Below are 144,179 nucleotides of genomic sequence, written 5' to 3' on the forward strand. Positions count from 1 at the left end.
CACTCAGTCGTGCCAGACTCTTTGCGAGCCCATGGATAGTAGCCTGCACCAAGCCCCTCTATCCATGGGATTTTCAAGGCAAGAGTACTGGAGTGGGTTGTCATTTCCTTCATTACCGCCTTTCTAAATTCCATATATGCGTTAATATATTATATTGGTATTTTCTATTTTGTTTCTTAACATGGTGAATTATACTGATTGATTTTTGCATGTTAAATCAATATGCAAAAGATATTTTCATCTATATACATGAGGGACATTGGCCTGTAGTTTCCTTTTCTTGTATTTTATGTCAGGTTTAGGTATCAGGGTAATGCTGGCCTCATAAAATTAATTAGTAAATATTCTCTCTTTGATTTTTCTGAGTTTGTGTAGAATTGGTACTATTTCTCCCTATAATATTTGTTAGAATTTAATAGTAAAGCTAATTGCACCTGGAGTTTTCTTTGTGGGAAGATTCTTAACCACAAATTCAGTTTTTAAAAATAGATAAACAATCTGGTTATCTAGTTCTTCAGTGATGTTTGGCAGTTAGTGTTTTGCAAAGAATTTGTCCGTTTCATCTGTGTTGTTGAACTTATGTGCATAAAATTGTTCATAATATTTTCTGATTATTTTTAATAGCTAAAGAAATCATAGTATTGTCACCTCTCCTAATGCTGTTAATTGGGACTTTTTTTGTCTTGCCCACTCTGGCTAGATGTTTCTTAACTCGCTGACCTTGTTAAAGAACCAGCTTTAGATTTAATTGAGTTTCTCTATTATTTTTCTGTTTTTCACTTCACTGATTTTACTTTGTGTGTGTTAGTTGCTCAGTCATGTCTGACTCTGCAATGCCATGGACCATAGTCCACCAGGCTCTTATGGAATTCTCCACGAATGAATTCTCCAGGCAAGAATACTGGAGTGGGCTGTCACTCCCTTCTCCAGGTTATCTTCCCAACCCAGGGATTGAACCCAGGTCTCCCACATTGCAGGCAGATTCTTTGCCATCTGAGCCACCAGGGAAGATGATTTTACTTTGATGCTTATTATTTTCTTTCATCTGCTTACTTTGGGTTTAATTTGCTCTTCTCTTTCTAGTTTCTTAAGGTCAAATTTGAGACCTTTCTTCTTGCTGAATATAGGCATTTAGCACTGCAAATTCCTTGCCCCAAATATCTCTTTGGGAGAATCCCACTAAATTCTGATTTGTCATATTTCCTTTTTCACTCTATTCAAAATACTCTATTATTTCTCTTTTGATTTCTTTTTCTATCCATGGGTTATTTGAAATGAGTTATTTTAGAGTCTAAAATCTTAGAGATTTTCCAGAGATCCTTTCATTGGTGATTTCTAGTTCAATTCCATTGTGACCAAAGAACATACTTTGTGTAACTTGAATCCTTTCAAATCTACTGAGATGGGCTTTAAGGCTCTGAACATAATCTATTTTATTAAATGTTCTGTGTGTTCTTGAAAAGGATATATATTCTGTTGTTGCTAGGTAAAAGTCAGTTTAATCAAGTAGGTTGGTTATGTTGTTCAGGTCTTTTATGTCCTTACTGATTTTCTCTCTACTCTTCGTATTAACTGTTGTGAGAGGTGTATTGACATATCCTACTATAATTACAGATTTGACTACTTCTTGATATTCTATCAGCTTTAGTCTATGTCTCCTTATACTTATATCAGTTTTGCATCATGCATTTTAATCTCTGTTATTTGGTACACAAAAATTTAATATTGTTATGTCCTCCTGATGAAATGACCCCATCATTATTTAAAAAAAAAAAAAAGCCTTCTTCATACCTGATAATAATCAACACTTTGAAATCTATATTGTCTGAGATGGTTGGATGGCATCAGCCACTCAATGGACATGAGTTTGAGCAAGCTTCAGGAGATGGTGAAGGACAGGGAAGCCTGGCATGCTGCAGTCCATGGCATCGCAAAGAGTTGGATATGACTGAGTGATTGAACAACAATATAATCCCTTTGGCTTTGAGGGGCATGATTGTTAGCATTCTGTATCTTTTTCTATCCTTTTCCTTCAATTCTATTTGTATCTTTATATTAACCTAGATAGCATATTCAAAAGCAGAGACATTACTTTGCTGACTAAGGTCCGTCTAGTCAAGGCTATGGTTTTTCCAGTAGTCATGTATGGATGCGAGAGTTGGACTGTGAAGAAGGCTGAGTGCTGAAGAACTGATGCTTTTGAACTGTGGTGTTGGAGAAGACTCTTGAGAGTCCTTTGGACTGCAGGGAGATCCAACCAGTCCATTCTGAAGGAGATCAGCCCTGGGATTTCTTTGGAAGGAATGATGCTAAAGCTGAAACTCCAGTACTTTGGCCACCTCATGTGAAGAGTTGACTCATTGGAAAAGACTGATGCTGGGAGGGATTGGGGGCAGGAGACGAAGGGGATGGCCGAGGATGAGATGGCTGGATGGCATCACAGACTCGATGGACGTGAGTCTGAGTGAACTCCAGGAGTTAGTGATGGACAGGGAGGCCCGGCGTGCTGCAATTCATGGGGTCACAGAGTCGGACACGACTGAGTGACTGAACTGAACTGAAGTTTCTTATAAATGCATGTAGTTCAGTCTTGAACTAATAATCTAATAATCTCTGCCTCTTAACTGGGGTATTTTTAATCTTTTACATTTATTGTGATTATTTTATGTTATGTGTTTATGTGTTATTTCATGTCTATCAGCTTGTCAGTGGTTTTCTACTTATTACATTTGTTCTCTGTTCCTGGCCCTTCTTTTCATGGCTTTTTTTTTTAACCTTCTTTTTCTGCCAAAAATACTTTGGATTGATTACTTTTAACGATTCCTTTTTATCTTCTTTGTTGGCCTATCCACTATAACTCTTTGATTTTTTTTTTATCTTTTGGTAGTTGATTTAAGGTTTACAATATATAGTCCTTTGACTTACCACAGTCTGCCATCAAGCGGCACAGGATCACTACTATGAGAATCTTTCACTGGTGTACTTCCATTTCTGTCCTCCTAGCCTTTGTGTTATTGTTGTCGTACATTATACTATTACATACATTACAATCACCACATCATGTTGTTATGTTTATTTAAATAATCATTTTTTAAGGTAACTTCTGTATCATCCAAGTAATTACTATTTCTAATGTTTTTGCATCCCTTTTTGTAGATTTCCTATTTCCATCTGTGGTATCATTTTTCTTCTACCTGAAGGACTCCCTATATCTTTTATAGTGTGGGTGTGCTAGTGATTAATCCTTTCAGCTTTCATATGGAAAAAATCAGTTCTAATGAGGTGAATGAAACTGGAGCCGACTATACAAAGTGAAATAAGCCAGAAAGAAAAACACCAACACAGTATACTAATGCATACATATGGAATTTAGAAAGATGGTAATGATAACCCTGTATGCGAGACAGCAAAAGAGACACAGATGTATAGAACAGTCTTTTGGACTCTGTGGGAGAGGGAGAGGGTGGGATGATTTAGGAGGATGGCACTGAAACATGTATAATATCATATATGAAACGAATCGCCAGTCCAGGTTTGATGCATGATACTGGATGCTTGGGGCTGGTGCACTGAGATGACCCAGCGGGATGGTACGGGGAGGGAGGAGAGAGGGGGGCTCAGGATGGGCAACACATATATACCTGTGGTGAATTCATGTTGATGTATGGCAAAACCAATACAATATTGTAAAGTAATTAACCTCCAATTAAAATAAATAAATTTATTTTTTTAAAAAAAGAAAGAAAAAATGTATTTATTTTGTTTCATTTGAAGAAGATTTTTTGCTAGGCATAAACTTTTATGTTGATAATTGTTTTTTATTTTACTTCAGTATGGTAAATATTTTGTCATACTATCCTTTTTTAACTTGCACTGTTTCTGATGAGAAATCTGCTGTCACCCTTATTTTCAGTCCTTTGCAAGTAACCTACCTTCTGGATGCTTTTAAATCTTTCTCCTTATCTATCTATCTCTTTCTCTGGGTTTGAGGGCTTAATCATGCTGTGCCTTAGTGCAGTTTTCTTAATTTCTCTTATGCATGGTATTCACTGAGCTTATTTGGTGGCTCTCTGAATTTATGATTTTCTCAAACTTGGGCCACTTTTCCAAATATGTTTTTCCTATCTCTCCATCTCTCTCATTCCTTTAGAGATTCCAATTACAGATATATTAAATTGCATGAAGTTGTCCCAGAGTTCACAAGTTCTATGCTCACTTTTCCCCCCATGTTTATTCTTTTTTCTGTTTCATTTTGGATAATTTCTATTGCTACTTTATTAAGGTCAGTGATCTTGTGTCTGTGTGTGTGGGTGCAATGTCAAATTTGATACTGATGACATTCAGTGCATTATGTCTTGGAGATTATAGGTTTCTATCTCCAGAGTTTTCATTTTGGTCTTTTATATGTCTTCCATGTTTCTCATTAAACTTTTTAAACTTGTCCTTATCTACTACTTCTAACATCTGTATAAGTTCTATACTGGTTTCAGTTGATTGATTTCCCCCCTCATTTTACATTGTATTTTTAAGATTCTTATATATAATTCAGTTGGGCTGAACATCTTTGTATTCTTATAAATATTCTTGAGCTTTGTTCTGAGATACAGTTAAGTGGAAATTGTTTGATCCCTTTAAGTCTTATTTTTAAGGTTTGTTAGATGAGACCAAAGCCATGTTTAATTTAAGGCTGACTAGTCCCACTGCTAAAACAGGAAACTTCTGAGTACTTCACTCAATGTTTCATGAATTCGGAGGTTTTCTACTCTGACTGGTAGAAACAGGCATTATTCTCAGCCATGGGTGACCACCAAGTACCATATCCCCTAATCCTTATGAAAGACCCTGAAAGTAATTTTCAGCTGCTGGATTATGTTTCCTGGAATGGGTCACCGAGTCTTCTGGGACCCTGCCTTATCATCGATTAACATGGTTGGTCAAGTATCAAATCAAAGAACCTACAAAGAAATAAAGCATAACTGTGGCCTACTTACTCAAAAACTCATGAAGCTAGTATTTTAAACTGACAGTTTTTGTTCTCTTTGATAGAAAACTAACATTTATAAAACTACCGGTAGAAGTGTTACGTGGTCTTTTTGTCCACTCAAAATCTGTTCTTTCATTGTTTTCCTAGACTGAGATGTAAGGTGGCTATATTCAGTAAAATCAATATATGAGTTATTAAGTTGAGATGACTACAAGCATTTCACGGATGGTATGGAAGGGGAGGTGGAATTCAGCTATATAGAGTCAATTACTCTTGACAGACATTCCACATTCTATACCTGAGAGTTATCATTATGTCTGTAAATTTGGAATAAAGCCAACCCCTGAGAGACTATTTTCTTTGAGTAATCTGAATAAAGTCAGTATACTCTGAAGGCAATAGAACAGTGGTGCTTTTCAAAAAGTTCCTGATCTGAACAGTAATACTTACCACAGAGTAAACTAAGAGAGAGGTCATCAAATCTATCTCTTCAATTATGATTTCAACTAAAACAGAACTCTTTATTCAAATAGCTTTTTAAACAACATACATAATTAGAGCAAGATATAAAAATACATAAATACCTAAGTAAACTGAGATGTGTCATTCTCAGATTCACTGCTTCTCATCTGAAGTGTACATGTCACCTAGGGATCACCTAGGGATCTTGTTAAAAATACAGATTCAGAGTCAGTAGGCGCAGGATGGGTTTACAGTTCCGCATTCTAACAAGCTCCCAGGCCATACGGACGCTGCTGGTCCACAGAGCATTTTAGCAGCAAGACTTTGAGTGTTTTGAAATTTTAAGAACCCATGACATTAGTCCCAGAGATTCTTATACATCTAAAATCAAGTCCAGATCTCTGGATTTCTAACAAATGCTTCGGATGATTCTGATACAGATGGTCTCATGAGCCACAATTAGAGAAATGCAACTCTCGTACAATTACCAGATTTCCCAGGTTTTACTGAAGCATTCCTTTCAACTTCAACCAGATGTCTCCAAAGAGAAATGTGCAATACTCCTCAAATCTACTTTTGGAACACTAAGAGTAAATCAGTGTGCTACACATCAAACCAAGGGGCAAATAAATAAAAGCGTGGTCAAAGAAGTAGGGGAAATTTGGGCTACTTATTCCCACTCTTGATGTCAAAATACACATCATCTCTGAAATTTCTTGTAGTATTAATAAAAGCAGTTTAACTTATGTTATTTTTTCCCAAACTTCTTTGAACATGGAATTTTCCACCTCCCTTCTCCTATATATTTGGCTTACTAGCCTGCAGGCTAAAGTCAATAGTTTGGAGAACTCTGTGCTCCAGGGCATAAACAAAACTGATGTTTTAGAGTGTCAAATGGTGTCTAAGAGTGCCTTCAGATTTTTTTTAAAGGCTCTGCTTCCTTTGTTTTCTTGTTCAGCACTCTTGTTTTTGACATCTTCATCCTTACCTGCATCTTTACTTTGGAAAAAAAACTGCCCTCCAGTCAAGAAGACTGGCAGAAGGCAGAACAGAAAACAAATCTGTGAAGTAATGTAACACTCTGATCTTGGTTAAATGCTCAAATGTACTTCTTATAATCAAAAATAATTTTACCCTTTTAAAGTCAAAATCCTCCTTTAAGTACACATAAAAATGCTTATTTGCCTCTTCCAATGCTAACTTCATAAATTCCCTTGTGATCAAAATGAACTAAGTCCTTAAAAAATTTCCACATGACTTTTGCAATTATAAATCCGAGTTGCAAGATCATAATGCTTAAAAAGTATATCTAAGCAGAATTCAAGTTTTGGTTTTAGGTTCTTTTTCATTGCCCAACATAAGAACATAATCTGGAGTGGAAAATGAAAAAATTTCTTGTAATCTCCTCATACTTGTGAATCAATGGTTTCTATCCCTTTCTCAGAACTAGATTTTAAAACAAATAATCAGGGATATAAAGTTATTCCTCTACATTCTCCTTGGAGATGAAGCACTTTGCAGCATCCCCAGGGCCTCCCCCTAGACCTATTTTCTCCCATCATTTCCTGCTATTCCTGAAACCACAGTGGTGTCTTAGAATTATGAGCCCCTAGACAGGAAGAAGGAAGGATGAAAAGAGCTATTTTGTGTAGCCCCTGGAGCATTTAACAGATCAACATGCATCTCCCAATCTCTTCTTCAAGAGCCCTCAGAAAGTCACTTATGTGTGAAAGATGTGGTATCAACACTTCACAGAGTTTGTTCTGCTGAATTCTCTTCCAACAGTTACTATTGATGTAGGTGTTTTCATCACCAGTTCAGTTCAGTTCAGTCGCTCGGTTATGTCCAACTCTTTGCAACCCCATGGACTGCAGCATGCCAGGCCTCCCTGTCCATCACCAGCTCCCAGAGTTTACTCAAACTCATGTCCATTTAGTTGGTGATACCATCCAACCATCTCATCCTCTGTCGTCCCCTTCTCCTCCTGCCTTCAATCTTTCCCAGCATCAGGGTCTTTTCCAATGAGTTAATTCTTCACATCAGATAGCCAAAGTATTGGAGTTTCAGCTTCAGCATCAGTCCTTCAGTGAATAGTCAGGACTGATTCCCTTTAGGATGGACTGGTTGGATCTCCTTGCAGTCCAAGGAACTCTTAAGAGTCTTCTCCAACAGCACAGTTCAAAAGCATCAATTCTTCGGTGCTCAGCTTGCTTTATAGTCCAACTCTCACATCCATACATGACTACTAGAAAAACCATAGCTTGGACCAGACAAACCTCTGTTGTCAATAATGTCTCTCCTTCTTAATATGTTGTCTAGGTTGGTCATAACTTTTTTTCTAAGGAGCAAGCATCTTTTAATTTCATGGCTGCAGTCACCAACTACAGTGATTTTGGAGCCCCCCAAAATAAAGTCTCTCACTGTTTCCACTGTTACCCCATCTATTTGCCATGAAGTTATGGGACCAGATGCCATGGCCTAAGTTTCTGAATGTTGCATTTTAAGCCAACTTTTTCACTCTCCTCTTTCACTTTCATCAAGAGGCTCTTTAGTTCTTCTTAGCTTTCTGCCATAAGGGTGGTGCCATCTGCATATCTGAGGTTATCTATATTTCTCCTGGCAATGTTAATTCCAGCTTGCACTTCATCATACACATTTACATATGAGAAAACCAAGGCACCAAGAGGTTAGTTAACTTGTTCAATAAATTGTTCAAAGTCAAGTGGACAAGCTAGAATTTGAATCCATAGCTATCTAACAAGTTCAGGCTCTCAGCCTCTATGCTTCATGCCTTCACCCCCTTTTCCAAAGGCACAGACTATCTGATTATCAGTGTCTCCATAAATGACCATGCCCCAGTCAACCACAGCTTTGTGTCTCCAGAGCCCTGGCTGGTGTGTCACCAAAGATATGGAGAGGGAGAGGTTCTTGGCATCTCTGTAACTTTTACCTTGACCTGATTATCTGAGGATTACAGCTTTCAGTGAGTGCAGAAAAACTGTAAGAATCTTAGGCAGAATGACTCCCCAGTGATGTCCACACACTAGTCTCCAGAACCTACGAATATGTTATTCTATAAAGCAAAATACTTTACTTTGTTATTCTTTATAGCAAAAGACATTACTTTCCAACAAAGGTCCATCTAGTCAAGGTTATGGTTTTTCCAGTAGTCATGTATGGATGTGAGAATTGGACTATAAAGAAAGCTGAGCACTGAAGAATTGATACCTTTGAACTGTGGTGTTGGAGATGACTCTTTAGAGTCCCTTGGACTACAAGGACATCCAACCAGCCCATCCTAAAGCAAACCAGTCCTGAATATTCATTGGAAGGACTGATGTTGAAGCTGAAACTTCGATACTTTGGCTACCTGATGGGAAGAGCTGACTCATTTGAAAAGACCCTGATGCTGGGAAAGATTGAAGGAGGGAGGAGAAGGGGATGACAAAGGATGAGACAGTTGGATGGCATCACCAACTCAATGGACACGAGTTTAAGTAAGCTCTAGGAGTTGGTGATGGACAGGGAGGCCTGGCATGCTGCAGTCCATGGGGTCACAAAGAGTCAGACATGACTGAGAGAGTGAACTGATATAGCAAAATCATGTTTGCATATGTGATTAAAAGCATGGGCCTTGAGATAAGGAGATTAGCCTAGATTATCCAGATCAGCTCAACCTAATCATATGAGTCCCTAAAAGCAAAGAGCATCTTTCCCAGCTGAGTTAGGAAAGAGTTTGAAAGATGGGACATGAGAAGGACTCAATCCAGCATTGTTGGCTTGAAGATGGAGGGAGGAGGACACAGGTCAGGGAAAACCATGGCTTCTAGAGGTTGGGAACAACCTCAGTTTACAGGGAGAAAATAGGGACCTCAATCCTATAACCACAAAGAACTGAACTCTGCCAACAACTTGAATGAGCAAGGAAACAGATTCCTCCCTAGAGTAAGGAAGGAAATCCTGCCAACACTGATTTCAACATAGTAAGACCCATGCCAGGCTTCTGACCTACAGAACCATAAGATAATAAAAGTGTTCTCTTTTAAGATAATAAGTTTGTTGTAATTTTTAAATGTATTTTATTTTTAATTGGAGGATAATTGCTTTACAATGTTGTCTTGGCTTCATTTCCTAGAGCAGTAATAGAAAATTAATGCAGATGTTGGTACTAGAAGTGAAGTGCTACTATGCACGCATGTGTATAAGTCACTCAGCCATGTCTGATTCTTTTCGAACCCCATGGACTATAGCCCACAAGTCTCCTCTCTCCATGGAATTTTTCAGGCAAGAATGCTGGAAGGGGTTGCCATTTCCTACTCCAGGGCATCTTCCTGACCCAGGGATGGAACCCACATCTCTTGAGTCTCCTGCATGAGTAGGCAGATTCTTATCACTGAGCCACCTGGCAAGCCTGAAATGCACTATGACAAATACCTTAAAATGCAGAAGTGGCTTTGGAGTTGGGCAATGGGTAGAGACTAGAAGAATTTTAAGGACAGAAGTAGCCTTGGTCACCTTGAACAGTTTTAGCATTGATGAAAATATGAATGTCAAAGACTCTGCTGGTGAGGACTCAGAAGGAAGTGAGAAGCATTATAGAAAAACCCAAACTGCCTTAGAGAACACCTAACTCCAGATGAGCAGACTGTTGATAGAAACATGTGCATTAAGGATGCTGCTAGTGGGTCCTCAGAAGGAAGTGAGAGACATGTTATAGAAAACTGGGGAGTAAGATGTTATACAGTGACAGAAAGTTTAGCAGTGTTTCTGCACTTCAGTGGAAAGCAGAACTCATAAACAACCCTGGATATTTAAATATTTCCAGCAAAAGGTTGAAGGTGCAACCTGTTTTTTTCTTGATGCTTACTGTAAAATATGAGAGGAGAGAAACAAATTGAGTGGAAAACTGATAAAGGAAAAAAAAAAAAAAAGACTGAATGATCTGGGAATTTCTAGGCCTCCCCAGATGGCAAAAGATGCTAAAATTAAAAGAATCACACTCAGGAAAGGGTGCTCTAGAGAAAAAGCCAAGGGTGTGACTATACTACATCTGGTTAACTGAGCAGAAGCTCAAATTTTCAGGTTTGAAAACTTAGTCCTAAAAGGCTCTTTGACTAGTACGGACCTACTGTTTAGCACAGGGGACTCTACTCGCTTCTCTGCAATGGCCTATATGGGAGAAGAATCTAAAAAAAGAGTGGATATATGTTTATGTATATAAACATATACATATGTCTACACATGGATACCATATGGTCAACACAAAAATCAGATTGATTATATTCTTTGCAGCCAAAGATGGATTAACTCTACACAGTCAGCAAAAACAAGACCAGGAGCTGACTGTGGCTCAGATCATGAATTGCTTATTGCAAAATTCAGATTTAATTGAAGAAAGTAGGGAAAACCACTAGACCATTCAGGTATGACCTAAATCAAATCCCTTATGATTATACAGTGGACATGAGAAATAGATTTAAGGGACTAGATCTGATAGACAGAGTGCCAGATGAACTATGGACGGAGGTTTGTGACATTGTATAGGAGACAGGGATCAAGACCATCCCCATGAAAAAGAAATGCAAAAAAGCAAAATGGCTGTTTGGGGAGGCCTTACAAATAGCTGTGAGAAGAAGAGAAGCGAAAAGCAAAGGAGAAAAGGAAAGATATACCCATTTGAATGTAGAGCTCCAAAGATTAGCAAGGAGAGATAAGAAAGCCTTCCTCAGTGATTAGCGCAAAGAAATTGAGGAAATCAACAGAATGAGAAAGACTAGGGATATCTTCAAGAAAATTAGAGATACCAAGGGAACATTCATGCAAAGAAGGACTTAATAAAGGACAAAAATGGTATGGACCAAATAGAAGCAGAAGATATTAAGAAGAGGTGGCAAGAATACACAGAAGAACTGTACGAAAAAGATCTTCACAACCAAGATAATCATGATGGTGTGATCACTCACCTAGAGCCAGACATCCTGGAATGTGAAGTCAAGTGGGCCTTAGGAAGCATCACTACGAACAAAGATAGTGGAGGTGATGGAATTCCAGTTGAGCTATTTCCTAAATCCTAAAAGATGATGCTGTGAAAGTGCTGCACTCAATACACCAGCAAATTTGGAAGACTCAGCAGCGGCCACAGGACTGGAAAAGGTCAGTTTTCATTCCAATTCCAAAAAGGGCAATGCCAAAGAATGCTCAAACTACCACACAATTGCACTCATCTCACACGCTAGTAAAGTAATGCTCAAAATTCTCCAAGACAGACTTCAACAGTATGTGAACTGTGAACTTCCAGATGTTCAAGCTGGTTTTAGAAAAGGCAGAGGAACCAGAGATCAAATTGCCAACATCTGCTGGATCAATGAAAAGCAAGAGAGTTCCGGAAAAATATCTATTTCTGCTTTATTGACTATGCCAAAGCCTTTGACTGTGTGGATCACAATAAACTGTGGAAAATTCTGAAAAAGATGGGAATACCAGACCACCTGACCTGCCTCTTGAGAAATCTGTATGCAGGTCAGGAAGCAATAGTTATAACTGGACATGGAAAAACATACTGGTTCCAAATAGGAAAAGGAGTATGTCAAGGCTGTATATTGTCACCCTGCTTATTTAACTTATATGCAGAGTACATCATAAGAAACACTGGGCTGGATAAAGCAGAAGCTGGAATAAGATTGCCAGGAGAAATATCAATAACCTCAGGTATGCAGATGACACCACATTTATGACAGAAAGTGAAGAACTAGAGAGCCTCTTGATGAAAGTGAAAGAGGAGAGTAAAAAAGTTGGCTTAAAGCTCAACATTCAGAAAATTAAGGCCATGGCATCCGGTCCCATCACTTCATGGCAAATAGATGGGCAAACAGTGTAAACAGTGACAGACTCTATTTTGGAGGGCTCCAAAATCACTGCAGATGGTGACTGCAGCCATGAAATTAAAAGATGCTCACTCCTTGGAGGGAAAGTTATGACCAACCTAGGCAGCATATTAAAAAGCAGAGACATTACTTTGCCAACAAAGGTCCATCTAGTCAAGGTTATGATTTTTCCAGTAGTCACGTATGGGTGTGAGAGTTGGACTATAAAGAATGCTGAGCACCGAAGAACTGATGCTTCTGAACTGTGGTGTTGGAGAAGACTCGAGAGTCCCTTGGACAGCAAGGAGATCCAACCAGTCTATCCTAAAGGAAATCAGTCCTGAATATTCATTGGAAGGACTGATGTTGAAGATGAAACTCCAACATTTTGGCCACCTGATGCAAAGAACTGACTCATTTGAAAAGACCCTGATGCTGGGACAGATTGAAGGCAGGAGGAGGAGGAGATAACAGAGGATGAGACGGTTGGATGGTATCAAGGACTCAATGGACATGAGTTTGAGTAAACTCTGGGAGTTCATGATGGACAGGGAGGCCTGGTGTGCTGTAGTCCATGGGGTTGCAAAGAGTCAGACACAACTGAGCAACTGAACTGAACAGAACTGATGTTTATGTATAACTGATTCACTTAGCTGTATACTGGAAACTAACACAATATTGTAAATCAACTACACTCCAGTAAAACTTTTTTTAAAAAAAGGTTCTTTGAAAAAAAAAAAAAGGTTCTTTGAAGAGATTTAGAGTGTGATTCCTAGGCCCCTTCAGCCATCTCAGTAGAAACCATAATTAAAGGTTATCTCGGAAACATCTATGAACAAGCCTCTTGTCTAAAGTGGTGAATCCTGCTGCAAACAGGACAGATTATCTACAAAGTTCTTAAGAAACTTGTATCAGCAGAAACACTGTCATCTTGGACTGAAAGGAGAGTACAAAATGGAAGACTATCAGTTCCCAAAATTCTATAGTCAAGAAACACACTGATGAAACAATTCAATTGCAAAATACTTGCTACCTGTCAGGGAAGAGGAAGGAGGGCCCCCAGGATAGAGCCTTGAGCCTGGAAGGCAGAGATATGAATCAGAAGGTTGGAGCTGCAAATAGGATTATTATTCCTGGAGCTCAAAACCTTATGGAACTCTCTTAGCTAGTTTTATAATTTGCCGAGGACTAGTGATTCCTTTTGACTTTCAGTTTTCCCCCTTTTTGAACCAGAATACCTATAGGTATTACCCCAAGCCTGCCCCACAATTGTGGTTTTAGGGATAAGTAACTTCTTTCTTTATATTAATATTTATTTATTATGGCTATGCCAGGTCTTAGTTGTGGCATGCAAACTCTTAGTTGCAGCATATGAGATCTACTTCCCTGACCAGGAATCGAACCTGGGCCCCCTGCATTGAGAGCACACAGTCCCAGCCCCTGGACCACAAGGAAGTCCTGCAATAGGTAACTTCTTTCTGCACAGGTTCACAGATGGAATAGACGTCAAGCAAGTGTATGCTTCTCGGTTCTTGTCTCGTCACAACAATGATTTGGAGCGACGGACATTAAAGCCCTTGGCGCGTCCCAGCTCTCGAGTCTTGAACAAACCGTGTCATAGCTCTTAGACAAATCAGTGTTACAGCTCTATTTTATTTAGAAGATAGCAGGAGAATCCATCCTTGAAGAAGAGAAGAGAGTGGAGGAGTGTGCCAGTGCGCGCGGGCGGCGGGGCCGGGGGGCAGTGCAGAGAGAGAGCGAGCGAGCAAGAGCGTGCTTGGCTCCTCCCTTTATGTGTTTTCTTCCTCCTGGGTCTGCCCTATGCAAATTGGGCTCAGCCAGGGGTGCTGTTCTACCTAAAGTCCTCACTCCCGTCCTCGGACCTTTCTTTGACCTTCCTTTGTTCTATTTTTGCAGGCTTTCCCCTTCCTTGTCTTTTAGGCACCGCCATTTTGGACTCCTTTTGCCTACTCTAACTACCTAACAGAAAGGAACTGTCCTCCAGGGTGGATCATATTCATAGTTTCCCCATCCTGAATTTGGATAATTTAGATGAGCGGATGAGATTTTGGACTCTGGGTTTATAAGCTGTCCAATATAGTAGCCACTAGCCACACAGGCGATTGACCATTTAAAATTGATTACTATTGTCTAACATGACTGAGTAACTGGAGGTTTAATCTTATTTAATTTAAATCAATTGTATACGTCTAAGTAGCTGCACATGGCTATTGATTACCATATTGGTCAACACAGTTTCATAATTTACTTTTCTCCCATCTCCCCACAGTAGAATATAAACTGTATGAGAATAGCTATTTTTGTCTTTTTTGCTTACTATGATTTCCCAAGCACATAGAACTGGCTCATAGTAAGCCCTCAATGAATATTCTGAGTGAATGAATGTTTATTCCACTATCCTGAACATTTGTCATTTTCAGTGGCCACAAAGCACCTGCAGCCTCCTCCTTGTGTTTAAAAAGTCCCTTCCTGGAAGGAGCAGGTGGGATGAATTGAGAGAATAGCATGAATATATACAACAAAAGTGAAAGTCACTCAGTCATGTTGCCTCTCTGCGACATGGACTATGTAAAATTGATTACTATTGTCTAGCATGACTGAGTAACTGGAGGTTTAATTTTATTTAATTTAAATCAATTGTATATGTCCATGGCATTCTCTAGGCCAAAATACAGGAGTGGGTAGCCTATCCCTTTTCCAGCGGATCTTCCTGGCCCAGGAATCAAACCAGGGTCTCCTGCCTTGCAGGTGGATTCTTTACCAACTGAGCTATCAGGGAAGCCCAATCATGTGTAAATCAGATAGTTACTGGGAAACTGCTGTGGGCTTCCCTTGTGGCACTAATGGTAAAGAACCCACCTGCCAATGCAGGAGACATAAGAGATGGAGGTTGTATCCCTGGGTTGGGAAGATTCCCCTGGAGAGGGGCATGACAATCCACTCCAATATTCTTGCCTGGAGAACCCCATGGACATAGGAGCGTGGTAGGACATGCGACCTGGACATGACTGAAGCAACCTAGCAAGCTGAAGCTGCTGTATAGCCCAGGGAGCTCAGCGTGGTGCTTTGTGATGACATGGAGGGCTAGGGTTGGGGTGGGGGTGAAGGTGGGAGGGAGGTACAAGAGGGAAAGGGTATATGTATATGTGTAGCTGATTCACATTGTTACATGGCAGAAACTAACACAATTAAAGCAATTTTAAAAATAAAAATAAATTTAATTTTTAAAAAATACCCTCTTATTGTGACTAGTTTAATGGTACGATTTTAGGTAATGACCCTGCTACAGGGCCTCTACTTTTGGGCTCCTTGTCACCATCTCAGGAATTCCTGTTCTCCAAAATCACTCTGCATCCCTTTCCATCTCTTGCATCTAAGAGTTCTAATGAGAACCCCTACCAGCTCACCTTGGGAGAAGGTTCCCAGCTCCACTTTCAAGCCACACCACAAACCAAATCACACACACACCAACCGCCCAGGCCACATCACACTTGGCGAGCTAATCACTCTGATGGGTTCAGAATTTCCCCAGTAACCTTGAAACACATTTCGCACGGTCGTTTTACAAGGCCGATTAATCTAATTGATTTCCAGAATTAGGATCTTTGAGAATCCAGTTATTTTAAAATCAATCTTCATCAGGAGTTGATAATACCTCATCCATGCTGAGATGGGCTCAGGAGGGATTTCAGCCAAGCCTCTATTTGAAGTTATCATGGAACCTGCTCAGACTTTAAATGTTCTGTTCATCTCCAGTGTGTCTGCACACACACACACAAGTGTGCACACGCCACCAACAGAAAAACGTGTTTTCAACCAAGGAGCCTCCCTCAGTCTACCTGCAACAGCCCATCATCTCCTCCGCAGCAAGATTATCCACACTGAAGGGTAACTCTCACCATTCCCATCACGAGAATTTATTAAGGCACATTTCCTCTTAGAATTGGCTCAGCAGCTATCATAAACCCTATTAAAACATAACGCTTGTTTCTCAAAACATCAGTGTTCAATCTCTGTGATTCGGCTTAACATTTCAAACCTGAGGCTCGCAAGAGGGGCTCAATGTACTGCCTTCATGCACCAGTGCAAATTCACCAGCCCCTGGCCCCAGATAAAGAAGGTTCACCTCGCTTCTAAATGTGTCTGCCTTCCTCTTGTGCCTCCTTCTCCTACTTGAGATGAAAAGTGTGGCTTCGCCTGCTCTATTCACCTTTGCTGAACTTTTAGGGGCAAAACAAGAAAATTTCTGAAGCGTGTGCATGTGTGTGTGTTCAGTCGCTTCAGTCATGCCCGATTCTTCACAACTCCATGGACTGTAACCTTCCAGGCTCCTCTGTCCATGGAATTCTCCAGGCAAGAATACTGGAGTGGGTTGCCATTTCCTTCTCCAGGGGATCTTCCTGACCCAGGGACTGAACCCGTGCCTCTTGTGTTTCCTGTATTATCAGGTGGATTCTTTACCTCTAGCGCCACCTGGGAGCCCAGAAGCTACTAAACTTGAATCTTTTTCCAGTGTGTTCTCTTATAAACTCATTGCAACACAAACTTTAAAAATAAAAGGGGGGGGGGGGTGGATATAATTAATTCATATGCTTTAGCTCCTCAGCCATCACTATGAAGACCTGGGAAGCCTCCCGGATCATCCATATCGAGGTCACCAGGTGAAAAAGGAAAGGGAAGAACCCACTCAGGGGCTGGGAATGCACTGCACAGACTTCACAACCCTGCCCACAGCTATCTCTGCCTGCTCCACCATCCATCACCCCAATTCACCCTGACCCAGGAAGGCCTGGATGAATTAGGATCCCTGGGCAGAGACACTGACAAAGCATCGACCTCAGGCCTGTATCTGAGCCAGCAAACTCAGAGCATGGTAGTGGAAAATGCAAATGACTGTTAGAATCTTAAAGGGAGAATTTTTATGTTGGCCACAATTCACCTGTTCTTTCCTTTAACACACTCAGTGCCTACGCTGAGCAGTGCCCTTCAGATCCACTCCCAAAAGCCCTGCTCCTCAAGCCTCAGGATGCATCTGACTTGCCTGGGGATCTTGTTGAAATGCAGTTTCTGATCAGTAAGCCTGGGACAGGGTTTGCAGTTCTGCATTTCTAACAAACTCCCAGGTGAGCTGCAGAGTAGGAAGGCCTCAAGGAACTTACAATCGAGAACAATGGTTCTTAACAAAGGGTAATTTTGTCCCCCAAGAATGTTTGGAATATTCAGAGACATCTCTGGTTGTCAGGACTGGACTAAGAGAGTGCTATATGCATACTAAGTTGCTTCAGTCATGTCTGACTCTTTGCAACCCTATGGGCTGCAGCCTCCCAGGCTCCTCTGTCCCTGGGATTTTCCAGGCAAGAATACTGGAGTGTATTGCCATGCCCTTCTCCATGGATCTTCCCAATCAAGGGATCAAACCCGCATCTCTTGTGTCTCCTGCATTAGCAGGTGGCTTCATTACCACTAGTACCACCTGGAAAGCCCAAGAGAGTGTTCAGTTCAGTTGCTCAGTCGTGTCAGACTCTGCGACCCAACAGACTGCAGTACGGCAGGCTTCCTTGTCCTTTACCAACTCCCGGAGCTTGCTCAGACTCATGTCCATTGAGTTGGTGATGTCTTCCAACTATGTCATCCTCTGTCGTCCCCTTCTCCTCCTGCCCTCAATCTTTCCCAGTATCTAGGTCTTCTCCAATGAGTCGGTTCTCCTCATCAGGTGGCCAAAGTATTGGAGCTTCAGCCTCAGCATCAGTCCTTCCAATGAATATTCAGGATTGATTTCCTTCAGGACTGACTGGTTGGATCCCCTTGCAGTCCAGGAGACTCTTCTACAACACCACAGTTCAAAGATATCAATTCTTCAATACTCAGCTTTTTTTATGGACCAACTCTCACATCCATACATGACTACTGGAAAAACCATAGTTCTGACTCTACAGACCTTTGCTGGCAAAGTTATGTCTCTGCTTTTTAATATGCTATCTAGGTTTTTCATAGCTTTTCTTCCAAGGAGCAAGTGTGTCTTAATTTTACAGCTGCAGTCACCATATGCAGTGATTTTGTAGCCCAAGAAAATGAAGTCTCTCACTGTTTCCATTGTTTCCCTATATAGTTGCCATGAAGTGATGGGACCTGACGCCCTGATCTTAATTTTTTGAATGTTGAGTTTTAAGTCAGCTTTTTCACTCTCCTCTTTCACTTTCATCAAGAGGCTCTATAGTTCCTCATCACTTTCTGCCATAAGGGTAGTGTCATCTGCATATCTGAAGTTATTGATATTTCTCCTGGCAATCTTGATTTCAGCTTGTGCTTCATCTAGCCCAGCATTTGGCATGATGTACTCTGCATACAAGTTAAATAAGCCAGGTGACAATATACAACCTTGTTTATTCCTTCCCAATTTGGAACCAGTCCATTGTTCCATGTCTGGTTCTAACTGTTGCTTCTTGACTTGCATACAGATTTCACAGGAGACAGGTCAGGTGGTCTGGTATTCCCGTCTCTTTAAGAGTTTTCCACATTGTGTTGTGATCCACACATAGTCTACTTCACTGACTATGCCAAAGTCAAAGGCCTCAGCATAGTCAATGAAGTAGATGTTTTTCCGGAATTCTCTCGTTTTTTTTCTATGACCCAACGGATGTTGGCAATTTGATCTCTGGTTTACCTGCCTTTTCTAAAACCAGCTTGAACATCTGGAAGTTCTCAGGTCATCTACAGTTGAAGCCTGGCTTGGAGAATTTTGAGCATTACTTTGCTAGCGTGTGAGATGCATGCAATTGTGTGATAGTTTGAACATTGTTTGGCATTGCCCTTCTTTAGGATTGGAATGAAAACTGATCTTTTCCAGTTCTGTGGCCACTGCTGAGTTTTCCAAATTTGCTGGCGTATCGAGTGCAGCACTTTCACAGTGTCATCTTTCAGGATTTGAAGTAGCTCAGCTGGAATTCCATCACCTCCACTAGCTTTGTTCATAGTGAGGCTTCTTAAGACCCACTTGACTTTGCACTCCAGCATGTCTAGCTCTAAGTGAGTAATCACACTATTGTAGTTATCTGGGTCATGAAGATCTTTTTGTATAGTTCTGTGTACTCTTGCCACCTCTTCTTAATATCTTCTGCTTCTGTTAGATCCATACCATTTCTGTCCTTTTTTGCAGCCATCTTTGCATGAAATGTTCCCTTGGTATCTCTAATTTTCTTGAAGAGATCTCTAGTCTTTCCCATTCTATTGTTTTCCTCTACTTCTTTGCACTGATCACTTAGGAAGGCTTTCTTATCTCTCCTGTGATTCCTTGGAATTCTGCATTCAGATGTCTATCTTTCCTTTTCTCCTTTACCTTTTGCTTCTCTTCTTTTCTCAGCTATTTGTAAGGCCTCCTCAGACCTTGTCTTTGCCTTTTTGCATTTCTCTTTTTGTGGGGATGTTTTTGATCACTGTCTCCTGTACAATGTCATGAACCTCTGTCCATAGTTCTTCAGGCACTCTGTCTATCAGATCTAATCTCTTGAATCTATTGGTCACTTCCACTGTATAATCATAAGGGATTTGATTTAGGTCATACCTGAATGGTCTAGTGGTTTTCCTACTTTCTTCAATTTAAGCCTGAATTTTGCAATAAAGAGTTCATGATCTGAGCCACAGTCAGTTCCTGGTCTTGTTTCTGCTGACTGTATAGAGCTTTTCCATCTTTGGCTGCAAAGAATATAATTAATCTGATTTCGGTATTGACCATCTGGTGATGTCCATGTGTAGAGTCGTCTCTTGATTGTTGGAAGAGGGTGTTTGCTATGACCAGTACGTTCTCTTGGCAAAACTCTGTTAGCTTTTGCCCTGCTTCATTTTGTACTCCAAGGCCAAACTTACCTGTTACTCCAGGTATCTCTTGACTTCCTATTTTTGCATTCCAGTCCCCTATGATGAAAAGGGCATTTTTTTTTTTTTTTTTGGTGTTAGTTCTAGAAAGCCCTCATATAACTGTTCAATTTCAGCTTTTTCAGCATTACTGGTTGGGGCATAGACTTGGATTACTGTGATATTGAATGGTTTACCTTGGAAATGAACAGAGATCATTCTGTCGTTTTTGAGATTGCATCCAAGTACTGCATTTTGGACTCTTTTGTTGACTATTATGGCTATTCCATTTCTTCTAAGGGATTCTTGTCCACAGTAGTAGATATAATGGTCATCTGAATTAAATTTGCGCATTCTGGTCTATTTTAGTTCACTGATTCCTAAAGTATCGATGTTCACTCTTGCCACCTCCTGTTTGACCACTTCCAATTTACCTTGATTCATGGACCTAACATTCCAGGTTCCTATGCAATATTATTCTTTACAGCATCAGACTTTACTTCCATCACCAGACACATCCACAGCTGGGTGCTGTTTTCACTTTGGCTCAGCCTCTTCATTCTTTCTGGAGCTGTTTCTCCACTCTTCTCCAGTAGCATATTGGGCGCCTACTGACCTGGGGAATTCATCTTTCACTGTCCTTCTACTCCACCATCTATACTCTTACTCAAGAGAGTTCTACGTGTATGTATTAAAAGCAGGTAGAGGCCAGAGATGCTTCTGAACATCCCACAAGGCACAGGACAGCCTCCACCACAAAGAATTGTTAGTCACATGTTAACAGCACCAAGGTTGAGAAACCCTACTCCAGAAGAGCTGGCTGTGTCCCTAGCTTCACCACTGGAAATGAGGCCTCACAGAAGCTACATATTCGATGAGCTCCTATATTGAACCAGGCAAGCATTAAGTACCTTAAACACATTGATTCATTTAATCCTCACAACAACCCCTTTAAGGTACATGGTGTGATTAGTCCTACTGCACAGATGAGAAAATTGAGATGTTAAGAATATGCTCAAGGTCATCCGTTAGGATGTAGCAAAGCCAAGACAGTCCTTAAACAAAGTCCTTCATCACTGTCCTGTGCCAAAAGGAACGCAAGAAGTGAACTGAACAGTGAGGTAAAGAAATAAACTAATCCTATCTCCCTCATTCCAATTCTCTTCCTCCACTTTAAAGATCTATCACGACATGGACAGATGGTAAGCAAGGTTAGTATCAGAACCCCAGCCTTTCCTTTCTCTGCCTCTTTGCTGGAGCTGCAGTGCACCCTCAGTTCAGTTCAGTTCAGTCACTCTGTCATGTCCGACTCTTTGCGACCCCATGAACCACAGCACGCCAGGCCTCCCTGTTCATCACCATCTCCTGGAGTTCACTCAGGCTCATGTCCATCGAGTCCGTGATGCTATCCAGCCATCTCATCCTTGGTCGTCCCCTTCTCCTCCTGCCCCCAGTCCCTCCCTGCATCATTTTTTTCCAATGAGTCAACTCTTCTCATGAGGTGGCCAAAGTACTGGAGCTTCAGCTTTAGCATCATTCCTTCCAAAGAAATCCCAGGGTTGATCTCCTTCAGAATGGATTGGTTGGATCTCCTTGCAGTCCAAGGGACTCTCAAGAGTCTTCTCCAACACCACACTTCAAAAGCATCAATTCTTCGGCGCTCAGCCTTCTTCACAGTCCAACTCTCACATCCATACATGACCACAGGAAAAACCATAGCCTTGACTAGACGGACCTTAGTCGGCAAAGTAATGTCTCTGCTTTTGAATATACTATCTAGGTTGGTCATAACTTTTCTTCCAAGGACCTCAGGCAGGCAAAATATTATCATCTCCATTTTAGAGATGGGGCAAGCAAGATTTAAAAGGTTAAACACGTTGCCTACGTTACAGAGCCTAAGAGAGTCTTCAGTCCATTTGACTTGTCCTGGGGAAGAAAATTCTACAGGAGTTCAAGGGAGGGAAATGAGGCCTGTGGCCCAAGCAAGAGACCCAAGGAGGGAGTCAGGGAGACACTGGTCACTCTGCTTCATGCAACTAGACTGAATCAATTTTCAGGGTAATAGTTGGAAAATTAGAGAGTTAAGGATTTTTCCAATAGTCATGAATGGATGTGACAGTTGAACATAAAGTAGGCTTAGTGCTGAAAAATTGATGCTTTCAAACTATGGTGCTAAAGAAGACTCTTGAGAGTCCCTTGGACTGCAAGGAGTTCAAACCAGTCAATCCTAAAAGAAATCAACTGACTGAATATTCATTGGAAGGACTGATGCTGAAGCTGAAGCTCCAATACTTTGGCCACCTGATGAGAAGAGCCGGCTCAATGGAAAAGACCCAGATTCTGGGAAAGATTGAGGGAAAGAGGAGAAGGGGGTGACAGAGGATGAGATGGTTGGATGGCATCACTGACTTAATGGACATGAGTTTGAGCAAACTCTGGGAGATGGTGAAGGACAGGGAAGTATGACATGCTGCCGTCCATGGGGTCACAAAGAGTCAGACACAACTAAGCAAATGAACAACAACAACAGATCAGGCAGGGCGAAAGGAAAAAACAAAGAACTGTGGGGGGTAATATTCAGGACCACAGATTTGCACTGCCTTACAATTCTGTCCCCTTTAGGCAATAAGCACCACACACACAGCAACATGGTCTGTTCTATTCTCAGAAACAGCACAGAGCCTCACCCAGGATAAGTGTGCAATTCATTTTCATGGACTGAAGGAGTTACTTGGGTCTTTTTCCTGAAAATACAGGTTTCACACCACAGACCTACCGAGTCAGATCTGTAGGTGGAGCCCAGGAGTGTACATTTCCTACACTCCCCCACGGAAAATGGACAGACACTGCAGCTTCAAAACTCTGGCAAAGAGGAAAGTCTCTTTGGTCCCCATCAAGGAAGCTCATTGGAATGTCTGCAGCTGGAGAACCTTAGGACCCAGAAGGACAGCGCTGGGCACATACACTGTACTTAGACACTTTGAAATCATGTATTATTTAATCAGAAATAGGTCCTCCAGGATGACTAAATCCACACTGTAAATAGGTGTTTGGAAAGCTCAGCACCCATTAGTGGTGGGTAATGACTATGAGGGCACTATTCAGTGCTCTGAGGGGTTGTTTAAACATCCTGACAGGCAATTTGGAGTCATAAAATCTCTCATAAAGGTAGAAGTCGCTGTGAATGCTCTTAGGGGAGCATCTATTTTTTACAGTTAAACTGATACCTAATATTTTCTTTGGATAAACCCACTTTGTTACCTGGGATATCAAAGACAAAACCCAAAGGCTCCTGACAACGGGGTGTCATGTACGGGGCCTCTAAGAGCGCCCTTGAACTCAAAGTGTGAGGATTCCAGGAGAGATGGGCAGCAACTTTCAGGAATCAAGTCTCCTGTGGCCTCTCTCACATGTCTGCTGCTCAGACTTAGAGCCAAGACCACCCTCGCCCCTGCCCTGACTGCCAGTGGGAGGAAGGGGAGAAGGGAGGGTGGTGAGACAGCACTGAGGGCTGCAGCAAACAAGCTCTTCCACATATAATGGCTCAAACACAGCTGAAAAGCACTTCTCATTCACACAAAGCCCAAAACAACCACTCCAGGCCAGAGAGAAGCTCTCCTCCAACAGTGACGCAGGACTCGGCTCTTTCCACCTTGTTTCCATCTTTTCATCACCATTTCCAAATGTGGTTCCTAGGATGGCCATTCTCATCTACATCCAGCCAGCAAAAGAGGAAAGAGCAGGCAGGATGTTGTGTGGGAGAGGGTTATGGACTCCATTTCCCAGCCCCCCTTGCAGTTAGGTGTGGTCATGTGACTAAGTCCTAGCCAATGAAATATGAACAGAAATGTTAGGGTCCAGTTTGGACCCATGAAGGGGAAATGAATTTGAAATAATTACCTATTTTCTTTCACATTCACACACCTATTCAACCCAACCAGATTATTATGAAAGTGAACGTGTTAGTTGCTCAGTGGTGTCCAACTCTTTGTGACCCCATGGACTGTAGCCCATCAGGCTCCTCTGTCCATGGAATCCTCCAGGCAAGAATGCTGGAGTGGGTAGCCATTCCCTTCTCCAGGGGATCTTCCTGACCCAGGGATCAAAGCTGGGTGTCCTGCATTGCAGGCAGACTCTTCACCGTCTGAGCCACCAGGGTAGCTCAGATTATCGTGAGGGACTGAAAAATGAAGATGGTAACAATCAGGATGATAATAATAGTATCAAGCGGACATTTGCCAGCCCCTCACCCAGGGTCCATTCACCCTGATTTGGGGATCAATCTTCCCCATTTCTACGACAATGCTGTCCTCATGGGGTTGTCTCCCCTTGAGCCCAGCATGGAGTCATGTGACCCAGGCTGCTTTGCCTAGGCCATGGCAGAGAATGGCTCAAAAGTGGGCATGTGATCTGAAGTAGGACAGTCTGAAGCAGTGAGCCCCAACGTGGGGCCTCTGTCTTGCTGTTAAGGAGGTAGCATTGGTCAATCTGCCACCAGACTTTCCAGTTACTGGGCTACCTAATTCCCTATGGTATAATCAAAGCTATGGTTTTTCCAGTAGTCATGCATGGATGTGAGAGTTTGACCATAAAGAAGGCTGAGCACCAAAGAATTGATGCTTTTCGAATTGTGGTGCTGGAGAAATCTCTCGAGAGTCCTTTGGGCAGCAAGGAGATCAAACCAGACAATCCTAAAGGAAATCAACTCTAAAGATTCATTGGAAGGACTGATGCTGAAGCTGAAGCTCCAATACTTTAGCCAGTTGATGCAAAGAGCCCACTCATTGGAAAAGACCCTGATGCTAAAAAAGATGAAAAGCAAAAGGAGAAAGGGGCAACAGAGGATGGGATAGTTAGAAAGCATCACTAACTCAATGGACATGAATTTGAGCAAACTCTGGGAGATAGCAAATGGCAGGGGAGCCTGGTATGCTGCAGTCTATGGGGTCGCAAAGAATTGGACACAGTAAGTGACCAAACAACAACAACAATCCCCTTTAAAAACTGATGAGAGGCGAGTTTTTGTCACAGTTACTGAAAGAGCCCCCACTGACATTGCTAGTAATTCACTGACTTTAATGCACCCCAAGATCCCATGAAGGAATGTTGCTGTTGCTACCCCACTGCTGTGATGAAGAAACTGAGGCATGAAGAGGCTAGCAAGCATGTCCAAGGTCACACAGCGCATCCAATCTGGATTCCCATCTGTATGTTCTTATTTTAAAGCCCACAGTGTTGATGCACCATGACACGCATGTTGCCACAAATGCTTTATGGATGTTACTGCACACCAGGCACTTGGCCATGGGCTTTCTAAGCTGCAGGTCTGGGGAGTTCCCCAGTGATCTAGTGGTTAGGACTCCGCACTCTCACCACCAAGGGCCCTGATTCAATCCCTGGTTGGGGAGCTAAGATCCTGCATTCTGCCAATAAGAATAACAATAATAATAAAGCAAAATGTAAGTTTATCCTGGGGGAGGCAGAGCGGGCATAGCAGGGGTGAGCTGCTCAGACTCTGCAGTTGAACAGACCTGGGTGTGGATGATAGCTCTGCTCCCTTGGCTGAGCAGCCTTAGGAAAATTACCTGGCCTTTCTGAGCCTCATAAAAGGGAGAGGAAACAGTTCCTGTTGCACAGTGTTGCTGCCAGGACACAGAAGACCCTGGAAACTAAGGGAAACTCGAGCTTTCTTCTAAAGGCTTGATTATAAAATTAGCATGCAAATATCAGAACAGAGAGTAGCAGAGACTCCCTGGAGACAGAGCAGCTCCCAAAGCATGTGGCTTAGTTGGATCCAGGCTGGGGGTCTCAGCCTCCCTGAAGGCTGAGGAGCCTGGGCAGCCAAGGAGACCGAGAAGAGGGTAACAGAGGGACTGGCAGATCCACTCTCGCACTGCCCTGGGATCAGTGTCCTCCACTGTGACAGCTCATCCCCCACCAGGACTAGGGCCACCCACACCACGGATCAGACTATCGCAGTCACAAGGTCCCCAAGCATCAGCCTTGACACCTATTACCTTCTGTCTGTGGTCGTGCTTCTCAAGCAGCGTTCACATGGCACTTAGTTTACAGGAGGCATGCCTTCCAGGGAGGAGGCAAGCCTTGGACGTTTTATGTCTTAGTTTAATGAACTGAAGTCTGCCAGGCTCCTCTGTCCATGGGAATCTCCAAACAAGAATACTGGAGTAGGTTGCCATTTCCTTCTCCAGGGGATCTTCCCAACCCAGGAGTCAAACCCAGGTCTCCTGCATTGCAGGCAGATTCCTTACCGACTGAGCTAAGAGAGAAGATAATTTAAAAGTTAGCACTTGGTATATGGATCAACTGGGCTTCCCTGACGGCTCAGACAGTAAAGAATCCACCTGCAATGTGGGAGACCTGGATTCAATCCCTGGGTCGGGAAGATCCCCTGGAGGAGGGCATGGCAACCCACTCCAGCATCCTTGCCTGGAGAATCCCCATGGTCAGAGAAGCCTGGCTGGCTACTGTCCATGGGGCCACAAAGAGTTGGACACGATTGAGGGATTAAGCACAAAACACATGGAGCAACCAGGGAGCTTCAGAGTGAATCACTGTGTTAAAAGTGTGGTCTCTAAAGCCGTCCAGTCTAGGTGTGAACCTGAGCTCCACCCTTCCTGTGTGACCTTGTGTAAGCCGCTCACCCTCTCTGTGCCTACTTCTTCCACTGTAACATCAGAGTAATAGTACCCTCTTCCTAGGGCTGTCGTGGGAAACAAATGAGAGAGCTCCTGTAAAACTCTTAGAACTGCTTCATAAATGGCGGGGCTGATTATTAATCCCCATGTCTGCTCAGCTGAGGGACAGTCACCAGACCAAGTCCCTGCCCCTGCAGGGAGGAAGGCCAGGCCCTGGGCCCCCCTGACAGGCCCTTCTTCCCTGGGAACATTCCCCTCCCTTTCCATTCATCCAGTGGACGTGTTTACTGAGCACCTATTTGTTAGGCACCAGGAAAGCAATACTGAGAAAGAACACACTCTTGCCCTGAAAAATGTTAAGCTTTCTTGGGGGAAGACAGACATTAAGAACATAATCACACAAATTTAAAGCTACAGCAAAGATACTGTGTCCAAAAGAAACGCACCCCATGGTGTGGGAGGATGAGGGAGAGAGAAGAGGGGACCCGTCAGGAAGGTCTCCCCGAGGAATCGACAAGCACACTGAAAGCAGGATGAGGAACAGGAATTAACGAAGCGGAGAAGAGGAGAGGACTGTGGGCGTCCCAGGGGGTGTTACTGGTAAAGAATCCACCTGCCAAGACATTGGATACAAGAGACACGGGTCCAATCCCTGGGTCCAGAACATCCCCTGGAGGAGGGCATGGCAACCCGTTCTTGCCTGGGAAGTCCCAGTGGAGCCTGGCGGGCTACAGTCCAAGGGGTCATGAAAAGTCGGACATGACTGAGCATGCCCACATGCACTCAGCAATGATCCTGCCAGGCAGCTGGAACTGTGTGTGCCAAGGTCCTGGGGAATGAGGAAGGACAGACAGCAAGCCTGAGGGATCAAAAGAAGAGCAGCTGCAAGCAAGCAAATTTCCACGGCAGGAGAAGAGGCTTTGCTGACTGTAAACTATCCCTCTCTCCCTTTACATCCCACTTCAGGGCTCCTGAATCCCCAGATGCACCCCCAAGAAATCCTGGTGGGCCAGCTCTCCAACCACATAGGAGACTCACACATTTTAGAGTGACTTACTACCGGGTTGATCCTCCCCAGAGAACTGTAATGGAAGAGCTTATTGAGGGCAATGCTTGACCCAGAGGAATGATGACTGAATGGTGGGGAGGGGGGTCAGAAGTTTCTGAGTGTGCCTCTCCTCCAGTGGCACCTGTGGACAGAGGTCTACACTCTGCTCAGATGATCCTGGTCTGGACATGAAGCTCAGACACTCAGGAGCTGAAAAGCTCGGCTTTGTTTCAGCTCTTAACGACTGTCTTTGCTGCATCCTGTGGGGCTGGCAGGAGGAATTTGGCACTTTCTCAACCACAAACCCTTTAAATTGCTAACAGCATGGTTTATGAGGTGTCAGTGGATTGTCTAGCTTTAGACAGGCAGCACACTTAAAGCCCATTTGTCTTGTCCGGGGCCAGCCGGAGGTAAGGGGGCTGCTGAGGGCTCTTAACCCTCTCGCTGGCCAGCTGTTCCGTAGGACCAGATTGATGTGATAGCCCCTAAGAGACCCTCCGCTTTGTCTTCCAGGGGGCTCTGCGGTTTGTTCCCTCCCCACTTCCAAATCCTCTGCCCACCCTGGAGGCAGCGAGAAAGGAAAGTACTCTTTCTTGTGAGATAACCACACTCTAGGTATGTAAAGAGCTTTATGCACATTATTGCACTGAGATAAGACCTATTACAAGACCCATTTACAGATGAGCAAACAGAGGCTCAAGGAGACATAATGACTTGCCCAAGGTCACACAACAAAAAAGTGAAAGAGTCAAAATTTGAACCCAGATTTTAACTTTCGAAAATGGAGACAAGGTCCTTAAAGATGAATGAAGTGGATAACTACCCCTAGGATTTCACTGCCTCCATCATGTATACAAATATTCTCTCAACAAACCCCACCCCCACTAAATCCTGGGCACTGAGAATACAGAGGTGAGAAGTCACAGCCCTCGTGTATCTTACCACCTGGCTTTTCCCTCAGCCCTTTCACTGTCTGACAGCTCCAGTGGATCATCTTCTCCATCCAACCATCTCAGCAATTACTGGGCTCTTGCTATCAGCCAGGCTCTGGACAAATGTTGGGGTACGGAGAGGGATAAGATAATGACCTTCCTCAGGTGACAGACAGGTTAGTAAATAATAGCATTGTAGTAACAGTATGAAGAAAGATGAGTGCCCAGAGATGCAAGTCCCTAACTCAGTCTTGGAGTCAGAAATGGTTTCCGAGGAGAGTCTAGCAGATGCTACTGTTGGCTCATCCAGTGGCGAGTTTCCCTTCCACGCGAGCACAGCTGACAGTTCTTTCTGCAGTCTACCTGTCCCCTTGCAACTCTGCAAAATTCCAGTTTGCCTGGATGGATCATGGTGGTCTCGTGTACCATCCTAAGTGATAGATTCAGAAATTGGCATGTTAACCAGTGCAGTTCAATGAGATCCTGGGCCAGCGTGAGGGTGGAGGGAGGGAGATGTCGTCTAAGGACTTAAAAGAAATGATTTTAGATCCTGAAATCAGATGTGCATGGCTGGGATGATCTTTTATTTTCTCAGCAAAAGTTTTTGAGTGTGCACGGATTGTTGGACTTGAGACAGTAATTGTACAGATCTGCAGACTTGAGGTGTTTCACTTGCAAATACAGGAGATATGGCAAATGGCAAGATGAAAAGAGCTTGGGGCCCTGGAGATTCCACTGGCCTCCGAGTTAACCAGCCCTGTAACTAGTCTCAGTTGGGGATGCTTCTGGCTGCAAGGATCAGAAAATTTGACTACAAAAAATTAAACAGGGGCTTTCTCACAAAAGAAGAGTGCCAGAAATAGGGGCAGGTCAAGGCATCCTCTTGGCCTCTACTAAGCCATTTTGCTAAAGTGATGGATGACCCCAAACTCTCAGGGGTCTTCAACAGCAATGGGCATGGCTCACTCAAGGGACATAGAGGCTGCAGTTGGCTGTGTGACTTCATTCCAGACTGAAGGAGTGGACTCTACATGGGCAAGGTGCATCTCACTAATCAAGGGAGTTCCAATAAAAAAATCCAACCACACAACTGCATTTAAGGCATCTGCTCAGACCATCAAAGATCACATCTGCTCATCTGTATTAGCCAAAGTTGTACATACACACTTGGCAGTGGAGAACAAAAGAATGTTCCTCTTATAGGGAGGCTTTGTAAGCCAGGTACCAAGAAGAGGGTATATAATGTCCTTACAAGAGAGGAACAAACAGATGTGATCAAGACCACAATCTACCACATGGCCTTTTCTCCTCAACGTTGCAAGATGGCTGCTGGAGCTCTAGCCATCTTGTCCCAGTCCAGGAAGAAAGAAACAGGAAGGGCGAGAAAAGGGCCAAACTTTTCCCAGGAACTCCAGAGCAGCTTGACTTTCAGCTCATGGCCAAAATTAGATCTCATGAGCACTCATGTGTGGAAGGTGGCTTAGACAATGGTGGTTGAGTTAGTCATTCAAAGAAGGAGCTGGCCCTACTCCTCTGCCTCCAGATGACTTATTAATATTTATCTCTATATTGTTTAAGCCACTTCAAGTTGACATTTCTGCTACTTTCAGCTGAAAAAAATTCTACTGGGTAAGAAATCCAAAACTTTATCTCAACCTACAAGATCCTGGTCAGTCAGCCCACTCCCTGCCTTTGCCATCACCTCCCCTTCACTTGCCACGCCAGCCACACTGACCTCCTCTCCCTCCTCATGCACAGGCGGTTCCCTCCATCTGGAATGCCGCTCCCCACATTCTCTGAATGTCTTTATCCCATCCTGCTACCTATGCTTCATCGCACAACACACATTCCGTAACTGTATGGTTATTGGTTTATCCCTCTACTATCTGCTTCCGAAAGACTGCGAGTTCCATGAGAACAGGCCCTATGCTGACCACTGTCACTATCGAATTCATGCACCACATCACCTGGCACAAAGCAGGGGCTTCATACAGAATCCACTGATGAATGAATGAGATGAGATGAGACTCAAGAGAAGTCTTAAAGAATGAGAAATGTAACAAGTCATCAGGAAGCAAGTCTCCCAGCCTGCCTTATCAATAGTTAATAATTCTGGGGTACCGCATAGCCTTTTTATGTCAGTGAAGCATGGATGAGCACACCCCTTCCTCCTGTATGTACCCCACAATGATGAGAGAGAGAGAGAAGCTATAGATCTCCCCCTTTCGTACAAAGAGCAAAACCAGAAAAGGAAGATAAGTGCCCCCAGGCATGAAATGGCAACCCACTCTAGTATTCTTGCCGGGAAAATTCCACGGACACAGAAACCTGGTGGGCGGGTTAGAGAGCCCCCAGGCATGAAAGCCACTGAGCTAGCACCGTAACTGAATCTGCACACCAGCTTGCCAGTGCTTCACACGAGCCATTTTCCCCACCTGTATTAGCTTTCTAGGAGCTTCCCAGGTGGCTAAAGTGGCAAAGAATCCATCCACCTGCCAATACAAGAGACATAAGAAATGTGGGTTCAATCCCTGGGGTGGGAAGATCCCCTGGAGAAGGAAATGGCAGCCCACTCCAGTATTCTTGCCTGGAGAAGCCCGTGGACAGAAGGGCCTGGCAGGCTGCAGTCCATGGGGTCGCAGAGTCAGACAGGGCGGAGCACACCCACACACACACACTATTTTTTAGGGCTTCCATGACAGAGTACCTCACACTGGGTGGCCTGAATGACAACAACTTGTTTTCTCACACTTCAGGAGGCTACAGGTCTGACATCAAGGTGTCAGAATGTTGATCTCCTTTGAAGCCTCCCTTCTTGGCTTGCAGATGGCTGTCACCTCCTTGGGTCCTCACGTGGTCATCCCCCTCTGTGTGCCCATATCCTAAACTCCTCCTCTTACGGAGGCACCAGTCCTGTTGGATTAGGGCCCACACATATGACCTCATTTTGGAAATGGCAACCCACTCCAGTATTCTTTCCTGGAGAAGCCCATGGACACAAGGGCCTGGCAGGCTGCAGCCCATAGGGTCGCAAAGAGTCAGACACAGCTAAAACGACTTAGCACCTCTTTAAAGGCCCCAGCTTCAAATGCAGTCACATCCTGAGGCATGGGGAGAGGGAAGGGGGTTAGGATCTGAATTTCAGGGCAACAAATGAGGAACACTGTTCATCTCACAACCACCACTTCTTGAATCTGTGGTTTTCAGTGCAATTTCAGAAACTCAATCTTACGTGTTCTTTACACAAGGCCACTGCCTTAAACAGAGCAGGAATTCCTCATCCCCCTTCACTAGTGAGGAAATGAAGAGATAAAAGGACTCCCCTATGACCGTACTTCTGGAGAACCATGAAGGTAAAACCAGAATTCACTTAGTCCAAATCTCATACTGGAGTCTTGGTATGGACACACCTTCGTGGATTTATGAGCTTCCTCTGAAATCTTTTTACTTTAATAATTCTAAACTTAAATTTCAAGGGTAATCTTTTCAAGTTGAACACATGCGCTTCCCGTATCACCTGGCTGATTCCCTTAATTAGCTCATCCCACTGCATGCCTGAGCACTTGCGGTGGTGTTCGCAATCTCTTTGGTGCCAAGCAGTACAACCTGAACTGTCTTGAGCTGATAGGGAAGAAGAGAAGCAGCCATAACACTTCCATGGTGAAGGTCAACAGTCAAGGTCAAACCTCATCATTTTGGAGACAGAAAGTGGTGGATGAACAGGATATTCACTTGGCAAACAGTGGTCCAGACAGATCTAACACACACAGAAAAAATACTCCAGCCATTAGTACCCATTGCACTTTATGAGAAGTGATTCAGTTTCAGCCAAGGAACATCATCCATCACATTAAATTAATGTTGCTAATTTGGATTTTATTGGTTTTATAGGTTTGTTTGTATTCAACTTACAAATTTGTTTTAGCTTTACAGCTGTATAAAAGCAATAAGCATAAGGCAGTTATAGGTAGTTTTATGGTTTTCGGCCCACTTAAGTAATATTAATTTAAGATTAACATTAATATAAAATAATTTAAGTCAACAATGGGGCTCCATGAGAAAATCTTTTCCCATTAAGACCACCATATATATAATGCTTGTGTGCTAAGTCGCTTCAGTCGTGTCTGACTCTTTGCAACCCCATGGACTGTAGCCTGCCAGGTTGCTCTGTTGATGGGATTTCCCAGGCAAGAATACTGGAGTGGGTTGTCATTTCTTTCTCCAGGGGATCTTCCTGATTCAGGGATCAAACCTGCGTCTCTTAAGTCTCCTGTATTGGCAGGCAGGTTCTTTACCACTAGGGCTACCTGGGAAGCGAGCCTGAGGAATACTGCAGTATACAACACCGTTCTACAGTCCTTGAGCCCCTGGATAAGAGTCACTACATGAACTAAAAGGACATGAGCAAAGGAGGATAGTCCTCAATCTACTGGACTGGCCCAACAGTTCATTGGAGTTTTTCCATTAACATCTTACAGAAAAATCAGAACAAACTTTTCAGCCAACCCAATGTTTCTGATCTGGTTTGTTCCTTATCCCCTTAATGAATTTGCATTAAGTTCAACACATTGGAGATGCCAGACATTACCTCCTCAATTGCAAGTCTTAGAGAATGTACCCTGTCCAACCCCTGGGAGAGGCAGAACCATCATTCACATTCAATTGGACTAGGGTCAGACAACTGTTCAAATATGGACAAATCAGATTCTCCCTTCTGGGATTTTGGAATCAATGTATTGAAAGACTGAGCCAATAAGCTGTTGGAAGCCAAGGGCTGCTGTGGATGGACGAGTGAGCAGAGAAGGCCAGTCTATAACGAGATGAGAATGAAGTGACTGGGCAGAGAGAAGCAGGCCTGGCAGCCTCTATGAGGGGGGCTAAGGCTGGCTGTGCCATCCTGCTGACTTCCCAGAGCCTGGCTACAGGCCCAGGAGATCAGCTAGAGATACAGCTGTCTTCTTTCAACAAACCCCTCTGACTTGAGCCAGTCTGAGTGGGTTTTTGTCCCTGGTAACCAATGGAAGATAAGAAATGATGGAAGATAGGGGGACTTTGGGTTTCTCTGGTGACTCCAATGGTAAAGAATCTGCCTGCAATGTAGTAGACCTGGGTTCAATCTTTGGGTTGGGAAGATCCCCTGGAGAAGGGAATGGCTACCCACTCCAGTATTCTTGCCTGGAGAAACCCCCATGGACAGAGGAGCCTGGTGGGCTACAGTCCATGGGGTTGCAAAGAGTTGGACATGATGGAGTGACTAAACACAGTATAGGGGGACTTTCCTGGTGGTCTGGTGGTTAAGACTCTGCACTTCCATGGCAGGGGGAGAAGGTTTGATTCCTAGTTGGGGAACTAAGATCTCACATGCCATGCGGCACAGCCAAAAAAAAAAAAAAAAAAATTTTAAGAAAAAATAAACGATGGAAGACAGGAAGTGATGTGAAACAGGAAGTGACTGGGAGACAGGAAATGGTAAAACACAGAAAATAATGGATGATTGGAAACAGTGGGAAATAGATTGATTTGATTTCACAGCTTATTCTTTTCCCATCAAGTCTGACTTCCTTTGGAGGGATTGCATTGCTGTACTGGGATCAGATACAAAACTCAGAATGCCACCCACACTTCATCAGTATTCTTTGCCAACCACCTCCAGATAGAGGTGGGAACAGGCACTCAACGAGCACCAGCTACGTTGGGAAAAAGTTAAGAGGGAAGCAGTACAGTGGTTCAGAGAAGGCAATGGCACCCCACTCCAGTACTCTTGCCTGGAAAATCCCATGGATGGAGGAGCCTGCAGGGCTGCAGTCCATGGGGTCGCTGAGGGTCGGACATGACTGAGCAACTTCACTTTCACTTTTCACTTTCATGCATTGGAGAAGGAAATGGCAACCCACTCCAGTGTTCTTGCCTGGAGAATCCCAGGGAAGGGGGAGCCTGGTGGGCTGCTGTCTATGGGGTCACACAGAGTCGGACACAACTGAAGTGACTTAGCAGCAGCAGCAGCAGTATAGTGGTTAAGATCGTGGACTCAGATCCTGGCTGTCACTCACTGTTTCAGTGACACTATCTTGGGCCTCAGTTTCTTTTATAAATTGGAAAAAATAATAGAATACCTCACTGGGCTGCCGTGAGGATTAGTTAAGACAATGCATGCAAAACTGCCCGGCATAAGCCCCTTGAGGGGTGATAGGGGTTATTTACCAAGGTCTTAGAAAGTAAACAGAAAGTTACTTATCATGAACCAGCAAGACCCACCAGTCTTGATACTTTGCAAAGCTTCTCTACAGCAGAACTTGCCACATTTCCCCCAGACTATTGGGTATTGATTTCCAACGTGAATAACCTTAGATGAACTTCATTTATAGCAGCAACTGCTTCAAACTGACCCAAATTGATCAGCCGTAAGGATTTTCCATTAGGCAGAAATTAAGAAAATACATCTTCCAATATCTCAATTAAAACAGCCTCCGTTTTGCAAAGGTAGGAGCTGCTGATTTGATTTTCATGAACAAGCAGGTCGATAAGAGAGAAGGCCCCGGAGAGGACAACATGCCTCTCTGCACACCTCCTGGAGGCTGGATTTCTTCTTTGCACTAGATACCCAACCTCCCTCCATGGCTGATGGTGAAGCAGGACCCATCAAAGCACTGAATCCTGTGAGAACAGTGCCAATAACCACTCCACTCGTCCACGTGGGGCCGACGGTTGCCACAGTCCTCCTGAGAGACTGAACAAAGTTGTCTCTTCTTCATCGCTGTCATCGTCGTCACCACAGTGAGCGCCCCAAGGGCAGAGATCCGAGCCTGCCTCATCCAGTGCTGTCCTGTCAACGTCAACAACGGTGCCCGGGTGTGGTGGACCAGCGGAAAGGGCCTGGGTTCTCTGCCCCTCCCTGTGTCCACACCAACGCCCTTTGCCGTGTGATTTGTGTTCCTCTCCCTAATGAGGCAGATCCTGCCATCCCTTCCCCTTGGAACTGGGCTGTCCTCCTGACGTGCAGCAGAAGATAAGCGGAAATGATGACGCACCATTCTGAGCATTGACTTCAGAAGGCTTTACATGTCTCCACGTTCCCTCTTAGTCTCTGTCATCACCAGGAGAAAGACACAGCCCAGACGAGACTGCTGGTCTTACAAACAGGATGAGGGTCACGGGGCACCAAGTCAGGCTGCCCTGGTCATTCCAGCCAAGGCCACCCAAGATAAGCCAACAGTCAGCCAGCTGACCAAGAGACACATAAGTGAGCCTGGGCAAGCTGGCAGGACCTTCCAGCTGACCCGCGGACCTGTGGGCTGAACTAAAGCTCGCTGTTTTAGGTCAACATGTTTTAGGGTAGTTTCTTTGTTTGGGAAAGAAATCACTGATATACTAGCACATCCATATGAATTGATAGAATTAATCTATTAAATTATGTTAAAATATGTATTAAATACTAGGCACCTGGTTAACTATTCATATATGTTATGGATCCTGACCTGATATAAAATGTTAATATTTTGTTCATCATGAAATTTGTCTCATTAATTTTTATCTGTTTTAAATCTTGCATTAACATATTATTTATCTGGGGACTTCCCTGGTGGTCCAGTGGCTAAGACGCTGAGCTCCAGCAGGTTCTATCCCTCGTCAGGGAATTCAATCCCACATGCTGTAACTGAAGCCCCCACATGCTGCAGCTAAGACCTGGCACAACCAAATAAATTAAAATAATATTTTAAGTTTAAAAAATATTATTTATCTTGATTACTGATCACTTTGGTGCCTCCTTAAGTTGGGTACCATTCAGGCTACCATATTTTCAGCCCAGATTATCACCATTTATTCCTTATAAAAAAAACAAATCTATCAAGAAAGTAAGGTCCCAATGAAGCTGGAATAATTTAAGCAACAAAATAAATAATGTGGTATTGGATTATAACTCAAAGCATAAAATTAATATCTACCTTGAGGTAAATAAATGACTGAATAAGTAAATATGGAAAAATGAGTAAGTATCCCATACAGAAGAATCCTAAACAATTATGTAGACACCCACCACCCTCAAGAAAGGGGATCGTGAACCCTGACTCCTTAAGTGTGAACTGACACAGAGACTTCCTTCAAGGGCTGCAGCCGGGGAAAGCAGAAAGGACGAGCTGCACTGTGGGGACAGCTGACAGACACACCTCAGCCAGGTGATCAAGGCCAACAGCAGCAGCGACAGTCGTGCTGGGAGCTGGCCACCCTTGGTAGCATCTGATGAGAATGGCGCTTTATCTCCGCGGTCTTCTCGCCCAAACCCATAGCTCAGTCTAATCATGAGAAACACAGCAGACAGATCCCACCCAAGGGAGAGTCTGCGAGACACCTGATTAGTCCTCCTCAGAACTCTCAAGGTCATTGAAGACAAGGGCCGACTCAAAGTCGTAGAGACAAAGTGCACTGGCAGATGCTGGGGCGGAGGGAGCGGTGGGGAGGGGAACAGGGAGTCCGTGTTAGATGGGGACAGAGTTTCCGCTTAGGAAGGTGAACACTTCCGAAGATGGACGACGGTGAGTGTTGCACCACACGGTGAATGTACTTACTTAGTGCCGCTAAACTGGACACTCAAATATGGCTCAAATAGCATGTTTTGTGTGTGACTTTTACCACAATTAAAATGTTCAAAAACACAAAGACAGCCTGAGGACTGTCTGGTGACTGTCGTGGTGCCCTGGAGAGGATCCGGGAACAGTAAACAGGCGTGAGCAGGAGATAAGCAAACCTTCAGGAAGTATTTAGTTCAGTTCAGTTGCTCAGTTGCGTCCGACTCCTTGCAACCCCGCAGACTGCAGCACGCCAGACTTCCCTGTCCATCACCAACTCCCACGTTAGCTGATAACAGTGCGTCAATACTGGTACATCAGTTGGGACAAAGGTACCATCGTGATGTAAGACACTGACAATAGGCGAAGCGGGGTACAGGATATACGGGAGCGCACTGAGCTGTCTTTGCAACATTTCTGAAGATATAAAACTATTATATTTTTATTTAAAAAAATAAAAATAAACCAAGGCCAAGAGAGATTAAGTAAATTGCCCAAAGTCACAGAGCTAATACATGACGAATCTAGGATTCTAATCCAGGACTGTGTTGGAGTCAACATCTATACCCCACAGCCCACTGAGACACTCCCCATGTGACAAAAATAGGGAGGGAGGCAGGGGGAGGAGAAGGAAAGGAGGGATGGATGGAGGGAGGGGGGACGGAGAAAAGAAAGAGAGAATAACAGAGGGAGGGAGAGTGATTGCCACGTATTTGCCAGCTTTTCGCTTTTTGATGAAGCTGGCCGCCCAAAATGCCTTTTGTCTCCTCCTAAATGCATATTCAGCAGCTTTCAGCTGCACCAGGGGTTCTCATCCAGCTGTGCTCACTCTCCTGCAAACTCCCATGAAATCAATAGCACACATCCATCATTTTATCTCCACCACTTAGCGGAAGCAAAAAAACCACTTTGCCAAAGTACCCTCCACCGGACAAGACATATCACCCCACTGCCATAGCACCCATCCATCTCACATACAATTGTTTAAGTGGTTTGGGGTCCTTTGGAATCAGAGATTTATTCCTGCTTCCCTTACGTTTTATTAGGGAAGGTTTATCATCAATATGAAACTTTAATTCCTCCAAAGCCGTGGATTAATAGACTCATAAACTTTAATACCTGGTGCTTTACACACTTCATCCAGGCTGTACTCCACACAGCTGGGGAGTAACAATTCACTTCAATCTTCTGGTCTCCCCCTCAGCAAGATTCTGAGACCTTTAGGGACATAGTTAGATTCACCCTGATAAAGTAATTATGTTGTGTTTAGGAGGCTGAACACTGGAATCAAACCGACATGAGTTCAATTCACTCACTTGCTGTACAACTGCAGGCTAGCTGCTTTACCTCTCCCAGCCTCTGCTTATTCATCTAGAAAACGGGAATAATATTTGAAGCTATCTCCCAAGGTTATTAATTGTTCATGGGGTGTGTGTGTGTGTGTTTATGTGTGTGTGAAGAGGGCTGGAGGAGGGCTACAGGGAGGGAGGGAGAGAGATGAAAACCTTACATATGACAAGAAAAATAAAGGCACCCCCTGAGGATCTCTGCAGAGAAAACAAAGAGACCAGAATGCTCACTCCTCTTCACTTTGCGCAAGTCCTCAAACCGGAGGTTCAAAACTAAGAGCATTTGTGTTCAGCCTCTGCCACTGTTTAAGATGCAGCTACTGATGCTTCTAGGGACACGAATAGCTCGTTTCCTCTTCCAAAACCTTTGGGAGCCAGGGCTTAGTCTGAGCTCTGTGTAACTTTCTAATTCCTTTGAAGACAAATTAGAAAAACAAACTGCACTGCTTTTTCACGGCTGACTGTTTCATGATATGGCTCCTCCCTTTTACAGCAATGGCTTCAATAAAACAGCAAAAGAGAACAATAATAATAATAGTCATGTGGTTCCATGATATGCAGTGACTCAGATAACACCAAGGATGACTAACCTTCTCACCAGTGGCTCTCAACCAGAGGACCAAGGCCAAGTCTAGAGACATCTCTGGTTTTGGTTGTCATGGCTGGGCAGTGCTACTGGCATCTAGTGGGTGGAGGCCAGGGAAGCTGCTAAACACCCTACAACATGCAGGATGGAACCCCACTATTGCTGTGCTTAGTCACTCAGTTGCATCTGACTCTGCAGCCTCACGGACTATAGCCCGCCAGGCTCCTCTGTCCATGAGATTCTCCAGGCAAGAATACTGGAGTGGGTTGCCATGCCTTCCTCCAGGGGATCTTCCCGACCCAGATATTGAATCCAGGTCTCCTGCTTTTCAGGCAGATTCTTTACTGTCTCAGCCACCGGGGAAACCCAAGAATACTGGAGTGGGTAGCCTATCCCTTCTCCAGGGGATCTTTCTGACCCTGGAATCGAACCAGGGTCTCCCGCATTGAGGTGGATTCGTTACCAGCTGAGCTACCAGGGAAGCCGCAGGGTAGAGAACTATTTGGCCCAAAATGTCAACGGTGCGGAGGCTAAGACACTCCAGTTTACACGGATCATTTATGACGTGCCAGGCTGGGTTCTAGGAGCTTTGTGCGGAGTAGCTAATTTTTCTCTCTGTTCTTCAGAGAAACAGAACCAATGCATTAGGCAGAGAGACTAAGACAGACAGACAACAACAGGGAGACAAAGAGACTTATCACAGCAGTCGGTTCATACGACTAAGGAGGTGGGTAAATACTAAACCTGTAGGTGGGCCAGTAGTTCAGGAGCCCCACGGAGAGCTTACAGGCCGGTTCAAAGGCCAGTCGGGAGGAAAACTCAGTGCTGCAGAGGAATTCCAAAAGCTGTCAGCTGGAGATTCCCTCTTGCTCGGAGGAGGCTGGTCTCTTGTCCTGCTCACAGAGGGAAGCCCACCCACAGACAGACGGAATCTGCTTTACTCAAGTCCACCCATTTTTCAATGTCAATCTCATCCAAAAACTCCCTAAGAGGAGCACGGAGAATGTTTGACCAAAACACAGGTACTCAGTGACCCAGCCAAGCTGACTCATAAAATTAACTGTCATACCCATCTCTGAGAAGGGCAACTCTACAGCTTAACGACCTTGGAAGGCTGAACTGATGGCCTCGATTCTTCACCTCCCCTATGTTCTCACCTTCACTCTGGCTTCACCCTAGGCAGAATGTTCTTCCCTGTCCTGAGTCTGGACTCGAGCATGTCCCTTGCTTTGGCTACTGGTGCCAGGTCCAGAGGTGACAAGGCTGGGCCTTCAGAGGCTCCATGTCTTTCTGCTTCCCTCCTGCATCCTGCCAACTCCATGAGATCAACAGGCCCTGCCTGCTCCACTGAGCAGGATGAGAAACACAAGGAACAGAGCCACCCACAGACTCACACGCCTGCAGGAAGAAGGACTTGCCCCACACCCAGCCAGGATCACCCAGGGCCCAGATAACCCGCAGCGACATGAGCTAATGTGATTGCCATTTAAAGCCACCGAGTTCTGGAACAGTCTGTCCTGTTGCAATCGCAGAACAGCAGGCTCTGTTTCAGCAACCAGGGAACTGAGATGCAGAAAGGTTAAGCAGCCAGCCCAAGTCACACAGCAGGCAGGCTCTGGGCCAGGCCCTGTGCTGGTGCCTTCCCTCATTTGATCATCACGGATCTTTACAACGGTCCTGACAAGCAGGTGTGGCAGGCCCCTCCCGAAGGGAAGATGATGGAATATCAGAAGTTTTAGCAACACATCCTGGGAAGGGCGGAGCTGAGCTTTGAACTTCAGTGTACTGTGCCCTGATGCCACGTGGTCACCCTCTAAAAGCAAAGGATTAAATCATAGAGAATCTTCTGATTCAGGGGACACTCAGCCAGGCCACGACACAAGCTACTGGGCATGACCTCAGCCTCTTACTTACATATCCACTGCCAAGGCCTCACTTTTACCTCCGGCAGAATCTCTTGGATCCATCCACTCCTCTCTGTGTATGTGACCACCTGGCTCTGAACATCCACCAGCCTGGCCCAGGGCTCTGCCCCCGTTCTATGCCCTCCTACACCCCTTCTCTTGCTCCTCAATCCATCATCCACATGACAGCCACAGGGACTATTGAAAATGCATCCCAAAGGTGGCTCTCCCCTGGGGAGCGGGGTGAACCTCGGAGGGCCCACCACTGCTCTTTGGAACAGGGACAGAGTTTCACAAAACCGGCACCCTGGGCCCCCAGCCACCTCTCATTCCACTCTCCCCTTCACTCTCTCTGTTTTCTCACTTAACAGATATCCCTTGAGTGCTAACAGCACAGTGTGCGGTGCTGGAGACACACATTTGACAATGACCAAGGGCCCTGCTGTGCTGAAGCTTACCGTCTGCAGGGGAGACAACAGAGAGTGCCGCCAGCCTCCTCAGCCCAGAATGCTCTGCAGTCTGTCCAGCTGCGGGACCTCTCCATCTGTGGCTTTACCTGCTTGTACTCACCCCTCATCACCCAAGGCCACGTCTGATCCAAAGGCCCTCTGCTCCCGCAGTGCCCTTGCACGTCACAGCACAGATCCCAGTGGGTCATCACACGCTCTGAGGCACGTGGCTGTCTACTGTCTAAATCACACACTGGACGCTAAGGCTGTGAGAGTGGAAACGCAACTCGTCTCTGCTTCATGCTGCACCGCTGGCACTTCAGACACAGTTACCCTCAGTATGACTGAGTAGGGTGTAGCTGTGAGAGAAATCAGCTGAGTTTACGACAAGATCCCCGAGCTTATGTGCACCTCTGGCTTGAGAGGAACAAGCAAAGACAGAACTCCCACGACCTTAGGGACCTGGCAGAAGCCCCAGACTGTCAGTTGCCAGAGGAGCTGCTCCGCATCTGCTTGCCCACAAAGGACACAGTTCCACCAGCTGTCAGAGGTCCGGTTGGCTCTCAACTTCTGCCAACCTGACTCTGCTCAACATGCTTTGAGGTGACTTGTCATCCCCACTTCCTGAGAGCCATACTGTGCCGTCCCCTATCCTGAGTGTGGGCAAGACCTGTGGTTTTCTTTAAGTGAATAGAATATGGCAAAGGTAATTGTTGTTAGTTTCTAAGTTGTGTTCAATTCTTTGTGACCCCAAGGACTGCAGCACACCAGGCTTCCATGTGTCCTTCACTATCTCCCAGAGTTTGCTCAAACTCACATCCATTGAGTCAGTGAAACTATCTAACCGTCTCATCCTCTGTCATCCCCTTCTCCTCCCGCCTTCAATTTTTCCCAGCATCAGGGTCTTTTCCAATGAGTCAGCTCTTGGCATCAGGTGGCCAAAGTATTGGAGCTTCAGCTTTAGCATCAGACCTTCCAGTGAATATTCAGGGTTGATTTCCTTTAGGATTGACTGGTTTGATCTGCTTGCTGTCTAAGGGATTCTCAAGAGTCTTCACCAACACCACACTTCGAAAGTATCAGGGTGACCACACTGCATGAAAATTGCAATGTCCACCTTCTGGAAACTCCCTCACCCTTGCTGGCTTTGATGAAGCAAGTGGCCATGTTGGGGTGAGGAGATCCACAAAGCAAAGAATGGTGGGTGGCTTTTGAACAGAACTGGGGCTCCAGGACTTAGAGCAACAAGGGATTGGATTCCTCCCAGTCAAGCCTCAGATGAGACCTCAGCCCTGGCCAACACCTTGATTGCTGCTTGTATGGTTTAGAAGCAGAGGATCCAGCTAAGACCTGCCCAGACTCCCGACTCACAGATGCAGTGAGATAATATTTTATATGCGGGACTTCCCTGGTGGTCCAGAGGCCAAGACTCTGCACTCCCAACGCAAGGGGCCTGGGGTTCAATCCATGGTCAGGGAACTGGATCCCACAAACCACACCTAGAGATCCCATGTGCCACAACAGAAATCAAAGATCCCTCAACTAAGATCTGGCACGGCCAAATAAATAGCAAACTTTTTTTTTTTTTAAAGAAGAAGATAAATGTGTTGTATCAAGCTGCTAAGTTTGTATAATGTTATGGAGCAATGGAAAATGAACACACCGACTTGGGCTGACTCACCCACTTCTTTCCCATCCCGATGGGACACGAGTGCACGGAAAAAGCTGTGCTAGCCCCCTAGGGGCTGCATGACAAGTCACCACAAACCAGATGGCCCCAGACAGCATAAGCCCTGTCTCTCACAGTTGCGAATAGCCAATGACGGGAATCAAGGTGTCCACAAGGCTCTCCAAAGGCTCTGTGAAGACTCCCTCTCGCCTCTTCCTGTCTCCTGGTGGCTGCGAGTGACCCCTGGCATTCCCTGGTTTGCAGATGCAGCTCTCAAATCTGCCTCCGTCCTTGCACGGCCTTCTTCCCTCTGTCCATGTGCGTGTATCCAGATTTCCTCCTGTTATAAGGACACCATTCACTGGAGCAATGGTTTGAGTCATATCCTGGCAGAGGTCCTACAAGACCCCTCAGTCATGTCCGACTCTTCGCAACCCCATGGATTGTAGCCTGCCAGGCTCTCCTGCCCATGGGATTCTCCAGGCAAGAATACTGGAGTGGGTTGCATTTCCTTCTCCAGGGGATCTTCTCAACTCAGGGATCAAACCCACGTCTCTCGAATCTCCTGCATTGGCAGGCGGGTTCTTTATTACTAGTGCCACCTGGGAAGTCCACTGGAGTAGGGCCAACCCCAATCCAGCGTGACTTCATCTTAACTTGATTCCATCTAAAAGACCCCATTTCTAAATAAGGTCACATCCACAGGTACTGGGGGTCAGGACTTCAACACACATTGGTGGGAAGGCAGGTGGATACAACTCAATGTACAGGAAATGTCGCCTTCATATCCAGAAAACAGAGCAGGTGGGTCTCTGCCACCTCCAGCCTCTTGGAAAATTGCCCATTCAGCCCGATGTCCACCAACACCTGGTTCATTCGTTCACCCCATGCTTCCTGAACACCCACACATGCTCCCCACGGCCGAGAAACTGGAGGGAGCAAAGGCGAGAAAAGCTCTGCTCTCGTGGAACTCACATGCTGCTGAGAGAAGACAGACGATCAACACCAACAAATAAGGAGATGGTTTCCAGTCATGGCAAAGCATTCCAAAAACAAGAGCAGCAATTGTAACAGAGCCATGGCCGCAGCGGTAGTCAGCGCTGCTGACTCCACGCCAGGCATTGTTCCAAACACTTCATGTGAACGTGTGCCCTCTGTCCTCACCACAATCCCATGAAGTAGCTCCTGTTCAATTCCATTTTTAAAGGTGGGGAAACTAAGGCACAGAAAGGTTGCGCATGACTTATAGCAGAGCCAGGATTCGAACCCAGGTCGTGCTGAGCCCCAGGGACCCACTATGAGGGAAACAAAGTGCTGGGGGAAGGAACAGGACTCTAGGTCCGGCAGTCTCTGGAAGGGGACTCTTGAGTCAAGGCTTGAGCGAACAGAAGGGCAGGTGCCAGACAGCAGCGGATGGAAAAGGGACCATAAAGGGAGCGTGTGAAGATGGCAAAAGAAGCGTTCAGACCCATTCTGAATGGGATGATGTCCTCCCAAACAGGACAGCTTCTGAAGTATCCATTGGCCACATCAGATAGAATCAAGACTGGGAGGGGCTTCCCTGGTGGCTCAGATAGTGAAGAATCTCCCTGCAATACAGGAGACCTGTGTTCAGTCCTTGGGTCAGGAAGATACCTGGAGAAGGGAATGGCAACCCACTCCAGAATTCCTGCCTGGAGAATCCCTTGGACAGAGGAGCCTGGTGGGCTACAGTCAAAGGTGGGGTCCCAAAGAGTCACACATGACTGAGCAGCTAACACTTTCTTTCCAGCACATTAAGGAAGGGTTTCTTAGAGAGTAGGTGCTGCCTCCCCCAGGGACTCTGTGATGCACTGGGTTCCCTTCTCGCTGGCTCATCTCCGTCTACCTTCCCAGTCTTGGCTCAGGCCAGCCCCACTGCCGGGGGTGATTAATAGGTTTAATTTATCTTTACATTCCGTGGAGCTGAGCTAGGCCGACGCCGCCTCTGGAACGATGTGTGAGTAATCAGCGGGCAAGCAGAAGCCTCTGCATCCTTATTCATATTCATGTTACTCTGGGGACATTTCTAATTTGTTTGTTTTTCTCTGATCTGGCTTCATCCACCCGGTCTTGGATGACTGGGAAGAGACCAGAGAAGGGAAGGTCCAGGAGACCAGGAGACGAAGGAGGAGAGGCTGAGTCCATGAGGACAGAGGACAGAGGCAGGAAGCGACTGGACAAGGGCCTGTCAACCCTCCACCTCTGTGCCCACCAGCTGCCAGCACTGTATTCATCCACAGGTGGTCCCAGCCTGTCGTTGGTACAGGGGCCCAGCTGAACACCGGGAGGGGCTGACGAGAGGACTTTGGGGTCCTGCCTTCACAGGGTTCCTGGCAGGCAGAAGAGAGGCACACGTTGAGGGTGGCCCACCGATGGGTATAAAGCAGCACAGGCTCAAAGGCAAGGGCAGGGCTCCTCATTCTCATTACTGGTAGGGGTTTCACGATCCAGGACCCCCAGAGCGAGCCTGTAATCTGGGCAATGTCATCTCTCCTCCCAGGACAGGAATGCACCCGGCTTAGGGAACCCTGACCAGGCAGAGCTGGGAGAGAGGGTAAGAGAAGGTCTCCAGCACAGGGAGGGTGAGGCTGCGCCCGGGTTTGCCGGCTGATGCGACCTGGCCACAAGAGGCTTTGGCCCCTCCAAACACACCCCCACAGGGGATCCCCAACCAGCCCCGCAAAAGCCACAGGCTTCCAGAGTGTGCTGGGGCGGGGTTTCCTTCGCTCTCACCCCTCCTGTGAGACAGACGTCTGTCATGCATTCAGGGCTGACAAGGAGACAGAGGCCTCAGCAAAGCGAGAGGCAGGAGCCGGCACAGACGAGGCGGCTCTCAGCGCACGGCCTGGGTCTGGCTGTGCTCAGACTGGTCCCCAGAGCTAGGCCTCGATAAGGGCAAGCAAGGCAGCAGAAGAGGGGCTGTGGAGTGGGGGTGGGGGCTGAGAGTCCAGAGGGGCTGTCTCTGCCCACCCACACATATCACACCTAGAATCGCAGACTGCAAAAGTTGCTCAGGGACCAGCCAGTGGATTAAACCCAACCCAGACTCTCCCCAACTCTGGAAATACGTAGCTGGGATCCGAAATAAAAGACGGCACATTACCAGGACCCTGTGAGCAGCAATTGCAGTGAAACGAGACGGCACCCAGCTGGGCAGGGCAACTAGAGGCTCTACACAATGCTTTCTGCCATCTGGGGTTCAAGGTTATCCCAAGGACCGTTGAGCTAAATGTGAACACGAGAAATTCCAGGTTTTACCTAGGGGATGGTTGGGAAGGTGTGGGATGGGAGGTTTATGCAGCCTTGCAAACATCAATTCCTCATTTCTTCCCTTTAGGCCATGGCTTTATTGAGATATGGTTCGCCAACCACCCAGTTCACCCATTTAAGTATACGAGTCAGCGGTTTTTAATATATTCATGCATCATACGACCACCACCACAATTAGAACAGTGTCACACTGTGATCTTCAGGACATAGAGGGCCTGTGCCATTCCCACCAAGCAAGTCGGGCAGCACACAATAGCAGACGACCTCCTGGGGTGACGACAGTGCTCTAAAACTGACTGTGGTGGTCGCACAACTTTTGGATCGCTCCCGACAGGATCTCCCTACCCTTAGCTATCACCTCCCAAATGCGCCAATACTCCCAGCCTCTGGCAACCACTAATTTACTTGCAGTGTCTGTCGATTTGCTCAGGCTGGACGTTTTAAAGAAATGGCCTCCTTCCTTCTCTGCTGGGGGTCAGCACGTGTTCTGCAGCCAGGAAGTCTGGCTTCAGCTCAGATCCAACCTTGCCACTCATGGCCTGGTCATGCTTCTGTCCTCCTAAGCTTCAGCCTCCTCACTGAAAGTGGAGCCGAGTGCTGTTCCTTACTCATCACGTGGCAGGGAGGAGTCCAAGAGTTAACACCCACCCTGGTGTCTGCGCCCTGCGGGTGCTCAGCAAATGGGAGACACACGCCTGCTCTCATGCGTCTGCCCGGCTTGCTCAATGGAAATGGCACAGGCCCCCTTCACCACCTCATGGTGATAAAAGAGAGAGTGCTAAGTTACACAGAAATACAAAGGTCCACACGTGGAGGTCAGCGCAAGCCTGCTCAATGAACGGGGCCTGCGGAGGACTGTGCCGACGTGGATGGTGAGTCTGGCCAAGTTTACAGTCATAGCAGTCAGGACCACTGGTCTCACTGTAGGAAACTGTCCTCTGTGGCCTGAAGACAGAAGCCAAGGGCAGCCTTGTTATCCAGGAGCTGGGGCCAGGCTGGGCAGGCTCCACTGAGCAGAGACGGAGGCCCAGCAGGCTCGCAGCAGGCCCCAGCTCACTGGGCAGCTGTAGGTCCTGGAAGGCTGCCTGCTGCATGGTCCAGGCCCCCAGGGCCCAGGGTGGGTGGGTAGGGGGGCGGGAATAATCGGGTTACATGCTCAGGGGACGCTGCTGCTCTTGGCAGAGCCACAAATTGAGTTTGAAATGAGCAATCGGGAGCCAAGCTTCTTGTGCTGTGAGCGACAAGGCCTGGCTGGTAGGTTTCCTCCATGCCAAGCCCTCTGGACAGGAGGAGGGGGCTGGGGAGACAGCCCCAAACCAGCTCCGGGGGTAACAGGTAAGCCATTTCCTCTCCCTGTCCTAGGGGGCAGGGCAGAGGTGGCTGACACCCAGCCAAGAAGGAAGGAGGTCCTTTCTTTCTTTCTTTCTTTTTTAACTTTATGTTACATATATTTTGTTGTTGTTGTCTAGACACTAAGTCGTATCAGACTCTTTTGTGATCCTATAGACTGTAGCCTGTCCATGGGATTTCCCAGGCAAGAATACCAGAGTGGGTTTCCGTTTCCTCCTCCACGGCATCTTCGCAACCCAGGGACGGAACCCGTGTCTTCTTCACTGGCAGGTAGATTCCTTACCATCTGAGCCACCCGGGAAGCCCCAGAAGGTCATTTCTATGAAACGTCTAGGAGAGGCAAATCCAGAAACAGAAAGTAGGTTAGTGGCTGCCGGGGGTCTTGGGGGTGGGCGGGGTGGGAGGACTGGGGTTTGATAGCTAAAGGGTATGTTTCTCTTTTGGGGGGTGATGAGAATGCTCTAAAACTGACTGAGGCGGTGCTTGCACACTTGTGTACACTTGAAACCACAGACTTGCACACTCTGAGTGGGTGAAGTGTATATAACATCTCAGCTCAGTGATACCTTCAGAGACCCAGGCATGTCTCTTCCTCAGTCATGTCTGACTCTTTGGGACCCCAGAGACTGTAGCCCACCAGGCTCCTCTGTCCATGGGATTTCCCAGGCAAGAATACTGGAGTGGGTTGCCATTTTCTGCTTCAATGAAGTGTATAAGATGTGAATTAAATCTCAGCGTTGTTACAAAACAAGACAGCTTTTTTTTTTTTGGGGGGGGGGGGCCGGGGTTGAAGAGTGACTTCTCAAAGGCAGGCTGCTTTGTCCATAAAACCAAAGGTCTTCCAAGATCCTCCCATAAGAACAAAATCGAGAGCTAAGGTGTAGGCGGTATATCTCACAGAGCAGAAAACTAAAGCACAGAGAGGTTAATTCTCTTGCCCAAAGTCACACAGAAACAATGGCAGTCATGCCCGTCCCCTGCCTACCCAGGAAGAGGCCTGCGCCTTAACCACTGGGCTGCCTTGCCTCTGGATGGCATCACTGACTTGATGGACGTGCGTTTGAGCAAGCTGTGGGAGTTGATAATGGGCAGGGAAGCCAGGTGTGCTGCAGTCCCCGGGGTCGCAAAGAATCAAACACCACTGAGCAACTGAACTGACCTGTCTTGCCTCTGAGCGATAAGCACCTTAGGCACTTGCCTGGGGTACTGGGGAAGGAGGAGACAATACCACGGAGGAGAGGCCTGTATTCGACACCTCTGAACAGAAGAGTCAAAGCGCCCGTCAGGGGCAAGAACAGAACTTGGCTGCATCAGTATACACTGCAGTGGGGAGTCGATCTTTTCCGGGACTGGGTCTGTGAAGGTCTTGATCCAGCTCAGCATCTGTGTCCTGGTGTCCCTGCTCTGGCCTTCTCTCAGGGTCCCCCGGGGAGAGGGGGGCAGGAGGTGCCTGGAGCCGACAGGAGTCCATCTAATAAAGATCCGACTCGCAGGGCAGGCTGTGGCGGGGCAGAGTCTGCACACGTCTGCAAAGACTCTAACTCAATAGAGAAATCTGTTAATGCAGCTGCCGCCAGCCTGCACCCCCTCAGCTCCCAGTCTAACCACCGTGGTGATAACAGAGGCTGGAGACCACAGGGTCCTGATTACATCTCCTCCCCTCTCGCTGCCCTGAAGAGACAGGCTTTGTCGGGCTTCTGCTGCCACCTACAGCAGCTGCCACAAAAGGCAAGTCTCCAGCCAGCCCTGGAGAAGCAGAGCAGAGTGATTTAGGGGAGAAGCAGGGAGCCAGGGGCCAAAGCCTGAGATCTGATACCCGAGTCCTCCCCACGCTCTCGGGCCGGTCTGGGGAAGAACACTCAGCAGCCTCTCCCGTCTTCCTCTGGAGAGGTCCCACCCACCGGGACATACCACCCAGAAGCAGGACCAGCCTCTCTTCTCTCCCTGAGGTTGTTCTGATCCTTCTGCCTGGATCAACCATCTTCTGCACCACCTCATTCACCCCCTCCTCCAAGAAGTCCCTCTGGACTCCTTCCCCTGGTTTAACTAAGCCCACAGCTCCCTTCTGCCTGCCCCACTGATCAGTCTGCACTATAGCTCCTTACCTGCCTGCACCCCCTGCAACAATGATAACAGTCAGATTGATCTTCACTAAGCACTGACCATGTTACCACATCCTGCGTTTAGAGATTTGCACACACCTTCTCATTTAATACTTCAGCAACTCAGGAAGGAGATGCCACTGTTGCCTTCATTTCGCAGATCAGAAAACTGATGCTCTGAGAGCTTAAGTAACTTAGCCAAAGCCAGCTTGAGGTTTGACTGCAGCCCCATTGGCTTCCAGAGAAAACCCTCTTAACGCAAGGGGCGCCCTGCTTACCTGCCACCTCCCACCCTCCACTAACCCTTTCACTTGATGGGCAGGGTGACCATATAGTTCATCTGCTATTAATTGATTTAGAAACTTGGGAGCCTGCTTGGCTGGGAAGTGGATAATCATGTTTTCTTTTATGGGGCTCATGTAATGCTGAAAGCAGTTGCTGTAAAATATATATATATATATATATTAAAAATTATGATGTCTGGTCACTGCAAGACATCTCTGGGGCATAACTTCTCTTAGTCACACATTCCTTGCCCTTACAGTCTGCTTCACTGGGATTTGAGGAGGGTGAGAGGTAAAATGGAGCCAAAATTGCAATCCTACAGGCAATGCAGAATTATGGATGGAAGCTGTCCCTAGGGAGACCAGCAAGCTGGTGAATCAACTGTGTGGTGAAGAAGTTACCATCCCAGGAAGTTATGGAATTGACACCAACAGGACTGCTTTGCCCTAATGGGACCAGACCTGGAGCCTCCGAAGGTGGCTCCACATTCGAAGGGGCACTGGCTGAGGAGGGTGTTCCCAGAGAGGTGCCCAGGGTAGGAGAGAACTCTGAGTCAGGAGGTATCATAGAGCAAGAGTCATGGGGGAAACATAAGAGCTGCCTACAAGCATTTGAAGGGTTGACCCTTGCACAGAGTAGACTAATCTGTTCTTCCCAAGGGCAGACCCAGGAGAATTTGAGGGTAGGGAGAGGGAAAAGGGAGACAGCGGGAGACTTGTGCATGGCACGTGATAGGCACACAATAAATATTTGCTGAAGGAGGGAAAAGAAATGATGAGGGGCTGTTTCGGAGTCAGAGAATTCTGGGTTCCGATCTTTATCCTGCCCTAACTGTGGGGTCTCAGTCAAGGGATCTAGCTTTTCTAAGCCTCCTTTTGTCCTTCTAAAGAGTGGGAGTGAAAGACTCAGTGCAGAGTTAACTTTCAAACCTGGACTGAGCAATCAACAGGTGTTACCAAGTAGAAGGAAGGGTGGAAATCTGGGACCTGGGTAGGGAGAATCCAGCAAACGGGGAAGGGGGCAATGCCATCTGTGCCAGGACAGGCTGACCAGCCACAGGACAGACACTTAAGCATCTCTTCCTGCCCAGCACGGGCCCAGGCACAGGGGGATGACAAACATGAAGTAATGTCTGGTTCTACCCTCCAAGGCTTCCCTGGTGGCTCAGAGATTAAAGCGTCTGCCTGGAATGAGGGAGACCTGGGTTCAATCCCTGGGTCAGGAATATTCCCTAGAGAAGGAAATGGCAACCCACTACAGTACTCCTGCCTGGAGAATCCCATGGAGGGAGGAGCCTGGTAGGCTACAGTTCATGGGGTCGCGAAGAGTCGGACATGACTGAGCAACTTCACTTTCACTTTCACTTCCACTCTCCAAGGGTGTATGATCTAGAACAGAAGATGCAACGTGAGCGGGTTGAAATGTCAGAAGACAGAACAGAGCCAGACGGGGCTGCCAGCATCAGCACCAAGATGCTGCTTGTGAGAAGTCAGACTCCTGGGACCCAGGAAGACCCAGTAAATCAGAATCCCCTGCAGGACAAGGTTCTGGAGACTGCATTTCATCCAGCTGACCTGGAGCCATTTACCCACTCCACCCCTGAGAACCACTGACTTAGTGCTTCTGAAAAAGGACACGGGAGGGGGTGAGTTCAGCAGACCTGCAGCAGCCAGAGAATTCACAGAGGAAAGATCATGGATCCAATCCTAAGAACCCAGGGGCGACAAAAGGTGGAGAGGAAGTGCTGAGCAACAGGGAGGGTGGGGTGCAGGAGACTCAGCCCCACATTGGGGCTATAACACGCATTATAGGGCAGGACCATCTGGCAGAAAGAAGGCTTCTTCTGGGAAATAAGCCACCATCAAGCTGGCTGTGTGACTGTCCATCTCTCAACATGCCCACCTCTCTCCATCCCCACCACCAGCAGCCTGGTCTGAGGTACCACCGTTTCATCTCCAGCCTGAACAGAAGCCACAGCCTCCGCCATGGAACCACAGCCTCCGCCATGGAACCACAGCCTCCGCCATGGAACCACAGCCTCCGCCATGGAACCACAGCCTCCGCCATGGTACCAAGACTGCCCTCCACCCTACATCATCCTCACAGTAGCCAGCATGACCTTCTGAAAACACACACTAAACTGAACAGTGACTAGCACTCATACACCACTGGGCTTCCCAGGCGGTGCTAGTGGTGGAGAACCCGCCAGCCAATGCCAGAGACTCGAGAGAAGTAGGTTTGATCCCTGGTTCGGGAAGACCCCCCTGGAGGAAATGACAACCCACTCCAGTATGCTTGCCTGGAAAATTCCATGGACAGAGGAGCCTGGCAGGCTACAGTCCATGGGGTCGCAAAGAGTCTGACATTACTTAATACACAGAGTGCATATACCACTTAATTAAATTTCCCCAACCCACACTCTCAGAATAAAATGCAGTCCCTTTAACAAGACCTCCGGTGCCCTCCAGGGCCTGGCCTCTGCCTGCTTCCCCCCAACCCTTACTCACCCCAGCTACTCTGAGTTCCTTTCTATCGCTCAAAAGGGCCAGCTGGCCCCCACCTTCCAGCCTTTGCACCAGTTTTTCCTTCTTCCACGAATATTCTTTCCTCCTCTCTCTCTTTGACGGGTTCCTCCTGATCTTTCAGGTGTCATTTAAAATGTCACCTCCTCAGAGACGCTCTCCTCAAGCCAACCCACCTAGAGCATCCTCCCCCTAAATTCCTATTTCATCACCCTGTTCCTCTGGGGCAATGATCAGAATCTATAAACTCTCTTGCCCAAATCTGTTTCTTCATTGCCTGTCTCCCCAGCTGTATTGCAAGTTCCAGAAGGGGAGGAGAAACCTGTCTCAGTCACCATTGGATTTCCAGCACCTGGAACACACGGTACGTGGATGAGGCTTAACAAGCATTTCTGAATCCATAAAAGATGCATCAGCCATAGGAGGCCTTGAATGCCAAGCTAAGGAGCACGGCGATGTGCCAACAGCTTCACAGAAGGAGTAATACCCAGCGTGATGAAAAGAAGAGCTTGTGTTATCTGAGAAAACCCTCCAGAGGATTTCTAAGATAATAATAGCCAAGTAAATTTCAGGAGTGAATCTAAATTCACCAACCCTGATGAAACCTGAAAATTACTATCCCAGCTGGTGGAAATGTCAATTCAAACTTCATTTATAAAACCATTTCAGGCTCTGATTGCTAAATTATTATTTCATATGAGAATAAGCATTGTCTGGACAAAAAGCGATGGCAAAAGGAAAAAAAAAATTCAATTTAGTCAACATCCCCCTCTCCTCCCCAAAATAATATATTTTAACATTAAAAGTTACTCCAGATAATTGCAGATATAAATATCACTTAGTGCAGATGTTGTGTATAAAATGTAATTATTACTCATGGAAAATCAATGGTGGCAAATGATAAAATCCATGATCTGGGTCTTTGTACTGGGCAGAAACGTATTAGTGCTTTGGCTGTGGTTTATGCACTTTTTAATTGGAAATGATCTCTAACTAGAAAAGAATCGCAACAAGGGCATAGAGCAGCCGGTTGCAAACAGAGATGCAATGACCATCAAACTCTCCGGCAACGGAGGAAGTTCAAAGGAGGAGTCATTTCCCCCCAAGGCAGCCCCTGCTTCCTCTCCCTTGTTTGCTGAGTGCTTGCTCTGTGCCCGCCCCGTGGTCAACAGCCATCAACCAGACAGATGAGGTTCCTCCTGATGGATGTGTGCGAACAATGAGGAGGTGAGACACTGACAGACTGAGACGCAGGAGACGAAGGTACCAAACAGGGGCTGGAATGCAGTGTGGCCAGAGAGGCCGCTCTCGGTTGGTGGGAAGGCTGCTCAGAGACGGGGACACGTAAGACCAGACCAAGTGCTGAGAAGGAGCCAGACGTGGGAAGACAGGGCTGGGGGTGGGAAGCGGGGAGAGAACAAGAAAAGGCAACAGTGTGAGTGGCTGGGAGACGATCCGTACGTTTGCCGCATAAAGAACAAGGGCTGGAGAGGGTGCCCTCCGGGGTCATATCTGCTACTGGAGCTTTCAATCACCTTGATGCCCCCAGCTTCATCTCTGAGGTCCCTCAGCTGGTCCACCTCAGATGCTCAGCAGGCAAAAGCTGTTGGGCACCTGCAATGAACTGAACGCATGTGTCTCCTCCAGAGTTCATACGTTGGAACCCTAACCCCAAAGGCAATGGTATCAGGAGGTGGGGACTTTGGGAAGTGATTAGGTCACGAGGGTGGAGTCCTCATGAATGGGATTAGTGCCCTTATAGATGAGACCCCCAGAGAGCTCCTTCATCCCTTTCATCCTGGGAGGACCCAGCAAGAGGACAGCTGTCCCTGAACCAGGAAGCAGACTCCCCTCAGACACCAAAGCTGGCAAGCACTATGAGCTCGGACTTCCCGCCTCCAGAACTGTGGGAAATAAATGTCTGTTGCTTACAAGCCACTCAGTCTATGGTGTTTTTTAAGAGCAGCCAAACAAACTAAGACAGTACCTGAACCCAAATTTCACCTTGATCCCTCTGCACCCTTTTCTACTATTCAGTGTCCCCGTGACACCCGTGCACACAGCCCACCATGCCGGGTGGATGTGGCCCTCCTGTCATTGGCCCAGAGGCCCCAGGAACACACTGTCTCCAAGATGCCCTAGAGGAGTGGGGGAAAGAGAGAGTGTGGCAAAACCCCCTAGTCCATTCCTCCCCTCACCCTACTGACGCAGCACCTGCCATCAGCTGCCCAGCTCCCCCACGCCTCCCAAAGCAGGGACTCAGTCAGATCTCGGTCCACAGGTACCCCTGGAGTAATTCATTTTTGCCAGATTCCGAGCATGCAGGGGAAAGCAGTGATATATCAAGTCCTTCCTTCTCTCCTGCATTCCCTGACACGAGGGAGGTCAGGGTGTGACAACCCTCCTTTGACACAAAAGTCGAGTGTCTGCTCCAGGTCACGCAGACTGCAGATTCTACTGCGAGTATGCTTAGTCACTCAGCCGGGCCCTTGTAGCCCCATGGAATGTCGCCCTCCAAGCTCCTCTCTTCGCGGGAGTTTCCAGACAAGAATACAGGAGTGGGTTGCCATTTCCTCCCCCTGGGGATCTTCCCAACGCAGGATAAAACCCACAAGTACTGCATTGCAGGTGGATTCTTTACTGCTGAGTCATCAGGGAAGCCCCTCTAATGCCAGCCTGGAATCCAGATGTCTGGATTTGAGGAACAAGGTCCACCAAAGAGATGGCATCAACTGTTTGGGAAGAGAGCATAGTAAGAGTTCAGATTCATCTTCCTTAAGACACCAAGGCACACAAGCAAGGACGAACGTTGTTCACTCAGTCATGTCCGACTCTTTGCGACCCCATGGACCACAGCACGCCAGGCCTCCCTGTCCTTCACCATCTCCCAGAGCTGGCTCAAACACATCCATTGAGTCAGTGATGCCATCCAACCATCTCATCCTCTGTCATCCCCTTCTCCTCCCATCTTCAATCTTTCCCAGCATCAGGGTCTTTTCCAATGAGTCAGTTCTTCACATCAGGTGGCCAAGTACTGGAGCTTCAGTTTCAGCATCAGTCCTTCCAATGAATATTCAGGACTGATTTCTTTTAGGATTGACTGATTTGATCTCCTTGCAACCTAAGGGACTCTCAAGAGTCTTCTTCAATACCACAGTTCAACACCACAGTTCAAAAGCATCAAGTCTTTGCCACTCAGCCTTTACAGTCCAACTCTCACATCAGATGAAAAAGAAAAAAAAATATATGTCATTGCACGGGGGCCCCCATTCCTATTCCATCGTGAAGTAAATCACCATATTCCAAAGTCTTCACAAAGCCCCACGAGAAGGTTGTTTATCTCTGCCTTTCCAAAATCCTTTTCTTTTCCCTTTCTTTCCTCTTCTACTGTCCCTTTCAGAACAGCCACAAATGAGACAGGGTGATTAATGCCTTATTTTGGCTACTGTTGCAGAAATACCTTCAAATCCTGATGCAAAAAGGAAAGATTTAATCAGTCTCTAGTGTGGCAGCCTCCTGTGTTTGAGACCATCTCTGATGGGAGGCAAAGAAGAAGTTTTCAAGCATTAAACTTTAATGAGATGAGCAGGCAAACATATTGCTGTGTCAACACCCAGCTTGGCCTCATTGGGGAGAAACCTGGGCTAGTCCATCAATCTCCCCAGATTGGTATTGTCATCACTCTCAGCTCTTATTACATTTGCCAAACCTGGGTGTGCATGGAAAATACTCTGTTAAATCAATCAGTGCCAGGGAAAGCCAATGGGAGTGGGAACTTTGCATAGTTTTGCCAGGCTGATGGAGACAAGGGATTTTTTTTTATGCTTCAAAGTGGAAGTTAATTCTTTGTGTTCTAAGTCACATCTTAGCTTTCAGATGGTTTTTATTTCAGCAGGAGAAAAAGCAAGGAGAGAGCAGAGAATTTCTCTTGAGGAAGAAGTTCAGGATGAGTGAAAGCTATATAGGTCTTGGGGATCTGAGTTTCTAGGATTATCTAGACTAGTATTAATAGTCAGCACTCTTTTCTGTAAAGGGCTAGGCAGTCTCTGTTACATCTTTCAACTCTGCTCTTATACCATGAAAGCAGCCATAGTTAGTTAGTTCAGTTGCTCAGTCGTGTCCGACTCTTTGCGACCCCATGAATCGCAGCACGCCAGGCCTCCCTGTCCATCACCAACTCCCGGAGTTCACTCTAATTCACATCCATCGAGTCAGTAATGCCATCCAGCCATCTCATCCTCTGTCGTCCCCTTCTCCTCCTGCCCCCAATCCCTCCCAGCATCAGGGTCTTTTCCAATGAGTCAACTCTTCTCATGACGTGGCCAAAGTACTGGAGATGCAGCTTTAGCATCAGTCCTTCCAAAGAACACCCAGGGCTGATCTCCTTCAGAATGGACTGGTTGGATCTCCTTGCTGTCCAAGGGACTCTCAAGAGTCTTCTCCAACACCACAGTTCAAAAGCATCAATTCTTCGGCACTCAGCTTTCTTCACAGTCCAACTCTCACATCCATACATGACTACTGGAAAAACCATAGCCTTTGACTCAACGGACCTTTGTTGGCAAAGTAATGTCTCTGCTTTTCAATATGCTATGTAGGTTGGTCATAACTTTCTTTCCAAGGAGTAAGCGTCTTTTAATTTCATGGCTGCAGTCACCATCTACAGTGATTTTGGAGCCCAGAAAAATGAAGTTTGCCACTGTTTCCACTGTTTCCCCATCTATTTGCCATGAAATGATGGGACCAGATGCCATGATCTTCGTTTCCTGAATGTTGAGCTTTAAGCCAACTTTTTCACTCTCCTCTTTCACTTTCATCAAGAAGCTTTTGAGTTCCTTTTCACTTTCTGTCATAAGGGTGGTGTCATCTGCATATCTGAGGTTATTGATATTTCTCCCGGCAATCTTGATTCCAGCTTGTGCTTCTTCCAGTCCAACGTTTCTCATGATGTACTCTGCATATAAGTTAAATAAGCAGGGTGACAATATACAGCCTTGATGTACTCCTTTTCCTATCTGGAACCAGTCTGTTGTTTCATGTCTAGTTCTAACTGTTGTTTCCTGACCTGCATATAGGTTTCTCAAGAGGCAGGTCAGGTGGTCTGGTATGCCCATCTCTTTCACGATTTTTAACAGTTTATTGTGATCCACACAGTCAAAGGCTTTGGCATAGTCAATAAAGCAGAAATAGATGTTTTTCTGGAACTCTCTTGCTTTTTCCATGATCCAGCAGATGTCAGCAATTTGATCTCTGGTTCCTCTACCTTTTCTAAAACCAGCTTGAACATCTGGAAGTTCACGGTTCATGTATTGCTGAAGTCTGGCTTGGAGAATTTTGAGCATTACTTTACTAGCATGTGAGATGAGTGCAATTGTGTGGTAGTTTGTGTATTCTTTGGCATTGCCTTTCTTTGGGATCGGAATGAAAACTGACCTTTTCCAGTCCTGTGGCCGCTGCTAAGTCTTCCAAATTTGCTGGCATATTGAGTGCAGCACTTTCACAGCATCATCTTTCAGGATTTGAAATAGCTCAGCTGGAATACCTTTACCTCCACTAGCTTTGCTTGTAGTGATGCATTCTAAGGCCTGCTTGACTTCACATTCCAGGATGTCTGGCTCTAGGTGAGTGATCACACCATCGTGATTATCTTGGTCGTGAAGATCTTTTTTGTACAGTTCTTCTGTGTATTCTTGCCACCTCTTCTTAATATCTTCTGCTTCTGTTAGGTCCATACCATTTCTGTCCTTTATCGACCCCATCTTTGCATGAAATGTTCCCTTGGTATCTCTAATTTTCTTGAAGAGATCTCTAGTCTTTCCCATTCTGTTGTTTTCCTCTATTTCTTTGCATTGATCACTGAGGAAGGCTTTCTTATCTCTTCTTGCTATTCTTGGAACTCTGCATTCAAATGCTTATATCTTTCCTTTTCTCCTTTGCTTTTCACTTCTCTTATTTTCACAGCTATTTGTAAGGCCTCTCCAGACAGCCATTTTGCTTTTTTGCATTTCTTTTCCATGGGGATGGTCTTGATCCCTGTCTCCTGTACAATGTCACGAACCTCCGTCCATAGTTCATCAGGCACTCTATCTATCAGATCTAGTCCCTTGCAGACATAGACAACATATAAACAAATGGGAATGGCTGTATTTGGATAAAACCTTATTTACCTGATGTGAAGAGGCAACTCACTGGAAAAGACCCTGATGCTGGGAAAGATTAGGGCAAGAGAAAAAGGGGGCAACAGAGGATGAGATGGTGGGATGGCATCACCAACTCAATGGACATGAGTTTGAGCAAACCTGGGAGATGGTAAGGGAAGCCTGGCTGCGTGTTGCAGTCCCTGGTGTTGCAAAGAGTCAGACATGACTTAGAGATTGAACAACAACAATGATAACAGGTGCTTGACCAGATTTGGCCCATAGGCCATAGTTTGCCAATCCTTATCTGGGCTCTAGGGTTGAAAGAAGTGAATAGGATCCCATAGCAAATATGGACCGAACAAAGATCCACTTTTTCCTCCCATAAAGATCACTGCTTGAAGGACAGAAGGAAAGAGTCCAGTCCTGCCTCAGATGGTTGACGGTGTAGTGGAGAAGGTAAACGTCATTTCTTCCAGTGGCTCACCCGTTATACCTCTGGCCAGAGGACCTTTGTACATGACGTGCTCTTTCTACTAAAGTGTTCTTTGTTCCCCTTTTATTCAATTAAATCACCTTCATCTTCAGATCTCAGCTAAGATTACATCCTTCAGAGAAGATCTGCCTGGTGTTTCCCACTGCCCCCAAGCACTGAGCTTTCTGCACTCTGAAAAAGTGAAAGTGTTAATCGCTCAGTCATGTCCAACTCTTTGCAACCCCATGGACTGTAGCCCATCAGGCTCCTCTGTCCATGGGATTCTCCAGGCAAGAATACTGGAGTGGCTTGCCATTCCCTTCTCCAGGGGATCTTCCCCACCCAGGGATCAAGCCCCGATCTCCCACATTGCAGGCAGATTCTTTGCCATCTAAGCCACCAGGGAAGCCTACGAGTCTGTTACCATTGTGTTTTAACAGGACAGTGGCTCTTCCCTCATTTGGACTGCAAATCAGCACTGAGCATGCAGCAAGGGGCCCAGCAGGTGGGAAGAACTGAATGAATGGGCAGTAAATAAATGCACATGAAAGGCTTTCATTAGACCTAGGAAATGATCATCTGTGGTCTTCGAGTTCCCCTCTCCCAACAAGGCTTCACCAAAACCCTCAGTCTCTGCAGAGAGAGAAGGGGATCCACTTGACTGTGCAGCAGCCCCCCATGGAGGGCTCTGTGACACAGACCCCACGCCCCACACCCTGAGTATCTGAGTCAGCAGGTCTGGGATGGAACTCAGGAATCTGCCATTTCAACCAGCTCCCAGGTGATGCTGCTGCTTCTGGTCTAGGATCAAACTTTAGAGTCTCAACTCAAGTCACACGTGAGAATCACCAGGAAAGCTTTAAAAAAAAAAAAAAAAACACCGACATCCAGTCCTTTCCCAGACCAGTTACATCAGACTCTCTGATGTTTTTCATCTTGTGTTCTCCTTTTGTTTTATAAAGCTCTGTGGAAGACTCTAATTTACAGCCAAGGCTTGAGACCAACTGAACTACAGGATGTTTATAGTACAAGAACTGTCCTGAGGGGCCGGGCTCCTACCCTCCTCTGCAGTGGCAGTCTGAGAATGATCCAGGGAGTGCCCCGCCAACCCACCCACCAACACACACCCCCGCCCAGGGCTACCTGCTGGGACAGCTTCCAAGACACATCTGAGAGGTACCTGTTGTTATTGTTGTCACTAAGTCATGTCCAATTCTTTGCAATCCCATGGACTGCAGCACGCCAGACCTCCCTGCCTTTCACTATCTCCCAGAGTCTGCTCAAACTCATGTCCATTGAGTCAGTGATGCCATCCAACCATCTCATCCTCTAGCACTCCCTTCTCCTCCTGCCTTCAATCTTTCCCAGGTTCAGGGTCTTTTCCTATGAGTTGGCTCTTCGTATCAGATGACCAAAGGATTGGAGCTTCAGCTTCAGCATCAGTCCTTCCAGTGAATAATCAGGGTTGATCTCCTTCAGGATTGACTGGTTTGATCTCCTTGCAGTCCAAGGGACTCTCAAGAGTCTTCTCCAGCACCACAATTCAAAAGCATCAATTCTTTGGCACTCAGCCTTCTTTATGGTCCAAGTCTCACATCTGTACATGACTACTGGACAAATCTTAGCTTTGATTATATGGACCTTTGTCAGCAAAGTGATGTCTGTCTATTTTAATATGCTATCTATGTTTGTCATAGCTTTTCTTCCAAGGAGCAAGCATCTTTTAATTTCGTGGCATAGTCACTGTCCACAGTGATTTTGGAGCCCAAGAAAATAAAATCTGTCACTGTTTTCACTTTTTACCCATCTATTTGCCATCCAAGTTTTTGGAATGTCGAGTTTTAAGAAGCACGTGAACACCAAGTAAAGCTCAGTGAGGACTCATTAGAGTAGCTGGGCATAGCAGTTGTTAATCTGTTCCCATTGCTTTAAAAACTACACTGTATAAATATACTACAGGGTTTTCACCCACTTGCTATCAATCACTTAGGGCGTCTGTGAACAATGCTGCCATAAACATTCTTGTACACATCATTTGGTGAACGTATATGTGCATTTCTTGTGGGCAAAAGAACCAGGTACAAAAGAAAGCCCACTGTGTGACTCCATTTATATGAAGCTGAAACGTGTAAAATTAATTATGGAAGTCAGTGCTGGGGAGGGTACATGCTGGGAGGAGAGTGGCCCTGGGTAATGATATCCCAGGTATATTCTCTCTGTGATAACTCAACAAGTCATACTCGAGACTGTTTGCCTTTCTGTAAGAATATTATACTTCCATTAAATTGGGGGAGAAAAAAAAGGTTTCTTAAAAGCAAATCACTTGCTGTGCAAAGGCAGGTGCACTGCCAGCCCATGGCCTGCAGGGGGCGCAGAGGCCTCATGAACTCTGCTCTCCAGGCTCCCGTCTGGAATCTCCGGCCAGGCCGCCTTGAAGTTTCCTCTGAAGAGCGGCAGATGCTCTGAGCTCACTGGCCGGAGGGCCCAGAGGAGCCAAGGCAAAGCCTGGCCACACTCACCTCCCCCAGCCCTCAGCTCACCACCCACGGCAGGCTGGAAATTCTGTTCTCAAAAGTTCTCAGCCTCCCAAAGCAAAACTACCCTAAAGAGAGCCCGGAACAGCAATGCTGGGTTCCCAGGCCCTTCTCCTCTCTCCTCCATGAGGCCATGAACACACACAGAGGGGCACTGTGCTCAAGAGTGAGGGCGACCTGGGTTCAACTGCAGACACTGCCACTGCCAGCTGGGTGACCTTGAACAAACCACTTTACCTCCAGTTCCAGTTCTGTTCAAAGAGGAGGTAAAACCTTCTGAAAACCTTATGGGGTTGCGATGCGTAACTGAGAATGTGACTGGCAGCTCTTATTCCCGGGGCTTCCCATGTGTCGTTAGTGGTAAGGAACCTGCCTGCCAATGCAGGAGACGTGAGACGCGGGCTCAGTCCCTTCGTCGGGAAGATCCCCTGGAGGAGGGCACGGCAACCCACTCCAGTATTCTTGCCTGAGAATCCCATGGACAGAGGAGCCTGGTGGGCTACAGTCCATGGGGTCTCACAGTCGGACATGACTGAAGCAACTTAGCACGCACGCACACACAGACATCTCTGCCAATCATAGCTAGACACCAGCAAAGAGAGTGACCGCAGAAGGGCAGCTGGAATTCATCTCCTTGGGCCACCCAGCCCCGCCTCCTGGGGAAACTGAGGACAAGTATCCTGCCAGGCCAGTGGCTGCAGCTCACGACCTTCTGCTCTGAGAGATCATGGCCGAGGTCACGCTTATCTTGGTCAGCACCAAGATGGACGGCAGTTGGAAACAGTAGCCCAGGCCTGAGGCTGACCTCCTTCCAGATGCTCTGGGCTTTGAGACATCCTAGGATTCAGCACTTACGGTGCCAAGAAGGCTGGCGTCTATCTGGAATGCCTGGGTCTGGTGGAGGGAAGATACCAGCTTGGGAGCCCTCTGAGTTCCACATCCCAACTCTGGTACCTAATTAACTGCAAGGCCCTGAAATAGCTACTTGACCCCACAGGGAGCCATCCATTTCCCGGTGAAGTCAGTCATCCTACAGATTTACATGAGTGTCCAGGGCAGTGAGTATCAAGCATCTGCCACACACTAGGGCTCAGGGGGTGTTTTCCCCACTTCTCGGTGGATCTGCGTTCATGAAACAGTAGTAATACCAATGGTAATAATACCAGCTCACAGATCAAGACTCCATGCCATGACATCCTTATGCGCAGGCACCAGTCCTCATTAAGAGTCTTAAGACAAGGAGACAAGGTCATCATCTTACCCAAGGTCACATGGCCAGTGCGGGCTAAAAGTTGGATTTGAACCCAAACCTGTCTAGTCTCAACACTGTGCTTTTTACCCACCTGGCTGAATTAGAACTCAAGCCACCGCCTCGTCCCCACCCGTGGGGAGCGAGCCTTGGACACTGAGGATGTTCACGCCGAGTTCCTTGTCTTCTGTCCTCTTTCCAAGAAAGCTAACAGCTCCCACCTCACCACATGGTCCCTGAGTCTTCACCTTCAGTGCAGAGTCGAGCACAGTCAAAGGAGAGAGGGAAGGAGGTCAGGAAAGAAAGCTGTATGAGGCTGCCAGTGGCCTGCGACTGCCACCGTGCAGAGACGCCACAGACTTCTCCCTGCTCTGCCCACAGAGCCGCAGGGTCAGCCGGAGCAGGAGATCAGGCCTGGCTCTGCCGTCACCAGCAGAGGGAGGCCAGGTGACTTAGACGACCCCCCTGTACTGTGGCGTCCTCATTTACGGAAACACAAATAATGGAGGAAATGGAAACTACCAGAAAAAGGCCTTGCGAGGACTAAAGGAAATATGTATGTGAAGCACTTGGTGGAGTACTGGCATTGTAAATCGGCACTTGAGTTTCAGCCATTATCTCATCGTCAACAACGCCCGCAGCGCCATCCTCACCTTTTTCATCCTCCTCCTCCTCTGTTATCGTATCACCAGCGTCACCCATTATCACCACCACCACCATCTGTTAACATCACCACTGTCACCATCATCATCCCGACCACCTTCCATGATCGTCACGGACACTATCAGCATTCCAAGGGGAAATCGGTATCGAAAGCGGAGCACGCTGAGGGCAAGGAGAGGTGTGGCAAAGCCCAGAAACGGAGTCTTGGACTTTACTCTTAAATTCCTGGAAGCCATTAAAAGAAAAATTTAAGTTAAAAGGAGAAAGTATCTGAGTCGTACCAATGCCTGCTTCATACTCAGAAATAAGAAAGGTGTGAGTTCTGGCCAATGTCTTCTCTATCTCCTGGGAGTGACCCAGGTAAAACCACAAGTGGACTCACACTCTCAAAGAGTGAGAGAGAGAGAGAAAAAACACTGACAGGCTGGTCAAGTTGACCAGGGAGGAAAGAGACACTCCAGGTACTTCTCTGAGCAGAGCACTGCCCCCTCCAAATCGAGAAGACCTGACCGCCAACTGGCAGCTGGGCATCCCACGCGCCTGCTGCCATCTGCCCAAACCTCCTGTCCTCCAGCTTCCCTGTCTGCCCCTGCCAGGGAGTCCATACTTAAAACCACTCACTCCCAACAGGCATGCACTTGAATACCGATGTCTGCCAAGAACATAGTCTCTCAATGGGCCCCTTGGCTCCTCTCACCTTGCTCAGATGAGACATCCACCCTGAAGGTCAGATGGAGAACAAGAAGCATCATGGAGCCCCCTTGCCTCTCCCTCCGAATGGACTCTCCATCTCGGGCAGCTTCAGGAAGTCAGACGACCCTGGATGGATCTCAAAAACTGACAGCCCTGCAGTCAGGTCTCTGCCACGGAGACTCCGAGTCGGGAGGCACTCTGAGTTGCAGAGCATTTTTTATAGGGTTTTAAGTGTTATTACTTTAAAGAATTACTGGTATAAAGCAGTTCCTAAAGGAAATGCTTCAGGGGAGAGAGAAGCATTGTCAAAATTACAATAAATTATTGGGAAGAAGAGAAACTAGCTTGTACTGAATTCCTACCAGGAGTGGCATACTTGACACACGCTGCCTCTCTCCTTCTCACAATAATCCTACGATAGAAGAACTTCATTCTGATCGTCTCTCCTGCACGTGGAGAAAATGAGGTCCAAGAGGATAATAATATCCTTCAGGGCACAGTGTTAGGGGGCAGAGAAGGAAACCAAGCAAAGATTCTATCTCGGTCCCCAACCCATGTCCATTCCTGTATGCCCAACACAGGTGAGCATTCACCTCTCAAGTTCTCGTCAGTGTTTAAGGAAACTCATTAAAGTTGTTTGAGGGTAATGAAGCCTCATGGTTAAAAACCTGGGCTTCAGAGTGAGGCAGCCAGGGAAAGTTACCGAGCCTCTGAAAGCCTCTATTTCCTCATTTATGAAATGGAGACAACCTCCAAGATGGTCCCCAATGATCCCTACCTCTGGGTATCCACATCCTCATATAATCCCCTCCACTTGAGTATGGGCTGAACTCACTCATTTGCTTGCTTTAATTCTAATGAAATTATTCTAATTTCATTCCTAATGAAAGGAATAAAGCAGAGGCAATGAGATGTCACATCCAAGGTTAGGTTACAAAAATCTGCCCTTCTGTCTTGAGTGCCCTCTCTCACTAGCGGAAGCTAGCACCCTATGAGCTTCCCTTTGGAGGGGGGCCCATGTGTCAAGCAACTAATGTCTCCAACCAACAGTCAGTGAAGACCTGAGGCTCTACCAGCCTCCAGCGTGAGTTTAGAAATGGCTCCTGCCCAGAAAAGCTTCAGTATGACTGCACTCCTGTTTGACAACTTGATCACAGTTTGCAAGAGATCTTCAGAGGCCTCTATGAAGTCACTGCACAACTTGTGACCCACAGAATCCATGAGATGATAAATGTTTGTTGTTTTAAGCTGCAAAGTTTGGGGGTAATTTGTTACACGGTGCTAGATAACTAATACATTCACCCATATTTGTATTCACTCGACATGCCTGTGCTTTACCAGCAGATCCGAAGGCGAACTGCAGCTCTGATCCTATCTGTAGCATTATAAAGACAAATTGGCATGTCCAGAAGCAGTGAGGTACACTGTATCTCACACTTCAATACATGGAGTCTGACAGCCAGACAGTCATACAGACAGGAAGCCGTGGGTCTACAGGATGAGATCTGAAGGGTGTGGAAACCAAAGACAGTTGGATCTGAAAGAGCCTTAGAAATTAAGGCAACTCCTGTGCGTTATCGGAGAAGGCGATGGCACCCCACTCCAGTCCTCTTGCCTGGAAAATCCCATGGACGGAGGAGCCTGGTGGGCTGCAGTCCATGGGGTCGCGAAGAGTCGGACACGACTGAGCGACTTCACTTTCACTTTTCACTTTCATGTGCTGGAGAAGGAAATGGCAACCCACTCCAGTGTTCTTGCCTGGAGAATCCCAGGGACGAGGGAGCCTGGTGGGCTGCCGTCTATGGTGTCGCACAGAGTTGGACACAACTAAGCGACTTAGCAGCAGCAGCCAGGGCATTATAGGTGGGGTGGAGGGCGGGGTTAGGGGACATGCCTTATAGGATTAGTTGAGCAAGGCTTCCCCTAGGGGCCTCTGGAGCCAGGCGTGGGAGGAGAGATGAACAGTGCTCACAGGTCAATGAGACTATCGAGCGCACCCTGATGGACTGACGATGCCTGCCAGGAGCATGGTGGCACGTACGTCAGGCTTGCCACCCCTCCTATTGATGCTTCCAGAATGACTCCAGAGAAAATGAGACTATACCCCACCCTGGGAGCCCCCAAGTCATGAAAGATGCCAACATCATGCTTTGTAAAACATTTTACGTACTCCCCTGCACAGGACCACAGACATGAAAGCTCTTGCTGGGGTTAGAGCTTTGTGACACCAATGTCTGACCCACTTCTTTGGCCATGACTGCCCTGTGGTCACTTCTCAGAGAAAATTCAAAAGCAAGGGGTCGGAAAATGGTCTTCTAACCCACAAGCTGCTCAGAGTCTCAGAAGAACAATGGTTCTCATCTTTCATTTGCCATGAGGACCTTGAGATGATTCCCTGTCCCGGAGCCCACTCAGCCCAAAGATGGCTCCTTCTCACTTCCACGAACAGTTGTTTGCTGTTTGCCAGAGGTGGCTCAGCAGGTAAAGAATCTGCCTGCAATGCAGAAGACACAGGAGACACAGCCTCTTTGATCCCTGGGTCGGGAAGGTCCCCTGGAGAAGGAAAGGGCAACCCACTCCAGTATTCCTGCCTTCCACGGACGGAGGAGCCTGGTGGGCTATAGCCATGGGGTTGCAAAGAATTGGACACGACTAAACAACTCAGCTGGAGAAGGAAATGGCAACCCACTCCAGTGTTCTTGCCTGGAGAATCCCAGGGATGGGGGAGCCTGGTGGGCTGGCATCTATGGGGTCGCACAGAGTCGGACACGACTGAAGTGACTTAGCAGCAGCAGCAGCAGCAAACAACTCAGCAGCAGCAGAGGTCTCTGGAAGGCGACTTCAGGCCAGGATGGCCTGCTCTGTGCACAACTATGGCAGGCTTAGAAGCGGGAATAGCACCAGCACCCCAAATACTCCACCCTCTGCCCTTGGCAGGTGTCCTGAATCGATCAAGACATTGTTTTTTAGTGGACCTGGGCATGGTCTCTGAGTCCACGTACACAGCGCTTCCAGCCCTGCCTGCAGTCTGCCGGTATTAGTGTGAAAATCAGATTTGGATCGAGGTCTACTTTGTCTTCCTTCCTGGCTCACTCGCTGAGTTTTGCAACGAGCCGCCCTGGCTCTCTTTCCTCCACAGGCTTCACCTGTGAAAAGTCGCCCTGTGCTCACCACCCAATCATGGTTGGGCTCCAAGACGCAGGAGAATCGGCCAAACACACATCTGTCCCTCTTCTCCTCGGCCCAGGAAGTAAACTCTCTGTTTCTAAGTGGCGTGGAGTGCTTAAGACTCCTTCAACCTGCAGGAGCACCAGGCACGGGAGAGCCATCCGGTTCACAGCCTGAGAAGTAACAAGGCCCAAGTGGCCCAGCCTCAGACGCGCCAAGGCCCACCTGGGCCTCGAGTCTCACGGGGGCTAGATCTCCAAAAGAGATCAGGAAAGACGAAAGACGGCGAAAATGCTGTCCCATGGGCTCGCCGTGTGACACCACAGTGAGAGCTGTAAGTGTAGGCTCCTACCTGGGACGGGCGCCCCTGCAGTCATGACCTAAGAGGACAGCTGTTATGGGTTGAACTGTGCCCTCTCCAAAATTCACATGTCAAAGACCCGACCTCCTGAACCTAAGAATGTGACTGCACTTGGAGACAGTCTTCAGAGAGGTAAGGTAAAAATGAGGTCACATGGGGAGCCTAATCAACATGACTGGTGTCGCAATAAGATGAGATTATGACAAACACACACAGGGGAACGGCCGTGCGAGGACATGGAGAAGACAGGGGCCCCAGAAGAAACGACCCTGCAGCACCCTGATCTCGGACTTCCAGCCTAGTTTCTGTTGCTGCAGGCACGCGGTCTGTGGTGAACTCATTATTCGTTACAGCAGCTCGAACACAGTAATCCAAAGACTGACCAGAAATTTCAGCCTAAGGAAGTACACAGTATCTTCCTTTTCCAAGACACAGCAACTGGCCATGGTCAAGAAGAAAGACACACAGCTGGGTGATAATCAAATCCTTGAGAGCTGAGAACGTGTTTCCATGGCAGTCGTCGTATGGAACAGTGGAGAGATTCAAGCCAGCGTGTATGCTTATCAGCTGTAATCTCTCCGCGGAGCTGGGGAAGGATGCTTAGTTTAAGAGCCCCATCCAGCTTTAAAGGGCACCAGTGTAATGAGGGAGCCAAGAGGAGTCAACAGGGTAAGTACCGCCAGCGCAAGAGGAACCACAAACCACACCCTCCACTGCCAACAGTGAGTCTTTGAGTGTTTTTAGACTTAATATACTGGTGTGGGGGTGCGTCCCAGGTGGTACTAGTGGTAAAGAACCCACCTGCCAACGCAGGAGACGTAAGAGACACAGGTTCGATCCCTGAGTCCAGAAGATCCCCTGGAGGAGAGCATGGCAACCCACTCCAGTATTCTTGCCTAGAGAATCTCGTGGGCAGAGGAGCCTGGAGGGCTACAGTTCAGCGTCACAAAGAGTTGGACATACCTGTAACGACTTAGCACACACACACACATACTTGTGTGGGGAACCAGGCTCTGATATTCAGTGATAAGGTTACGCATGTGGCTACAACCATCACGAAGGGTACTTTTGCAGTATCTATGGGAATTCAAAATGCTCTGATTGGGACTTCCCTGGTGAACCAGTGGCTAAGACTCCACACTCCCAATGCAAGGGACCCAGGTTCTATCCCTGGTTGGGGAACGAGATCCCACATACCACAGCTAAAAGTTCTCATGCCACAAATTTAAAAAAAAAAAATGCCGAATGTCACAACTAAGACCTGACACAGCCAAGTAAAGAAAAAATTTTTTTAATAAATAAAATGCTCTGACCTTTAACGGAGCCATTCCACCATCAGGGATAGATATAGTCTATACATGGATTTCTCTACAAATTTCAACAAGATGTATACACAGTGATGTTCACTGGAATGTTGTTTCTGAGGACAAATCCGTGGAAACAGCCTACCTGTCGAGATCAAACAAATCATGACACAGACACAAGGTGCCATCTCACGGAGCCATCGAGAAGAAAGGGATAGAGCTGACTGTGCTGATAGAGAAAGGGCTCCAAAATACAAGAAAAAAAATCACGTCTGAAAGAGTGTGTTCTGTGTGAGTACTTTGGTATCAGTGCTAAAGGCTGCTGTACACATTCACAGACACAGTCACACACACACACACTTTGCAACCCCATGGACTATAGACCGCCAGGCTCCTCTGTCCATGGAACTCTCCAGGCAAGAATACTGGAGTGGAAAGCTATTCCCTTCTCCAGGGGCTACACACACACACACACACACACACACACACACACACAGCTTCAGCAGGAGTTATCTATGTCATGGGATCACAGGACATTTTTTTGTTTTCTCCTCTGTACTTGTGTTTTGGGGAGACAATGCTGCGAGTGTGGTTTTTTAACCTATACGTGATGCACACAGAGTGGGGAATTTCTAGAAGTGTAACAGGTGGGTATGTGCTTTTTATCTCAACCTTCATGGAACCTCAGAGGGAGATTAGGAGGAAATACCCCATGGGCTTCAGCCTGTGGACAAACGCTTCAATACACATCATTAGCAATTCTGTAGAGCACTGCAGGGATTTCTTTTGTGTTTCTCCCTTGAAAGGAAACCAGATCACAAGTCGCTCTGTGAATCCGAGACAGCTCCTGTCTCTGGGGAGGGGCCAGCCACCTGAGCACCTGAGCAGCCCCGGCATTCCACAGACCCAGGCAGGGGAACCACCTCTGGACTGGAGAGCACAGGGCTTGTGGACAGTGGTCAAGCTCCTGGGGGCTGAGCGGGAGGATGGAGAGAGCGAGACAGAGGAAGGGAAGGGCCCAGGGTGCTGACGGCCAGTCTCTGCCTCTGCACCTGGGCAAAAAGCCTGGTGGGGAAGGAGAGTCAACTATAGGCTCATAGGATGTTTCAGCAAAGCCAGCTTTCTCTGTTCACCATGAATACAGGTAGCAGGGGTGGAGTGGTTCTAAGAAAATAGTGCCCCACCTGCAGCTTGGCCTCTGGGCGTGGCTTTGGGGGAAGGAGAGTCTTTGGAATCAGAGTTCAGAGCTCAGTCTGGCTGTGCAGCCTTAGACAAGTCACTTAACTTCTCTGTGCTTATAGTTTTTCTAGGCAAAGAAGCAACAAAGAAGCCTACAAGCCAGTCTACTGACAGCACCAAGATATGACAAGTGCCGTAAAGGAAAACAAACAGATGCTGTGACCTCAAGGAAGTCTCTCTGAAAAGATGGCATTTGAACTGTGACTCCATTTATATGAAGTGAAATAAGCCATGTCTTGCCCAGTGTATGAGCCAGGGCTTCGGGAGGGAACAAATGGTACACTCGAGTTAGGATCAGTTGAAAGGAATTTAATACAGGGGCTGTTTATAAAGGTGGGGGTGGGGGGTAGGGCAGCCCCAAGAGACACAGTGCCCTGGGGCTGATAACAGTAGGATTTCAGGCTCTGCCCCCCTGACCCCCTCCCCCACCATCTCTGAGCCTGAACACAGACCGAGAGCGTTGCCTGTTGTTTGTTTAGGAATGTAGCAGTCCATGGCAGGGAGCAGGGTCTGTAAATGCCCTGCCCTCTCCTCCCTCCTCCCATAACCTGCTGTGGCTCCCTATTGCCCAAACCCAATCAGAAAACAGTGGGCAAGAGGGCCTGGTGGTGTGGTCTATGCAGGGAAGGATCCCAGGACATGGAGAGGGTAGAGAAGAGCAGTGGGTGGATCTGGCAAGAGAAGCGGACGCTCTCCATCTCTCCATCCATCCATCCATCCATCCATCCATCCATCCCTCCCTCCCTCCCTCCCTCCATCCTTTTGGCACATCTGAGTTGGGTTGTCACCTCCGAGTTCACTGGCACTCCTAATCCTGCATGCATAAGGCCAATGAGAATTACGTTGTGTATGTCTTATGCATGTCTGTTTAACTTTAAATGCTCAGTGATTTGCTACAGACACACTTCTTGCAAGGGGCTCTTGCTGTCTAGAGCTTTAGACATTCCAGGTAATCGATGATGCTGCAGCTCTGACTCCAAATTAAATAACTGCACATTTATTACCCATTACTGGAAGGCACGCCGGGAACGCTACAGCCAGCGGCCCGCTGACCCATAAATGCCCACAGCCTTCCCTCTCTCTGTTGGTTCACTCAGATGAGACATGTAGAGACCATCTCACTTTTTAGAAATCAAACTCCCTCTTGCCAGTCTAACCCAAATGGGGATGAAGAACACCGAGGCTCTGAAATGACTCCACTGAGCCGAGCCTCCAGTGAGGAGGTAACATCTGGCTGTGGAATCAGGCATGTCTGGCAGCCTCCAAGGCAAGCAGGAATGCAGAATTTCGGTTCTGTGGGTTGTGGATTCCTTCCTTCCTTTCTACTGAGCCACTGAAGCAGAAAGAAGGGGTCACCTGCAAGTGGGGAAGCCAGGCTGGCTTCCCCCAGATGTGCAGTGAGAAGAACAGGGCCTACGTTTGGGTTGGGTGAGCTGATGGCCCTTCCATCACATCCCTTCTGCCTGAGTGGACAGACGGAAACTTCATCCTAATGGGTGGGGAAGAACAATAGGGCCAGAAATTCCCTTCAGGGACAAGACTCATTGTTTTGCAACTTTGCATCCCTAGTGAGCCCTTTCTGCAATCAGAAAGCTGGTGAAGCACCCACCAGAGGAGCCAGAAGGAATCCATCCAGAGGAATAAGCCCATCATCAAGGGGAGAGTTAGGTACCAAGTGCACCCCAGCTCCTCCCTGTGGAGCCTGCAATTAAGGAGAGCAAGAAGGCAGTGCCTGGGATCAAAAACAATCTAGAGAAAATCAGAACTAACTCCTTGAGCTGTCCCATCCCTGTTCAGCATCTTGCAGATTAAGAGAAACAGTCAGCGCAATTACTTCAATCACTTATGCAAAGTAAGACCGACTCCCAAATTGGAAGTGACAGTCTGGGCCACCTGGTTAGTGCTGAACTGTCCCCAAGCGGGGAGCTGTGCTTTTCCTTTCCGTTCTTTGGGTCTTTGCTCGGTCGTGAGATAATCATAATTAAAATCACTACTCCTCCACCAGCACCACCATCATCATCAAATACACCAAAGTTAAAGCATCCAGGGGAACTTTCTGGTTCCCCTGAAATGGGCTCCAGGGACCACAGAGAAGCAGGCATCAAGTATCCACATGCTAAGAGATACTTCTCAAAACAGTTGTATGGTCACAGCATATTATAAGCATAGTAAAGGTGCTGATCAGCCCTGCAGTGAAGATATCAAGTTAGCTTTGTTCCCCGAAGCTTGGACCACCACCATTTTTTAGAAAATTGCTTTGGGCACTTAACGTCATGAACACCCTACAGATCAAATGTGGGGGACGTGGCTTGATGTTAGTAGTCTCCAACCTTGGTTGTACATCAGAAGTTTTCAAAGATACTAATACCTGAGTCCCATCTCAGAGTAGATGAGCTACCATTGCTCATGGCAGCCAGCATGTCAACCTGACCCTGCCCTTCTGCTTGAGACCATACCTAGCCCTTCACCACCATCCCCCGAACAGAACCAACATCGCAAAACACTAAGAGGAAACGGACACGGTGCTGAACTGTCCACGAGGTTACGGAAGGGGCAATGCTGCACACAAGCGTGCAAAACTTCCCAACAATTCCCTTTAAAAAAAAAATCTTTGATCTTTCCCCGAAGTTTTTTTCCAAATGGCGGTTGCTTTGTTCTCTTTTCCCTTCTCTCATTGCTCTCCCCGCTGGATGGTCTCTAAAAGCCTCTATTATTCTACAGATTCCCTTTGAATCTAAGCTTATAGATCCACTCAGGAATAACAGTAGCACTCTGTTCTTACTCAAATCGCCCCCCAGAGGTCTTGCCCCCCAGTCCAAAATAGCTTATCAAAGTGTATTTTCCAAATCTGCACCCACTAAAACATCCTTTACAAAGAGTTCCACATGAACTCTTACAGCTAGGTGGAGTGGAAGACATTTTTATAAGACTAACTGGAGGGACTGGACTGAGAAAGATGAACCAGGAAGGTTGCATTGAAGAGGTGAGATTCCAGTCACCTTGAGGCAAGGATTCATGCAGAGAAAAACAGGAAGAACCCGGAGGTTAAGGACAGGGCCTGCACAAACCTCATCATCTGAGAAAGGAGCTGGGGAGCAGGGAGGAGGAAGAGAGGGGGGAGGTAGCGAAAGGATTGTGTCGTGATAGATTGAAGGGCTTCAATGGAACAAATGATAATACCAAGCAAGTACCTTGCCCTCACCGTGTGCCAGACACCATTCTAAACACTCCATTTATCTTGCTTTGCTTAAACCCCACAACAACCCAGTGGTGTGGGCACTGTTTTCCCAGTGAGTCAGCAGCTGGGCTGAGATTTGAGTCAAGGCACTTGTCTTCAGGGGCCATTTGCTTAACCACTGCATTAAAGAGTAATGAGCTAGAGCACCGATAAAAACCAAGCCAATTAAGCAGCCAGAGTGACAGGGTTCTGGAGTAACCCAGACTCTTGCTGTCACAGACAGGCACTCGGACCAAGAGCCTCAGCATCACCTGGGAGCTTGTAAGAAAAGCAGCATTTCAGGCCTCCCTCCAGATGTACTGAGTCGGGTTCTGCATCTTAACCAGAGCCCCCAGGGGTTTCCCCGACACGCGAAGTGTGGGTGATGCTGGTCTGGAAGTCGGGGGTCAGTATCGTCAGTCTAATTGGAAAAGGGGCGCTGCAGACAGAAACGGAGCAGGTAAGAGCCCCCACGAGCTGCTGGGTATAAATATATTTCCACAGCCACACACAGCTGGCAGGTGGCATCTCTGACAGTGAGCAAGACAAGCGTGGCTAAGAGCTAGAACCAGACCCAGGTACTAATGGCTCCACAGCCCTCTCAGATGTGTGACCTCGGGCAAGTTATGAAATGCTGAAGACTCACTTTCACTGTTTAAATTGGAGGCGAAGGACAGTTCCTTGTGGGCTTGCCTAGAAGATTAGGTGAGAAACTCTATACCTGGTGCTCAGTACAGTGCCTCATACATATTAACCCCTCTGCAAGGATTATCTGTTACTATGACCATATCAACATGATAACTTATGGGCATTAAGCTAGTTCTGAAGTCTCAATTATAGCGGCAATGCCTGGGAACACGAAAGAGGGTGCGGAGAAATGCAAAGTGCAGGTGAGCTCCTTGTCCTCATTGTGCCTGGATGGAGTTCAAAGATGCCATTTCATTCTTGACTTTGACTATTAGAGAAACGAGGGTTACAGCCTCCTTTTCAAAGACGTGAAAAGCGACCAACATGTAGAATTAATAACAAGATGCCTACCTTCCAAATAAGCAGGTAAGATAAAAACAAATTGAACAGAATCTGCAGTGCTGAGAGAGAGAAAATAAAAGAAATGGCAAGAAAAGTTCTTTTAAAGGAATAACTTTTTAAATGACAGGTGTTCAAACTTACATAATGGCAAATAGACTGAAGATGAACTCCTCAATTAAAAGGCTAAGATTCTCAGACGGGGAGCATAAACAAGATCTATCCATAGACTATTTCCAAGAGACATCTGCATTTCCAAGAGGAAATTTTAAAAGAGTAACAATGAAAAGATGTGCCCAGGCCTTTGGAAACCAAAGACAGATGGAAACCAACACTGATTTTAGAGAAAAAAAAAAAACCCCAAGGCAGAAAGCATTACCCAAGCTCAAGATAGTCGTATATTAATAAAAACTTCAATCTATAACCAGGGCTAGTCAGTAAATCCCCCTTGTAAGTCAAAGAATAAGGACTCAAAATATATAAAACACAAACCATGGCCCTACCAAGAGAAACCAACAGAAATATGGTAGTGTGGGAGACCTGAACCAACCCATCAGAGGTCAACAAAAAAAGGATCCAAGGCCTTTATTATAAAATTTATAAGGTTTGTCAGATACAGACCACAACTTTATAAGTGCCCAAAAGAGTATCTCAGGAAAATTTAGCCAGACTTGCCCATTTATCAATCCATTCACCCACCCAAACATCTACCCATTCACCCACCCATCCAAACTTCCACCCACCCATACATAGATACATCCACCCACCCCCCACCCAAATATGCATTTACCCACTCATTTACCCATCTATTCATTCACCTACCCACCCATTCATTCACCCATCCATCCATCCACTGATCCATTTACCCACCCACCCATCCAATGGGCACTGAGAATCTACTCCATACCAGGTACTACACAAAGTGCTGCAGCTCCGATGGAATAAAAAGGTATGATTCCTGCTATTAGGAATTTTACAGACCTTCTCCAAGCACAAAGAAAGGTAAGTAGACAAAGTTATTAAAAACAGAGGTGTAAAGATAAACAATGGGGTGTGACCGAGTGAAACAGGAATATGTCAGCAAAGGTCTCAGGTTTTCATTCAACAAGACATGTGAAGACAAGTGAGAAAGACATGGTTCTTGACCAAGCTTATATTTTAGTACGAGAGTCGAGTAAACAAACACGAGCACAAGAAAAGAATATTATTCCGGATAATGCAGAGTGCCAGGAAGGAGGTAAAAGAGAGCAATAGGAAAGGACGTGAGAGGGGCAGGAAAGATGCTGGTTCTTTGGCCAGTCCTCAGAGGCTCCTTAAAGGAGATGGCATTGGATGTGAGAGCCTCCAAGGTCAGAAAGGTGCCTGGGAGCCAGCCCCGGTCAGGGTGCCTGGATATTATTCTTAGAACCATGGGATGCCTCTGGATCTGCCTGGGTACTCTGAGCAGGTAATTCCATATGGTTCTGCGGGGCCCAGAAGACACCTCAGGCTCCCTGGGGAACCAGACACCTTTCGAAGCCAGAGCTACCTATGCTGGCAGGCTTGCAGCATCCACAGAGGCTCAGATGGTAAACCCTACTCTAATTACACTGGTAATTAGGAACCGACACTTGCTGAGCTGGAAAGAGCATTCCTCCTGTTAGGAGATGATTGCTGGGAAGCCAGCCCCAGCCACTCAAACAGGGAGGATGCCGTGAATTTACAAACGGCTGATGAAAGGAGGTGAGATGGGGGCACCGGAACCACCCTGAGAAGTAAGTGAGGAGCCTGGACGCTGGGAAGGAGACTCGCTGCCGGCTCTCAAGGCAGCATCAGAAGGCACGAACGCCAGTTGGTCGAACCCGCATTTAATCCCTGTCCTGCCTCCAGAGAGCTGGGTGGCCTGGGATGGTAATTTCCCTCTCTGGGTGTGAGGTTCCCCACCTGCAAGTGGGTTTACTGATACCCTTTCTTGTGGGAGTCCACCTGGCACACAGAGGGTCTGAAAACACCAGACCCTTCCCTCTGGGCTCTCCTGCACTCTTGGTAGGAAGTTCTGGAGGGAGGAGGAAGGAAAGAAGGATGAAAGGAAGGGAACTGCCAACTGCAGGGGTTATTATGCTTCCTGGTGATGCTGCAAGGGAGTTAAAGAACCCGTGATAATAAGATTCTCGCCCTGCGTTCCCCATGACGGAGAACAACAGAGACACAGGAACAGAGCATCCATCAGAACTCACAGAGAGGAGGCAGGCGAAGGCAGGTGATCAAAGGAATAAACCCACTGCAATCTGAAAAACAGCCTGCCTGCTTTCATCCATCTGGGAGGTGATGGAAGGACTCACACTCCAGCCAAGAACACACTTTTTTCTACCCAGACCACCCTGAGTGCAGCCATGGGTGTGGCAGGTTTCCAGAACAGACCCCTCGGGGCTCATCAATCTTCTCCTCGGCCTGGCCACGTCTCCCAGCTCCTCGGCCCCCACTCTGAGCTAAGCTTTGAGAAATATGCCACTGCCAAGGAGATTTATCCATTTTAAAAGGTCAGAGAATTACTGCCATTGGAACTTGTGCACGGAGCAGGTGTAAATATGCCCCAGCTCCCCCTCGTGCTTTATCACACTCAGGAGAGGAAACCTGGTGGAAGTTACCTTCCAGGCAGAGCATTTAACTGCTGGGTGCCTGGAGTACCAGGGACTCCCAGGGGCAGGACCTACCTGGCCTTGTCACTTTATCGTCCTCTTCCCCCCCTCACCTGAGAAGCATCCCATCTCCAGCTCCCTGGGCTGCCTGCAATGCTGGGGACCTAGAGACTCCCTGTGCAGTTTTGTGTGGCATCCCGCTGGCGGGAGAAGGAAGAACAGCTACCCACACAGAACATGGACCACGTCCCAGTTCCTGCTGGAGCATTGAGAAGCCAGGGCACAGTCAATTAAAAAACAACCACCTTGACCATAGATACCAGATCATCTGTCTTGCAATATACCTCCTTGTGGTTTTACCAGGAAAAGAGAAGAATGAAATGTCTTCCTCCCTGCCCCACCCCCACATAGGAATTCTCACTTTCTCACACCCAACCTAGAAGTTCTCAGCATCTCAAGATGTTCCAAGGACTCTGTGGGTCCAGGAAAGCCCAAACTGTAGTGGGGTTTTTAAAAAATCACCACGTGCGTGTATGCATGCTCAGTCGCTTCAGTCGTGTCCGACTCTTTACAACCCCATGGACTATAGCCCATTAGGCTCCTCTGTCCATGGGATTCCCCAGGCAAGGATACTGGACTTGGTTGCCATGTCCTCCTCCAGGGGATCTTCCCAACCCAGGGACTGAACCCATGTCTCCCACAGCTCCTGCATTGAAGGTGTTTTCTTTACCACTGAGCCACTGGGAAAGACCCCAGATCTCCACGCCCATGTGGAAAATGCCTAAAGGAGTCTGGAGAAACCTGCAGACACAGCTGGGAGAAGCCAGGCTGCAGAGATGCACGGACTTGCATTCAAATTCTATCTCTGTCGCTTATAAGCTGTGTGAGTGTAGGCAAATTACTTCACCTCTCTGGGCTTCCGAACCCCACCTCCAGTAGGAAAAGAGGGATGAAGAGATTTAGTGTGCGCAGGTGCTGTCTGGAGACAGACTAATTCAAGTAGGAGCACACAGCTCACAGCTGATGCCCAAAAAATTGTTATTATTTTGTCAAGCTGACTCTGTCAGCCCTGAGAGACAGAGAGAAAGAGATTGAGTACCCGGGTCAACCAACCTATCAACCAATCAAGCAACCACTGGATCAAGTGGCCCAGCAACTGCAGAGTCTCCAAAGTGTAGAGGTCAAGATGCCTCATGGACTGAGGGAGACTGGCCAGGAATGACACAACAGTCCCTCAAGGTGACGGGAGCCTGCATGCCCTCCACTCTCCTCCCACCCCAGTTTTCCCCAGGGCAGTGCCCAGAACAGGACGTGTTACACAGGGCTGACACCCCGAAATGCAGGACAGATGGTGGTCAGAGACAAGGGCCCAAGAGCAAGCCTGCCAGGCTTCAAATCCTAGCAGACACCGGAGACCCTGCCGAGAATCTTTTTCCTCTTGTTATGGATGGCAAAGTTCTCCAAGAAGTTAAACAAAGTTGAATGCAGTTCTTTGAAAAGTTAAACACAGAATTACCATGTGACCATGCAAATCCACTCCTAGGTACATGCCCGAAAGAAATGAAAACTGGTGTCCAAACAAATACTTGTACACACATGTTCAGAGAAGCAATATTCACCACAGCCAAAAGGTAGGAAACAACTCAGATATCCACCAACAGACAAATGTATAAACAAAGGTGGCCCGTTCATGCAATGGAGCGTTATCCATCCATAAAAGGGGTGAAGGGCTGATAGGGCCACCATATGGACGAGTCTCATAAACAAGATGCTCAGTGGAAGAAATCAGTCAAAGAGGCCAGACACGGTCGGTTCCATTTATATGCAATGTCCAGAACAGGCCAATCCAGAGAGAGAGAGAAAGCAGATTGGTGGTTACTTAGGGCTTGGGAGGAGGGGGAAAGGAAAATGGGTGCGAATGGGGTCATCTTTCGGGGTGATGAGGCGGGAGGTGAACAACAATATACCCGATGCCATGAAATTATCCACTTTAAAATGGATATTATTATGTTATATGGCTCTCATATCAATAGATTACTTCCCCCCAAAAAAACCCCACAGTTCCTCAGACTCTTCCGCCAGTAGCTAGCAGCCAACAGCAGGAGCCTGGGGAGCATTGCTCCAAAGGATAGCAATGCTGGGAGGTGGGGAGGGGGCGGCGGAGCACGAGCCCTCTCTAATCACCACTCAAACGACAGAGACCACTGGTTCAGCCTCTCCACGAAGCCTCTTCCACCACTTACCGCATCTCCAGTCCACTTGAGGGCCAGCCACACCCTCTCTCCAATCCCATCAAACGGGAAATTTACATGAGTAATAAAAAGTTGCTGCCTTGACACTGATCTCAGAGAAAGGAAAAAAAAAATCCTTTACATCTGTATTAATTTTCCTTCCCAGGTTTTAACTGAAGAGACGGAACAGCATCACGAGGGAAATAAAACCTGCCTTTGTCTGTCTGAGGGCCATGTGGCTTCATTAGAAATTACATTAGTTCCTCATTAAGCAACAATAATAATGTAGAGTTGGAATCAATAAAAAAAATGCTTTGCCCCAAGGTAGAGATCCGTTTTGTTCAATTATATTCTTATAAGGCCACGCTCTGGTGGCTCGAATGCTAAAAAAAAATGTGGCAGGGGCAATGCTGAAGACAGAGGGAAGGGCAAGATTCCTGACAATTACTCTCATTGTTCCTAAAGAGAAGCCACCTAACCACCCACCTAGAGCGCATCATACATCAAGGGTGCAAGTGAGCTTCATCTCACCAGCCTTCCCTGATCAATCAATAGTAACTGTTCTCTGGAAGGGTTGAATTGTGCTGTAGATGATTAGAGATGTCTACCTTGGGCATGGGATTGGACATCTGCGGCTGGTAACAAGGTTAAAAAAACGATAGGCTCTGAGCGCTGGCAGTGCCCACCCGTCTCCTTAGCCACACCCACTGCATGGCTGGGCTGGGTTTGCACAGTGATAGAAAACAAGAGACGTGTTTAGCTCTTTCCTTTCCACCAGACTTAACAGCAGTCCTAATAAGGACAAAATGAGTACTTACCTGACCCTCGACCAGGCTGTACGGCAGGGACGGTAGCTCCTGCATAAAAAAAGACAAAGACGAGAAACGTTGAGTTTTGCATTGAAAACAACTGCTTTTCCTTTGTTTTCCTTTTTTAAGATTTTTTGATATGGAACATCTTTAAAGTCTTTACTGAATTTGTTACCGTATTGCTTCTGGTTTATGTTCTGGTGTTCGGGCCCCGAGGCATGTGGGATTTTTAGCTCCCTGACCAGGGATTGAACCCTCACCCCTTGCATTGGAAAGTGAAGTCTTAACCACTGGACCACCAGGGAGGTCCCTCCTTTGTTTTTCTCTTAGACAAAATAAGAGCGTTCCTTGGAAAGAAATATCTGATCGATTCATTCCAAAGACACTGATGTGGTGCCTAACACATGCCAGATGCCACTGCTGGCTCCATATTTTTCACGATAGACAAGAGGGCAGGCTCCTGCCACCAGGGGGGAGAGAGGAAGAAGGACATAGCAAATAAGGAAGGTAATAAATTACCAGAAATGGAGATAATATCAGGAAGTGAAAAGTCCAACAATGGTAAAATATATATATATATAAAAATGGGATGGAGAATAACAGCTGCTATTTTATGCTGAGGGTCAGAGAGGGTTGAGAGTCAGACGGCAACAACGAGCTGGACATATCTGGAGCAGGTATTTTCAGTGCAGGAACATCAGGTACAAAGGCCCTGGGGCAGGCAGGCTGGAGTCTCTGGGGACGATGATCAGACATCAGAGAGGCAGGCAGGGGCCAGATCACATCTGGCCTTGAAGGTCAACACATGGAATTTGGTCTTTTTCTAAGCAGTTCAGTTGACTGTAAGCACATTTTCACAGAACGAAAAGCCACACCCTACTTGGGAGCCCTGGAGAGTCCCCATGCTGTTGACTGACTCACTCACACGCTGCACTTCTCGGAATGCCGGGCCAGCTCCCAGCACAGCAGGGGTCCCAGCTGAGATGAAGGGGAAAGGCGAGTTGCAAGGACATTTTGTGAAATGCAAATCCCAGGGCCAGCCTGCCCCCGAGCCCAGGACATCACTGTCCATGCCAAGTAACCCCTCCCTTCCTCTCTCCCTCTGTCCTCGGCTCGTGTTTCCACCGTATTTTCTACTGGTCGAGATGGTTTCCCACCAAAACGGAGAGAAGACACCACATGCTCCCCTTTTCCCCACCTTAAATCCAGATCAAGCCCCTTCAGCACACACCTGTGACCTCCACCAGCACTTCCACAGAAGAGAAATAAGAGAACCCCTTTCCTGGACTCTGCTGGACAAAAGAAAATGCCCTGGCACTGGCTAGTCCCAATCCCCAGGCTTCAGGCCCAACAAGCTGTGGGGAGCTTAATCAAGCCAGTACCTTTAAGACAAAGAGAGGGGACGTTCAGCCCAAGGTCTTGGGTACAACAGAGCTCTTCTCACAGCCACTGAGAAGATAACATTCCACTGTGACCTCCCACCCACCCCCGCTGAACTCCAGGCTCCCCTCCTACTTCACTGGGTGGTCGTGGGGATTAAATACCACACACCCAGTCCACAGATGGCACTCATCAAAGACCCCAGTCTCAAGAGCTGTTATCAGCCTAGACAAGCATTTTTTGCCATAAGCATCTTTGCCGCAAACATTTTCACCACAAACATTTTCGCTGTAAAACTAATTGACTATGAGGCGATTTGCTGTAAAAGATGAAATAACAAAAAACTAAAGAGGGACATTAAAAAGGACATAATGAAACAAGAAAAATGAGGAACAAAATTTAAGAATTTATTGTGAAACACAAACTGCTGCACACATGTACAAAATGCATGTAGATATATGCAATGGAATATTATTCAGCCACAAAAAAGGACACATAATGTCATTTGCACAGACACGGATGGACCTAGAGCTTATCATACTGAGTGAAGTAAGTCAGACAGAGAAAGACAAATATCAGAGGATATCGCTTACATGTGGCATCTAAAAAAACTGGTACAAGTGAATGTATTTACAAAACAAAATAGACTCACAGATGTAGAAAACATGGTTACCAAGGGGGGAAGGAGCAGGGAGAGGGGTAAACTGGGAGACTGGATTGAAATATGCACACAACACTATATACACTATATATAAAACAGATAACTAACAAGAAGCACAGGGAACTCCATTCAGTACTCTGTAATGACCTATATGGGGCAAGAATCTGAAAAAAAAAAAGTGGCTATATGTATCAGTTCAGCTCAGTTCAGTCGCTCAGTCGTGTCCGACTCTTTGTGACCCCATGAATTGCAGCACGCCAAGGCCTCCCTGTCCATCACCAACTCCCGGAGTTCACTCAGACTCATGTCCGTCGAGTCAGTGACACCCTCCAGCCATCTCATCCTCTGTCATCCCCTTCTCCTCCTGCCCCCAATCCCTCCCAGCATCAGGGTCTTTTCCAATGAGTCAGTTCTTTGCACCAGGTGGCCAAAGTATTGGAGCTTCAGCTTCAGCATCAGTCCTCCAATGACTATGCAGGTTTGCCAAGATGAATACCCTATAGCAGTTGTTTTCATGAGTGTTGGTCATCTCGGTTTGCCATGATATCATTTTAAAGACACCTGATGCATATTGGAGAGGGCATCCATTCCCTTCTCCAGGGGATCTTCCCGACCCAGGGAGTGAACCCAGGTTTCTTGCATTACAGGCAGATTCTTTACTATCTGAGCCACCTGGGAAGCCCAGACGCCAGGATGCATGCTTGTAACCAAACTACGTGTCCTGCTGTTTCTTCTTGGCAGACTGACATGTGTCCACTGGCGAACATTCCAAGTTCTACTGGAAACATGTGTTCAACTCTGCTCCTTCGAATCATGAAAGGATTTGCAAACTAGTGTTATCATTTTCTAGTATAATACGTGATTTGGCTTTGCATTATTTCACACTTACAGTAAGTTTTATCTATCAAGTACTTTCTATCAAGTCGATGTACATATTTGTTACCATTCACTGTTTTAAGACAACTGTCTACATCACTGTTTAGACCATCATGAGGGCTGAGATTGATGAAAGACAAAAATGGGCGGCCTGCATCAATGGACAAATGAAATTAACTGTTAACCAGTCATTTTATCCTTTATGGCAAAATCTCCCTACAGCCAACTAGTTATGGACGAAAATGTTTGCAGCAAAGGTGCTTACAGAAAAGAAGATTTAGGACAAATACCCGGAACTGCTACTCGTATTTATTATCACTGTTGGTCAAGTTCACACACCGCAGATTAACAGTGAACATGGGGGAGGGGCAGTCAGCACAGATCATCCACATGAAGAGGAATCTTTGGGGACATGAAGAGCTAGAGCCGCAGTTTGGAAGCAGGTAACTCACAGAATAAACGTTGAGCTGTTTTTCCTACCCCCTCCCAAAGACTGTTAGACCAGGCAGGACTATGGTGTTTTTCTCTCCCGTTTGCAAAGTACAACAAGGGGGCTCGTCCTGCCTGCCCGTGTGGAAAGGCACAGATGGGGTAGATCGCCTGCCTTCTCCCTCGTCGGTGCCTGGTCCAGGGTGCAGGCTCAGGTGGGTCTCTGACCTTGGCTTACAAGAGAGGCAGTCGGCAAGAGGGCAGGGGTAAGGTGGAGCCCAGGGTCTATGTGTAAGGGGGTGAACCAACACAGACCTTTCTCTTGGGGTCTCAGAACCAAGCCCCGTGCCTACCCTGTCCAACCTCCCTCCCCTATCTTCAAGCCCTCCTTCTGCGCCTCCTCCTTCTCTGGGCCCTCCTCTTCCTTACCCCCTCACCTCCGTTAGATGCTGTAAAAGCTTGGTTCTCTTTCCTTTTTTCCCTCTGCCCACCAGAACTGTGCACAATATTGGAGACACAGTAAGAAGCACAAATGGACACGGTCCCCGAGGGCACTCAGAGTCAGGGAGGAGGAGCAGACAGGAATTCGGGAATCACAAACACAAGTAAGGCCACAGCTCTGAAAAGGAGCTCATGGGGGCTCCCACCTTCTCACTTACTCCTCAGTGCCCACCACCCCCTCCCACCCAAACAGCTTCACTGCACAGCCCATCACTCTCGTCCCCTCTCACCTTCCGTAAACCCTCTTTAGTGAGTCTTAAACCTCCATCTGTCTCCTCTCTGACATCCTTTCCCAACGCCCTTCGTCCTTTGGGCTCCGCTTCCTACTCTATCCGGGGAACTCCAGTGTCCTCTAGGACTCGCTTCTGCAAGCACACGACACCCCCTCCCTTGGAAGCATTTACGGTCCCACCCAGACCTCAGCCCCCACCTTCTCCAGGCCCCAGTGTGCATGTCTGGTCATGGCTGCCATCCTGAGCTCCAGACCCAACAAACTGGCTGTCCTCTCTCTGTCCACACGGGCATCCCACTGACATTTCAACATCACGCGGGCCAAGGTACACGCCCCTTGTTTCACCAGCTGTGCCTCCACCATCTCCCGGGTTGGAGAAGCACTTCCCAGTTCTGCCAGCCCATGGAGCCCACGGAGCCCGAAGCCGGGGCGCCTCCTCTCACTCAGCCCCATGTTCGGTTCCTCTTGATCCACAGCAGCTGTGTCTCTTGCATTGTGCCCTCCTCCCTGGTCTGGTTACCGCATAATAACTGCATAATAATAGATACTTCAAAGCTTCTGGACAAGTCTCTTTGTGCTACTGAAAACCGTTTGGCTGAAAGCAAAGGACCAGCAGGACCATTTGGTCAAAATGAATATTCTACTGCAGTCGCTTTTTTTTGAGTGCTGGCCATCTCATTGTGCCATGATGTGGTTTTAAAGAGTTTTTATGCCTCTTTAGCCACTAGGAGCTGTTTATTCCCTCATATTCGGAGTTTCATATTATTTTGTTTGTTTAAGAAATCAAGACCTAGTATTGCCAGGCTCGGCTGTAACTAATGGCAGACACTGGGCAATGAAAAGAAAGAGTCTCCTATAAAAATCTCATTTATAGCATTCATCTAGATAGCCTCACATAACAGTCCCTTGAAAAGCAATGTATGTGCTGCCCCTGTGAAAATCCATTTTGCAGCATGTGTGATCCTGGAAAGGTAGGGTGTCCGTCGAGTCTATACAAATCAAAATCAATGTGATTTTCCTCACCACTCTTTTCTGAATTATAAATTAAGAAAGCCCCTACTATTCACCAAGCTCACCCCGTTCTTCTTCTGGTCTTTTTCCTAAACTTGCTCAAATATATCTGCCTATGTATACATATACAGATGCCCATAATATACACCTTTTAATTTTAAAAAATGGGTTGGTGCTATAGATGCTGAACTAAATAGTTGCTTTTTATAAACTTAACAATAGAGTATGAAAATTTTTTCCAGACAGCTCATGTAGAATGGAGTTTCTTGATTTCAGCACTGTTGAAAATTTGGACTGGAAAAGTCTTTGTGGTGCGGGGCTGGGCTGTCATGCACATTGGAGGATGGTTAACAACAAGCCTGGCCTCCATCCACCAGGACCACATCCTCTCCCCTACAGGCGACAACCAAAAATGTCTCCAGACACAGCCAAGTGTCCCCCCAAAGGGGATCACCAGCTGAGAAGCCCTGGGGTGGAGCCATCACTTCCTTTTTTAACAACTGCATAGAATTCTGTTCTACGAATGTACTGTCGTTTATTTACCCATTCTTCAGGGCTTTCTAGGTAGCGCTAGTGGTAAAGAACCCGCCCGCCAATGCAGGAGACGTAAGAGATGCGGGTTTGACCCCTGGGTTGGGAAGATCCCCTGGAGAAGGGCATGGCAACCCACTCCAGTATTCTTGCCTGGAGAATCCCACAGACAGAACAGCCCAGCAGGCTATAGTCCATGGGGTCACAAAGAGTCTGACACGATTGAAGTGACTTAGCACGCACACATGCCTATCCATCAACATTCAACATCTACTTTAAAGGAGTCAGAGGGACTTGATGGTTAAAAAAATATTACAGCGTATAAAGAGTCATCGTACTTTATCCTTCTCATAAAATCTGAACGGCTGTGCATCTGGTTTGTTTAAAACAGACAGGTACTCTGTTTAGGCAGCTCTATGAGTTTCTTTTATGTTTGTTTCTATGATGTAGGCATTGTCGGAATTCTACCCTATGTCAGAAAGAGACGGGTGATCTTCCAAGTCGTGATGGCGTGGGGAGGTGACGCTCTCATCCACCGTTGGTGGGAGGGCAGCCATCAGTACCAGCTTTCTGGTGGCTGAGCAATCAGGCAAAACTGATCAAGAGCCATCACTCTGTCTAACTATCTATTTCTTGTTCAGCAAAATTAGGTGGACAGCCACGGTCAGCCCCTCCTCTTCTCTTTAGCCTGGATGAACTCAGTAAGGCTAGATGGCTCTCAAAGATAAATGCCTGGCTCTTCTCAGAAAGACAATTAATGAGCTCCGAGACTGCTTAAACGGAGATGAAATGTGAGATTAACAGACGCAGGGCCATCTATCCACCCTGCCACCAGGCTCTCTCCTTTTCCCTGCGCTGTTTCATTAGACACCGCCAAGGAAACCCACCGAATGCACCGTGGCTATCGGCTCTATTTTTGAGATAATTACAAGGTGCGGGCTTGGATCCACTTAGAGGCAGAAATATGGGCCAGAGAAGGATTAAGGTGAACTCTACCCCTTTCTCCTCTGCTGAAGATGCCCCCACAGGCTTTAAATGGAAGAGAAAACCGCATGAAACTTTCATCAGAGCCTGGTTGGCTGCTGCGGGAGCTGTAGGGCCCACGGTTCTGATTCTGAGCAGCGCCCAGTGCAGTAATGAGGCACTGTCCCCCGCTGCAGGCTCATCTCCCCACCTACCCCCTCTACTCGCCCATCTGGGGGTGGAAGGAAGTGGTGAAGGAAGGAGTGGGGAATGAAGGAGAGAAGAGAAGAGGGGGAGAGAGGGGCAGAGGGCAGTGCAGAGCAGGATCCTGGTGTTAATGATCACACCACTCTCTCTCGGGAAGCTCAGAGGTCACTCCTCCACTCAACTGGACCTATTCTCTGCTCTCATGACCCTGCAAACAGGAAGACCGGGACGAGGTGAAGTCACCTCTGAGCCAGCCTACCATCTCCTGTTTCCTCCCCAGCCTGCCATCTCCTAGAAGGCACAGCAAGAATGCAAACCTGCAGGAAAGGACCAGGCTTGCTTGCATCGTCTCCATTCACCCCCACCCACCCCCACCCCCGCCACCCAGCAGAGCATTTCTGCAGACACTCCTTCCACGTCATCCGTTTCATGAGCAGAATTTCCACCTCAACATTTGAGTTTGTCCTTCACTCCCCATCCTGATGACGAAAATGGCATGGGACATGGAGCAACAATACTCATAACAGCTGCTACACGATACCCAAGCAGGTGACACACTTTGCTCCTGCAGCGGGATTAGAACCTGGATTGAACTTGGTGCCTTTCCTTGATGCCTCTCCTTATATAAGACTTTCCATTAATCAGAGGCCTCTTCCTTGCCTCCAGGAAGATTATGGTTACTTTCTGATATCCAAAGGCAGCTGCCAAGCCAAGGCCTACAGAACAATCTCGCCCCTTTGAGGGAGGTCACATAACCCAGGATAAGGAGCCCCAGGAGCACCTGGGAAGAGCCTTCCAAGAACAGCTGCCCCAGGACCGTTGGTGGTCCAGAAGGACTCCTACGGCCCCGACGGAACCTCTCCATCTGCCCCTCACTTTCGCAGGTGCCCCTCCTTCTTCAAAGGAGATTTACAGACCCCTTAAAAGATGGACAGGGGTGAGGAAGAGAAGCGGTAATGCTGTGGAGAGAACAGTGGCAAACTCCCCTCCCCCATCAAACGTGAATTAAAATATTTAACCCTCACAAAAAGATCACATGAAAGGTGAATATTATTATTGTGTCTGATTCACAGAGAATGAAAACAGAGAAGTAAAAGGTCTCAGAGTCCCCGTGGTTGGTGAGTTGAGATTCAAACCTGCTTCGTCTACTTCTAATTCCAGGTCCTCTCTTGTTCCCAGATTCTTTCACATACGTGAAAGGTCATGCTTGGCCTTGTGCAGAAGGACACACGCTTGCCCTCAGGTAACTTCCAAGTGACTCAGGAAAGCAAAAAAAAAATTATTTAAGCAGAAGTGGAATATCATAACAGGCAAGGAACAGAACACTCTAGATGAGGGAAGAAAGCCTGTCAATTAGGTCTCCTGGAAAGCAGATGCCAAGGGGGTGTCAGGTGCGCAAAAGTCTTGCTGGGGAGTAATACCTGAGTAGGGGCTCAATAGTGTCCTCCCCCCAAAAAATATGTTCAAGTCCAATCCCCCAGAACCTGTGCATGTGACTTATTTGGGAAACAATCTTTGCAGATGTAATCAAGGTAAGATGAGGTCACACTGGACTAGGGGGCCCTACATCCAAAGTCAGGCTTCCCTAGTGGCTCAAACGGTAAAGAATTCACCTGCAATGCAGGAGACCTGGGTTCAATCCCTGGGTCGGGAAGATCCTCTGGAGAAGAAAATGGCAACCCACTCCAATATTCTTGCCTGGAGAATCCCATGGACAGAGGAGCCTGGTGGGCTTCACTCCATGGGGCTGCAAAGAGTTGGACACGACGGAGTGACTAACACATAAATCCAAAGACAGTGTTCTTAAGAGAGAAGAGGAAGGTTTGAGACAGGACAGACTCCGAGAAGAGGGTGATGTGAAGACAGAGGCAGAGACTGGAGTGAGACAGCCACAAGCCAAGGAAGGCCTGCAGCCACAGAAGCTGGAGGAGACAGGTGGGGTCCCTCTCAGAGCCTTCAAAGGAGAACCGCTCCCTTGACGTTGGACTTCCGGCCTCCAGAAGCCGAGAGGAGGAAATTCTGCTGCTTTAAGGCGCCTAGCTCATCATCATGTTTCACTGGAGCCACAGGACACTGACACAGCTGTGAGAGAAGGGAGGAGGCGGGACTGGACAAAGGAAGCTGTCAAGCGGGGCTGCAGACCTGACTGTTTCTGGCTGCCCACTGGGGACTCCAGACTCAAGCGCCCCTTAGAGGAGTCCTGGGTCAGGCAGAAACGGCCAGGCCCGAGGACCGCAGCCATGCAGTCAACGGCTGGGACCAGGCAGAGCAGGGCAGCTCAGGGGCTGAGGCGGGCCCGGGGTGCTGACGCTGGAGGCTGTCATCTGTCCACACTGCTCAGAGCTAGGTTCAGTCCCTTCTCAAAGCGAGGGTTCTGCGTCTGCCATAGCGTGGACACAGAAAGGACAGCATCACAGTTCCACTCCACTTCTAAACGGCCCTACGAGCAAGAGAGCCCCAGCTTGGAGGGATCATCCTCTGTTCTGTCACCTGGCTGCCTCATTCATTTGTTCATTCACTCACTCGCTCACTCATTCATTCCTTCCCTCGTTCACTCACACATTCATTCATTCACTCATTCATTCCTTCACTGCCCCACTATTTCCTGGGGCCTGCTGTGTCCTGGCACTGTGCTTGGTGAACTGGCAGTCCACGGGAGCCAGGGGCACTTCCTGAACTCTGGGGCTTGCATCCAAGTTGGAGACACAGAGCACCCAAAAGGTGCTATTAGGTGAGGTTGGAGGGACAAGTGGGTCTAAGTTCCAGCATGTTCCCTTGTTGTTAGGAGAAAGGCAACCAAAATTTAAAATTCCTTAAAATCCACAAGTCCGTTTTTATTAACATCAACCTGTAAGCGCCTCCTTCAAGAAACAGCAAAGGATCATAGTAAAGAAAGTGATCACTCTGCCCATGATCGCCCCACCAAGACTACGAGCCCCTGTGCACATCTCCCAACCTCTCTGAGACTCACCTGTGTGAGGTAGAATAAGAAACATACCTGTTTCATTGGTCTCTAAGGAAATGAAATGAGATAATCCACACAAATCCCTTAGGACAATACATGGTAAATAATGTTTAGTCTCTAAGTCATGTCCGACTCTTTTGCAAACCCATGGACTGTAGCCCACCAGGCTTCTCTGTGCATAGGATTTCCCAGGTTTTCAGGGAATAAGAGATGGGGGAATCGGAAAGATGCTGGGCAAGAGGTACAAACTGGCAGCTAGAAGATGAATAAGTTCTGGGAGGTCCAATATATGAGATTGTGATTACAATCAACAATTGTTGTTTAGTCACAAAGTCGTGTCCGTGCAATCCTATGGACTGCAGCCCACCAGGTTCCTCTATCCATGGGATTTCCCAGGCAAGAATGCTGGGCTACCATTTCCTTCTCCAGGGAATCTTCCCAACCCAGGGATCAAACCTGCATCTCCTGCATTGGCAGGTGGATTCTTGACCACCGACCCACCAGGGAAGGCCTTGGTAAATAATAGATGCACAGTAAATTCTATATCCCCTCTCCACCTCTCCTCTCCTCTCTCCTCCTGCCATCAGACATCAACTATCCCTGTGTAGCACTGCCCTCCGAGCCACACCACCCATCTGCGAGCCCCTGTGGACTCTTGCCTTTCCCCTTGTTCCTATGGACTCTAATAAATCAGCAGTGACACAGAAAGCAACCATACACAGTTAGCACATGCTGGGAGGTTGTGCTAAAGACTTTGTAATCCAACTTTGAGGAAGAGCATCTAGTATTCAATTTTTAAAATGCAATATATATTTAATGCAATATTAATATTTAACTCACTTAATGCAATATTTAATTTGATATCTAATGCAAATAAAAACAGTAAACAGATTTATTAATGATTTACACAAGTGCTTGCCTATTCTGTTTTTAAAGTGTTTTTCTGCCTAGAAGACAATTTTCTACCCCTCAGGAATTAAATACAGAAGGGCTTTCGAGCTAGTTCCTGTACGTGGGTGGGAGTTGTCATCCTGTAAGTGAGCTTGGTCAGCAAGCAGCAGCCACGGCTCTCACGTACTCTCACAGCTAATGAGATATCCTCTGTGCTGGACTCTGGGCTGAGCTCTGGTTGAGAGACAGAAGGGGGCATATGCTCTCAGAGGACAAAACAGAATAGGTCTACTTCTTGCACAACCTTTCAAATCTGTTCCCCAAAATAAACGTAACCCGTGAAAGGTGCCAAAGGTGACGACAGACAAAGTGAGCTTCACTCGGTCTCACCCTACATGAACCAGACAACCCACCACAATGTTGAAATAACCTAAACGTCCAATGACAGGGGACAGGTTAAGCGAAGTATATCACAGTCATACAATTCAACATTATGCAACCTTTGGAAATCATGCTCCAATGTTATGCTCAATGACATGAAGAAATGGGCTTATACATTACATCTTTGTAAGTGTCAGAGTACATAGAATAATCTGCTTGTTTTAAGCACATGGTTGCAGTTTTTTTTAGTGACATGTGCCACAAAATTAACATTTGTTTTCTGCGCATTTTCAATTTCTCTTATATTTTGCTATATTCTCCATTTTTCCCATAGTGCATATTTATTGCTTTGGTATTCATAACATTATACACATAAAACTTATTTCATCCAAATAATACCCAGTGAAAACACTAGAAGCTTTGGGTTAATGCTATGAATTGTCCTCCCTAATTTGAGTGACAAAGTCAAGGGCTAATTACTTTCCAAGACCAATAGCCTTTATTTTAAGGACTTATTTCTCAAGACCAGGGCTCTCTGGCCAAGCGCCCTAAACCCTCATCCCTAGGATGCATCTAAGAAAATTTCTACAGTATTGAACGTGTCACTGGGCTTCTTCTAGATGCTTGTGTTAAACTGGGCAAGGACACAGCTCAATTAAAGAATAAATGATATCATTTGGGGGAAAGTTGGCAGTAAATATAAAAAATCCAGGACAATCTTTCCAGCCGGCAAAAGGGCACTCAAAGTAAGAAAGGACACGGGTGAACTCCAGATTGTTATCAGAACATTACGTTTGTTTCAGAGTAAAAATGAAGCCAATGGTGACTGAAATCCTGTTGTTAAAATCTCAGAAATATTGAAGAGAAAAAAGAAGGAGTGCAACAAATTAGGAGTTTGGGATTAATAGATACAAACTAGTACAGAGAAGCAACAGGATCTGCTGTCTGGCAAGAAGAATTATAGCCATTATCTTATAATAATCTGCAACAAAGTAGAACCTAAAAAAATACTTAATCACTGTGCTATACACCTGAAACTAACATAATACTATAAATCAAATATACTTCAATTTTTTAAATCTCAGAAATATTTCAGGTGGTGCCTCCTAGACCATTTCAGTCAAACAAAACCCCATCTGAGGATCTTAAGGAGATACTAGAAGACAGCTGGTTTTCTGAGGATATTAAGTGTGCTATTCCACAGAGGCCCCCCCAGGGGGCCCAAGGACAGAGGACTTATCTCAAAGAAATGGGAGTGCCGTTGGTCAAATGACACAGATAATGAACTGACACATAAGAAATCCACAGAGTTTTTAAAGTACTTATACCAGCTTGGACTAAAAACAACTGAGATAGTACTAATAAAATGAGCCCTTCAAACCCCCAAGGGGTTCCCTGGTGGCTTAGATGGTAGAGAGTCTGCCTGCAGTGTGGGAGACCCAGGGTTGATCCCTGCATCAGGAAGACCCCCTGGAGAAGGAAATAGCAACCCACTCCAGTACTCATGCCTGGAAAATCCTATGATGGAGGAGCCTGGCCAGCTACAGTCCAGGGGGTTGCAAAGAGTCGGACACAACTGAGTGACTTCACTTTTACCTTCACTTTTCAGACACCCAAACTTCTATGGGTAGAAAGAAAGTTGAAAAATCTACTCAGCTGCAAGTATAGCCTATTTCTTATGTGGGGAAAAAAAGGTGACTCCAAGGTCAGAATCAAGATCTCAGAGGATGGAGCCAAAAGCCACAAAAATCATTTCCAGAGACCTGTTCTGAAACTTAGCCAAGAAAAGGTCCTTTTATGCCAAGCTGAATTTCAGAATTACTAGGGCAACTGACTGCTATGTTTTCCCTTTTTTGAACGAGAACTTTCATTACAGTTATCCTACAGTTGTCTCATCATTTATTATTGGGTATAGCGGGGGAGTAGATCATTTGTCTCTTCAGTTTACAGGTCTTCAGATCTAGAGGAACTATATCCAAGGAACCCAACTCAAGGATCTTCATCCATATTTAGACCTTAAATAAATTTTACGAGATCCTTGGTGTTAAGCCAAGCTTGATGGTGTAATGGGAAATAGTGTTAAGAGGTCTTGGGAGAGTCAAGTGTATTTTGCAGGTGAGATAAATGCAAATAATTTACAGCCAGTTAACATACTGGGCTTTGTAAACATGGCCCCAAGTCCTTTAACACCCTACTGAGATAAAGGATCTGTCTCCCTTGAGTCTCTACCCCACTGGCCAACCTTAAAGACTTCAGACTTTCCAAGCTCCATAATATGTGGGCAAATTCCTTTTAATAAATGTCTTATCCTATTGGCTGTGTGCAGTTCAAGTCCAAAAGCTTTCTGCTGTAGAATTCCCTCTTGCTCAGTGTAGGATTTGGGTTCTATTGAGACCTTCAACTGATTGGATAAGGCCCACCTACATCATGGCTAGCAGTCTGATTTACTCAAAGTCCACCAATTTAAAGGTAAATATCATCCAAAAATACCTTATCTCAGGAAAGCTCAGAAGAATATTTTACCACCTATCTGAGCACTGTGGCCCAAGTCAAGCTGACACACAAAATTAACCACCACACTGGTCCAAACATCTAACCCAGAGGTCAGAGGTCTAATAAAAGAGTTATTATTATGTGTTTCTAAGTTGAAGGTTGATTGTTATACAGCAATGCAATATTAGAACCCCCCTTGGAGACATCGCTTTAGGAAAAACCCCAGTGTTCTCCTGGCTTGCTGCAAGTAATAATAAATCCTTCCTTCCTCTAAAATAAAAAATAGAACACCCCTTGATACAGACTCCTACAGAGGAAGGCATGAAGGACTTTGGCCAGGCAGCTCCATAGCTGAAACCTTGGGAGTGTGCATTCGCTCCGTGAGAACACTGCATTTCACTAAGTCAGCAAGGACAAGGAATAAAATTCAAACTTCCCATAAAACCCAAGTTCCTCACACAGCATGGTATCACCCCAGCCCACCTCTTCAGCCCATTGCCTATGATTCTCCCTTTCACTTACCCTCCTGGAAAACACCAAACACTTCCTGTTCTCTTTGAACACAATGCTCTTCCCCGCCTTTTTCCTACTTGGGAAGTAAACTAAAACAGTTTGATCCCTGACCACTCTATCTAAGGAAACCCCCCAGTGAGAGACGGGATAACAAGTCCCTTCCTCCTTCCGTATGAGAACTTAACCTTCAGTTAACTTCCTTACACTGTCTCCCTGGTAACCTAATTAGCTGAGATGTCAATTCTATTACCAAGCAACATTACCCAGGGTATAGATGACCTCTCACTGGTATGCTGCATCTGGCCTGGGAAGGGCTATAAACGGACTACAGCCCTGATGGGACGCCATGCCTTGGACCTCACTGCTCTGTAGTAAGATGCTCCTTGCAGCATTTCTGAGGGCTCTGCCTGTGGTCCTGTCACAAGAGATACTGGCTCCTGTGACACAGACATCTTCTTAGCCAGGACAGAGTCACCCCTGCCCAAGGTGGAGTCATCTCCTTGCACTGGAGTGATGCTGCACGGACCACAGAGGAGGAGGAACACCTGGTGTTGCCCTAGCAACCAGCTGGGTTTCCCATCGTTTATCTTCCTAGAGCTTGTGATGCTAAGCGTGAAGCATGGAATTCTTATGAGTCTGAATGTTTAGCTGAATCTTGGAAGACCCTTGGTTCACCTCCCTTCTCCCATTATTCTCTCTTGTACTGCCCTATTTTCGCTTCACCGCACCTTTCACACTTAATTTACTAATTACCCGTTTGTTTATTGACTGGGGACTTGAAGAGGTCAAGGGCCATGTCCATCTTGTTCACCACTGTAAACTCAGCACTTACACTATTGCTTGTCACATAGTAGGAGCTTGATAAATACTGTATGGGTGGGTGGATGGATGGATGGACAAAATTAGAGGAGGAAGTTGCTAGAAAGTTGTAAGAGACAAAGTAAACAGAATCCAAATTGCAGAAGGTCTTATTTGAAGTGCTCATGCATGAGCAGTGAACTACTCTAAGGACCTTGGAGGATGCAAAAGAATTTCAGGTAAGGAAGAGTAAAGTATATGTGTATGAAATGGATGGCTAACGAGGACCTGTTGTGTAGCGCAGGGAGCTCCGCTTGGTGCTCTGGCAACGTGAAAAAGAGTGGATGTGTGTATGCATATGGCTGATTCCGGTTGCTGTACAGCACGGGCTGTCACAACACTGTAAAGCAACTATATGCCAATAAAAAATTAATTTAAAAAGAAAAGTAAAAGTATATGGCTTACATTGCAGAAAGGTCATCCTGACAGCAGTGGGGACTGGGGGAGGAGAGAAATGAGAGACTCGGAAATGTATGTGTGCTCCTGTAGACGTGTCTGACCCTCTGTGACCCCATGGACTACAGCCCACAAGGCTCCTCTGCCCAGGGAATTCTCCAGGCAAGAATACTGGAGAGGGTTGCCATTTCCTTCTCCAGGAGATCTTCCTGACCCAGGGATCGAACCCAGGTCTTTTTGCATCTCCTGTGTTGGCAGGCAGGTTCTTTCCCGCTAGCGCCATCTGGGAGGCCTGAGACGAGAGACAGGGAACAGTTAGAGGAGTATTATGGCTGAAAGTCCTGGTCAGAGGCAGTGGGTGAGGAGGATAAAACAGTCTCAAGAGTCATTTAGGAAGCAAACTCTGGAGCACTCGGCGACCAAATTAGACGTGAGAGGCAGAGAAATGGAGGAATCCAGAGCGGCCACAGAATGGACACTTAGGAGTCTGGACCCATGTGGTGATATTAACATAGAGAGGGACTCAGAATGGGCAATGGGTCTAGGGGTGGGAGAGATGGTGAGTCTGACCTTCCAGCAGAGATGTCAGCCGGACAGTTGGAGCCGGGAGATAGGGAAGCTGGGCGTCAGCACAGATGGAGGTAGCTGGCCTCCATTAAACCCACCCAGAAAGCATGGAGAGTGGTATTTTAAAAGGCCAGTGACAACTCTAGGGTACTCTGCTGCAGAAAGAAAAGCTGAAGAAAGGAGTCAGGACTGTAGCCCACCAGGCTCCTCTGTCCATGGAATTTTCCAGGCAAGAATACTGGAGAGCGGGGTTGCCATTCCCTTCTCCAGGGGACCTTCCCAACCTAGGGATCAAACCCAGGTCTCCTCCACTGCAGGCAGATTCTTCACCATCTGAGCCTCCAGGGAAGCCCAGGAAGGATCCTACATGGGGTCAGAGCAGACTGAGAGAAGACGCATGCCTTTGATTCCTCCTGACACTGAGCCCCTACATCTATCATGGAATTGATTTCTTTCTTAAATAATAGTCATTTCTGTTTGCATCTAATCTCTCTAGAGTAGAATTGTTTTTTAACGTCTTTGAGTCCTCTTAAGTCCAGCACAGAGTAGGTACTTAATAACCTCTCTGTATCTGAACTGTCCCAAGAAGGGGAGGGGAATCACTAATTAGTTTCAATCCAGACTAATTGCTTTTCTAAACTCTCATATAAATCTGACTTTTAATAGGTTCTGAGAATCGATGCTTCATTATTTTTTGCCGCAGTGGAGTTTATCCCTGTTGATGGGTCATTACAAATCATCGCTCTCTGAGAGGTTCCCTTCCTATCTCTCATTTCCTGATCTTTCAGCAGGGTATCTTTGTTCTTGAGAGTGAAGGGGTAAAAAATTAAATGGGTCTTGGAAATTAACAACTGGGACCAATCAGACCAGAGGAAGAGACGCTTTGGTTTTCTCAAGGAGCCTACTCCAGACAGAATCCTATCACTCAAAAGGAATAAATGGAAGGCTGTATCTGGGGTCTCTGTCAAACAGATATTTTCGGTATATATCTGTCATTCAGTGAGCGTCCACTGTACACCAGATGCTGGCTGAGCAATTTACGTGTGACCTCATTTAACCATCACAACAGTGAAAAGCACGGACTATGGACCATAGACAACGATGAGTCCCATTTTCTAGATGGGAACACTAAGGCTCTGGGAAGCTGAGGAGCTCACGCAGGTCACGGAGCTATCACGTGTCACACTCCTGCCTCACAGCCTGTCTACACTCCCACAAAGCATGCTGTGCGTCTCTGGTGCATATGGTTCACCTCTGAATCACTGGGACCTCAGAGTAGCCCACCTGGAAGTCGCAAAGGAGTCCCAGAGCACCCCCTACACAAATGTCACCCTGGAGTAAGCATTGCGGCAAGCTTCCTCCTGACTCTGACCTCAGACAACAATCCTTTCTCTTCTCCCTGGCACCAAGATTCCCCCATAGAACTGTTTGTGTACAGCCAAGCAAAACATTGCACCCTGGAAGCAAAGAAAGATCTGACGCCAAAGAGGCCTCTCCCACAGTCCCCCGATTTCAACCACAGCAGGGTCTGAGCATGAAAGAACCATCAGAAGGGGAGCTCCAAACTGGCTCAGATTCTCTCAGCTGTCTACATGCCGAGGCAGAAGGAATCAACAAGCAATAAACCTGCCTCAGCCGTCTCACCAGAAAAAAATGAGGGTTAGTCATTCAGTCATTTCCAACTCTTTGCAACACCATGGATGTAGCCCACCAGGCTCCTCTGTCCATGGGATTCTCCAGGCAAGAGCACTGGAGTGGGTAACGTTCCCTTCTCCAGGGGACCTTCCTGACCCAGGGATCGAACCCAGGTCTCCTGCATTGCAGGCAGATTCTTTACCATCTGAGCCACCAGGGTAGCTCCCCTTTGCAAAGCTCAGGGTCTGTGGATGTAATCGGGACCCAAGGCAGTAGGCTGGCCGCTCGTTATTCCACTTGCATTTCCTTTCTGGGTGAGAGTGCCAGGAGGGAGATAGCAGAAGCTGCGGTGGCTGGGGATCCAGCAGGGGCAGGTTCAAGCCCTGCCTCCTACCCAAGCCTCAGCTCTCTCATCTGTGCAACGGGGTTCATTATAGCACTCCTGCCTCCTTAGATACTCGGAGCTAATGCCTGGAGGGCACATATTTATCCCGGTGCCTCGTGAGCCATGCGACCTCAGCAAAGGGTTGTTGCTGTTTAGCTGCTCAGTTGTGTCCAACCCTTTTGCGGCCTCACAGACTGTAGCCACCAGGCTCCTCTGTCCATGGGATGAGGTTTCCCTGGCATGAATACTGGAGTGAGTTGCCATTTCTTTCTCCAGGGGAAACTTCCCAACCCAGGAATCAAACCCACATCTCCTACACTGGCAGGTGGATTCTTTATCACTGAGCCACCTGGGAAGCCCAGCAAAGGGTAGCTGTTATTATCTTCACACAGATTGCAAGTACAGAACTATGCAAAGGTGTAGATAAATTAGAAAGGAAGATGTAAAAAGCCTCTGGGTGGCCCACATGCTTCCACATAATTCCAGCTCCATGTTAGACTATGTAAGGAGCACACAGCAGACCTGCCCAGAGCCTGACTCTCTCCACTCTGTCCCTGTGGATCCTGGGCAAGTTACTTAACCTCTCTAAGCCTCACAGAGTTTAGGGTCTAGTGTGAGAGAAAGGTAGACAAATAATGATGCAAGTAAATGTGTAAGGAGAAGGTGAGATGGGTGCTACTGTGGGAAAGGGAAGGAAGACAAAATGATTGTGAGTGTGCAAGATAACCGAGCAACCTGGGGGTGGACTGCCTGCCCGGGGGAGGGGCAGCAGTGCTGGAGTCTTCTCTGAGGAAGCTGGGGTGAGTCAGAGACAGTCAGGTAAAGAGGCTCGAGGGAGCATTTCAGGCAGGCAGAGGAAAGTCACATGCAAAGGCCCTGTGGTGGGAAGGAGGATGGCCTGGATGCAAGTTCCAAGCTGAAATTGGAGGGCAGACAGCAGGCAGACCCTGCTGGCTTCAGGAATGAATGTCTGAAAGGGCAGCACTTGATTTAGCTTTTAGCTCTTGATTTAGCCCAGGTGCCTAGAGCCATGCCAGGCACATCAATGGAGCTCAAACGATACTTGCTGAACCTAAATGTCCATCAGCAGAGGAATGGATAAAGAAGGTGTGGTGCATATATACAATGGAATATTACTGAGCCATAAAAAGGAATGGAACTGGATCATTTGCAGAGACGTGGATGGACCTAGAGACTGCCACACAGAGTGAAACAAGTCAGAAGGAGAAAAACAAATAGTGTACATTAACACATACATGTGGAATCTAGAAAAATGGTACAGATGATCTTACTTGCAAAGCAGAAATAGAGACACAGACACAGGGAACAAACATAGATGCCAATGGGAGAAGGGTGTGGTGGAGGAACTCGAGATTGGGGCTGACATATTCATACTACTGACGCGTGCCTGCAGGCATCCAACTCTTTGAGACCCTACGGACTGTAGCCCACCAGGCTCCTCTGCCCATGGGATTCTCCAGGCAAGAACACTGGAGTGGGTTGCCGTGCCCTCCTCCAAGGTATCTTCCCAACTCAGGGACCGAACCAGCATCTCCTGCATCTCCTGCTTTGGCAGGTGGGTTCTTTACTACTGGTGTCACCTGGGAAGCCCATACGATTGATGCCATGTATGAAATAGGTAACAATGAGAACCTACTGCATAGCTCAGTGCTCTGTGGTGACCTAAACGGGAAGGAAATCCAAAAAGGAAGGGACGTGTGTATACATACAGCTGATTCACTTCGCTGTGCTGGAGAAACTAACACAGCACTGTAAAGCAACTGTACTCCATTAAAATTTAATTTAAAATAAACAAAAAATTAAAATGAAACATCAAAAAATGTATTTGCTGGACTTACAAAGTATGAGCTCATATAGTTTATTTTCAGCAAGTCAGCCACCTAGGGGTGGATGCACCTTGCATCCCTTTGACCTGTGGTGGGTGGGCAATGCCAGAGGGGGGTCAGGGCATCTAGACTTGCACCAGTCATGAGGAGCCACTGCCCAGGGGCTTTAATCCAGCCTCCTGCTGGGCCAGACGCGCAGCAAACACGGGTATGCCATGGCGGGCCTTGGAAAGTGAGCAGCTTTCTTTGTGAGGTGATTTAAGGAAACTCTACACTTAACAGCCCACATAAGAGAGATGTTTCTTTCCCAGCTGTTCATTATATTTCAATGAATAGCCCCATTTTGTGGTAAAATGTCCCCAAAACGTCTAACTCGGGTTTTTTGCCTCTGGAACACAACACGGCATTTCCCTTCTTAGACTCAGTTAAGAGTGTAGGGTCGGGGAATGACTTAATAGGAGGTGGCCCTGAGACCTTAAATTGGGTCCAGTGGTGGTGGAGACATAGTGTCTGTGTCTAATATAATATCCCGCAGAGCTGAAGAAATGGAGGTGTCATTCGCAGAATCTCAGAAGACTAGGCTGTCCCTCCTGATAATCTGAACACCTCCTAACTTAGGAACCTGAGGTCAAAGGGCAGCTGCAGCCCACAGTTTAGGAACTGAACTCCGTCACACATCACTTCCCATGGCTGCCACGGGGAGACCTCATAAGACCCCATAAGACCTCACCACCAGCCTCAACTCGCTGCACAAAGGCTGAGACCTGACCCAAAGGGAACAAGTCCATTGGACGTCAGGCAACCAAGCAGAGTCACTCTGTGCAGAACGAGCGGGAAGAGGCCATAGTCTGAGTGGATGGCCGATGAACTGAAAAGTCGCCGCAGCAAAGGGTGGTGGCTGCCACTTTGGCCCTGTGCATCCATGCACTGGGCACAAGAGACTCAACAGTGAGCAAAGCCAGATGGCCCCTGGCTGCAGAGAGAAGGGGTCAGGGGCGGGGGGATAGATACATTCTGAGAGAAACCGACGGCAGACTGCACAACCCGGAGAGAGAAAGGGGCACAGAGAGGGCAAGTCACAGACCTAAGGCCACACAGCTGTGCCCCAGCCAGGATTTGGGCCCAGGCCTAACCCCGGTCTACTGAGTTCTTGCAAATGCACACACTGTTCTCTGCAGGAGGATGGCAGGATAAAACTGCTATTCTTGTTGTTCGGTCACTAAGTCATGTCTGACTCTTTGTACCCCGTGGACTGCAGCATGCCAGGCTTTCCTGTCCTTCACTATCTCCTGGAGTTTGATCAAAATTGTGTTCAGCAGGTCAGAGATCAGCCAAGAGATATCTGCTGAACTTGCAGCATCATCTTCTTTGTCGCTAATGACAGTATGTTTTCTTTGGGATTTCGCCTTGACTGACTGCGCAGATGTGCCAGGAAATGTCCCAAAGGCTCGCCCCACTTATCCCAGTGGTCCTCCCATTAGATGTCTATGTGGGAGTCATTATTAACCTGCACTACAGATGATACAGCCACTCCCTGGTGGAGCCAGGGTGTGTGCCCAGGGCTGTATGCTGCCCAAGACCACACAGCTGCCTGGGACATGACTTTCCCACTGGACTGAGCCCAGCAAGAGGTCAGCAAGGCTGCAGGAAGGGAGAGAAGGGACCCCAAGGACGTTTCAGGAGATGAAGTGTCAGCTCACCCAGGGGACTATTTGGGGAGACGACTAGGGATGCTCAACAGGCTAATGAGGTGGAACCTTCCAAAATTCTTAGAGATAGGTGAGGACAGAAAAAGGAAGTAACACGTCTAGTTTTTGCTTCTGAGTCTGGAGAACTCCCGGATTTTTCTATAACTTCTAACACCCTCCATCCTTCTGTCCACATCCCTGTTTGTATTTTCTGAGTGTTTCAAGGCCACTGCACTCTCTGATGCTTTGCCAACGGAAGCCAAAAACCAGATCATCATCCCTTTTACCTGACAAATGTCTCCACTTGAGTGTCAGGTACTCAGCTTCTATTGTCCCCTTGATGTAAATCATCAGTTGGAATTGTTATATTTGTGGCAAAATTTGTCTTCCTTCATTCACCATTAATGTCTTATAAGGGCACAGTACAAGCCTAGACCAAGTGGGTCTTGCCCAGGGTAAAAATTCATGTTCAAAACCCTTTACATCCATCAGCAAAAATCAATGTGATTGTCAACGGGTCTCTCACTTGTTTGGGCAATAAAGATTCGCTAAATGTTTGTACTCCTCACATTTTCATTCAAAAAAAAAACTGTAGGAAAGATATTTTATTCTGCAGATGACAGAACTTCCCTTGTTTAAAAGCAATTTAGCATATAGTGATGGTCAGAGTGTTCCTCATTAAATAGTACAGAAACATTTCATGGAAATGATCCAAACTAGCTGAGTGAAATGGATAAAGACATAGCACCCTGTAAGCATGAGTGTTGAATAATCGGTTGGTGTGTTCAAGAGATCCACCAGGGTTACTGAGACGATACTGCAGAAATTGAAGGATGAGTGCAGGGCAAGTCATGAATATTTTTCTCCTCTTTTGACTGTCTCCATGTCAGGAAATTCAAAATTTCAGGAAACAGATATTCACTGATGAAGGAAGGATTCAAGACATTTGTAACTGAATGCTTGTTCTGAAATCTTTCATCTATCCAACGAATTCTGACTGCCTCCTAAGTAGTAGACACTATGATGGTCCTATAATGCCTGCGTGCTAAGTCACTTCAGTCGTGTCCGACTCTTTGTGACCCCATGGACGGCAGCCTGCCAGGCTCCTCTGTCATGGGGTTCTCCAGGCAAGAATACTGCAGTGGGTTGCCACGCCCTCCTCCAAGGATCTTCCGTGCCCAGGGACCAAACATTTGTCTCTTATGTCTCTTGCACTGGCAGCCAAGTTCATTATCACTAGTGCCACCTGGGAAGCCCATAAGACGGTCCTAGGGATACCCTTAAAGGAGAGACATGACTCCCACCCTTAGAGAGCTCGCAGCTATTGGAGGCACGTATAGCAAAGAGAAAACGGCAAATTTTATGAGCATGCATCACACAGAGACACAGGAGAGGGGGAAGGAGAAGTCGGGGATGAAGTCCTTCCATCAAACACCGTGTCCTGTCAATTCTCACTTCTAAATGTTTCCCAAGTGAGTCCTCTTCTTGACACCTCCCCTGATGTCACTCTAGTCTCAGCCACCAAGTCACTCTACTTGGACTACCATAACAACTTCTTAAAGAGTTTTCAGGCTGCCCTGGCGGCTCAGTTGGTAAAGAACCTGTCTGCTCATATGGGAGACACGAGATGTGGCTTCGATCCTTGGGTCAGGAAGATCCCCCTGCAGAAGGAAATGGCAGTTCACTCCAGTATTCTTGCCAGGAAAACTTTGAGTTGCCAAGAGTCAGACACGACTGAGTGTGCATGCACAAAGACCTTTCTGGAATCCATTCTGTTTCTCCACATACACCCCCACAGTGCTATCAGCATAACCCAGAAGGGCCTTCAAAGTGTACATCTGATCATCCACCACCATCAACCTCTGCCAATAAAAAGGAGAGGAGGCTGAAAGAGGAGAAAGAGGAGCCAGAGAGGGGAGGGTGCTTTCCCAGAGGCAGCCCTGAATTGCTGGGAACTTTCTAGCATGTGATTCTAGGCAAGTGCCTTCAGCCTTCCTTTCCTCAGCTACAAACTAAGGTTAAACATACCAGAGGTTAGGCTAAACAAAAATCGCCAATATTCAGCTCTTCCTGACTTACAACAGTGACAGTTTCACGTGTTTCCACTGGATGCCTCCATCACAGAGCTGCTATGAGATGAAAGGAGATGAGCACGGCGCCTGGCACACAGGGATGCTCCTCGAACACTGACTGTCGTTCACTTCCTGATTCCTCCCTCTGCTCAGTCCTACCTTCTTGCTTTGCAAAACCCCTCTGGCCATCTTGTGAAGCCAGGCTGCCAGCTCCATGGGCATCTGGGTTGGAGGGGCGCCCGGTGGCCTCCTTCTCCTCTCGTTACAGCCCATCAGTGGAGCGATCTTTATTTCTAGCCACTTCTGCAGAGCTGACATCTGCCTAGCACAGAGGAAAATTGTTTCTGCCACGTCCTCCAATAAGAATGATTTTCTTCATGCTCCGTTTGTCTACAACTGTCTTTCCGATCGTTCTCACTGTTAGCACATGGTCTACATGGTTGAAATTCAGCCAGAGGAAAGGGGTGAAATTTATGGTCTACTGACTACTGAAGCTCCAAGCCATCAGATTTGAATATAAATGTTGGAATGAGGTCATCAGAAGCAACAGGTAGCAAGACAGCCAATCTGTAGACTTGCATGGCGCAAATCCATACTTTAATCCGCTGCCAATTAAAAACGTCGATCGGACAACTATGCTAATTAATAGAACACAGAAATTCTCCCAGTCTTTTATTTTAAGATTATAATTTTTGATGGAGTTTCAAATGCCTCAATGTCACTATTAACGTCAGCATTTTCCCAATAATGCTCTGCTCAAACAGAACAATTCATTAGTGCTAAAACCAATTTACTGGAATGGGCTGAGAATCGCCTCGGTTTTCTCTATTAATGTAGTACAAGATGAAATATTTCATGAGCCGCTGGTTGACATGCTTGACACTTCCTCTCACACTGCTTAGCTCACTCAAGGTGGAAAGTCTCCATTCGGAAAATGAGATGCAAGGGACAAAAAAAAAAAAAGAAACAGGACTTTAAAAATGGTGTACTGCCCTTCGAAATTGAGACAGTCTCCATCGATATTTTCTAATGAACTTACCTCTTGCAAGGTAATCCTCAAGATACATGAAATCTTTGAACCAAAAGGCTTAAGATGGTGCCTGACTCAGAGTCATTGTTAAATAAATATTAGCTATTAATTGGGGGAGGCAGGAAGATTAGAGAGGTTGAGATCATAGACCACAAGTCACATGATGAAGTCAAAACCCATCCCTGCCATGTCTTAGGAGATTTAGAGAAAACTCTCCACGCGTGAGGTTTTCTCCTAACTCTGAAACGGGCATTATTCTAGCCTATTATTTTATTAGTTTCCCGAGGCTGCCATAACAGGTGATCACAGACTCGGTGGCTTACAACAATAGAAGTTTACTCTTGCACAGTTCTTTCTGGAGGCCAGAGGGTCCTCTGAAAGCTCTAGGGGAGAATCCTCCCTGGCCGCTTCCAGCTTCTGGGGCTCCTTGTGTCCTTGGCTGGGGGCCACATCACTCCAGTCTCTGCCTCTGTCTGTTTATCTCCTCAGAAGGACACTGGATTTAGGGTCCACTCTAAATCCAGGATGATTTCATCTCTAAATTATTAACTAATTATATCTACAAAGATTTTTATTCCCAAATAAGGTCATATCCCAAGGTTCCAGGTAGATTTGAATAGGGGAGGGAAGGGGGACACTATTCAACCCACTACAGAAGGAATGATATAATATGCTTTGTGGAATGGCAAGGAGGATTAAATTAGAAAATTGTATATACGGTGCTTGGCCAGGAGTTCACATACAATGTGTATGTGTTAGTCGCTCAGTCATGTCCAACTCTTTATGACCCTATGGACTGTAGCCCACCAAGCTCCTCTGTCCATGAGATTTCCCAGGCGAGAATACTGGAGTGGGTAGCCATTCCTTCTCCAGGGTTCGAACCCAGGTCTTCCACATTACAGGTAGATTCTTTACTGTCTGAGCCACCGGGGAAGCAGGGTTCAGTAAAAAGAGCTAGACTTGGGGCTTCCCTGGTGGTCCAGTGGCTAAGACTCCATACTCCCAATGCAGGGAGCCCGGGTTCAATACCTGGTCAGGGAACGAGACCTCACACACCACAGCTAAGACCTGGCATAGCCAAATAAATTTTTTTAAGAAAAAGAAGCTAGTCAGAGAAACAGCTATTCTAATGTACACTTCCCAAGCCCACTTGGCTTTAAAGAGTTGCACATCCTCTAGGAAGCACAGCCATCCTCGCTTCCCTTGGTTATCTGGTTTTTCTCTCCCCACTTTCATGCCCAGTTTGGGTCATTATCATCACATCAGCAGTTTACCTTTGCCGTCTCTCCTCTAAATGCCCTGCAATGCTTCCCAGAGACACCAGAGGGGGCTGTCCTACAGGCAGGTAAGTTTGAGAGCTCATGGCCCTTCCTGTGGTAATGTCCATCCCTTCTCGGCTTCCCAGAGCCCCCAGGACAGAGCCTAAGCTCTCTTGACCTCATGATCCGATCCTGCCTCCCCCATCAGCTCCGGCTCCACCTCCAGTCTCCTTCTTGAATGTGTCCCCACTAAGTCATGCTCTACTTTGCACTCTCAGATAAGGCGTCACCTCCTTCAGGAAGCCTTCCTGGTTTGAGCCTCCAGGTCTGAGCTGAGTGCCTTGTTGTGTATTCCCTGTCTACTTCTATCAAAAACCTGTGTGTGTGTGTGTGTGTGTGTGTGTGTGCGCGCGTGTAGTGTAGTGTAATTGCTTGATTACATGCCTAGCTCCTTGGCCACAGGAAGAATTTCTTATGGTCAAGGATGGTGTCTTACCATTGTGTATTCCCAACACCAAAACTAGAGCCAGGCTCAGTGTGGAAAACTCAGTGAACAAAAGAATCAACAAGAGTTCTCACAGCTCTACCTACAAGAATCTGACAAATATGAGATTGAAATTGTGGGTGTCATTTAATTAGGGACCCACTACCTGGTTTTCTTGTGGCTCAGGGCATAGCCAGAAAAGTCCAAACAACATGATCAGAATGATGGCCCAAATCAAGGCATCAGGATCCTGGAAAAGACTTGAATTTTTACATTCAATTTGTTCACGGAAAGCTATATCTATACTTGCATACACACATACACAAGGAGCAAATAGGAGTTTGCTGCTTGGGAGGAGTATGACAAAGTGAGTTGGGAAAATGTAGTCTTAACCAGGACTGATGCTGAAGCTGAAGCTCCAATACTTTAGTCACCTGATGTGAAGAGCTAACTCATTGGAAAAGATCCTGATGCTGGGAAAGATTGAGGGCAAGAGGTGAAGGGGGCGACAGAAGATGAGATGGTTGGATGGCATCATTGACTCGATGGACACGAGTTTGAGCAAACTCTGAGCAAAGCATACAGGGAAGGACAGGGAAGCCTGGCGTGCTGCAGTCCGTGGGGTCACAAAGGATCAGACATGACTGAGCAACTGAACAATAACAACAACAAACCAGCCTTGTGACCTCTGAAAAATCACTGAACCTCTCTAGGCTTCAGAAGCCTCAACTATTAAACAGGTGGGTCAGTCTAGAAGACTGACTCAGAAGCATCTCATTCTGTGCCTTTGAAATTCACATAAGTGCCTTTGAATTCATCCCCACCACCCACACCAACAACTAAATTTTTTTAAAAACATATGCTCAGCTTCCTGAAAAAGAGATCCATTTGTCATGTGGTTCCTGGCCAGGTAGAGCATGGCCTCCAGCCAATCCTGCTGCTAAACCATAACCTCCAGAACTTCGCAGGGATAAAATATTGACTGTTTACCCAGAGCCATGGAGAGTTCCAATTTGGCCTCAGCCAAAAAGCTCCTGGAGAAAAATGAACATTGCGCATTCACTGAACTCCCCTGCAAGTCGGAAAAAAAAAAAAAAAAAAACAGAGACCCTGGTTCTTTTAGATTAAGGCTAAAATAACTCAACTGAAATTTTTTTCAACTGTGCACAAGTCATCTTTGTCTCTGAAGCCTTATCTGTGTTCTCCAATATTCTGATACTTGGTAAGAATTCTTTCTAAAGCATTGGGCTACATTGACAGGCAGGTGTCCTCTAAGGAACCTGAAGAGGAGTATCTGATGGGGAGGGGATTTTGTGCCTGAGATCAAAGCTTGGGCCAGAGAACCGAAGGTCCCAGGATTACAGGGTAGTGGGAGGACCAAACACGATGGTGGTGTGAACAGATATTGCGTCTGCCAAGTGTTGCACAGTTTCCAAGTGGTCTTATTACACATTTTTTCCAGTGATATAGTCAAACTTATATCTAACATGACATTCACTCGAGGAGGATAAATCATTCTGAATTTTTTATCATCTCCCCATATTATTGAACCAATTTAAATACTATCAAATGGTGGTAATGGCCAAACTAATATCTTCAGCTCTGGCATTTATCCTGAGCTACATAATACGATTCCCAGCTGCCAGCTTGACATTGCTGCTTGCATACCTGCTCAGATAGTGCAAAGCCTAAACCAAACTCTCCATTTCCATCTCAGCCCCCAACCCAAATGCACGCTCTTCCCGTCTTTCTCACTGCAGCGAATGGCACCACTCTCCCCACAGCCGCCCAAGCCAAAAACCTCGAGGACATCCTTTTCTGTGTCTCCTCATCCCTGGTGTCCAGTTCATCAGCAAGTCTCACTGGTTCTGCCTCTAAGACATATAAGTTGGGTTTGTTCTCCTGATTCAAACCACTATGGTCCATGGTACACACAAATAATGGAATATAACTCAGCCATAGAAAAGAACAAAATAATGCCATTTGTAGCAACATGGATGGACTCATACTGAATGAAATACATTAGACAGAGAAAGACGAATACCATATGATCCCACTTATATGTGGAACCTAATAAAAGGTTACAAATGAACTTCTTTATAAAGTTTATAGTTTATTGACTTATTTATAAAGTTCAAAGAAATGGAGTCACAGATGTAGAAAATAAACTTGTGCATACCAAGGGACGGCAGGGGGTGCAAACTGGGAGATTGCGATTGACATATACACACACTATATAAATACACAATAGACAACTAATAGAGACCTACTGTACAGCATAGGGAATTCTACTCAATACTCTGTAATGGTCTGTATGGGGAAAGAATCTTTAAAAGGAGTGGATTTATATGTATATGTATAACTGATTCACTTTGATGTATAGCAGACACTAACACATTATAAAAAGCTATGCTTCAATAAAAATTTTAAAAAAGAACTGCTTCAGGAGTCTCTTAACTCAACTATTTCCCCCTTCCCTTCTCCAGCTTCCATCTTGTACCCTAGAACCAAAATAATCTTTTATAAATATGAACCACGTCATGTTATGTGCCTTCCTGGCTTAAAGGTCTTCAGCACGGGATTCCCCATCACATGTAAAATCCAGTCCAGCCTCTGCACCGTGGCCTCCAAAGCAAGGTGGGTTTAGTCCCTGACTGCCTGTCCAGGATCCTGCTGGCTCCTCCTCCTGACTCTGAGGGCCTGGCCACACTGGTCCAGCCCTAGCTCGCCCAGATCGCTGCTGCCCAGCCTTTCCCAAGGCTGGCTCCTTCCCAACCTGCAAGTTGGGCTCAATGTTATCTTCTCAAAGAGCCTCCCCTGGTCGCCTATCCACAGCAGAATTACGTGTCCTCATTGCTCTTAATCACATCATTCTGTTTCCTCCACAATATTTAATATCATTGGAAGTTAGCATAATTATTTATTGGATTTCCCTGGTGGCTCAGCAGTAAAGAACCCACCTGTAATGCAGGAGACTCAGGTTCAATCCCTGGGTCGGGAAGATCCCCTGGAGGAGGAAATGGCAACCCACTCCAGTGTTCTTGCCTGGAGAATCCCATGGACAGAGGAGCCTGGCGGGCCACAGTCCACGGAGTCAGACCCGACTGAAACAACTGATCATGCACACACACACTTATTTATTCCTTCCTTCCCACCTTCCCACCCGCACACCTACTAAAACACTAGCTCTAAAACAACCTGTCCTGATATTCTGATCACCTCCCATTGCTGAGGGAGGGACCCTCATCCTCAATGATACGGGACCCCTGGCCCTGGACAGGGGAGCGCCACACACGTGCTCACTGCTGGAGGAGGAAACCTGTGTAGTAACAGAGGGTGGGGTGCCCCCCGGTTCCTGCAGAGGACGTGATGGGCTGGTTGGAATAATTTTACAGGCTGGTAGGGAACTGAAGGCTCTCAGGTGGAGGATGGGTGGTCTGGCTGGTGGGGTGGGGGGCATTCCCTGCTGGTCAGGGGCATATCCGACAAGGAGGGGAATCCAGGGGGGGCCTGGGTGGCTCGGAGATGTCCAGGCAGCTCTTGAAACTTTAAGCTTTACCATACGCCTGCCACTGGTTTGTGTCCATTGCCTGCAACACTGCCTTTATAAACACTGGACCGATGAAGGAACGAACCACAAGCGACAGGCCCTCCCTCTCCCCCACCTCTGGCTTGACTACGCGGACACTTCACAACTCAGAAGGTGGCTGAGGTGGCTGCGTGGGGACTACAACTCTGCTTCCCTGGGCTGCCCCTCCTGTGAACAGTCTTCCTTCAGTTTTATCACCTAACCGGCTTTGTTTCTTTTGCATTCCCTGTGGATCAGAAGCGTAAAATCCATAAAAGAAAAGATCAATGCAATCTTTTATTTAAACTACAAATGTACGAGTGTTATGGCTGAAGCATGAGTCTTCTATCCAAGAACCTGTTCAATGTTTCCATTTATTTTTCATCTGAACCATTTCATTCCCGGTACTTTTACAACATGGAGACTTGGTCAGACTTTCTGTCTGAATATTCACCCACTAGCACTAGAAGGGGAAAAAATGTACATGCGAATATAATGTTCAAAAGCCAATGAACAATGCCCTGTCTTCATTAGCGCTTCTAATGTATATTTCAGTGGTTCTTCTAATACTTATTTTTAATATGAAAGAAGGGCATCCTCATTAGAGAAGACTTGAAAAATACTGAGCATAAGAAAGAACAGAATAATTGCTCGCAGCCCCACCATCCAAATCCAGCCATTGGGGGATATAGTTTCTTCTGATTTTTTTTCTAGGCATAATTATCTTTAACAGAGCTAGATTTTTACAACATCGTGTCTTATTTTTAATTGATATCAGAGTACCACTATTTTATATTAGACTCCTTAACCTCAGCATTTTTAACGACAGTAAGAGTGCATACACTAGATGGACCTGATGTCCTAGCGATTCACCTGTTGTTTGCAATTTAGGTTGTTGGCAATGTGAAACCAGCACTGAGCACATTTTTATTCGTAAAGCTTTTCTATTTAGGATGATTTTCTTCTGAGAAATTCTCAGACTCTCTGGACTAATGTTACAGATATCTTTAAGGTGTTTGATCTGTATTATCACGTTGTTTCCCAAAAGAGATGTGGAAAATTACTCTTATTAAAAAAAAAGAAAGAAAGAAAGAACAAAAGGGGTTTGCTTTTTTTTTTTTTAGGGGTTTGCTTTTAAGCAGAGTGACATTGACTTTGGTTCTCTCTCTTCTGTTCCTAAGGATTTTTTGACATAATTCAAAAGAATCTTTCGATGCCTTACCTCCCATTTCTTTCCTATGAAATTCTCACCCATGAATTTCCATTTATCACCACAGAATCCTGAGTCAATGCGTTTTCCTGCTACAGTGTCTAAAAGTTCACAATCCAGCCCTGCGATGTAGGCAATAGCTCAGGCTGCAATCCCAGATGCCAGATTTAACCAATCAGAATGCCTGTCTCTTGCAGTCTTCTAAGCATGACACTATAGCCGTTCCTGCCAGCAACAGGGGTATGTACATATCCAGGGCAGAAAACTCAACATGGAAGAAACGACTCTTGAGATTGACTTGGCCTGCAATGAAATTAAAAATTCAGTTCAAAGAGTTTAAGTGATCCGAAAGAACTATTTTCTTCTGGTATTTCAAATATAGCTCTGTCTTAGATGCAAAAAAAAAGATGAGATCTGAAGATTCCTTTATCTTTTCAAAAAAAAAGCACTTCTTAATAATGGAGCCTGAAAGCAAAGAGCTTAGAGGAGAGAAGCCCAGGCTTTTGTACAAGTCTGAATCACTCAGCTAGGCAAAGTGATGGGAATTTCTGACCCTGAGTCTTCTGCAGCCCTGGACCCATCCACCAAAACCAGTGCCTACACCTTGAAACCAGGGGTACTGAACTACCAAATGGTCTCTTTTCTCCTGACATTGTTGAAGAAAAGCAACACAGGGCAGCCTAAGTCACAAGCCACTGTTTGAGTGATCCCGGGTGGAGATCAGAGCACAAGCCCCTTCCCAGACAAAGGAGGGAGGAAAGTATTGGGCCCTCTCACACTGCATTCCCCCCACTTGCCCTCTTTCCCACCCCCCCAAACCCAACCTCCACCTCCTTCAACCCCCCTCCCCCCGCAAGACTGATCCTGCAAAGGAGATTTTTTAGTTTGTTCTCTACTTAGATCAGTTCAGCTCAGTTCAGTCGCTCAGTCGTGTCCGACTCTTTGTGACCCCATGAATTGCAGCACGCCAGGCCTCCCTGTCCATCACCAACTCCCAGAGTTCACTCAAACTCAAGTTCATCAAGTCGGTGATGCCATCCAGCCATCTCATCCTCTGTATGAACCTTTAAAACATTCCTTGTGAAGGGCAGTCTAGAGCCATGTGCCAAAAGCCTTCAAAGAGCTTCAAACTTCTAAGGAAACAACCTAAGGTATGTACCCAGATTGAGGCACCAGGGTTGGCCAGTGCAATTCTTGCAATTTTTGTCAATTCCCAGTTGACAAAAACAGAAACAACCAGAAATGTAGAGCTGGCTGAATAAATTGTGTACCTGTGTCCATACAGTGGAATGCCATGTGATCTCTAAAAATTAAGTGACAAAACACTTAGTGGTTAAAAAAAAGAAAAGAAAAAAGAGGCCCTGGGTGTTGCCTGTGGGGGGCACCCAGAAAAGGAGCCTGAGGGGTCCAATTTCTGACCCCAATGGTGGCGGGGGCTTTGTCAGCCTGCCTAAGAGAAAGTCACTCAATCGTGTCTGACTCTTTGCGACCCCATGGACTGCAGCCCGCCAGGTTCCTCTGTCCACAGGATTCTTCAAGCACTGGGGTGGGTAGCCTTTCCCTCCTCCAGGGGATCTTCCTGACCCAGGGATCAAACCCTGGTCACTCACATTGCAGGTGGATTCTTTATCAGCTGAATCACCATGGAAGCATGTCAGCCTGCCTACTCTGGCCAAAAAAAAGCTGTGTCTCTGAAGACTGCTAGAGTTGGCGGGGGTGAAAAAGGGCCAGCTTTCCACAGGCTCGGGCACAGGGAGCACCTCTCGAGCCCAAGTGACCCTTCCAGCCTCACACTGGCAGGGAGAAGTGACCTGCTCCTTGGTGGATAGGAGTTCCAGCCCCGCCTTCCCAGCTATGAGTCCCACTTGTCCCAGACGTCCCAATCTGGAATTTCCTTAATTGGAATCAGTGTAAAGTTACTTTAACAGAATACTGCTACTTTGGAAAATGTTTTAAAGCCCAACGCACACTGTATCTGCCTTACTTAGCCACCTGGTAATTGCTGCAGCAGGAAGATTTACTGATTGGGAATTGTCAAATGGTGTTTGCTTAGTGGTCAAGAATCTGCCTCCCGATGCTGGAGACACAAGGTTTGGTCCCTGAGTCAGAAAGATCCCCTGGAGTAGGAAATGGCAACCCTCTGCAGTATTCTTGTCTGGAAAAATCCCACGGACGGAAGAACCTGGAGGACTACAGTCCGAGGGTTCGCAAAGAGTCAGACACAACTTTGCAACTGAGCACAGCTATCTAAGAGCCCTCAGTTCACTGTGCAGCCACCTGCCACAGGAGACAAGTTCATTTAATAAAGATTAAATATTACTGTTTTTAAAAGCAGGAAAAAAGAAATTATGTAATTCCTTTGGCCTTAGGAAAAGACTGGCTATTTCAATATGGTAGCTTGAAGACACATGTTTACCTTCTCTTACTTCCCAAATCTCATGAGAACAAGAATAAATGAGAAGTCTATGATGGTGCTGGGCCTCCTTGGTGGCTCAGATGGTAAAGAATCCACTTGCAACATGGGAGACCTGGGTTCGATTCCTGGGTTGCGAAGATCCCCTGGAAAAGGCCATGGAAACCCACTCCAGTATTCTTGCCTGGAGAATCCCCATGGACAGAGGAGACTGGTGGGTTACAGTCCACGGATTCACAAAGAGTCAGACACGACTGAGTGACTAAGCACATGATTGTGCTAAGGACTGGAAAGAGGAAGGTGGCTTTGCTGGATCCTACCTGTGTCCCAACTGGCAGTGATGGAGTTTACTGAACACTATTGGAATGGCATTTGATTAAAGAAACTGAGCCCTCTCCATAAGGGAGATCCAGTCTTCCTGTCCCTCATGGGAGCCCTGTTCATGCTGGCATTGGGGAAAGGTTGACCAGACTCCTTCCAGTTCCACTCTTGCACATCCTAAATCAAAGCCTGTCAGACACACACACACACACCATGATCAGCTCTCAAACCATGGGTGAGGCCTAATGGGGAAACAGACTCACACTCAACATAGGAAACCCACCTCGGTGTCTGTAAAGAGACATTCCCTTCTCTCGAGGCCAGCTGGATCATTTGTCCTGCAGTAAGTATCCTTAAGTGTTTTTAAGTTTCCTTAAATCAATCTACAGGCAAAGTTTGGATGACAAGGCCAATTACAGGAGGAACAGAAATGTTATAAACCCTAACAATGTAAAAGTAATGGAAAAAAGTATTAGGGCCCTAACCATTTGTTCATCTTACTTAGTGGGCGATCAAAAGTTACAGTGCAACAGAGATTAAAAAAAAAAAAAAACAGAGGCTGAGGATTGTTATTCAAAGGTATGTGTGTGTCTTAGTTATTCAGTTGTGTCCAACTCTTTGAGACCCCGTGGACTGTAGCCCGCCAGGCTCTTCTGTCCATGGAATTCTCCAAGCAAGAATACTGGAGTGGGTTGCCATGCCCTCCTCCAGGGGATCTTCCTGACCCAGGAAGCGAATCCCCGTCTCTGCAGCTTCTGCAGTGCAGGCAGATTCCTGACTATCTTAGCCATCAAGGGAAGCCACATTTAAAGGCACAGAGGTAACCAAGAGGATGTCTGATATTAATGACAGAAGGACCAAACCTGAGGCTAAGGAGACAAGAAGGGAATGTGCAAGGTATTACAAATGAGCTGAAGTCCTCATTGGTCAATAGACAGATATTTGTCTGGTAGAGTCAATATTGATAGAGTCAATGGATATGGCATTTTAAATTGGGTAGGAGAAATAAGGGTATCGGTGCACGATTCAGAGGAACAGAGGTGGCCATCAGAACTTAATACAGAGTGCTCCAAACCGTTACCTCCAGTGTGTGGGTGGAGGGTGGGGGCGCGTAGGAAAGTTTTTCTTCTAAAGCAATACACTCGTGCACTTCTTGACTTGCATAGCACAGACATGTTATATAAAGTGAAAAGTGAAAGTGTCAATTGCTCAGTCACGTCAGACTCTTTGTGACCCCATGGACTATAGCCCGCCAGTCTCCTCTGTCCATGGGATTCTCCAGGCAAGAATACTGGAGTGGGTTGCCATACCCTTTTCCAATGCATAAAAGTGAAAAGTGAAAGTGAAGTCACTGAGTCATGTCCAACTCTCAGCGACCCCATGGACTGCAGCCCACCAGCCTCCTCCATCCATGGGATTCTCCAGGCAAGAATACTGGAGTGGGTTGTCATTCCCTTCTCCAGGGATCCTCCCGACCCAGGGATCTAACCCAGGTCTCCTGCACTGCAGGCAGATTCTTCACCGTCTGAGCCACCTCCAGTGTGTGGGTCGAGGGTGGGGGCTCATAGGGAAGTTTCGCTTCTAAAGCAACATACTGGTGCACTCCTTGACTCCCATAGCACAGACATGTTATAAAACAACAACACAATTTTAAAATAAAGCTTTGACACACAGGACATATATCAGATTCTCTGCCTGTCTGCAGATGGGAGTCAGCTGGGGCCAAACTCTGATGCCTGAGCACCGCACTCCCTCCAGCTCAGATTTCAGATCGGATGGGTCTGGGGTGGGCCCAGGAATGGCTCAGTTTGAAAGCTCTCCTGGGGGACTCCAATGTGCTGCCAGAGCTGAGAACCACTGCCTGCTAAGAGCAGTATTATCTTCCTCCTAATGTCTTCCATCTCCTAAATATCCCATCCATCCATGCAACAGCTATCTATTGAGTACCTCCTGTCCAGACAATGGGGGTCAGGTGGTGGACAAGAGCTTTACCAAGGGACTCACTGTGCAGAGAGGATGGTGCAGGAAGTCATTCAGCAAACGACTCACTCATTCATTCATTTTTTTAAATTTAAATTTATTTATTTTAATTGGAGGCTAATTACTTTACAATATTGTATTGGTTCTGCCACACATCAACATGAATCCGCCACGGGCGTACACGTGTTCCCCATCCTGAACTCCCCTCCCACCTCCCTCCCCATACCATCCCTCCAGGTCATCCCAGTGCAGCAGCCCCAAGCATCCTGTATCGAACCTGGACTGGCGATTAGTTTCTTATATGATATTATACATGTTTCATTCATTCATTTTAATCACGGCAAATGCTACACAAAGAAAAAAGGGTATGAGAAAACAATGCATTGTTTTTGTACATCTGGAGGAAATGGATGATATTTTAAAATCCATCTTTTTTTTTTAATCCCTTAATGACTCTGCCCCTCCCTTTCCCAGAGACTGGAGGTCAACGGCTCCGTCCTTCCTGAAGACGCCATCAGGAGCTATAATTCCATCTCCAAGCAAGGGCTGGAATCCTGCCCCTTACGCCATCATGAGCTACAGCCATAAAATCCGTGTCCTGCCACCCTGGCAACTGGCCAGAGTGACTGCATGCTGCATGCATGTGGCTTAAATTCTCACCCCGGCAAGGAGTGGAAAGAGCGGACAGCAAGCATGAACGAGGACCTCTCACCCCCAAAAACATGCCTGCCACTAGTGAGGTTCTGATATGACACCAGCTTGCAGTCAGGGTTTCTTTTTGAAATTTCCACGGATTCCTCCCCAGCCATAACAACCATCCTAGAGAGCCAAGGAAGCAATGAAAAATATGGATTTCATTAATCCAGGGATAGCTAAAGGGGGCCGTCCATAAAACTGGGGCTCTGGACATCCACAGTCACCACCCCCTGACCCGCCGTGTTCTCACTTTGAAAAAAGCAAAGTGATTCTTTTTGTTTTGCCAGTTTATTTTTGCTGGAGGGGGGAAAAAAAGCAGCAAAAACTAAGAAAAATCTCCCTGGTTGTAAACTACAAGTATAAAATGGGAAATCAGAGAAAATCAGCACCCTTAACTTAATCCAGAACCAATAAAGAGCAATAGACAAGGCTAATGACCAACAGTAAACACAGGTACGTCCTACAGTTGACTCGCAGGGGCCGGACAGAGACCGAGGCGGCCGGGAGCTTGCCGCCAGGGCTATTACAGGCTAATTCAGTTAGCAGCAACGGACAGGCTCCTTGTAGCGAGCACCTGCCTCTTCCCATTTCATCTCATTTTTATCGTAACCATGTTTTTATTTTCACAGGCCAATTCGATTCTGCCCCACGCTCGCAGAATTGAGTTTTTCAGATTTATGACACGAAAGCTTTCAAGTGGTCGTGATGTCCAGGCTTCCTCATGCAGATCCCCACAGCCCTTCTCTAGATCTGAGACCGCACGGTCCTACAAGGGGCTCCCTTTCCCGGAACCCCAAGGTCTCGGGGCCACAGAGGCTCCAAAAGAAACATCTCTATTCCCTTCCTGAGAGAACCATCTGTGGTCATAACTTCCCTCCTTTTCTCCCCCCTCCGCATGCCAATCGACTGTATCTGTAGACACTTCCTGTCCCCAAACTCCCTTCATTATTATAACTCATCCAGGACTTAAGAGAACTGTGGCCCTGGGTGGCAGAAGGTGCTGCCCCCTAGAGGGAGCTCTGGGAATTTGTGGGGTTGATCTTGGTCGTCAAGGTTATTCTGGGGACCCATCTGGCCTTTAGGGAGCAGAGAAGCTAGGGACAGACCCACACACATTGTACTGTACAACTCTGGATCGGCCACCAGACAGCCTCAGTGGAAAATGAGAATAATAAAGAAGGCTGTTTAAAATTATCTTCACTTACGGGACTTCCCTGGTGGCCCAGTGGCTAAAAGTCCACGCTCCCAAAGCAGGGGGCCTGGGTACAATCTTCAGTCAGGGAAGTAGATCCCACATGTGGCAACTGAGAGTTCCCCACATGCCACAACTAAGACCCAAATAAATAGTAAATACATAAATATTTTTTAAATGATCTTCACCTAGAACCTAACTCTATTTCACACGTAGATGCAAAGTATGTTTGCACGGCTGAAATACACACTGTTCAGACATGACAATAAAAGTTTGTACTTTATGCCATCTAGAACTTGACCAACGGCTGTTCAGTATTTTGGGGAGTCAAGTCACCAAGAAAAATACAACCCATGTTTCCAAGTTACAGGACAACGGGTCAGCATTGGTAGATGTCACAGTCAGAGTAGCTCAGAGTACCTATGCTTTCTTATATGCTTACAGCATTCTGATGTGGCTGCCGTCCCAAAACATCATTTAAAGAAAGGGCATAACTACTACTCATTTGGACGTTGTCATCTTAAATCCCAATATCCATTAGAAGTAGATTTGAGAGCAGTTGTTCATCATGTCTCCGCCATAATTGATCATTTACATATTGAAGTACCTCCTTATTATAAATCACTTTCTTTCATTTCTCCTTTATAGTAAGGCAAGATTTCTTTTGATGCTGTGTGTAAAGGTGAGTTTACACACCTTGCACACCTTTATATTCTTCAAGATAGGAAAGGGTTGAGGCAGTATTTGTTCTAAAACAAGGGCCTCACAAACAGCGTGCATTGCTTGCATGTGGACACTTGGGCCAGGTAAGGCTGGACCTGGGCTCTGACCACTAGGCGCCCGGAGTCACCCTACCTGAAAGTCCAGATTTCACACCTGGAGCTGGGCTTGCCCTTTGAGACCAGGACAGGGTCTTGAAATCCCTTTCCACTCCTGCATGTGCTGCCTCCCCTGGCCTATGCCCAGCCCACCCGTCCATCCTCACCTTGCCTCCCCGGCTCACCACACCCTAGCCACCTCTCCCTCTGACTATTTGTCAAACACTATGCTCCTTCCGACTCAGAACCTCTCCATAAGCAATGTCCCCCTCCTGGACTGTTCCTAGATGAGTGAGCGAGTTAAAGGCGCCCGGTCATGTCTGACTCGTTGCTATCCCATGGACTGTAACCTGCCAGTCTCCTTTGTCCATTGAATTCCCCAGGCAAGAATACTGGAGCAGGTAGCTGTTCCCTTCTCCAGGGAATCTTCTCAACCCAGGGATAGAACCCAGGTTTCCTGCATGACAAGTGGCTTCTTTACCACCTGAGCCACCAGGGAAGCCCGTTCCTGGCTAGCTCCCATTGTCCCTCAGCTATCACCCTCTTTGACAGGCTTCCCCTGACTCTCAAACCCAGGTCAGGTCCTACCACCTGCCTGCATTTCTTGCAGAGCAGTGGCCACGACTGTAATATGATTATCTGCATGACGTCTGCCTTCCTCCACAGCGCGGTGCCCCGTGAAAGGGGCTTCCTCCTACTTTCTTCCTCATTGCGTGTTGAAAGTGTTAGTCACTCAGTCATGTCCGACTCTCTGCAGCCCCATGGACTGCAGCCTGCCAGGCTCCTCTGTCCTGGATTCTCCAGGCAAGAATACTGGAGTGGGTGGCCTTTCCCTTCTCCAGGGGATCTTCCTGGGAGATCCCTGGGAGGGGATCCCTGGGAGACCCAGGGATCGAACCAGGGTCTCCAGCATTACAGGCAGATTCTTTACCATCTGACCCACCAGGGAAGCCCCTCCTTCCTCAATGCATCTCCCTAAATGGATGGTGACCAATCTATAGTTGATGCTCAATAAATACTTCCTCATGTGTGAAACCCAAACTCACTATGCAAAGTTCCTAAGATAATAACAGCCTTCTCCCTCCCTGTGTGGTCGGTGCAATGGAAAGCTGCTCCAGATGCCCACTGGATGAAGACTTTCTAGGAAAATCTTCACAGGGACATTGGCCTCCTGAGCAGGGACCTGGGTCTTCTCCCGTCACTGATGTAACCCCAGCAGCTGACACAGTGTGTGGCCCAATAGAGACCCAATAGATACTCATCCAACCAACTGATCAACCACCCAGGCTAGATGCTGGCACTGGTTTCTTATGGATAACACCAAAATTACAGTGCAGTGGGGCATTTGAGATGGTTTCCACTGCCCATCCCAGGCAGGGCTAAAACTTCCAGGCCTTTGTGGCTGCCCATACCTCATTGCCATGGTCTCCATGCAGGACCACGGACTCCTGACATGAGCACCCCACCCTCGTCAGAGATAACACCTGCTGAAGTCCCCAAGAACCCCCATGGCCCCCAAATCCTCATGAAACCCCCAGATGACTGAGTCTAAGGATCCTTGCCACTTTGGAGTTATCCTTCAATAAATGCCCAGAGCCTGAGCATCTGACCAGCACAGGGATTCACGGGGAAGACTGACCCCAGTGCAAGCAAATCCTAACACAAAGGACCGGGAGCCACAGAGAGCTCGATACACACCCCTCCTCCTGCCCGCTCCCCAGAGCCACTGCCTTAAGCAAAGAGATTACTGTGGGTAAATCATTATGAAAAGGCTCCTGCTGGAGACAATGAAAGAACAGAGAGAAAGCAGTGCTTCGGCCATCAGACAGGGGCAGGAGGCTGATTTTCCTAGCTCCTCCCCACCCGGAGAGCCAGAAGTGCCTAACTCCATTGCTAAGCAGATCCTCCTCAAGGCTTCCCATTAAAAAAAAAAAAAAAAGCCTCACACTGATGGTGGTCCTGAAGCAGGGGACACTTCCTGCTTCTCTCTCACAGGGACGAGCCAAATAACAACCTTGTCGAACAAACAAAACACTGAGGGGCCAGAAGAGATGCTTCTGTGTAACTGTGTCTGGGCATATGGTTCTCAACTTCGCTACCCTCCCAAAAAGTCATACATCACTACAAATTGTTATATGGGCATGTGCTAAGTCATTTCAGTTGTGTCTGACTCTGCAACCCTATGGACTGTGGACTCCCCTGTCCATGGGTTTCTCCAGGCAAGAATACTGGAGTGGGTTGCCATGCCCTCCTCCAGGGGATCTTCCCAACCCAGGGATCAAACCCAAGTCTCTCACATCTCACTGCATTGGCAAGAGGGTTCTTTATCACTAGGGCCACCTGGGAAGCCCACAAATTGTTATATATTGAGTTCTATTCAATAGAATAGCAGAGACATCACTTTGCCAACAAAGGTCCATATAGTCAAAGCTATGGTTTTTCCAGTAGTCATGCACAGATGTGAGAGATGGACCATAAAGAAGGCTGAGCACTGAAGAATTGATGCTTTCAAATTGTGGTGCTGGAGAAGACTCTGGAGAGTCCCTTGGACAGCAAGGAGAACAAACCAGTCAATCCTAATGGAAATCAACCCTGAATATTCATTGGAAGGACTGATACTGAAGCTGAAGCTCAAATACTTTGGCCACCTGTGAAGAGCTGGCTCATTGGAAAAGACTTTGATGCTGGGAAAGATTGAAGGCAAAAGGATGAGATGGTTAGACAGCATCACCAACTCAATGGATGTGCATTTGAGCACACTCTAGAAGATAGTGAAGGACAGGAAAGCCTGGTGTGCTGCAGTCCACGGAGTCGCAGAGAGTCAGACATGACTTAGTGACTGAACAAAAACAACAGAATTCAACTTCTCTTGAACCCACCAAGCTCTCGGCTTCCTCTCCACCTGGTGCCCCATCTCCCTAGAGAAATCTTCCCAGCTCCTCCTCTCCCATCAAGTTTCAGCTTAAATATCACCTCCTCCCAGAAGCCTTCCCAGACCTCCCTCTCCTGGTCCCTCTATCTCAGCAGGCTGTCTGCTTCCTTCATGGCTCTCAGGATAATCTGAAAGCTTTTAATTGAACTGCTTGACAACTGTCTTGCTGCAATTTCCCTACTAGAATGCAGCCAGCAGGGGGGCAGGAACCATGTCTCTCAGTCACCCTGGAATGTTGCTGCCTCAGCTCAGTGTCTGGCACTTCACAGGCACCCACTCAGCTGTGACTGAGTAGAGGACTGAAGCTCTGTTGGGGACACTTGCTACTTAATCCAGCCATGTAGTCATCCACATATTCACCCTTATAGGGGTAACCACGCTGTGCAGGGGCTGTGCTGGGTGCTCGAGCCACATTGTGAGTCATTCCCTGAAGCCAGAAGAGACAAGCCCACATCTGTTTGGCTCAGGAAGTGTGCCCAAGGTTGTTTCTGAAATAGGGACAGCGCAGGTAAGGCGTCCCACCATGTACACACACACACACACACACACACACACACACACACACACATACACACACTCAGGAAGCCTATTGCAGCCCCCAGGGCTCCCCTGCTTCTACTCCCCAGGAGACAGCACCCTCAGGCAAAACCGCCTCTGCAGCCTAACAACATTGCAAATCCCTGAGTCCCACAGTGTCCGTGCGGAGGGCAGCAGCTTCTAGTCAATGGTTTCCACTCGGGGCTGACTCTACTTGTGCTTGTTAATTTTAAGTGTTAACTTGGCTGGACCATGCTGTCCAGATATGTGGTCAGATGTTATTCTGGATGTTTCTTCTATGAGGATGTTTTGTAGATAGGATCAATGTTTACATCAATGAACTTTGAGTAAAGCAGATTGCCCTCCATAATGTGGGTGGGCCTTGTGCAATCAGCTGAAGACCTAAGTAGAACAAAAGAATGGCCTTCCCAGAGCAAGCATTCTGCGGCAGATGGCTCTTGAACTCAGACTGCACCATCGGCCCTTCTGGGGCTGCAGCCTGACAGTCCACCCTGCACACTGCGGGCTTCTCATCCTCCATCAGCAAGTGGGCCAATTCCTTAAGACAAGTCTGTTTACACACACATGTATAGGGAGAGAAAGATGGGCACACCCTGCTGGTTCTCTGGAAAACCTAATACCTCTCAAGGGCTCCAATCTTCCCTCCAGGTCACAACTAGCCCTGGACACAGCAGGAAGATCGGGAATGCAGAGAGGGGACGGCTGGCCCCAGGCCTGCACATGACACACTCCCGGGGAGAGACAAGAAAATAGGGAAGCACCCATGAGCAGAGGCGGGGTGCTGAGGGGCCCTGGGACTGGCCCCAGCTGGATACCTACGTGGGTTTGAATACAGGCATTAACCACTCACTCAGGCGTTAACTTGGGCCAGTTTCCTCAACTGTAAAAAGAGATTATTTCAGCTTCTGGGCCCTTGAGTTGCTTGTTGCCCACCTGTCCTGGCCCCCATCCCCAGAACTGTCTGATGGTAATGGGGTCTGAGAGGGCACCTCCTCGCAAATGCAGAGCCCTTGGCTGGTGAGTAGCTGCTCCCCTGGGGTCAATCAGGAGAAGTTTCTCTGCCCTCCTCCCTGGAGCAAGAACAGAAAAGGCTGCCAGGTAGCTCTCTGCTCTCCAGAGAGCCCACATTAGTAGGAAACAACCCGGTAAAAAGCCATCTCAGGACTCAACGCCGAGCAGGTAACAGCCACTTCCTCCAGCAAAGAATTCAGTAATGAAAAGAGAGAAGCGTGTTTCTGCATCATCTGCAGCCCGGAGCGCCTTGCTGACCCGAGGATCTCCTCCCACAGACCTTCCGTTACTCACAGCTACCCTGGCAGCTGCTGCAAACACTGGGGCCAATTTGAGTCTTTTAGGTTCAGTGTAATAGCTTCTTTTATCTGATGGTTTTAAATTAGCTATTCCTTTCCAAAGAAACATGCAGCAATTCTCTTCTTTACAGACGTCCTAATCAGTCAGGAATTCAGGGATACTCCACACACCCCTATGAAGGTGTGGGTCCCTATAAGTTCCCTCAGACACACAGCAAACCAATTCCTCAGGTGGGACCACAAAGTAAGTCCTCCTGTGTGTGTGTGTGCTAAGTCACTTCAGTCATGTCCAACTCTGTGTGGCCCTCTGGACTGTAGCCTCCTAGGCTCCTCTGTCCATAGGATTCTCCAGGCAAGAATACTGGAGTGTGTTGCCATGCCCTCCTCCAGGGGATCTTCCTGACCCAGGGATCGAACCAGCATTTCTTTACATCTCCTGCACTGGCAGGCAGGTTCTTTACCACTAGCACCTCCTGGGAAGTCCCTGAGCCACAAGGGAAGCGCCAAGTCAGTCTACATGTGTCCTAAATGGAAGTGGGTGAGTTTGGAGTCATTATAACTTCATCTGTTAAGAAGGGACTCACTTCAGGGAAAAAGAATCTTTGAATTTCACTTGAACATTAAATCAGTTTTAAAGAAGTGAGGAGGCACAAAGGATTTTGCTGTGGCGCTTTAAGCCTCACTGCTTTCTGCCAGCACCACTCCAGTCCTCACACCCACCGCCTGCCCTCTTCTCCCACAGGTGAAATGAATTCGGTTTGCATTAAGGCCCAGGAAGGCATGCGCTGCTGCACCCAGGGGAGGTTTGGGTTTGGGATTCCTCAAGGAGCAAAAAGCATATCATTAAGAGCTGGACTGAGCTGACTCGAGTCTTACCAAACCCTCTTTCAGGAATGAGGCAAGGAGTTTCAAGACCAGCTGCGAGGGGTGGATAGCAGAAACATGAGTATGTGGTTTCACTCCACATATGCACAAATGTTCCACGGAAGCCCTTTTGTGTCTCTCCACTACTCCTGCGCAGACCCCCTGCTCTCCACAAACACTGCTCTGCTCAACCAAATACATTTGCCATATTCAGAAAGAACAGACATAGTCTCCGCTTCTTGCATGTGGGGACCACGATGAAGCAGGGGAATCCCACGGTTGACTCTGCACCAGGGTCCGCTTTGATAAGGAGCACCACTGCGTCCTCTTTTCCTGGGAGCGTCGTCAATGCAACAAGAGATTTGGCAGCTGCAGCAGGGAAGGGACCCCATCATGCAGCAGGTCAGGGGCCCAGACAACACTGACTATAGACCCTGGACCCACTTTCCTCTCCAAACCCAGATTCTGGCATGGCGTGCATCTCCCCACTTGGTGCAGTTATGGTCCTTGAGAGCAACAACTCTGCCCCAGTAAAGCTAACTGAGAGTGCTCCACAGTAAGAGTGTGCCTGCGTGCTAAGTCACTGCAGTCGTGTCTGACTCTTTGCGACCTCATGGACTGTAGCCCACCAGGCTACAGGCCTGGGATTCTCCAGGCAAGAATACTGGAGTGGGTTGCTGTGCCCTCCTCCAGGGGATCTTCTCGACCCAGGAAATGAACCCCATCTTCTACATCTCCTGCATTGGCAAGCACGTTCCTTACCACTGGCACCACCCAGGAAGCCCAGCTGGAAGAGCACGGGGAGAGAACACTTTACACAGAATTCCACGGGACAACTCTATAAGGCTCTATGGAATTCAACCATCTCCTCTTCTCAAAGACTCAGACAGCCCTTTCCTCATAAACAAGGTATCATCACACACACACACATACACAGAGTGACTGCAGGAGAAAGCATTCAAAATAGAAAACTAGTTTCACTTGGCTAGCAAAGAGATGTTTAGTTTCTTTACCCATCTGACCAAAATTTGCAGAGTGTCCACTGTGGGCAAGCCATTGTGTGAGAAATCCAGATGGATCAGAACCTGATCCTCATGGAAACGATGCTCCATCAGCGGGGGAAAAAAGGGGGGGGGCATGAGCAAATAATTTCAAGCCATCATCCAGTAGGAGATGAGGTTGCTAAGATGGAGATAGAGATGTTTACTGCCAGCATCTCCTGGGAGAAAAAGGCAAAACCAGACCTGCGGAAAGTCCGTCAGAATTCTAACCTGCCTGATGCAAGCACCAGCAGCCCCAAAAGGCATCCTGAACCTCCATGAAATGGGATTTTGCACAGTCAGTATTTTTAGAAATTTCTCATTCCTTTTTGCAGTTCTGATTTGGCACAGAGAGATACACACCTTTTACTCTCCAGACGAAAGAAACACAGGGCTTCCCAGGTGGCACTGTTGGTAAAGAATCCACCTGCAATGCAGGACACACAGAAGATGTGGGTTCAATCCCTGGGTCGGGAAGATCCCCTGGAGGAGGACATGGCTACCCACTCCAGTATTCTTGCCTGGAAATCCCACGGACAGAAGAGCCTGGCGGGCTACACTCCATGAGGTCACAAAGAATTGGGCACGACTGAAGTGGCTTAGCACAGCACAAAGAAACGCAAGTGGAACTTCAAATTATACGGTAGAAAACCCAGAAGGAAAAGTTGTGAGCACATGACTTCATGTGACCCTGTTCCTTAAGTGCGGAATGGACACATAGCAGGGGAAGAGAAAGGTGATCCTGGTGTGAAAAATGATGGAGAAAGCCCTCAAAAACTGACCTGCAGTGAAAACATGCCTTTGTCCAGCAGCAGCCTGGACTCAGCATGGGCCAGCCTTATCCCCAGGTATATGGTAAGGACCCCCTGGCTGGCTCTTTGGGGAGTTTAGTTGCTCAGTCATGTCCAACTCCAGAGAAGGCAATGGCACCCCACTCCAGTACTCTTGCCTGGAAAATCCCATGGGCGGAGGAGCCTGGTAGGCTGCAATCCATGGGGTCACTAAAAGTCGGATACGACTGAGCAACTTCACTTTCACTTTTCACTTTCATGCATTGGAGAAGGAAATGGCAACCCACTCCAGTGTTCTTGCCTGGAGAATCCCAGGGACGGCAGAGCCTGGTGGGCTGCCATCTATGGGGTCGCACAGAGTTGAAACAACTGAAGCAACTTAGCAGCAGCAGCAACATGTCCAGCTCTTTGCAACCCCATGGACTGCAGCACGCCAGGCCTCCCTATCCATCACCAACTCCCAGAGATGACTCAAACTCAAGTCCATCGAGTCAGTGAGGCCATTCAACCATCTCATCCTCTGTCATCCCCTTCTCCTCCTACCTTCAATCTTTCCCAGCATCAGGGTTTTTTCAAATGAGTCAGTTCTTTGCATCAGGTGGCCAAAGTATTGGAGTTTCAGCTTCAGCATCAGCCCTTCCAATAAATATTTAGGAATGATTTCCTTTAGGACAGACTGGTTGGATCTCCTTGCAGTCCAAGGGACTCTCAAGAGCCTTCTCCAACACCACAGTTCAAAAACATCAATTCTTCAGTGCTCAGCTTTCTTTATAGTCCAACTCACATCCACACATGACTACTGGGAAAATGATAGCTTTGACTAGACCAACCTTTGCTGGCAAAGTAATGTCTCTGCTTTTGAATATGCTGTCTAGGTTGGTCATAGCTTTTCTTCCAAGGAGCAAGCATCCTTTAATTTCATGGTTGCAGTCACCATCTGCAGTGATTTTGGAGCCCCCAAAAATAAAGTCTCTCACTGTTTCCATTGTTTCCCCATCTATTTGCCGTGAAGTGATGGGACCGGATGCCATGATCTTAGTTTTCTGAATGTTGAGTTTTAAGCCAAATTTTTCACTCTCTCTTTCAAGAGGCTCTTTAGTTCTTCGCTTTTTGCCATAAGGGTGGTATCATCTGCATACCTGAGGTTTCGGATATTTCTCCCACCAATCTTGATTCCAGTTTGTGCTTCATCCAGCCAGCCATTTCGTATGATGTACTCTGCATAGAAGTTAAATAAGCAGGGTGACAATATACAGCCTTGATGTACTCCTTCCCTGATTTGGAACCAGTCTGTTGTTCCATGTCCAGTTCTAACTGTTGCTTCCTGACCTGCATACAGATTTCTCAAGAGGCAGGGAAGGTGGTCTGGTATTCCCATATCTTTAAGAATTTTCCACAGTCTGTTGTGATAAACACAGTCAAAGGCTTTGGCATAGTCAATAAAGCAGGAGTAAATGTTTCTCTGGAACTCTCTTGCTTTTTCAGTGATCCTGCAGATGTTGGCAATTTGATCTCTGGTTCCTCTGCCTTTTCTAAAACCAGCTTGAACATCTGGAAGTTCATTGTTCATGTACTGTTGAAGCCTGGCTTGGAGAATATTGAGCATTATTTTGCTAGCATGTGAGATGAGTGCAATTGTGCAGCAGTCTGAACATTCTTTGTCATTGCCTTTCTTTGGGATTGGAATGAAAACAGAACTTTTCCAGTCTTGCGGCCACTGCTGAGTTTTCCAAAGTTGCTGGCATATTGAGTGCAGCACTTCAATAGCATCATCGTTTGGGATTTGAAATAACTCAACTGGAATTCCATCACAACCACTAGTTTTGTTTGTAGTGATGCTTCCTAAGGCCCAGGCCCACTTGACTTCACTTTCCAGGATGTCTGGCTCTAGGTGAGTGATCACACCATTGTGGGTATCTGGGTCATTAAGATCTCTTTTGTACAGTTCTTCTGTGTATTGTTGCCACTTCTTCTTTATATCTTCTGCTTCTGGGCCTCAGCTTCTCAGTAAACGAGGATATGGTGTCTATGAAGTCATACGGGGGTTAAGGAATGTAAACTGCCTACATATACTGGGCATGCTTTAAGTACTAATTATTGTTGTTATAGGCTATAACCATTTATTATGTTACTATAAATAAAATTGACATCCCCAAATGTTATTTTATTACATATAAACATGTCCATACACAATAAATCATTGGTCTTAATATGGTGTGGAACACCCAGCTAACAGGAAAAGCAAAAACATTGTTCAGGGAATATTTTGACCAAATCTGTTTTTTCAAAAAAAAAAGTCCAGCAGTAGGGCACCAGCAGTCTCAGCAGATACCACTTGCTGCTAGGCCTCCCTGAATGCCATGCAAAGATGCCTGGGTCCTTGGACAGAGAGGAGGGGAGGGACTAGACGGGGAAGCACGGAACTCTCGCCACCAGCAGCTTTCTCTCATGCTGGCTTGTGCGTGACTGTGGACAGCAGCCCGCCAGGCTCCTCTGTCCATGGAATTTTCCCTGCAAGAAGACTGGAGTGGGTAACCATTCCCTGCTCCAGGGGATCTACCAAACCCAGGGATCAAACCTGGGTCTCCTGCATTGCGGGCAGATTCTTTATCATCTGAGCCACCAAGGAAGTCTGATAAACCACACAGCCCTTCATCAAACTCTGGGTAATTGGGGCTTGCATGGAGAGGTTATAACACGTGTAATTTGGCCACAATTAGGTGGTATTAACTTTCAGTGCAATTCAGCAGATATTCACTGAGCACTTAGCACAGTGCTGAGTCACTCCTGAACTCCTTAGTTCCTCAGCGATTAGTGAATATTGAACACCTTCTAAGTTAGAGGCACACAGTGGGCACGTGAGACTAGAGGACAAGCAAACGCATGTAGCTGAAGGTGGCTAGTGGGCCAGAGCAGGACCAGAAGGACAAAGAAAGGCACAGGGCACCCCCAGACAGTCAGGATTAGTTGAATTGCCTGAGAAACGGGAATTGTAGAGCACCTGAGCTTTGAGTAAGAGCACCCAGAAGACTTCCCAGGGTTGTCAGAAAAATTCATTTTCTTTCATAAACTACTGTGATATGGTTGAAAAAAAAAAGAGGACACCCAGTCCAAGTGAGTCAGGGCACTGTAGATCCATAGGATAACAAGAACCCTTCCTGCCCAAACCAGGCCGGATACAGGAACCTGAGACAGAATGACGGGCAAGACTGATGAATGACCAGGCCCAGTTTCACAAGATGAGTCCAGGAGCTGCTCAGAACCACAGCCATCAAAGGAAGTGGGACAGAACAACATCACAACAGATTTGCACGGCCAGGATGAGCTGCTCCTGGGCACGGGGAGGGGTGGGGAGGGACTCGGAGCCACAGCAGGCCTGGCGTCTGCAGAACCCTTACCAGGACACAGCAGGGAGCTGAGGTTTCTGCTCCCATGATGCTTCTTATGGGACGATAATGGGAGGGTCCTTTATAGGAGTGGCCCAATCTGTATCAGAATGGTGGTGGTTACACAGATCTATGCACGGGAGAAAACGGCATGGAACTACAAATACACACACACACAAGTGCGTGTAAAACTGGAGATAACTGAAGAAGGTCTGTAGGGCAGTGCACAGATTGTATCAATGTCAGTTTCCTGGTTGTGACACTGGTACACGCTGTCACTCCTGGGGTACGCTGGGGGAAGGGGTCACTGAACCCCACTTACTGTTGTTGCCTTCCTGAGTGTCTACAGCTGCTTCAAAATAAAAAGCTTTTTAAAATATGCTCCTCATTGCCCTCACCTCTTCCCCTCCTTCTCCTCCTCTTTCCCCTCCCCCTCCTACCCTCTCCCTCCTCATTTTCATCCCCTTTCTCTCTCCCCCTCCCTGTGTGCTCTATCCCTCAGTCATGTCCGACTCTTTGGACCCCATGGACTGTAGCCCGCTAGCCTCCTCTGTCCACGGGATTTCCCAGGCAAGAATACTGGAGTGGGTTGCCGTTTCCTACTCCAGGCACTCTTCCCAACCCAGGGATCGAACCTACATCTCTTATGTCTCCTGCCTTGGCAGATTCTTTGCCACCTGGAAAGCCCGCTCACTACTGAGGATGATCTGACAATGTCACCAGGATAAAAAGGCCTCGGTGAATTAGAACAATTACCCTGTTCAGTGGGCTTCCCCGGTGGCTCATACGGTAAAGCGTCTGCCTGCAATGCAGGAGACCCGGGTTCAATCCCTGGGTTGGGAAGATCCCCTGGAGAAGGAAGTGGCAACTCACTCCTCTAGTACTCTTGACTAGAAAATTCCATGGGCAGAGGAGCCTGGTGGGCTACAGTCCATGGGGTCGCAAAGAGTCGGATACAACTGAGCGACTTTCACTTCTTCTTCACCCTGTTCAGCACTGGGCTGTGCCCACCTACATTGTGTTACAGGTATGAGTGGTTATTACACTGGGCTGCACTTTATAAGTGGAATTCGCTCCGTTGTGTCTGACTCTTTGCAACCGTATGGACTGTCCATGGAATTCCCCAAGCCAGAATACTGCAGTGGGTGAGTTGTTCCGTTCTCCACGGGATCTTCCCAACCCAGGAATATTATTTGCAGGACTCGTCAGAACCTTGTTGCATTGCCAGATGGATTTCCGTTGTAACTTTCTTTACACAAACATCGACACAAATTTACCTACGGGGTTAAATGTAATCACATCACATGTACCAAGTTTATCTTCTTCATGCGATCTTTTCTTTTGCCTTTTTATGGGTGAATTCCCCTTCCAGGTCATCTACGAACCCCCTAGTAGTACATGTGACAACCTAGAATGCCTTGTTTCAAATTTTGCTCTATTTGCAAATAAGCATGCATAACAAGTCATAGGCGTACACACATGGTTGCTTTTATGCGCATTAGAAAAAGGATGTTATAAGGTGGCGCTAGTGATAAAGAATCTGCCTGCCAAGGCAGGAGCCGCAGGAAACACAGATTCGATCCCTGGGTCGGGAAGAGTCCCTGGGGAAGAAAATGGCAACCCACTCCAGTATTCTTGCCTAGAAAATTCCACAGACAGAGGAGCCTGGTGGGCTACAGTCCATGGGGTCGCAAAGAGTCAGATAGGGCTGACATGCACACATCGGCGGGATGACTTATCCCTTTGTGGTAACGTGTTGTCTGAGCTTCATGTAATAACATTCCTGCACCTTTCAGCATTCTTTACTCACTCAACAGTACTTCAGAAATATCCCATCAACACAACTGGCATTTTCTTGATACATTCTTTTCAATGACAGAAAAGGTTCCCTAATTCATTCATTAATTTAACCATTTCTCCAAAGTGATCTTTCACAGTCTTTCCCTCCCTCTCTGCCTCTGCAAACAATGCCACATTAAACATCCTTGGACATATATTCTTGCTTATGTTTATGCCTTCAGTTACGTGGGCTGGATTTCCAGGAGTAAGAGAGCTCAGTGGAAACGTTCGCGCATTTTCATTTTAACTAAAAGCTACAGCCTCCTTTTCAAGGAAACCCTTCACTTCCTGGCAGCAAGGTATGGACATCCTTTCCCCGAATTTCCACCTGCAGCAGGCAGTCACTTTATATTTTGGACTTTCCGAAGGACATAAACCGATGCTGGGTTTTGGTTCCTGCATCACTAACTGTGAGTGTGCTTCTGAGTTGTCTGTTGGCCATTTGAATGTGCTCATCTGTCAGCTGCCTCCTCCTGCCCATTTTTCTAGTCAGCTTCTTAAGCTTGTCTGGATGACTTCTAAGATTCCCTTGCATATCCTTGGCATAATATTTTCCAAGTCTATGATTCATCTGTTGACTTTATTTATGATATGTTTTGCCATTCAAATGTCTTTTTGAATCATTAAGAACTGAATCTGCCTGACTCTTCCGTATGTCTGTGTGTTCCCAGGTTCTGATAGACGGGGCAGGGTGTATCTTTCTTAGGCTCACTGGGGCAAGAAGCTGATCTCCACTCTCCCTCCGGAGCTTCACTTCTCTCCTTGGGACCATGATCTACCAGGGCCCATGGCATACTGAGCTTGCGTTCTTCTCCCTGCTGGGACTCCGAAAGCCAAAGACCGCGCCTGCATCCAGCCACCCACAGGGCCCTGCAGCCATGTGACTCAGGATGGATTAGTGTTGATAGCACAGGAGAAAGAAGTCAAATTGGACCTCCATCTGTACAGCACCCCATTTTTTAAATTTAAGGAAAAGGCAGATGCAAAGTCTATATGAGGGTTGCGTATGTGTGTGTGATAAATTCAGCAGAAATTCACCAACAAATCTTCCCTGAGTTTCTAAATGGCTTCCAATAGAATGGAAGTGTGCATATTGAAGCGTTTCTATTTTCCTTACTATTCCCTGTTTACCTAAGGCAACCAAGCCATGTTAACCAGAGGTAAAACATAAACTTTGGTGGCACAGTGGTAAAGAATCTGCCTGCTAATGCAGGAGATGTGGGTTCGATCCCTGTGTCGGGAAGATCCCGTGAAAGAGGAAATGGTAACCTGCTCCAGTATTCTTGCCTAGGAAACTCCATAGACAGAGGAACCTGGCAGGCTGTAGTCCATGGGCTCAGAGTCAGACACGACTGAGCGCCTGAGCACAAACATGCACAAAACATAAACTTACCTTGTTTATTTAAATCTACCTCAGTGCCCCGATCTACACTTGCATTATGCAAATTTAGGTATGAGTCTGGCCAAATCAGTCCCGGTATGTTAGGCTGCTGTGGCTGCATAGCAAATGGCATTTTAAAACCACACCCAGTGATCACCTCACAGGTGGGGAGTCCAGTGGCCTCCACTAGGCCCTCTGCTCAGGGTCCCCCAGGTCTAAGTCACAGTATTGGCTGCCCTGAGCTTGTATCTGTGGAGAACTGGGGATGATTCTGCCACCCAGCTCACGCAGGCTGACATTCCTGTGACCGTAGGACTGAGGTCCCTCTCCGCTCCGAGATGCCACCCGCACTCTTTCTGGCCCTGCGGCATCTCCAGCCTGACTCTGACTTCAGCCAGATGCACTCCTGGCTGCCTGGGGCTAATCCTTCCCACATTGTTTGCTTGCAACACTGTACAATTGGCACTTGGTGCAGCTCTTCCATAGCATGCGAAGTCGCTTCAGTCGTGTCCAACTCTGTGCAATCCTACGGACTGTAGCCCACCAGGCTCCTCTGTCCATGGGGTTCTCCAGCCAAGAATACTGCAATGAGACGCCATGCCCTCCTCCAGGGGATCTCCCTAACCAGAGAGCAAACCCACATCTTTTATGTCTCCTGCACTGGCAGGCGGGTTCTTTACCACTAGCGCCACCTCTTCCATAGACGGGGTTCTATTTCGCTAAGAGACACAGCACTACTCTAAGTTCTCCATAAATAGTGAGGGAGGAAGGGATGGGAGAAAGGAATAAAAGGAGAGGGAATCATAGGAGAAAGGGTGGAAAAAAGGGCAAAAGGGCGGGGAGTAAGGAGGTACAGGAGGTCGAGCAGGACCCTCTCCTTGGCTTATAGAGCCTGACTGGTTCACCTTCCCTCATGCAGGCAAAGCCCAAGCATTCTCTGATGGCCTCTCTTTCTCTCTCTGTACACTTTGTTTTTTTTAACTTACTTTTATTTATGTATTTTTGGCCGCAGTGGGTCTTCGTTGCTGCACTGGAGCTTTCTCTACTTGCCGCGAGCTGGGGCTACTCTTCATTGCGGTGTGAGAGCTTCTCACTACGGTGGCCTCTCTTGCAGAGCACGGGCTCTGGGGCACACGGGCTTCCGTAGTCATGGCTCCTGGGCTGTAAAGCACAGGCTCAGTAGTTGTGGTGAAAAGGCTTAGTTGTTTCACCACATATGGAAGCTTCCCCTGTGTAGTGTACAGAGGGATCGAACTTGTGTCCCCCACATTGGCAAGTGGATTCTTATCCACTGTATGCCACCAGGGAAGTCCTCTCTGTACATTTTAACACCTGCAGAAATCTCTCCAGAATTCATCTCCTGGCCTCTGGGCTTTGGTCTTATCCAGTCTCACCTAGTCATTACCTGTGTCTTGATCACATCGGACCTGATGCCTCACACTGTGCCCCGGCTCCACCGGCTTCTCCTGGGAAGCCTCCTGAGCTCCCCCCTTGCACCCCACTGATACCTGTGGGCCCACCCCACCTCACTCCCTGACACCACCCAGGGCCAGACCCCAGCCCACCTACCCCCACCCCCTGCCTTGCCACAGTTTCCCAACACTGGCATCATAAACACATAACATCTGCTGCGTTTGCCACTAAGCTACTGACCATTCACTATTCCTGCATTTTTAACTGAGCCTAGAAGGTTTCAGTGCAGTGACATCATGTGGGATATTCAAGGACATTTCTGCATATTTTATTGATCTTAGTGGGGAACACCTGGCGCTCTCTGAAGACACATTCACATCTATGCACCTGTCCATTATGTATTAAGTGCCTGCTTCATTCCAACCAGGCAGGCCTCCTGCAAATGGCAGTCCTCACCAGATACGACCTGAAAACACCTTGCAAATAAGATCCCACCTGTCCAATCCATGCTTGCCCACCTGCACTCTGTTAGGGTTCCTTCTTCATCTCAAGCCAAGAGGGCAAACTCCATGATTGATGAGACTTGTCCAAAAGCCACACAAGGTAGGGAATGGACACTTCATTAACCCTGTTCTTGATTCTCACCATGCTCCTTCACCACCAAAATCTTAATTCATTGTCAGAAATGTGCTTTCTATCCCTTGGCGGAAGAAATAATGACTTTGTCAATCACTCCTCTTTTGCTGGACTTAACTGAATTACCTAAAATGTCAAGATAATGTCTCCCCAGCCTGTTTTCACTATGGTACCAGTTTCTTCTCATTAAATTATGCTCAGATACATTGATTTCCTTCAATGGGGAGTAATGGAACCCTGCCAGAAATTAACACTAATCTTCTAATTCAGTAAGAATAAAATATGTGACTGATTTAATCTTAATTAACAGTTCACAAAAGGCTGCTTAATGTCAGGTGGCATATGCATCTTAATTACACAGCAGTGCTATTGCTGTTTGCAAGATAAGGAAGGGATCTTTCAGGATTCTGAAGGGTTGGTTGTGTGTGCTTTTTCTCTTTTGGTCCACAGAATCTTCCTCCTTACTACCCCTTCATCATTGTGGTTGTTAGTGGGTTAGGTTTACATGCAAAAACTTCTATTACTGGGCTTTCTCCCACAAGTCATTCCTTTATTTCATCTGAAGGAAAGTGATAGAGTCTATTAGACAGGGTAGGCTAGGTTGTGCTACAATAACAAACATCCCTCAAATCTTAATAGCCACAAAATTTATTTACTGCATGCTACATGCTCATGATGAGTCAGCTGGAGTCATTGGTCCACCCTGTCCTCACAACAGAACCTGGATCTACAGAGTATCTTAAATGTTGTTGCCACTTTCTATGGGCAGTGGGAGAGAGAATATGGGGAAGTCTGTAAAGTCTTGAGCCTTTTGTTCATGTTCCACTGGCTTAAGCCAAGTTTCTTGGTCCTGCCTACACTCAAAAGAGGCGTTCAAGATAAAATCCTGAAGACAACCAAAGAAAAAAGACACATTACATCCAGGGAACCAAAGATAAATATTTAATTTATTTATTTGGCTGTGCTGGGTAGATGTGGCATGTGGAATGTAGTTCCCTGACCAGGGATAGAACCCAGACCCCTTGCACTGGGGACTTGAAGTCTTAGCCACTGGACCACCAGGGAAGTCCCAAAGATAAGTATTATAAGAGGCCTCTAATTAGAAACCACACAATCCAGAGGAACATGTAGAGACAATTTAAGGTGCTCAAAGAAAACAAACCAAAAAAAGGAACTGTCAACTCAGAATTCTATACCCCATGAAAATATCTTTCAAAAATGAAGGCTTCCAGTCCAGCATGGAAGGAGCTTGAAAGTCATCACTCTCATCCAGACAACAAGGGGGGGAAAAATAAGAGAAAATCCACAATTCTTCTTAGATCCATCAGAGAATTGAGGTCAAAAGATCCATCAGAGAACTGAGGTCAAAAGAAGAGAAAGAGAATATGTATAAGCAGCTCCAAGGATTAACTATAATGCAGATGCTAACAGCAGAGAAGGCAATGGCTCCCCACTCCAGTACTCTTGCCTGGAAAATCCCATGGATGGAGGAGCCTGGTAGACTGCAGTCCATGGGGTTGCTAAGAGTCAGACACGACTGAGCAACTTCACTTTCATGCATTGGAGAAGGAAATGGCAACCCACTCCAGTGTTCTTGCCTGGAGAATCTCCGGGACGAGGGAGTCTGGTGGGCTGCTGTCTATGGGGTCGCACAGAGTTGGACACGACTGAAGTGACTTAATAGATGCTAACAGCAGGTTCTCTGGGGTCATGCTTCCTGCATGTACACCCTGCTCCACTGCACATAAATGTGTGGCTTAGTCAGATAACATCCTTCCAGAGCCTCAGTGTCCTCATCTGTAAAGTGGGAACCACCATGTCCAGGGGGATGTTGTCAGGATTCAATGAGATGCTGAATACCAGTGGCTGGAGCAGAGCAAAGACCACATGTCAACTCTTATTTAAGGAGATGTACAGGTGTTTTCCAGGGAGAGTTAAAATTTGGTCCTGCCCTGCATGGCCACAATTGAGCCTCCAGTTTCTAAGACTTTCTAGAGAAATTCCCCATCTGCAACATCAATGCATTCCAACTCTCAATTTCGCCACAGTGGTCCCTAAGCACACACACATGCACAAACACACACATGGGAGGGCTCAGCATTTCACCTTCTGAATGCCCGGAAGCCCCTCCTATGATGCCCTGAAAGTGAAAGTGTTAGTCGTTCAGTCATGTCTGACTTTTTGTGATCTCATGGACTATAGCTTGCCAGGCTCCTCTGTCCACAGGATTCTCCAGGCAAGAATACTGGAGTAGGTATCCATTCCCTTCTCCAGGGGGTTGTCCCAAACCAGGGACTAAACCCATGTCTCCCACATTACAGGCAGCTTCTCTACTGTCTGAGCCACCAGGAAAGCCCTTTGCCCTAGGAACCAACAAACAAATGGCCTTGCGTCTCAGCCTTCCCGGGAGGTGTGGGCATTCTCAGGCCACTGTCACCCTCTTTGCCACATCCGCACCACATTTAAATGACTCTCTTCATATTTTTATTTAAGTAGAACCACTTTTTTAACATAGAATACCTTGACTTTTAGAGGAAACTTTTATCACTGCTGTAAACTGGAAAGCCAGTATCATTTCAAGTGAAAACAAAAGCAATGAAAACAAACAGTGATACTGACTTCTGGCAGGGCACTATTTGCCTGCCAAGCTTCATCTCCTAAGTGTTTTCTGTTAAAGGCATACCCACCCCAGTGAGGAGAATCGGTTCTGGATCTGGGCTCCAACACGGCAATCTTCGTCTACGGCTCAATCACCCTGTGACTAGACATTATCTCAAACGTCTGACCTTCAGCTTGCTCACTTGTAACATGGGCAAGATGAATGGGGCCAAATGTACAGCATTGTTACAACTGAGACGTACAACCTGGAGGATGAGACATACGGCCTTACACATGGTAAACACATGGTAAATAAAAGCTATGAGACAGAGAGAATGAAAGTCTCCACTAAGGGTAAAGAACAGGCACGAATTATTTCCCCAGATCCCATACTCCTTCCATAAAACATAATCACAGCCTCCACTGGCTCCATAATCCCCTCCAGGAATGCCACCCAGAACTTTGATTCCAACAAGATACCCCAACCTTTTTTGCCACGTTGTATCCTGTCAGTTGCCCAACTTCATCCATGATTTTCAAGCAGTAATTCTCTGCTCTGACTGATGATGAATAAACAGCCAGAGGTCATTTCAAATTTCAGTGTTCTAAGTGGGAAGACTTGATATCATTGACTCCAGTGTGGATATTGGAGGAAGCTATGGGGTCTACCTGTTGCCTCCAGCCAAGCTCTCTGTAATTCAACACTAGCTGGAAGCAATGATTTAAGACAGAATGCCCCGAGTGGCCCCCTTGACCAACCCTCATCCAGGACCCTACCCTGCTAGGCAGAAGCAGACAGATGTCCACTGCAACCCTTCATTCTGTTGGTTGGAGGTAATAAATCTCCGTTCATCAGCAACAAGTTGCTTTGTTGCTGTAGGCAAGTCCTTCATTGTTTTAGGCACTATGTCGTGCTTCACTGTTTTGTGACCCTCATGGACTGTAGCCCACCAGACTCCTCTGTCTGTGAGGTTTCCCAGGCAAGAAAACTGGAGTGGGGTGCCATTTCCTCCTCCAGGAGATCTTCCACACCCAGGAATGAAACCCAAGTCTCCTGAATTGGCAAAAGGGTTCTTAACCACTGAGCCACCTGAGAAGCCCAGGCAAGTCCTTTATAAAGAGGAAAATGTCAATCCATGGTGTTGGGGGGGTGGAAGAAGGTCCACTGTAATATAAAGCTAGACTCTAATTCCTTAGCAATTAAGTGGTAACTGGGAAAGCCTGTGCTTTAGAGCAGAGACCACACCCACCGCGTGACAACACTCTCTCTTCCCCTCCAGGGAAAGACCGGACACTCTGCCTTCACCAGCCTCTCAAGAGGTGATACACAAGCCACGGACATGCCTGTTCATTCCCCGAAATCTGAGCAAGCACATCTGGACCAAACAGTGGGGAAGTCAAGAGCCTGGGGACACGGGTCAGCACTCACCTTGCACTTGCTCTCCCCAACCATAGCTATGACCGCCACTCACCATCACTCTGCATTTCCACACCCTTGCTGGCTTCCTGGGGGCTCTTTTCGTATGCTGCAATGACTTTTCTGTTGGTTGTCTCACCCACCATGGAGGTCACTCCATAAGGGAAGAGATTTGCTTTTCCTTTTTTTTCTTTTTTTTTTTTTGGCCATGCCGCATGGCATGTGGGATGGCAGTTCCCTGACCAGGGATCAAACTCGGACCCCATGCATAAAAAGTTCAGAGTCTTAATCACTGGACCACCATGAAAGTCCCGAGATTTGCTTTTCTTGTTTGACCATTTACTTCCCAAAACCTGGAACAGGGTCTGCCACAGAGCAGATATTCAGTTAAGTAAGGGCTGAATGAGCCAATGAATGAATGCCCCAGACCAGCACTGTCCAACAGAACTTTCTTCAGTGATGGAAATGCTCTATGTCTGTGGGGTCCAGGGTGGCGGCCACAGCTGTTGGCCACGTGGCTAGCCCAGTGGCAAATGATCATTGGGGATATGACTCCTGCAACTGAGAAGCTGAGTTTCTCGTTTATGTTAACCAATTTAAATTTCAAAAGCCACAAGGACATTTCAGATACTGTATTGAATGCTGCAGTGGCAGTCCAAGGTGAAGACGGAGTCCCTTCAATAGCAAGAAAGAGGGAAGAAAGAACAAAGGAAAAAGAAAGAGAGAAAGCTGCATGGTGCTCTCTGGGGAGTGCTGTGGACACCATGTCAATGTTATAAGAAGCTCTAACAGTTGGGGCTCTTGGTAGAAAATGCCAGTATTTTTTTCTTCTTAGTTAAGAGGCACCCCACTTTCTGGAGCATGAAGCAATTTGGCGGCTGCACTAAGGACTCCTGAGGCTCAGGGACCAGAAATGAAGAAACTGTAAGCGTCGTGATGGGAAACATCAATAGCACAGCCTTTCTTCTACACACCCCCCTGGGGCAGCCTCGCTTCAAAACACACGCCCCGGTGGCGGTGGCGCTATCCAGAGCTGTCACCAGGAAGGCTCTGCCAGCTCCACTCCTCCTCCTTCCACAGGGAGCACAGGGGCTGTGCTGTTTCAAGGGGAAAGCAGTGGTCCTGGGTGGGCTGCATCTCTTCCCTGGGGCACTCCTGGACCCTCCCCCAGGAATGTGAAGTCCTGGAGGCAGCAAGGCCAGTAGGCTCTGAATGTGTTCAGGTGCAAGACCTGGGGCAAGCTGCTTGACCTCCTTGACCTCTGGGGATGATAATTTCCACTCTGCAGAGGGCTGTTAGGGACCATGAGTCAGCAAATGCATGCAAAGCCCTTAGCACTGGGGAGAGTGAGGGCTTGGTGTTCCTGGTTATATCAGACAGCCTCACTGCCCTGCCCAAAACTCTCTTGAGGAACCGTCTTGCCCATCCCTCCGTACTCCACTCCTCTCTACATATGTGTGAAAAGTGTTAGTGGCTCAGTCGTGCCTGACTCTTGGCGTGACCCCATGGACTGCAGTCTGCCAGGCTCCTCTATCCATAGGATTTCTCAGTCAAGAATAGCCGAGTGGGTTGCCATTCCCTTCTCCAAGGGATCTTCCCAGCCCCTTCCCAAACCCAGGTCTCCTGCACTGCATGCAGACTCTTTACTGCTGGAAGCACCAGGGAAGCCCCTACATATGTGTAGCAAATCGTCCATGTGTGTGCTGTGTGGAGCATCAAGCAATAATATTTGGGATTTCTTAGGACGACAGCACCTACAATCTTTGAAAACACAAATTACCCTTAAATAGTCACAAGCCTGTGATCACATCAGAGTAAAAAAATAACAATTAAGGATAATAATAACAACCACTAATAGGTACTGAGTACTTGCTATGGAGAAGGAAGTGGCAACCCCCTCCAGTGTTCTCGCCTGGAGAATCCCAGGGATGGGGGAGCCTGATGGGCTGCCGTCTGTGGGGTCGCACAGTTGGACGCGACTGAAGCGACTCAGCAGCAGCAGCAGCTACGCACCAGACATGGCACTGAGAGCTGCATACACAGTGTTTCCTAGACTCTTTAAAACCACCCTGAAGTAGTGTTGTTCCTAATTTACAGATGATGCGAAACCAGAGACGGGTAGTCACTTCCCCAAGTCCTCACAGCAATTTAGAGGCCTCCCAGGATTCACACCAGGTCTGTGTGGGTTCAGGGCTCAGGCCTTTGACCTCTGGACTCTGTCAGGCACTGTCAGGCTGTGTCACCTCTACAACGCAGATTTTCTCAGATGTACGCAAGGCAAGAAATTCCTGTGCATCTAGGTGGAAAGTGCCCCACAGCTTTCACGCTAACTAGAAATACTGACTAGATAGTAATAACCTCCATGCAATCTTCCTGGTTTACCAAAGAGCAGGAATTTCTGAAGAGGGTTGAGTATTAGTTATCTATTGCTGCAGTAACAAATTATCACAAACTTGCTCTCTTAACACAAGTTTGTTATCTTTTGTTGTTGTTGTCCAAGCGCTAAGTCCCGTCTGACTCTTTTTGACCCCACGGACTACAGCACACCCGACCTCCCTGTCCCTCACTCTCTCCTGGAGTTTGTCCAAGTTCACATCCGTTGAGTCAATGATGCTATTCAAGCATCAGCCTCTGCCACCCTCTTCTACAGTCCTGTAAATCAGAAGTCTGCAATGAGTTTCACGGGGCAAAAATCAAGGTGTCAGCCAGGCTGCGCTCCTCTGGAGGCCCCAGGGGAGAAACTGTTTCTTTGATTTTCCCCGCTTCTAGAAGATGCCTGCTTTCCTTGGCTCATGATTGTTCCTCCATCTGAAGCCAGCAGAGTCTCATCTTCCAACCAGTCCCTGACTTCAACCTTCCTGCCTCCCTCTGATGAAGACTCAGTAACTTCATTAAACCCACCCAGATAATCCAGGATATCTCCCCATCTGAAGATCATTAACCACATCTGCAAAGTCCCTTTTGCCAGGTAAGACAAAGTATTTACATTTTCCAGAGATTAAGAAGCTGATGTCCTTGGAGGCCTTTTTTTTTTTTTTTTTTTCCTGCCTACCACAATCTACCCTTGGGCCCCAGAAGACTCCTATACATCAACATGCAAAATACTCTCACCCCATCCCAACATCCCCAAAGTGTCAGCTCATTACAGGGGGAAGGAACCACGGCTCACTCTTAATGACCGCTTGCTATGTGTTACCCCATTAACCTTCATACCAACCCAGTACACAGATAAGAAATCAAAGGCTCAAAGTGGCCAAGTGATTGGCCCAAACTGAGGCAGGCTTTGAAATCAGGTATAATTGATTCACTCTGAACTGAGTTCAAATACTGTCAGTACTTAAACAGTTGGAGTTGGGTTTTTGTTTGTTTTCATTTCGCACCTTCAGGTCTTTGTTGAGGTATGCGGGATCTAGTTCCCTGACCAGGGACCAAATCTGGGCTCCCTGCATTGGGAGAACTGAGTCTTAGCCCCTGGATCACCAGAGAAGTCCCTGAAGCTGGGTTTCAAAAGTAGACTGAATTCAGAAAGTCAGAAAGGAGAGGAGAGGGCATTCCAAACAGGAGGAAGGGCTGGCTAGAGCAAAGGCTTGGAGGCAGGAAAGCACACTCCAGGTGCAGGAGTCCACAGATGGGCTTGGTTTGACAGGGACAGGGAGCTTGTGCAGGGAAGGAGCAGGGACAAGACTTAAACATGCACGTGGAAGGCACAGTGAGGATCTTGAGTGACGAGTGGCAGGGACAGATCTTCTCCTGCATGAACGTACAAGAACCAAATCTCAGATTGTGCCACTCTGGTTGCTTTTCAAGAGCTGCAAGAGCTGCTTCATGAGGATGAGACAAGACAGAATTTTGAACTAGTCATTCTGTGCCTTTCTGTTTTACATCTCCCACTGGTCAAGGAGTCACATACTTTTTACCTCTCCAGATTGGAATATGAGTTTCGTGAGGGCATGGACGTCTGTTTTATTCTCTGCTATACTCCCAGCACTCCGAACATCTTGCACATAATAAGTTCTTGATAAATACTTGCTGGGCGAGTACAAAGAGAAGGAAAAAAAGAAAATGTTCCTTTTTTTTTTTTTTTTTAACTTTAAAGAGGGCTCTTGATGCTACCTAAAAATCCATCATTTGGAAGTTCTAAACTTTTGATTTGCAACACGATAGCTTGTGGGAAAAGAAAGAGCCTCTTAGGACTTAAAAGTCCATAAAAGCAAATTTGGAAAGTATCAGTTAGACTGGAAGAGAGTAGAGAAGGGGAGGAGATGCTACCTAAGGGGCTTAGTGGGGTTTCTGAGGGGACCAGACCTGGGGGTAGGGGGTACATGGGGAGGAGTCAGTGTGGAGAGGCGGCTGAACTCTGTCCACTGGCTCCAAGGATACACAGGGAGGCCAGCCAACGCCTCCTGTCCATCCCTGGCCATTTTTGAAAATTAATTATTTTAATAGGAGTCTAATTACTTTACAATATTGTGATAGTTGTTGCTGTACATCAACATGAATCACCCACAGGTATACGTGTGTCCCCCATCCTGAACCCCCCTCCCATCTCCCTCCCCACCCTATCCCTCTGGGTTGTCCCAGACCACACTGAAACATCTATACTACCACATGTAATATAGATGACCAGTGCAAGTTCGATGCATGAAGCAGGGCATCCCTGGGCATTTAAACAGACTTGTCACATGTCCCCTGCCCTAAAGATCTTGTGACTATGGCCTATGCCATCTGTTGAAGGCATCCTTCCTGCTTCCTCCTTCCTTCTGCCATGGATGGTCCAGAGAAGTTACATCCACTCCACCGAGACCCTTTGCACAACCCCATCCAAATGCCCACAGTGCAGGATATCCACAGGTCTTAGCTACCCACCCAAAGCTGGAAGGACTTTCCCTGATATCTGGAGGACTGTCCATGAGGAAGAGATATTCCTCGGAAATCAGGCTTGAGCGAGA

Source organism: Capricornis sumatraensis, chromosome 3 (assembly GCF_032405125.1).
Source record: "Capricornis sumatraensis isolate serow.1 chromosome 3, serow.2, whole genome shotgun sequence".
NCBI classification, from domain to species: Eukaryota; Metazoa; Chordata; class Mammalia; order Artiodactyla; family Bovidae; genus Capricornis; species Capricornis sumatraensis.